This window comes from Acomys russatus, chromosome 14, assembly GCF_903995435.1.
Source record: "Acomys russatus chromosome 14, mAcoRus1.1, whole genome shotgun sequence".
Taxonomy (NCBI): domain Eukaryota; kingdom Metazoa; phylum Chordata; class Mammalia; order Rodentia; family Muridae; genus Acomys; species Acomys russatus.
The window spans coordinates 25,589,043-25,692,679 of NC_067150.1; the positions used below are offsets into that span (position 1 = coordinate 25,589,043).

The window sequence follows — 103,637 nt, forward strand, 5'->3', positions numbered from 1 at the left end:
TATTCATTTTTATATTTATTTTATTTATTTATTTATTATTTTATTATTATTTATTATAAAGTATTATAACATTAAAAGAGTTAAACATTTGCCTATTTTCTTTCACCTAAAATGCGGGGACAGGTGGGGGGTGGGGGGACGTTACTTTAATATAAGTGAAAGCATTCGGAGAGCTCCTGAGGATATCGTGAGATCCAGGTGCTGGGCCGGGCCTTTGGAGTCCAACTTACTAAAACTGGCCCTGGTCTTGGTGTCTTTGTTTCCCTAGTCCCAAGTCTGTTTACAACCTATACTCAAGACACTTATTCTTAAGGAAATTAAAAGTCCAGACCCCACTACTCAAAAAGAAAAAAAAAAAAAAAACTAGTTAAGAATCAAATGAAAGAGGAGATTCAGAAGGAATTTATAAACTGTGAGTTCTAACTTCCTGTAGGGACTGATACAAGGGATCTTTGTGAGTTCAAGGCCAGCCAAGTCCACAGAGAGTTCTAGAGGAGCCAGTGTGGTAGAGAGACCTTTTCTCAAAAACAAAAACAAAAACAAAACAGAAATACCTGAGAGTCTAGACAAACTGGGGCAAGGAAGGAGATATCCACTGGCGACCTGCAACTAGCATTTCTTGCAGAGAAGGAAGCGCACCACAACTGAGGATAGCATTGATTTGGGAAGCAGAGAAAAACGGTGTCTTCCTCAGGATTTTACAAAACTCAAGCCTGTGCAGTGCTCGCCCCTTGGATCTGGACAGCTGTCAGAGAGTCAGCAGGAAAGAGGAATAAACATATGTCAAGACGCAGGCAAAAGCTGATCCGCAGGCCAGCACCCACCAGATGGCGGTGTGTCAACGAGAGTCTGACAGAGATTCTGCGAGCTCCTGTGCCGGTGCAGGAGCAGAGAAACTGTTCCGATTGCTGGTGACAACATTTCTTCTCATTATCTAATGAGGATTGTTTTTTCCTTAACAACAAAGAATAAAATAGTGAGCCCATTACTATATTCTTTGTCCACAGTAAAAGCTATGAACTGGGGTGGGGAGTTATGACACATAAACAACCCTGCAATAGGCGTCATGTTCCAATTCGATCATCAGCATTGTTATTGTGGATGACAAACAGCACTGAATGGACCTTCCAAATGTTCTGAGTGATGCTGTAAATTGTACAGACAGCCCAGGCTAGTAACCATTCCAAGAGTATTCTCTGTGAGGATAAGAGCCTTGCTATGTCAAAGGTCAATACTCACCAGCCAAGCAGTTTCCATCCTTCCCCCAGCAGCCAAGGACTTGCAGAGAACTGCTGCACAGCCCATCGTACTTGCCTGTGCAGTCTGCCAAACAGCCACAGGAACGGGAGCCTGGCTGTTAGAGCCCTGGTCTCACTGTGCTAAGGCTGCCATAGCAACCTGCTGCACACTGAGTGGTTTACACAACGCAGACTGATTCCTCACAGCAAGAAGGCTGCAAGTCTAGGCTGGTGGGATTGGCTTCTGAGATCTCTCTTCAGCATATGGAGGCCACCACGTTTCCCTTGCTTTTCCCACAGAACTTCCTCTATGCTTATCAGTGGTGATTTCCTCTTCTTGGAAACCCATCAGGCTGGGTTAGAACCTACGCTAATGACCTCATGCCTCCAAATCTGGTCAGATCCTATGGTGCCAGGGCTTAGGCTTCAGCACATAAACCCTGGAGGGTCTCAGCTAAGCCTGTGACAGTAACACTCAGACTCTTATAAAGATGCTCTTACTGACTGAGTGGGCTGTGTGCTGCTGCTAACTAAACAAGACACTTTCTAGACCTCAGGATGCCTGGCTATAAAACTGAAGTGGCTGCTTACATAATCTCTATGGTTTCACTCTGTGGATCACTCCAGTATGACTTTTGCAAAACAAAGAGCAGGGTGATTTCCCAACCAGCCTCAAAGGACAATTGTCTACTTGCATGGAAATCAGTATGTCTGCTCACTCATGTCTTCAGGGAGTCACATCTGTAAAAATGCCTTTATTAATTCAGGAAGGCCACGCTCAGAATAAAACGCGGTAAGAATGTACGTTTTGTAATTTTTCAGTATTTGAAGAAAAATACACCTAAGGACCCTACAAGTAGTCCATCTTCTGGAAGCTTCCCAGTTGCCTCACCTCTTCATTGTCTTAGATTTATTTACTTTATGTGTGTTTTGCCTTCATATATGTATGTATACTACATGTGTGCCTGGTGCCTGAACAGGTCAGAAGAGAGCATTTTATCACCTAGAATTGATGTTACAGATGGTTGTGAGCCACCACATAGGTGCTGGAGATTAAACCAGGATCCTGTGCAAGAGCAAGTAGTGCTCTTAACCACTACGCGTTCTCTCCAGTCCCCATCCCATCTTCTTCCGTGCGTCCCTGCCTGCCAGCGTGGCATTCTGCGTTCATGGATGAACCGCTCCCCATATCCACCCCTGCTGTAGTTCTTCAGGGCAGTTGGCGTCATCAGTGATCGACTCAAATGTTACCTCCTCCATAAAACCATCTTCACATCCCCGGAGAAATCTGTCTGCCTTCCATTCTCTCCCTAAGACCTGATGTACACTGAGGTAACAAACACTGAGTGTGTCCCTTGTCTGAAACGCTCGTGACCAGAATTTTTTCGGAGTTTTTCTGTATTTTAGAGGAGGTACACAGATATAATGAGATATCTCAGGCACGAGACACACATCTAAACCCCAAGCCCATCTCTGCCTCTTTCACACGGTTATGGGTTGAAGAAGGAATGTTTGAAAGAGTCATATACACTGAAGGTTTGCTCTCCGATGCATCCATGTGCAGAGGTGGGGCTTTGGAGAAGTGATGGGTCCTGAGGGTTCTGATTGTTTTTTAAATTGTATTCATTTCTTCATAATTTCATACATATGTATTTTATCATAATTCTCCAATTATTCTTTCATCAATTTCCCCTTCCTCCTCCTAATAACCCCCCTTCTGCTTTCATGTCTTTTTGCATATGTATGTAGCCCACTGCACTTAATTAAGATTTCCTGCGTCAACATGAGTGAGGGGTTGCTAACTTGAGCAAGGATAACTTACCAGTGTCTACACCACTGAGGACTATGACCTTCTCTCTTTTAGCAACTGTCTTAGTTACTTTTCCAATTCTGTGAAGAGATACCATCATCAAGGCAACTTATAAAAAAAAAAGAGCATTTAATTTGTAGCTCACAGTTCCAGAAGGTTAGTCCATGACCCACATGGCAGGAAGCTGGCAGCAGGCATGGTACTGGAGCAATAACTAAGAGCTTATGTCTGATTCACAAGCAAGGGAAGGAGGTTGTGAGGGATGAAGGGAGGATGAAAGGAAGAAGAGAAGGAAGGAGGAAGGGAGGGAGAGAGAGACAGAGACAGACAGACAAACAGACAGACAGACAGACAGACAGACAGGGCATGGGCTTTTGAAACCTCAAAGTCCACTCCCAGTAAGGCACCTCCACCAACAAGGCCATGCCTTCTAACCTTTGCCACACAGTTCCACCAACTGGGGACCAAGCATCCAAACATATGAGCCTATGTGGACCATGCTCATTCAAACCACCATAGCAACCTTTGTGTGCCTATAGCTTCTCAGCACAGGATGGGACCTATGACCTTCTTTCCCATTCACGATAGAGTGTCAATGAGTCCAGTCCTGTATGGGTATCCAGTGAGGCTCTGGGTTCACAGGTACAATAACTATGTCATGTCAAGAAGACATTTCACAGTGCCTCTTCCCAACCTCCAGCTCTTATATTCCTTCCATCCCCACCTTCCCATTTCCACAACATTCCCTGAGCCTTGGAAGGAGTAATAGAGATGCCCTGTGTCTTAGTTGGAGTTTCTTTTTTTTTTTTTTAATACTTATTTATTTATCACATATACAGTGTTTTGCCTGCATGTACATCTGAAGAGGGCACCAAATTTCATTATAGATGGTTGGGAACCATCATGTGGCTGCTAGGAATTGAACTCAGGACCTTTAGAAGAGCAGCCAGTGCTCTTAACCTCTGAGCCATCTCTCCAGCCCCTTAGTTGGAGTTTCTATTGCTAGAATGAAACACCACCAACTTGCAGAAAGCAAGTTGAGGAGGAAAGAGTTTATTTGCCTTACATTTCTATGTTGTAATCCATCATTGAAAGAAGCCAGGACAGGAACTCAAACAAGGCAGGAACCTGGACGCTGAAGTTAACGCAGAGACCATGGAAGGGTGCTGCTTATTAGCTTGTTCATCATAGTTTGCTCGACTTGCTTTCTTATAGAACCTAGCATATAAAGTGAGAGTTTGGGGACCAGCTGTCCTGGCTTCCTCCTCTCTCTGTCTGTGGGATAAGCTGCTTGGCTCTACCACTTGGGACCTCCATCCACCATGGTGCTCAGCCTCACTGCGAGCTTGAAAACAAAGCGTACTGAAACTCCTAAAACCATGAGCCAAAACAGACCTTTCCTACTTAAGGTTGTTTCTCTTGAGGGGTTTTGTTTTGTTTTGTTTTTTGTTTTTGTCACAGTCCTAGAAAGCTGGCTAACATTTTTATATGCCTTATCCACACAATTTGAAAGTAATTTTGTGCAATGTATTTAGTTCACCTCTATCTTTACTGCAACCTGTCAAATGAGGTTGAAGGGAAATTTTCCACTTGTGGTATCAGTGTAATAGTCCAAAAACATTCAGGTTTGGACCATTTATTTATTTATTTATTTTGAGATTTCAGACTAAAATGTTCAACCTTCAGTCTCAGTCAGCAACTTTAACTGCCTTGGCCTATGCAGTTGTTCCTCTGAAATGTCTTGTGTTTGCTCCTTAGCAGGACTCTGATAGCCACTGTCCTCAAAGTTGAAGCCAACTCAATGTACCCAATCCAGACCTGGCTTTGATAAGGATAAGCTATCCATTTTCTGCAGGACTGAATGCTTCCTTTCTGCTGGAGGGAGTGCTAGCTTGCTGTTATCTTAGAATATTTAAAGAACACTGGTCATAGTGGCACAGACCTTTTTTTTTTTTTTTTAAGATTTATTTATTATGTATACAGTGCTCTGGCTGCATGTACACCTGCAGGCCAGAAGAAAGCATCAAATCGCATTATAAATGGTTGTGAGCCACCATGTGGTTGCTGGAAATTGAACTCAGGACCTCTGGAGGAGCAGTCAGTGTCCTTAACCTCTGAGCCATCTCTCCAGCCCGTGTGTGTCACAGGCCTTTAATCCCAGAGGCAGGTGATCTCTGTGAGCCAGCTTAGTCTACAAAGCAAGTCCAGGACAACCAGAGCTACACAAAGAAACCCCATCTCAAAACAAAACAAAACAATTACATTTTCCCCCAATTGCCTGAAAGAAAGCAAATTCACGTTTCATCATCCTACCACCTGACTGGGAAAATGCAGATGTGAAAACATGTATTTATTTCTATGTCCCCCCCTTTTTTTTCTGGAGAGATTTTTTCATCTACTTCAATTAAAAAGAGCTTCATAGGCTGCCAGGATAAATTATATAACTGGTAACTATCATTTTTGTTCCACTTTAATCATACTTTTTGTAGAAGAACACGTGTAGAGCATTTTAATGCAAAACTCATAGAATGGAAGCACATTGACATGAAATTTAAATGAAATAATTTTTCTTTGCTAGCTAAACTTAGTAACCCGAGTCTTATGGCTGGGACAGTCACATATGCAAAATAACATTAGTCTTAGACTGGTTTAGACGCTGTCAGGTTTCTAAGAATGTTTAACCATTGGGCTTTGGGTTAACTGAGGGAAGGCTGTGCACTAGGAAGGTCTTCGGTGTTTTCTGCTTCTAAACTTCACCCGTGCCTTTCTTTTTCACAAGCCCTTCTTCAGTGACATCTCCCTGATTTTATCCCTTGACTTCCCAAGTTCCCATTTGCTTTCCCCATCTCTCCACCTGTCATAGTTCCCAAATTAGTTTCAATTTCCCCAAAACATCTAATTTCCTACCTAACATTTCTCCACACTGCTTCTATGAAAGCTGGGCTGTCGTGGCCTCCAGTCCTGAAAAATCAGCCTTCTCTGACGGAGTCCTCCTCAATCCTCCAAGTGCGGTTTCAGTCCACTCGTAGGAACAGAACTTTGCTTGCAGAAAGGGGCTGTCAGCCCTGGGGTGACTGCACTGAAGCTTGTAGGGTAGTCTCCAGGCCTTTAAAAGATTGCTCATGCATTTCTCCTAGCGTTGGGCTGTTCCGTTTAGCTGCAGCTGCTCCAGTCACGAGGGGCCGGCAGCGGCAGGGTCGGCGGCTAGTGAAGTGCAGCGCTCACAGGTGTTCGCAATGAGTTTACCCCTCAATCTCAAGCCTTTTCTCAATGGGTTGACAGGAAAGTCAGTGATGGTAAAACTTAAGTGGGGAATGGAGTCCAAGGGCTACCTGGTCTCTGTGGACAGCTACATGAACATGCAGCTGGCGAATACAGAAGAATGCGTACATGGGGCATGATCTGGACATCTGGGTGAAGTTCTGATAAGGTGTAATAATGTCCTTTATATCAGAAGCATTGAAGAGGAGGAGGAAGATGGGGAAATGAGAGAACAGCATCTTTGGGGGGATTTTATATATATGTATGTATTTCTATACAATAAAGATTTTTTTTAAACTTGAAAATAAAATAAAATAAAAGATGGCTCATAAATAGGAGTGGCTTCCAGGAAGAACACCCTCATAATTATTAATAAGTATTAAGACATTTGTTGCTGAATGAAGTGAGGTATGTCTATAGGCCAAAATACTCAAGCCCAGGTCTGGGCAATATGGTGAGATCCAATCTCAAGAATAGTAACAATAATAGTACTGAGGAAGAGGAAGAGAAGGAGGAGGAAATGACTCAAGAGAGGTCAGTTGGGTAGTCAGCACTGTGAAGATTTGGGCAGACATTATGGGGTTTAGTTCAGCAATAGATTCAGCAATATAGCACTGGCCTGGCATGTGTGAGGCCCTCGGTTCAAGTCATAGAAAGTTAATAAAGTAGACCGAGTTCTGAGAGATGGGGACTAGCTTTTCAAGCTCTGTTGTGCAGCAAGGAGGCCATAGTCCATCCAGATGTATCATGTGTCTCAAACCTCGCTCCAGGAGTAGACTTCAAAGGTATATAAAGTTCAGAAATAGAAGGGCCCAGAGGATCTTAGAAACCTACAAGAAGAACATCATGATGGGTGGATCAGGGCCCAGGGGGGGTCTGCTCAAACGATTGCACTAACCAAGGACAATACAAGTATTAAACATCGAACCCCTACTCTGACCTAGCCAATGGACAGGACATTCTCCACAGTTATGTGGAGAATGGGGACTGACTCTGACATGAACTCGGGTGTCCCATATTTGACCACCTCCCCTTGGTGGGGAGCCCTGGTGGCACTCAAAGAAAGAATAAGCAGGCTACCAAGATGAGACTTGATAGCCTATGACCATATAGTGGGGAAGGAGAACCCCATGACCTAGGGGAGGGGAATAGAGTGCGGATGGGAGGGAGGGAGGAAAGGAGGATACAAGTGATGGGAGAACAATTAAGTTGTAATCTGAATAAATTAATAAAAAAAAGTTGACTATTTTAGTCTTTAAAAAATTTTTTTAAAAAGTACAGAAATCCCAGTTTTTTTTTTAAAAAAAATAAGCATTGCACATTGTATACATATTGTCAAACCATCTCATTTGTACCTCATAAACATATACTGTTAGTTTTAATTTTTTATTTAAAAAAAAAGGAAAATTCACTCAAAAAGTTTTAAGGCATTAGAGATGTTCAACACAGAAGAGAGAGCAATCCAAGTATCATATGGGAATACATGGCTGCCTTACTGTTTTACCTCAGGAGGTAAAGGAGGAAAAAAAAAATCACTACAAGTTAGAGAGAAGGATATTTCAACTCTACGTGTTGCAGTTGGTTGAATGACGTCCCCTGGAAAAGCTTCCATGTTGAAGGTTTGATCTTCGGCTCCTGCTGCTATTGAGAAGTGGTTAAGTCATGAGACTCTTGCCTAACCCATGGATCAATCTCCTGACAGTTCATAGCTTGATGGTGTTATTGGAGGCATAGAAACTTAAGGAGGCGGAGCCTACTTGGAGGAGGCATCATCCAAAGTGTGTCCCCAGCTCTTCCTGCTTCCTGGCTGTGCTGAAGTGAAGTAGCTCTCTGCCTCACCATTGCCCACACCTCAGCTCTGAAACAACAGAATGAGTCAACCGAACAAAGCCTTTAGAGTCATGAGCCAAACAATATTTTCTCCTTTAAAAAGTATTTGTGTCCGCTATTTGTCCTGACAATAAAAACTACCTAGCAGAGCATTTAAGACGTGCCTACTCATGGGATGGGCTAGCCCCTGAGTAAAGAACTTGCTCGTGACTAAACACAACCAAATAGGCACTCACTGGTCATCTGAAGAAACCATTTTTCTTTTTTTCTTTTCTTTTTTCTTTTGTGTGTGTGTGTGTGTGTGTGTGTATGTGTGTGTGTGTGTGGTTTTTTGGGACATGGTTTCTCTATGTTATCTTGGCCATCCTGGACTCACTTTGTAAACCAGGATGGCCTCGAACTCACAGCGATCCGCCTGCCTCTGCCTCCCAAATGCTGGAATTAAAGGCGTGCGCCACCACCGCCTGGCATTTTTCAAGAGGGAGATTTGTACAGCTATCATTCATTGAGCATTCTTTTTCCTCATTCTTTCCTTTTGAAAAAAGATATGTTTATTTCTATTTCACATGTATGAGTGTTTTGCCAACATGTATGCATGTGAATGGAATATTTTCCTTTAAAAAGAAGTGTGTTTGCTTGTGTGTATGTGTGTGTGTGGTGATTGCACTTGTGAGTGTGTGACTGCATAGAGGCCATAAGAGGATATGGCGGGCTTTATTACTTTCCACTGTATTCCCTCCAGGTAGGGTCTCTCCTGAACCTGAAGCTAGGATAGTGATCAGCAAGTCCCAGTGATCCTCCTGTCTCTGCCCACGACAGCACTACGGTTACAGGCACAGGTCTTCACACTTATGCAGCAAGTGCTCTTAATCACTGAGCCGTGTTCCCAGCCCCGTGTGTGTGTGTGTGGGGGGGGTGTGGGTGTTATGGGGTGTGTGTTTGTGGTTTGTGTAATGTGTGTGTTGTGTGTATGTGGTATATGGTGTATGTGTATGTGTGTAGTGTGTGTGTGTGGTGGTGGGGTGTATGTTTGTGTTTTGTATAATGTGTGTAGTGTGGTGTGTGTGTGTATATGTGTGGTGTATGTGTGTGTGTGCTGTGGTGTGTGTGTGTCTGTGTATGTGTGTGGTTGTGTGTATGTGTGTGGTTGTGTGTATGTGTGTGGTGTGTGTATGTGTGTGGTTGTGTGTATGTGTGTGGTTGTGTGCATGTGTGTGGTTGTGTGTATGTGTGTGGTTGTGTGTATGTGTGTGGTGTGTGTATGTGTGTGGTGTGTGTGTGTATGTGTATAGCATCTGTATGTCTTGGAGGAGCATGAGTTGTGGGCATGCGTGTGCCACATGTGTCAGAGGACTTTCAAGAGCGAGTTTTCTCTTTCCAGTGTGGGGTTCCAGGGACCAGACTTATGCAACAAGTGCTTTTTACCAACTGAGCCACTTCACTGGCCCTAAGTTTGCTTTTTATGTATGAAAAAAATGTCAGCAGCAATCTCATCTGTCTAAATTCCAGTGTTTAGGTCTCTGTCTGCTGGGGGAGAGCCTTCTTATCGCACCCAGAGCTGGAGGTTGGTTTTGTTTGTTTTGAGGCATTATTTTGTAATGTTGTACAACTAGCTGACCTCAAACTCATGATCCCCTGGCCTCAGTGTTGGGATTAGAGGCATGCACCATCACACCTGTCTTGAAATGAGAGCCTTAAGGAAAGAAAATTATGGCCGCCCCTTAGTAAAGTCAGATTTGTATGGCCTGAGATACTGTACTAAAACCCTTGGTGCTGCTGTGGGAGCCACCTGGGTAGAGAAAGGGACCTAAGTGTACTAAGCTAGTATTACACCACATCCAAAACAAGTGGGGTCCCTTTTCTCTCTGTGTGACTCCCCAGCTCCTCTCCTTCCAGAATCCGTAGATGAGCAGACAGCCACTAATGACCTCACTCTGCTAAGGCAGGTTGTCGGAGGACATGAGGTGTACGGGCCATGTTTGAAGGCCCAAGACCGAGGAGGACAGAGCTCTGGTTAGAGCAGGACCAAAGCCAAGCCCTGGCAGGTTGTTGCTGTGTGCTCAGTCACTCAGGGCTCCTCAGTGACGTGAGGTAAGAGACCTAGAGTTTCAGAGGGGTCTTTAGTCGTTTTGTTTACATAGGAAAGTCCTGACAGTACTCAAAGAACTGGGACAGCTTGTGCCATGTACACTGTGTTCATGTCACTCAATGGTTAATGCTGGCTCATTGCTCTGGGCTCTCTGTGGCTGCTCTCATTAGCATTTGCTCACAGTGACAACTCAAACACGAGCCTAGAAGGTCAACATCGCTTCTGCTTCCCTTCTCATCCCAGCCCTGTCTCTTGGGGCCAGGATGCTGATCCAGTACAGATGGGATTCCTTTGGCGGAAGTGACCCCCAGGCTCTGTCAGCGTCCTAAGGGGGAAATTTCATTTTGCTGTTTGCAGCGCAAACAGGATGCCACATCCTTCAAGCACAACAGAATAATGAACCTCCCGGAAATGCCAAGAAGTCCTTGAGGAGCTGAAACAGCCTTGATTCCAGAGAAAGGGAAAAACTGTAATAATGATATTACACTAAAGTAACCACTTAGAGAACTCAGTTGTTTTTACTTTTTTTTTTTTTTTTTAAGAAGCCCTGAAAGTAAAGCTCTGTGAAAGAGACACAACCCCAAAGGAGATCCCTTGAAAGAGTGCATGTTGCAACATTGTATCCAGATGACTCTAGCATAGGCTAACCTACTACGGAAGGAAGTGGGTAGGAGGCAGCGTTCACACCAGACAAGCGAAGGGAAATGTGCAGTTAATTTTAAACAGTGCTCTTGGGCTCCCTATTGCTCGAGCCACCAGACTACAGAGGAAAGGAAAATAACAATATTCTTTTAAAATAATATGTGCCAGTGCGAGAGAATTCTCTCTGCAGTCATGCAGACAATTCCCACGTGTTTACTTGAGGGCAGGAGATTCCAAAGGGAGTCCACTGATTCTCCAAGGAGTCATCTGTCTTACAGATGCAGGGCAAAGATGTTATTTGATCAAACTATTATAGAGATACCTGGTGTATCAGAAATTTCAATGCTGCTATAGGACAGGGTACCTAGGTGCATTGCAACACTCCAAAAAGGGAGCAGTATGTGGTAGCTCCCGAATTTAGATGAAAAGGCATTTTTTTGAGACTGGGCACTCTCTTTTCGCCCTGTGTCTAATGTATTATCTTCTGGCAGTCTCACTTGAGTTGATGTTTCCTCTTAGGTGAAACATCCTACACTAGTCCCAGAACCCAGACATCTCAACCACGTTAGTTATACTATTCTCTTTACCAAGTTAATCTCTTCTGCTGCCTCTGAGATGCCACAATATCTAGTCCTACGTACCTCTTCTCTTCCTTGGAATAAAGGTAAAGTAGTACCTGAGTGCCAGCCAAAGGAGGAACTGTCCTGAGCACTTATTCAGGTGTCCACAGCATCCATGGAGAATTGGTTCCAGAGCCCTGGGATACCGACATGCCCAGATGTTTGTATTCTGCCCTTAAGATGCCTTAGGATTGACACATAACCCACGCACAGCCTACCGTATAGTTTAGATTCTCTCTAGATTACATACAATGTGGGTGCCATAAAAAGAGTTGTTCTGTGGTATTATTTAGGGAATAACAACAAGGAAAAACATACTCCATACAAATGCAATGTTTTACTTAATTACTTATTCATTCATTTATTTATTTAAGACAAAATTGATCAGCCAGGATAGCCTCGAACTCTCTATGTAGCCAAGGATGGTACTGCACTTCAGATCCCCCTGCCTCCATCCACTCTGAGTGTTAAGATTATAGTCATGTTTTACCACAGCTGCCTGATGTGAAGCTGGGATTATACTGAGGACCTCATGCAGGCATTCTACCACCTCAGCTACAAACTGAAGGGCCCTAGCATGCCTGGCAAACATGGCGAAGGCAAGCCCTGCTCAATTCTCTTCCCTTTCCCTTGTAAGCTATAGATTACATCTCTAAAGTAACCATCAAGGTCATTCTGTTAGTGAGAATTTTGAAATTTTGGTTTCTTTCTTTTTTTAAATATTTCATTTAATTTTTAATTTATGTGCCTTGGTGTAGGGGTGTCAGATCTTGGAGTTACAGACAGTTGTGAGCTGCCATGTGGGTGCTAGGAATTGAATCCGGTTCCTTTGGAAGAGCAGGCAGTGCTCTTAACAACAGCCATCTCTCCAGCCTCTGAAATTTTGGTTTCTTAAAAAAAAAAAAAACAAAAACAAACCAAAAAAAAAAAAAAAAAAAAAAACCCACAGAAATATTATGGGAATATGTTTTCCTTTTAATCCCAGGTGAGGAGATAGAAGGTTGCTTCACAGCAGGTGACTATGGTTTGCCTTGTGCTCTAGCAGGGGCGTGGTTTTGCCATCTGCAAATAGTTTCTGCAAGTGTGTGACCTTTGGAACTCTTGGAACTTTTCAGAGGATATATAAATGCTAGGGCCCTGAGAGGCAGGGTTGCTGTTGTTGGCTGGCTGATGGTTGGATTCTGTTGGTTGGTTATGGTTTGTCAAGTCCTCATGTGCAAAAAACAAGAAGAAATTAGGTATCTTGTCTGCAAAGATCAAACTTTCCCCAAGAAACTCAATACCCCTAACCAGCAGGAAGTAGTCTAATGATAACATCTCCCCCTTTCCTCTCTATCCTTTTTTCTCTCCTATCTCGTGATAGAGGGTTAATAAAGGTGGAAAGGATGGAAGAGAGAAAAAAGGAACCCACAAAGTAGCTAACACTAGTTACATTATTCTTTTGTTGTTGTTGTTGTTGTTGTTTTGGCTTTTGGGTTTGTTTGTTTGTTTGTTTTCTAGACAGGGTTTCTCTGTGTAGCCTTGGTTGTCCTGGATTCACTTTGTAGACCAGGCTGGCCTCGAACTCACAGTGATCTACCTGCCTCTGCCTCCCAAGAGCTGGGATTGAAGGCGTGTGCCACCATGCCCGGCCTACACTATTCTCTTATTTGGACACTTTCTTATGCCAGGCTCATTCCTGCCTGAGAATGATTACCAAAGTCCAGCAATCAAAAGCCCCTTCTGGTTCACCTAACTGACATGCCCAATCAAAATACACCATCACATCCTAACCCATTCTAACACAAACCTCCCCTTTTTCTCTCCTTAAAAATCACACCTGCAAGCCGGGCGTGGTGGCACATGCCTTTAATCCCAGCACTCGGGAGGCAGAGGCAGGTGGATCGCTGTGAGTTCGAGGCCAGCCTGGTCTACAAAGTGAGTCCAGGATGGCCAAGGCTATACAGAGAAACCCTGTCTCGAAAAACCAAAAAAAAAAAAAAAAAAAAAATCACACCTGCAAAGCCATTTGCTGCTATTTTCTGCCTGAGTCAGAAAGCAGCTACTTTTAACTTAATAAAGAGCCTCTCTGTGAAAGCCTGTGTATGGGTGTGGTTTGTGCCTAATCGAGGGTCCAGGAGGGAGCCCCCCAATATTCAGATATTCTTCACATATAGCCAGGAGGGTCTCAAATTTGTAATATACCCTGAATGGTCTTGGACTCCTGATCCTTCAGCTTCTATTTCCCAAGTTTGGGACGACAGGAATGTGTCACCAGGACTAAAAAAAAAAATCAGAAGCAGAGAGATACTGGCAGTAAGACAGCCTGAGAACAGCCCAGCAAGGGGACTCCAGAGGCTGGTGTGGAGTGAGACATGAGAGGCAAAGGTGACAGAGGAGCCAAAGTCAATCCTAGGGTTCAGGCTGGAGACTTGGGTCTCTCTCTGCAGCTTCTGTTGCCTTCTCTGACATCTCTCCTGGGCTGCCTGGCACCCAGTTCTTCAGCTTAATTTCTATTCTTTCATTGTTTTCTGCTTTGTCTTTCCAATGAGCCAAAAACTGGAAGGGAAACAAGTTAAGAAGAAATGACTGGCATAAAATAATAAAAAAAAAAAAAACTCAAGAACTCAACCGGAAATAGAAACAGAAACCTTAAATTACCAACAGATATCTGTTAGATGCCAGGCACACAGCTAAGCAGTGGACACATAAATGGAGACATAGGTTAAAGTATATCAAACACACCTTGACAACAATCTACTGCATTAAGGTCCTGGAAGGCACTCCTCTCAAAATATCCTCCTGTTGATGCCGGAACTCTTGAAATTCTATACAATCTCCAAACAGGAAAGCTTGGAGAAAGCCACTCATATGCAAAAACAGAGTCAAAGGGGCTTGAATAATTGTTCTAATACGAGCTTGTCACTGGGCACAAACCCCAAGTCCTGAATTCCTCAAGGTTACACTTCTAGACTTTTCTTTGATAATGAAAATACTGAAGAAAAAGCACAACATCAATAGGGTTAAGACCTCTCCCTCAGTCCAATTCTCCCTTCATCTTCCAAAGGAAGGACTGCACAGGAAGTTTTCCCTGAGAGTTTGCTGACACTCACTGTAAAGTTTCTTCCTTCAGTGTAGGCAGCTAGGATGATGCTCCCAGGCTTTTCTCTAGGTGCCAAAGTAACACCCTCCTCAGAAACACCATCCTTTGGGCTGATGATCTACTTAGGAAATGGTCTTCAGGTCTCTTTTAACCCCCCTTCATCTCCCCCAGCCCAGGGAATGAAACCTCACTCAGGCTTCCAGCTTGTGAGGCAAGCTCTCTACACTGAACACTACCCCCAGCACTGTTTAAAAAAAAAAAAAAAAGTAGATTTTATGTTTAATAATTAAGGCAGAAAGATAAGGTAATAAAACAATAAGGTAACAGATGCCAGATATTATGTTGTAGAGGAGTTTATTAAATGAGCATGGGGAGAGAAGGAAAGGGAGAGGGGTACCCTACAGAGACAGAGACAGAGACAGAGAGCTAGAGACAGGAAGAGTAAGAATAAGAAAGATGAGAGAGAGAGAGAGAGACCACATGGAGGGTCTGTTCTTTTATATGGCCCCCATGGCAGGGAAGCAATGGCATCACAGGTAGGCAGACTGAAGCAGAACCCTAACAATAGGAGCCAGGCATGGTGGCATAGGCCTTTAATCCCAGAACTCAGGGAGACAGAGGCAGGCAGATAGATGTGAGTTCGAGGCCAGCCTGGACAGCCAAGGCTACAGAGAAACCCTGTCTCGACAAACCAAAGGGGAAAAAATGGGTTTCATATACACACTCAGGGGTCCGCACTGCCTTTGCCAGAACAGATGGTTTCCAAGTCACTGAATCAAACATCTTTAGCCAAAGGGCTGTCTATCTAGTCCAATGCATATTACCCATAAGGGCCTTAAATCCCTGACTGAATGACCATCCTGGCCAAAGTTACCCAGGGAATAATTAGAACAGTCACTCAAGGTTATTGCTTACTAGACTCCTGGTGGCTTAGAGTGTCAGTGTGGAAAAAGAATCCTAAATACAGTGACATTTTCAGAATCCAAAACTAGGACATTTAGCCTGACAACCCCTAGTGCCTTCCCAGAGACAGGGAAATGGTGATGTGAATTGGCACTGCCCCAGAAAAAAAGGATCTGTGGTCGTGACTGTAAGAAATTCCCCGGTCTGATCTACTCATTCAGAGTTGAGGCCCCTGACGCTGGGAGAGGCTCAGTGACTTAGCAGAGGAGGAGGAGGTGGGCAGAAATGTTTTCTGTTTTCTCAAGTCTCAAGGTTGAGTCAACAGGCGTAGGTGGGCAGAGGACAAAAAGGGGCCATTGTTCCAGGCACACTCCCTTAGATGGACTGGACTGACCCACAGTGCCTGCTGTAATCCAGAAAGGGTGTGGCTATCCCCTATGTACGAGAGACCACATCAGAAGCCAGATGAAAGTGAGGGTCTTACGGTCTTGCAGACCCAGGCAGTTAGGCAAAAATGCCTTTGGACAACTACACAGAAATTTTCATCAGAGGGTATCATCCCATGCAAAGTACCTGATATTCCCTAAGGTTTTCTCTTTTCCTCCAGAAACAGGATATTAAACTGACAAGACACAAGGCTAATAACCTCCCTGGCACACTAAATTCCAGTGTAAGGCAAGGCAAGAAGTCAAACTGACAGGAGTTTAACAAAATCTACATACGCCCTGCAATGTGCTGGGGAGCATACATATTTTTCAGTGGCTCCTCAATTTGCCCCTAACCCCGACTGCATGGAGCGTTTGACCTCAGTTTATTTTTAGTAAGAGAGGACACTAGGAAGAGTCAGCTCAAGGGCTCCTGGTGGGTCCAATTTCAGTTCGCTGCCTTGGCCAGGAGACTATTAATCTCTAAATCAACACTCATCCGTATTAAAACGTGCACCTCACGGCATCCCTTGAACAGGGTTGCTCTCTAAATTGGGAGCTGGGGCAGCAGATGGAAACCCTCCCATGGGGAACCCTACCTCTCCTCTATGCAAATGCACAATCTCCCTTGCTGATAGAGAAGTTGCTTCCTAGGAAACCAGTTTCCTCCCTATTGTCCGATGGGCTGCTAGGAGACACCCTGCTGTGTGGGGTGGGGCTCCTGGCCTGTGTACTCCACTAAGGGACACAGTGTTGCTGAGCCTGAGGTTTGGAAGATATGTGTTAATGGGAGTTGTGTTCCACTTTCCCGGTTTAGACATTTCTTTGCCCCCTGCTGCTTATTTTCCGTTTGTGGAGCTGCTTTGCAGCCTGCAAGGGCCTGGAGCTAGTGTTCCCAAAGCCTTGTGCTGCCCACGCTCCACCCACTATTAGCAGGACTCAACAATTATTTCATTCATTACTTCGTTCATTCATTGCCTTTAAGTTTGTTTCCAAAGCAGTGTAACCCGCCAGTTGAGTTCATTCTCTATCCCGCTGGCAAAGAGTCTGGCTAGGAGGTGAATGGCCCAGACTGCAATGTGCTCCCAAATGGGAGCGCTTTCCTCTGTTCACTGTCTGCCTCAACCGTCAATCCAGTCCTGAATGAGAGCAAGCAGCAGCGAACTTGAGATGAGCTAATAAAAACCTGATCTGCCTGATAGCATCTTCTTTAATTATTTAGAGGAAGGGACAGGCTGTTTAAAAACACTTCCTGTTCTAGTTCTTGGGCTGAAACTCTGAGAGTCGGCGACAGGTCGTAGAGCAGGGAGTAGCAAGGGTTTGGCACTGTGTAGAGGCTGCGACAGGAAAGACGCTCCGGGCCTTCCTAATGCTGCCACCCTTTCCTACAGTTCTTCAGGGCATGGTGACTCCCAGCTATCACATTGCTTTCGTTGCTACTTTGTACTTTTGCTACTGTTATGAATCGTAATGTAGACATCTGCATTTTCCGTGCTTTCCTGTGATCTTAGGCGACCTGTGTAGAGCCTGTGAATACAGAGGAAGCGTGAGAGTTGGAGTCAGGTCCAAGGACTGTCACTAGTTGTGTGACCTAGGACAAGTCCTAAACTTCATCCTCACCTACAAAATGTACTGTCAACTAACTGATAGAGGTCATATGAAGACGAAATGGGGGGGGGGGGGGGGGGGGGGGGGGGGGAGGGGGAGGATATAGCTGAAAGAGCTTACCAGGGACCTAATACATGGTAAAATGTATTTCTGATAAATGTGTGTGCGCGCGCACACACACACACACACACACACACACACACACACGCACAGTCTTATAGATGAACAGGACACTCAATCAATAGAAGAAATGAAGCCAACAGAGTGACTACCAGAGCACCTGAACCATTCTCACAATGTTTCTGGTAGATTTCTATCTTTTTAAAGCTTTATAGCCAGGATATGCACTTGAATCCCTCATACAAATTTAATGACCATGTACTTAATTAGGATTAGACACAATGTTCAGGGAGATTCTGGGCACCTCAGTGGAAATTCACAAAAGGAAACCCTGGAAACAGGGCAGTAGGAGGGAGACATGAAGATGCAGGCTGCACAATGGTGTCTGCTCACAAATTTACCTGGTAAATGTGGGCTTTAACCATCAGCTCCTTTCCTGGAAGAGAAAACACTGATCAGAGAGAAAAAGAAAACAGAAAGGGTTGATGGAGCTGGACTTGCCTTGGTCTGTTATGAAGCTAACAAAATATTAACATCTGGCTAAGTTTATAAACAGTAGAAATACATTCTCACATGTGGGGGCTGGGAACTTTCAAGGCCAAAGAGCAAGCAGTACCAGATGTCTGCTTTAAAGATGGAGCCTTGTTGTTCCACCCTCAAGAGGGGACACAAACCATCTCCATATGACGAGAGGGATGGAAGGGTACGGGAGCTTAAGCTAGTCCCCTCTAGTCTTTTCATTAAGTTTGAGTCCACTCTAGAAGGTCATGGTACTTAGGGTCTAACCCCTTAATACTGTAGAACTAGGGCTGGAGTGTCAACATGACGTTTGGAAGGGGCGCAGGCATTGAAGCAGGGTACAACCTGAGAAATTAACAGGAGAGGAAAACAACAGAAACAATGGTCATCCCGGAAGAAGCCACTTTTAAGTCTTTCATAGTTCTGGTGAATGCATGAAACTAATTTCAACAATATTTCTGAGGAATCTACCAGCGCGAAGCACTGGAAATTAGTGGGATGAATAATTTCATTTAATGATATTCATGCAGAGCTTACTGTGGCCTAGGCACCTTCCTACGGCCCTTATTAAGATTAACTTGGTTAGACTTCAAAACAACTCAAGGACATGGATAGTTTATTATCCCCATTTTTTTTTTTAACCATGAGGAAAACGAAGCATGATGGCAAGAGCTATACTTTGCAAAGCATCTGTGGGCAGGGTTTTGATAGGTCTTAAATGTGTAAGTGTGCAAAAATCGCCGAAGGAAGAACCCAGACTCAAATAGCATGTAAAAACAAAGAGTGTTTATTCTGCAAAAACAGCCTGCATGCAGGGGTCAACCATCCATACAAAATGGTGGGACCCTGAGGGGGAGCTCACAGGGTCTATCTGCGGCTATGTGACTTTAACCAGAATTCACTGGTGCTCATGGAGGCTATATGACTCTAGCCATGTCCTTTTAGCAGTGTCCGGTCCTCATATTCCCCTCTTGAGTATGGTTCCACCTCAAATCCTTGATTAGGGTTTAAGGGTAAATATTGAGATTTAAACACCATGAGTTGAACAGTAGAGCTCTGATCAGGCTCACTCTGCCCCTTCAAATGGAGTCCTTAGGACCTTGTTAAATGGAATTCTTATGTGTATTATTTGTACTTTATAGAGGAAGAAGCTGAGTTCAGAGAACTTGAGTGGCCTGCTTACAGTTACAGGTACACTGTGTGGTTGAATTCCACTATACCAAGCCATCTCCAGGGTTTCCGAGGTTCTCTGCCCTCGGGGAGTTTTGATGACACACATGATAGTGTAAATGGTCCATCAAGAATGGATACATTCTAAAGAGACACTCAGTGTACCTCTCTTTAGCCATCAGACTGTTGAATTATAATTTCCTTAGAAATCTGCCCTGTGGGCATCCAGACTCGGAACTTATCTCAGGGAAAAAGATTTACAGTTTGCTAGACAGCCTTGCAAGACAGACCTGTACCAGAGACAGTGATGGGCAAGGACCACGCCTTGTCCCACTGTTTCCTTATGCCCATCTTTTGCTTTCTAGTTAAACACTACCCTTGAAGGCAGACGAGGGGAGTTGCTGGATCTCTTTGTCCCTCTTCCCCACATGGCCATATTGAATAAATCTATTTTTTCTGCCTTTCACTATCAGTTTGACTGCTTTGATTGGTTCACTGAGGAGGAATGGGACCTGGCTTATTGAAAGTACAGGTTGTCACCCAGAAGTGCAGGAATTTTCTTAGCCCTGTTCCTGCCCTTTCCCTGCTCTGCCACTTTACAGGATTAAGTGCCCATCTTGGCAGGGCTGGAGTAGGGGGAAAAAAGGTCCTGGTCAAGAGAATAGACTTGGAGACCCAGCATTTCAGACGGGCTGGTCCAGTCACTTTGGCTAAGATATTACCCTTAGAAAAGTGGGTTTGCCTTAAGCCATGCCAAAAAAAAAAAAAAAAAAAAAAAAAAATGCAGAATAGTTATTTTTTAAAAAACATTTTAGTAATTGGATTTATTTGTTTTACTTTTTGTGTGTTTTGCCTGCATGTTTGTACATGCAATGCATGTTTGTACATGCACCATGTGCACGGTTGGTGCTCACAGAGGTCAGAAGAGGGTAGTTGATCTCCTGGAACTGGAGGTATTGATGGTTGTAAACCACCATGTGCATGGTAGGAATTGAGCCCTGGTCCTCTGTAATAGCAGCCAGTGCTCCTAACCTGTAAGACATCTCTCCAGCCTCAGAATAGGTAGTTCTTTGTTGAGATACCACACTTTTCCTTCCCAGAATCCCCACCCCTCATGAGGTAGCTAATGGGCAGGACCCATGTAAGAGTACTATATCTCCTGTGTCCCTTTTCTTCTCTCTGTTCTAAACATGCCTCCCTTAACACTTGTGGTTTTCCTCCCCAACATTCTGAGCTGCCGGTTCACCATGTGTCAGACTCCATCACGGTATGGCTTTTCCATTTCCCCTCATCCAGGAAGTGATGAGGTTATACCTTGCCTGCTTTGGGTTTTGTTTGTTTGTTTGTTTGTGTGTTTGTTTGTTTGTGTGGTGGTGGTGGTGGTGTGTGTGTGTGCGTGTGTGTGTGTGTGTATGATTGGTTGTTGGTTTGCTTTCAGGTTTTTTTTTTGTTTTGTTTTTTGTTTTGCAACAGGGCTTCTCTGTGTAGTTCTGACTGTCCTGGAACTCCCTATATAGACAGGCTGGCCTTGACCTCAGAAATCTGCCTCCTGAGGGCTAGAATTAAAGGTGTGTACCACCATGCCTGACTAAAATTATTTCATTTTTAATTTTGTGTCTGTGTTGGATCTGCGCATGTGAGTGCAGGTGTCTTTGGAGAGTGGAGGTGTCAGATACCGTGGAGCTGGAGTCTTACATGGTTGTGAGCCCCGCCAACATGGGTGTTGTTGGGTGCTTAACTCAGGTCCCCTGAGAACAGCATATGTTCTTAACCACTGGGTCATCTTTCCAGCCCCTTCTTTTACACTCTCAAAAAAGTGTCCTTGAATTTATGTTTGAGTCTACTCTTATTATTTTATTAAAGAGACTGAGAACCCCAATAGGAATCTCACTCTGCCATGTATCAGGTCAGGGTAAAACAGAAAGAATCAGATTTACAGGGAACTGCAGTCATCCCTGCTTCTTGCCTCAGCCATGCTCTGGGTCCTACAGGTTTAAGGATAGACATTTCATTCTACTGTTTTAGCCTCTGCTCCCTCTGCCCTCCCCACCATATCTGGTCTGCTTTACTCTCTACCTCCCAGTCTTTCAGAGAGAGAGTGTAGGGATCTCAGTGGACCAAGAAAGACCAAGAAGAAGGAGGCCTGCAGAATGGAGAGCCAGAGGACCCCAAGGAAAAAGCTAAAAGTCATTCCCTCAGAAGGCTGGGCAAGTCAGAGAAAGGCTAGGGCGCAGGGTACAAAAGGGTAAATAAAAATCAGTGGGGATTGCACCACTGCCATGCAGTAACCAGAAGTGCTAGGCTTGGGCCTCCTGGGTCTTTGAAGTCATCCTGATCTTTGTCCTCTACTTCTTTAATGGATCAGCCTTCCTAGGGCAGGACCTGCATTCCACACACCACCCTTTCAAAAGGGACCTGGGAAACCTGGTCTAGCCGGTTGGTGCTGGGGAGGAACCCAGCTAGCCTTACCAGTGTCTTAGTAAGCTGGAAAAGCCAGGGCCAATGGGAGAATACCTACAGATCATGTGAGACCTCCTGTTTGTTTTCCCTACCCCAGCGGCAGGGTTAACTCACACCCTTGGGTTGTTCTGGACAGAAGCTCCAGCCTGTCTGCCATGTTTGGTAAGGATGAACTGGGATCCTGGGAGAACAGACAGTATGGAGAGGCAGGTGCAGAGGAAGCAGGGAGTAACAAGTCTGGGACAATTGCCTGGAATAAATACAATTGTCTGTCACAGGCTTTTTTGTGCCAGTCCGAGCCTGCCGAGCCAAGCGTGTTTAAAGGGCCAATTGTGGACTTAGAGGCAAGCTGGTATCAGTAGCTGATCACAGCAAGGAACCTGAGGTTTATTATGAGATATAAAGACAGAAACAGAGGCAGGTGGGACAAGAAAGACCCAGGCTAAAAACAGGGCCAACGCTAGGTGACGGTTTGTTACTACCATTGGCTACCAGCCTAGCTACCAGCATCATCTCCAGGGGTTCTAAAAAAAAAAGAAGCAGAGCTGACCAGAGACATTAGCCCATCCTTGCAGATATCTGAGGCCAACCGTGACACGTACCTGTTGCCTTCTCCACTCACACGTGTGACCCGGAGGGAGCAGACACCACTGCCTAGCTTGTCCCTCTGATCCTACCAATGTTTATCATCTCTCAAATGCTGGCCTTCTGTATCATAGGAAATGCAGATCCAGCTGCTATTATCTCCACCACTCTGCAGTCCAAGCCGTGAAGACAGATGTGACTGTATTAGCTGTCATGATGCCCTCATTTCATCCAGTGACATCATCTACCTCCTGCTCCCTGGGGGAAGATTTAGAATCTCTTTCTCTCCTGTCCCCTTAGACACAGGATGAAAGGCCCATGGAAGAAGGACTAGAGTGATGCCTTAGAGAGATCCCACCCAGAGCAGAACAGGGCAAACACATCAGTCTCCTGGAAACCGCCCCTACCTGACTCCTGCCTCTGGACTTCTGTGAGACGTTCGTTTGTTTGTCTTAGAAATAGCAGGCAGCCTCGAACTTTCTATGTAGCCAAGGGTGACTTCAAACTTCAGATGGCCCCAGCCTCTAATCCACGGTGCAGTTATTGCAAAAGTATGTGCATAATTATAGCTGTGATGGGGGCTGGACCCATGATTCCTGCATATTCAGTAAATGCTCTACCAATTGTGCTACCAAAGCTCCACTCTAATAATTTCTCAGGGCCAATCAAGGCCATACCTCCCCCATACCTCGGAGCTGGGGATCAAACCCAGGAAACTTGGTAGGCAAGAGTTCTACCAAGTGACCAATGCCCCAGTTTAAGGATCTATTTTTATTTCTTACCAAAAAGGAGGGAGGTATTAGATTAGAAGGGATAGAGGTGACTTAGAAATAAGTGAAAGCAGACAGCATCTCCAGAAGCAGGAAGGTTGCATTATCTCTGAGGAATTGAGCCTGTGTGCATATGGTATGCAGGTCTTGGGGTCTTAGAGGAGGGAAAAAGGGGACACTCTGTCTGTAGAAGATTCCGTCTACAGCCTCCAAGTGGTAGATGCCAGCAGATTCGGTGTATGGATCTGCCGTCCTGAACCCACCACAGGTGTCATCAGTCAAGGCGACTTCCCCATCTGGAGCTTCTCTGTCTGCCTGGGGACTTGGGGTCATTACCACTCAGAAGGGGAAGAAGGGCAGAAAAGGAAGTGCAAATGGAAGAAGGAAGAAGAAATGGAAATAAAGAGGACTAACAAGTCACTGATAGTGCCTCCTCAGTACCCTGCTTACTTTAGCCTTTCTGCCCTTTGGGTTTTTTTGTTTTGTTTTGTTTTTTTGTTTTTGTTTTTGAGATGGTGCAACACCTATCCCCAGGCTGACCTTGAACTCACTATGTTACCTACTCCTGCTCTTCCTGCCTCCACCTGCTGACACTACAGGGAAACAGCACCTTGCCTCACAAATAGGACTGATTTTTTTTTTCTTTCCAATTTTGATTTTTCTTTCTTAAAAAAGCATGTCTGTGCATGTGGTGCCCATGGAGGTCAGAAGAGGAAGCCATCAGATGTTCTGCAGTTGGAGTTCCTGGCTGATATGAGCTCCCCAGCATGGCTGCAGGGACCGAAACCACAGAAGAGCAGCAAACCCTCTTAGCTGCAGAACCATCTCCCCTGGCCCCAATTTTTTTTTTTTTTTCTTTTTCTTTCTTTTGTTTTCTCTGTGTAGCCTTGGCTGTCCTGGACTCGATTTGTAGACCAGGCTGGCCTTGAACTTGTAACAATCCGCCTGCCTCTGCCTCCCAAGTGCACACCTGGCTCAATTTTTCTTTTTTAAACTAAGAATTAACCTAGGCCCTGGGGATGGCAGGTAAGTGCCACATCCCTGCCTCTTCTTGCTGCAGCTCTCATCTAAGTCTAGTTACATATTAGTCAGACACTGGAATTAAGTAAGCCAAAGAAAGAGAGACGGAATCCTGCCTGCCACCTCATTGGATTTCGTGGCCTTGTCCTGACTTCCCAGTGGAAACAGACTTTTTGTGCTTGTGTGCATATTGAGATGTGTGTAGGACTGGCTATGTTCTCTGTACACAATATCCACAGTACCCAGTCAAGACAGCCTGGTGTGTTTGTGATTTCCTTGTGCGCAGGGTCCACCTGCCCAGCTTAACACATTGCACACAAGAAATTAATAAACATCTCAAAACTTGAAGACTTCCCACGGCTCTCTGGGCTCCTTTAATTTGAATTTAGCATCCTCTGTTATGACAGTTCTTGGCTGTGCTTCAAAATCACCATCTCTCTGTGTAACCTGAACGCCAGCGGCAGAAGGAGAACGCGGCTTCATTTTCTTGTTCCCTCACTTACCAAGTCAGGGTCTGCCAGACCAAGAGGGTATCCACAGAGATGCTCCAGGACTCTGAGCTTTCCTGAAAGAAACAGCCTCTGGGAGAAGGTCCGTACTCATTACTATTATGGTGAAAGTGTTGGAAGAAAAGCCAAACCCAATACAATGTCTGATACCCAAAAATGTTCTTGGAAAAATTTAGACTGCCAGCAAAACACTCAGACAACCAGAGTTTTTCTGATGACATCATACTCCACAAACTAATTTTATTGGCAGGAAAGCCCTTAGGTGCTGTGAGAGTGTGGAATTTCCACTGTAGCATAAGGAAAATTGTCTGTGGCTTCCTTTAAAGGTCTACTGAATTCCACTGTGCCAGTGTTTCCAACCAAGCTGGGCCTGTTTGGGGGCATCGGCTAAACAGTGAAGAATTAGGAAACTTTCTTTTCTTTGGTTCTCCGAGGAGGCTGATTCCAAGTCTACAGTTTTATTGTCTGAGCGTTTCTCTCACGGAAGCCTTAGGATGCCACTTGCATCAGTTCCCCAACAGAGATAGGAAGCCAGGCAACTTCTTCTGGTCAAGCTGTAGAAAGGGATCTTTGGGGTCAGGTGGGGGTAGTTGAGTGAATCAGGCTGCACTTCTGCATTTCCATCCAATGAATAAAGTTTGCAGGCAAGTTCTAAGTCCGCTATGCACTGCGATGCTGCACTAAAAATAGCCCCAAGCTTACTTCCCTCCTTTCCAGCCTGTAGTCAGTCCCCCAGACAGAGGGAGGCCCTGCTGTCTGCCAGTCTACCTTGGAATTAGCACACGGTGTCGGCACCGCGCACCATCCCTGCTGCTAGAGGCTGTGGCCTCTGCCAATCGGCTGTCTCCACTCCTGTGTCCTTTGGTTACCTGTGTCCAGGAGGTCGGCCACACCCGTCATTAACCACTGATGCAAAGGGTGTCACGGGCTGACTCACTCTCCCTGTGTTATTTCAGACAGCAGGCTGTTCCTGCCCCCACCACTTCACTGAGCTGCAGCCTTCCCTTCTCGGTAATCCACCCCACCCTCCCGTGCATCCAGGAAACCTCAGCTTCAAAATTCTTCCTCCCTGAAGCCCATTCCTTTCTCTCAGTGGCTGTCTTTGCCACTGTCTCCCCACCTATGGACTCTCAAGCTGTGTGTGGATAGGTTTGTGCATTTTTGAGTTTTTAGGGACCAGGTGTCTGCGGTCCCCCCACCCTCATGGGACATACTAGAGAAACATCACAAAGCCTGAAGTCAACCACCCTGGGAATCAATGTTGCTTAATATATTTATGGTGTAGCGATCTTGTAGGGTTAATGACACAAAAGAGTTTGGTAAAGATTGATTAAACGTAAATTCTAGACTGTAAACATTTAATCATTTTGTGTGTGTGTGTGTGTGTGTGTGTGTGTGTGTGTGTGTGTGTGTATGTATGTATATATAATCCTCTCTCCAATTTTCTCACACCAAGCTCCAAGGAAGATGGGAACATACACCTTTTCATGATCAGGAAGTCTTAGCGAATAGGTGAGGTCGGTGTGATTGATTCATTCAGATAAGCTCTCACAGTGTTGCCCAGGCTGGCCCTAAATCCCAAGCTCAAGTGATATTCTAGTTTAGTCTCCAGAGTAACTGAGACTACAGTCACTCACTATCATACCTGGCTCCAAATAGGCAATTGGGGCATAAATTACAGCGTGTCCTAGTTAGGGTTCCTGTTGTGATGAAATACCATGACCAAAGCAACTTGGAGAAGAAAAGGGTTTATTTGGTTTATACTTCCATACCACTCTTCATCATCGAAGGACAGGAGCTCAACAGGACAAGATCCTGGAGGCAGGAGTGGATGCAGAAGCCTTGGAGGGGTGCTGCTTACTGGCTTGCTCCCCATGGCTTGCTCAACCTGCTCTCTTTCTTTCTTTTCTTTTCTTTCTTTCTTTTTTTTTTTTTTCCAAGACAGGGTTTCTCTGCGTAGCCTTGCCTGTCCTGAACTCGCTTTTGTACCCCAGGCTGGCCTTGAACTCACAGAGATCCACTTGCCTCTGCCTCACTGAATGCTGGGATTACAGGCATGGCTTCCCTTGCTTTCTTATAGCACCCAGGATCACCAGCCAAGGGATAGCCCAACCTCCAATGGGCTGGGCCCTCCTCCATCAATCACTAATTAAGAAAGTGCCCTCCAGGCTTGCCTACAGTGGGATCTTATGAAGGCATTTCTCAATTCCCTCCTTTCACATGACTCAAGCTTATGTTAAGTTGACATAAAACTAGCCAAGACGTCGTGCAATAAAACCATCTAACAATCCAGCGCTGGCTTTCTAAGGGCCTCAGAGTAGGAAAGAAAAGGTTTAAGACGCAAAAATTTTCAAGGGACACGTTGAGATTCTCTCACTTGCATAACAAAGGACCTTTCTTCACTTACTTCAGGGCATGTTCCTAATTTCAGGTGAAATTCCACCACTCAGGTCTTACAGAACTGCTAACAATTAAGGAACGTCATAAGGCATGAACTGATGGTAACACAAGGCTTGGCCTGACTTGTTTTACTGCAGAACAGCCTCCCAAAAGTGGAAAAGTCTCAGCAGGCCCCGGGAAGCTTTTAGAGGAATAGAAAGGAGTGGGAGAGCTATGGTGTAAATTCACTGGTAAAGCATGTGCTTTGCCTGCATAACACACAACACTAAAAATTAGTGAAAGAGAAAAAAAAGGCAAAGGGAGGGGAGAGAGAAAGGGAGAGAGGGAGGAAGGGAGGGAGGGAGGGAGGGAGAGAGGGGGGGGAGGGATCAAACTGTTTGCCTTAGGGCTCACACACAGTGAGATTTCTTCAGCAGAAGTGGTAGGCAAGACCTGCCTCATAGCTCTGCCCCTTTGGGTTTTTGCTAGTGGCCGCATCTCTTTTATTTTTCTTTGTTTTGTTTTGTTTTTGTTTGCTTGTTTTTTGTTTTTGTTTTTGTCTTGAGACAGGGTTTCTCTGTGTAGCCTTGGCTGTCCTGGATTCACTTCGTAGACCAGGCTGGCCTCGAACTCACAGATATCTGCCTTTGCCTCCCTAGTGCTGGGATTAAAGGCTCTTTTCTTTGAAAAAAAATTTTTTTTAATTTATTATGTATAGAGTGTTCTGCTTCCATGTACGGCTGTACACCAGAGGACACCAGATCTCATTATAGATGGTTGTGAACCACCATGAGGGTGCTGGGAATTGAATTCAAGATTTTATGTTTAATAATAAGAAATATGAGAATAAGAGATAAGAAGATTCCAGGCAGCAGATATAAGAATATAAAGTTTATTAAATGAGCATGTGGGAGAAGGAAAGGGGGAAGGGGTGCCCCATAGAGAGAGATGGACAGAGACAGAGACAGAGGAAGAGAGAGGGGGCTAAGAGGGTAAGAGAGAGGACGGGGAGAGACAGACAGGAAGGGAGTAGAGAGGGCGGGATGAGGTAGGCCACGCCCCCATGGCAGGTAGGCAGTGACATCACAGGTAGGCAGACTGAAGCGGAACCCTAACACAAGATCTTTGGAAGAATAACTACTGCTCTTAACCTGTGAGCCATCTCTCTAGCCCTGCAACAGTGTCTCTTGACCCACTGCCTGGATTAAACACTGAAGGGCTCAGCTTTTTAAAGTATGTATTGTATCCCCACAGAAAACCATGTAACCAAATATGGGGGTTGTGAAATAACTGCTAATAGAAAAGGGTTTCTGAGCATTCAATAATAAAGATTTATTTAAAATCGAGCATGTTACGAATCTGAGTTGTTTCTGGCAGTGTTTGTCCACATGGCATAGAGCAACCTCACTGAAGCCTTGGTTGTATACACACTATACTTCTGTACTGTGTAAACCGTCACACCCCTGGCCAACATTTCAGCCTTTTAGCCCCCGTCAATGCCCTACTGTCAGCAGGAAGTAGTTTAGATAGTTACTTCACCCCTTATCCATTTGCAAAAGGCTGAAATGGTGTGCTCTGGACCGGGGACAAACAGTTCCAGATTCTCCCAGCATTCCTCGGTCCCAGTCTGCTGCAGGACATGGCTGACATAGCCTGCCCCCTACCCTAAACTTTCAAGGCAGAACTTTTCCTTCCCCTTCACTATATAATTTAGTCATTTTGTTGCTATTGCTTTTTTCTCTCTCTTTTCTCCCTTACCTACATTTATATACTTTAACTTATATAAAAACAATCCAACGTTCCTCATTTTTTATTTATTTATTTTTATTATTTTATTTTTTACATATACACTTATATTATTACACATATATGCAATAGATTACCTATAGAAAGAAGAACCATGGCACAATCGGGAATTATATAAATGTTACATTCTTAGTGTTTTAGCTATTTGTATTTGACAGCCTTGAAGAAGACATCTTTCCTGTCTTGGTGCGTCTAAATTTCTGAATGTAAATCAATCTCCATCACATATTGTCATTGTCAACTTAAAACACCTATCTAGACCTAAAAACATCTTAACCCCTAAACAACTAAGCTTCATTGTAAAACTAAGCTACCTGGTCTTCAACTCCATCAGAGACTTGAGAAGGAATAAACTTGATTACCTGAGTACGCCGGGAGTGCAGGTTAGTAGCTTTCCAAATAAAAAGATTACAGAGGCAGTTTTCTACCTGAATAGTCACCCAAAACTCTCTAAACATTGGAGCATCTTCAGCCTCTTGGCCCAATATGTCTAACAGACATATTTGTGAGGCAGGAACTACTGAGGACTTGCTTACCCTGTCTTGGCAGAGTCTGGCCATCGACTCTGCCTACATCCAAGCTTGCCCTTCTTCCAACATGACTATAACTTGTGGCATGTTGTTATAATTTTAGCCAGCATACTATTTTTCCCTGGGGTGTTATGATTTGTTATAACTGCATAATTTGACATTACTTCTAGGCAATACCACATAGAAACATCAATTGAATATGGCGTTTATTTCCACTTTGTTGGAGGGGGTTTCAAGACAAGGTTTCTCTGTGTAGCCTTGGCTGACCTAGACCAGGCTGGCCTCGAACTCACATCGATCCACCTGCCTCTGCCTCACGAGTGCTGGGATTAAAGGTGTGTGCCACCACGCCTGTCCTATTCCTACTTCTACTACTGCCCAAAAGACACTTTCTGAAAACACAAATGTGGGTTAGGGCAATAGCCCAGTCAGCAAAGTACTTGCTGTGCAAGCACAAAGACCTGAGTTCAATACCACAGAGTCCACATGAAAAAGCAGGACATGATGTTGTGGATTTGAATTCTCAAGGCTGGATAATAGGTAGAGACAGATGGATTCCTGGGTTTACTGGTCACTTAGCCTGCCCGGTGAACTCCAGGCCACTTAGAGTCTTTGTCTCAAAAACACAGGTGGATGGCTGCTGAGAAACAACACCTGAGGTTGTTCTCTGGTCTCTGTACACACATGCACTGGTGTACACGTGTGTTACATGCATGTGCATACATATACAAAGTCCTCAAGATTTATACAAATCCTACCCATTTGTTATAGAAAATCATGGATACCTGTTGCATGCAACTCTGCCTTATTTTGCATGTGAACTCAGGGAGGTGCTAGACTACGTAGTAGAATAGGGAGATTAGGGGAGAGGACCTCCATTTGTGAGGCTGAAGGAAATTCCTCATACTTTCTGGGTGTGGCATGTTGCGGGGGTGGGCAAGAGTACCCACACCCGTGCGAGGAACCCTTCATCTATGCTCTGTAAGGAAGCTCAATAAACTCTGTGGTTTCCCAGAGTATACTTCGGCAGTATTGTGACTTGGTTTGTCCTTGGGACCTTAGCAGAAGGGGTAGATGCTGCTTACTTCTCCCCTGGAAGTAATTTTAAACACCAAACACACACACACACACGCATGGAAGCTACTTGACAAGATATTGTGTTTATTTTCCCAAAAGCAGTAGAAATTATTCTTGAACACAGTTCTCCATCGTTACATAACATCACATTGTAATTGTCCCATAATTTATCTGCTGCTGGACAATCTCCCATCTCCTTCCCACCTAAACTCCTTCCATAAAATTCCGGCTCCTTTTCTACATATTTTATCGCTTACTTCCTCTCCCACTCACAGAATGACTCTTTAGCCATGTACATTTCTCAGAATGCAAATGAGACAATCCAAAAATAATAGAAGCAGCCATGAAATTAACAATGTGTGATATTTTGGGGTGAGAAAGGAAGGGGAAAAGTTTATGCAACGTATTCACTGTTATAATTATTATTGTCCTTGTTACCCTTACTTGGTGCTACAGTTTAGTTTTTATTCTCAGGGTTGTGGACCCAGTGGTAGAAATAAGATGAGATGGCAGAATGGAGAGAAGAAAGAAGCTACTCTGGTGAGGACAGGTGAGCTGCCAAGAAACAAAGCAACAACAAGCGCAAATGAACAATATGTTTTTGCTTCATTTTTGAGACAGGGTTTCTCTGTGTAGCCTTGACTTTCTTGAACTCGCTTTGTAGACCAGGCTGGCCTCAAACTCACAGTGATCCACCTGCCTCTGCTTCCCAGAGTTCTGGGATTGAAGGTGTGCGCCAACCACACACCACCTGGCAAACAATGTTTTTTAAGTAAGAAATGTATTGTACTTTCACATAAAAGTCTGACGTAGGCGCCTCTGGTACCCATGGCATTATAGTTTGAATCTGAAATGTCCCCTGCTGTCCTGGATTTTGAATACTTGCTGTCTACCTGGGACCTAGCTGGTGGAAGTAGGTCTCTAGGGGTGGGCGTCTGAAAGATAGAACTTGACCCCTGGTCTAGCCTTGTCTCTTCCTCTTGGCCTGCCATGGTGTAAGGCATGAGCCCCACCAACCCTTTCCTACAGTAATGGTCTGAATCATCTGGCCCTCTGGGTCTTTAAGTTGGTTCTCATAGCAGCAGAAACACAAGAGTAACTAAGACCCACTCTTTTTTTCTCTGTCACTCCCTGAGAAATTTTCCATTTCAGGGTTAACCTACAAGATTTAAAATGTTAACTCAGTTTTGGTCACTATACCCATATCCCACCAAAAAGTGAGGCTGTGAATTTCTTTAAAAGCTCGCCCCTTTTCAACTCAGTTTTGGGATGAGTTGAACGTCCCGTATCTACCTGGCCTTGTATTGATGTAAGGGAGAAAACATCTTCCAAGTGTCCCTGCACTCAGATAAAAGCCTGGGGTGCAACTGCCATGGAAGAAAGCACGAATGGATATTGATGGACAACTAGGTATCTGCCCTAAGAACCACCAGGGATTTTCAATTTTAAAAAATTGTTCTACCATTTTCAGAAGTGAATACAGCAACCCTGCTCTTGGTGGAAGAGATTAAGCAGAAGACACACCAGCAGTGAAGCCTAATCAAACTCTGGCGATGAGTAGCCAAGCTAAGTAAAAACACGTTCAGTGTCTAAACCCCTGTTGGGTTTCTGAAACCAGCCAACTCCTATGGAACAGACACGTGCTAAAAGAAAGAGGAACTAGTAACTCCTGAAGTATCTTACTGAGCACCTGGCTTCATCAGAAGGCTGCTACCCGATCTGTGGGAAGCTGAGCTTCGCAGAGTCCCAGTGTATCTAGGTACAATCCCTAAGTGAGGAGAGTGGATAAATGTATAGGAGAAGCCCGTCTCCTTCCAGTGCCTAAGACTTTGCTCCGGTTGCTTCACCCTCCTAGAATCTATGGTCCCTACTCTTTTGTGAGCAAATGCTGCTTCTCTCTCATCCCCTTAGGTGCTGGTTACATCTTTGCTTCTCAGGATAGCCGTTTCTGTTCCTTTAGCTGTTCTGTGGTCCATTTGTTCACTCATTAAATATTGGTAGAGTCTATCATGTACCAGACAACATAGTGGGCACCGAAGAGGAAGAAATGGGGTAGATGTGGGTAAACTAGACCTGACTGTGCACTCAGACAGAACTGGTTAGATTGGCTGGTGGAACATTCTTCCAGTGTGATGGCTGTCTGACTAAACAAAGGACAGAGATCATCCAGAGGGCACACAGCTGATGTTACAATTAACGAATGTGTATAGAGTTCCTGCTGTGTACCAGGAACTGTTTTGTTCTGTATACATTGAGTCTATTGACTCTTCTAAGTTTTATTACAACCCTCTAAATGCATACATACCATCACCCTATGTTATAGAGGATGAAACTGGAAAAGTAAGGGGTCACTTGGCCAAAGTTGCACAGCTGGTAAAGTACTGACAACAAAGAGGAATGCAGGAAGACTGACTCTAACCAGTGTGCACATTGTAGAACTATCTTCGCCACTCTGTGCTCCCAGTATTTAATAGGATTCCTGGAATGTAGTTGGTATTCTGCAGATGTACATGAAGAGGCAGTGGACTAGCTACTAGGCAGGGCCAATTGAGCTAGCTCCTATGCAGGGTCACACTCTACAAAGACGAAAAAGAGATTGGCCTGACAGATTTCTAAAAGCCTTTAAAACTGTGTACCATGGATTCCAAACTATCCCTCTGTTCAACAGTAAGCTTCTAGCTGGGGTCTGGAGAAGATCTTATGGAGTCATCTGGCAGAACCCTAGACTTCAGATGGACTCCTTTCTGCAGCAGACGAATGAGAATTGCATGAAGTCCTTAATGCCGTCTCACCTTTGCGACCCCTGGGAGTAGCTGGCTCAGAGACTAAGAACCATCATTGGCCGTAGCAGGGATGATAGGCTTTTGGAGGGTGAGAAGGGACAGGGCTTCCCTCTTGGATGGAAATGGTGTTGCAGCAAAGAATGTTCGCATCACTCTTCCTTTCATTTCAAGAGGCCTCAGATCACATCACATTCGCAGCCGGTCCTGCCCTTACAATACAAAGACAGCATAATATCTTCCAGACCTCCATTCTTTGTAGATTTGGCTGCAAACAATACATTACTCCTGATAGCTTGCCCTAAATTACTCTTTTGGATTATACTATGACATGACACTGTTTCCCAAGACCTGACAGTACAAAGCACCAGACCTTTGATCAAAGGCCAGCAAAGTCCCCATGATCTGACTGAATGCCAGCTCAGGTCATTATACTTTGGCTGGTCTTCTCTTCCCTACCGTGTCAGTTGGCTCCACGGCAGTTCTTTCCCCAGCACATGCTGCCTGGTAATCTGTGAATTGGCAGGACTGGTTTCTCTGGCAAGCGGGGGGTCAGAAAAGGGCGTGCACTGAGTTTGGCTAGCACTGACCACAGCTTCCTAAACTGTAATCAGCACATGGATTATTTTCTGTGAGAGCTGAAGTCAGGAGGGAGAAGGCCAAGTACAGGAGTGTACTCCTACATTTGAGGATTAGATGTCCTATGGAAATTTTTAACTGTTTTTTTTTTTTTCTTATTAACTCTGAAAGGCCACAATGGAATGATTTTGATGTTTTCTTTCTTTTCGCCAAGGCAGTAACTGAACACCAAGACTGTGAGAGAATGAATTTTGTTGGGGGTTGGGGGTGGTCACCATATCAGCTACCAAGCCTTGTTAACCATTTAACATAAGTGTATGCCTGTCGGTTTTTGTTTGTTTGTTTGGTTGGTTGGTTTTGGTTTTGGTTTTTCGAGACAGGATTTCTCTGTGTAGCCTTGGCTGTCCTAGACTCACTTCTTAGACCAGGTTGGCCTCAAACTCACGGTGATCTGCCTGCCTCTGCCTCTGGAGTGCTGGGATTAAAGGTGTGTGCTACCACACCCAGCATGTATGCCAGTTAGTATAAAATCTACTATGATTTGAATGAGAAATGCCCCCCAGAAATGCAGGCATTCGAACCCTCTGTCTGCACTTGGTGCTGCTCCATGGGGAGGCTTAGGTTTTTTAGTTTTGCTGGAGGAAGTATGTCAGTGGGGACAGGATTTGAGAGCTCAAAGCCTCCCTTGCTTCCTGTACACTTTCTCTGCTTCACGTTTGTGCTACGGGATGTGAGCTCTCAGCATCCTGCTTCTTGCTGCCACGCCTCCACCATGATGGACTCTTCATCCCTTGGGACCCTGAGCCAAGATAAACCCTTCTCCTGTAAGTTACCATGGCCACGGTGTTTTATCACTGCAGCTAAAGAGTGCTCCAAATCTGGTTTAACTTTCTTGGAATCTTAGTGAGATTATTATTACGTAGTAGCCATATGTTCTTGTGCTGGTCTTACACTTACAGATATAACAGGACTAAGAGTGCATCATTTCCCAGTGACTCTTTTTTTAAGGGGTGCAGATTAAGGTTAGGGGCAATCTATGGACAGAGATGGAATTCACAGTGTGTTATAATCATTAGAATAGAAAAGCTCCTCTTTGGTCTGGTGGGTCAACTTCTTCCTTTATCCAAAATCCCATTTCTTCACAGAATTATTTTTATTTTATTTATGAAGTATGCCTTTATGTATTCCAGGTGGCTCATACTAAAAATGTATCTGAGGTTGACCTTCAATTTCTTTTTTTTTTTTCTTTTTTTAAGATTTATTTATTTGTTATTATGTATACAGTGCTCTACCTGCGTGTACACCTGCAGGCCAGAAGAGGGCATTAAGATCATATTATAGATGATTGTGAGCCACAGTGTATTCCTAATTCACATAAATTGGTTTTGTTTTGTTTTATTTATCTCTCTCTGTTTGTCTCTGTCTGCCTTTGTCTGTCTGTCTGCATTTACTCTAAGGCCTTATGAATGCTAGACAAAGAAAGCACTTTGTCATTGAGCCAGAAGCCTCTACCCTTTTTCTCTTCTTCTTCTTTTTCTTCTTCTTCTTCTCCCTCCTTTTCTTTTTGGTTTTTTGAGACAGCGTTTCTCTATGTTATCTTGGCTGTCTTGGGCTCGCTTTGTAGACTGGGCTGGCCTTGAACTCACAGCAATCTGCCTGCTTCTGCCTCCCAAGTGCTGAAATTAAAGGCGTGGGCGTCATACCTGGCTTTCTTTCCTCCTTCTCCTTCTCCTCCTTCTTCTCTTCTTCTTTCCTCTATGTGTACAACTACTTAATAGACAGCAACCAACCTTAACCAACCACAAGTAACAGCAAACAACAACCCACCAACCGTGCCTCTCAGGGGCCCTAGCATTTATATATCCTCTGAAAAGTTCCCAGAATTCCAAATGTCACACAATCGCAGAAATTATCTGCAGCTGGCAAATCATGCCCTTGTGAGAGCACAAGGCAAATCATAGTCAGCTGCTCCGAAGCAGCACCATATCCTCACACTTGGGATTAAAAAGAAAACATATTTTCATAATATTTCTCTCTCTCTCTCTTTTTAAAAAAAAGAAACCAAAAATTCCAAAGTTCTCACTACAGTGAGCAATTAAATCCATGGAGTAGGCAGGCTCACCTACTACCTCAAGCCAGTCTCCATAGAATTATAGGAAGACGTGGCTTGAAGAAATGCAACTGCCAAGTATGGATCTCTCAGTCATGCAGACTCCCTCTCTCAGGAATTCGTGCATCTTTGTTGACTCTGAATTTGAGGAGGAAACCATTATGAGCTAAATCCCATGAGCATCTTTGGAACTCTTTGCAGAGCCTGGCCTGTTCCCTGTAGAGGTTGTCATTACTGATCCTCCCTCTATCTCTTTTCCACCCAGGAAAATTAAATTAATTCAGAGAAATAGCCCATCCGACCTCATTACACAAAGTCCTAGTTGTATCAGAAATCAGAAATAGTTGGTTATCAACATTTTTTTAATGTCTTATTTTATCTATCTGGGTGTTTTCCTTGGGTGTGTGTCTGTGCATCTCATGATGCATTTGGAGGCCAGAAAAAAGCACTGAGTTCCCTGGACCTGCAGTTATAGATGACTGTGAGCCTTCATGTGGGTGCTGGGAATTGAGCCCAGGTACTCTAGAAAAACAACCAGTCCTCTTAACTGCTGAACCACTGCCAAGATTATTTTTAAAGGTTTTTTGAGACAAGAGTGTCTCCGTTTTAGCCCTTGGCTGTCCTGGAACTCGCTTTGTAGATGGCCTCGAACTCAGAGATCTGCCTGCCTCTGCCTCCTCAGTTCTGAGATTAAAGGTGAGCGCTACCACCACCCGGGCAAAATTAATTTTTTAAAGCAACGTCTATGTAGCACCACACCTGGCCTCCTCGTTGTTGTAATCAGAGCATTGGCATAATTTAGGATGGCAAAGTCTGGCTATAAAACTGCATTTCTTAATGTGTTTGGTTCTTGGTGATTGATATGACAGGTACTGCCATTAAAGTGAAAGGTGTGGTTTCTGTCTAAGACTTTCAAGAATGCTCTTTAAGGACAGATGAATAATGCCTTTGTCCTTTCTACTGCTTCCTCCCTGGGATGCAAGCACTATACCCAAGAGTGGGGATGGAGCAGATCCTATTTTGTTATCAGAAAGATGCAAGGGCAGCACGCTTGAAGGATGGCTGAGGAGGAACATAAAGGAGAGTCTGACGAGCTTTGCCAACCTGGACTACCTTCTTCTAGATGCTTTGTGACAAATGGGAGGAAAAAAAAACGCTCCCAATCAATTCCAGAGCTCTTTTTGCATGTTGCCTATTGCGCATATGGAAACTTAATGTTTACTTGATTGTTTTACTGCGCCTCCCTAGGAAGCCCTAACAGCAACCTACACTTGGTGAGAGCCAAACAGTTCATAGGGTCAGAACTCTGGTCGCTGGCAGAGTCTGGGCCGCCTGCCGGCTTTCACCTAGTGAATTTATGGTTCAGAGATTTGTAGTAAAGAGACCTCTCCTTGCCTGTTTAGATTTTTCTCTTATGATAAAGCCAGAAAATGGCCACACACTCACTTTTCTCATCTCCTGTGCCACAAGAGACTAAATATGGGACCTGAAGGGCAACAAACAGAAAGACAAGGAAAGAGGGACCCATGGAAACAAGCGTGTAGTCATCATCGGTTCCTGATGTGGAGAAGAGCATCAGAGCTGAGATGGGCAGTTGTTAGCCTTGGCATACTTCCGCGTCACATCACCAGCGTGGATGCTAACAGCCTTTGAACATGCAGTATTGTTTATTACACTCCTTTTAAAGTTAATTATTTCTTAAATATTTACATTTTTTTAACATGAAGATACTTCTTAAAATCCTTTCTTCTAGCTTGTTTATACCACTAGGGGTGAAATTCTGTTCCTGGCACAAGGGTGCCAGAAGAAGGCTGCATTCCTATGTCTAAGTCTCTCTCTCTCTCTCTCTCTCTCTCTCTCTCTCTCTCTCTCTCTCTCTCTCTCTCTCTCTCTTCTTAGTTCCTTCCCCAAGGAGAACTCTGGGCAGCCTGCTTGGCCAGTCAGTCATTCAAGCATGCCCAGACGGGTCTGAAGCTGTGAGCAGGAGAGTTCAGACTTTGTACTGAGACTCTTGCTCTGCACGCCCCAGGCCAATCTTCTCTAGTGTTGCAAATGTCAATACACTATCCAAGTGTGGTGGTATATTGCCACGTTTAAAGTAAAATAGTTTTTGTGCTCAGTAAAAAGTATTGGTGAGGAACATTTCTTTGTTTTGTCGTTAAATCAGCATCGAGCTGGGAGCACACCTCAAGGGAGAACACTTGCCTAGCATGTGAAAGTCTCTGGGAACAATCCTTAGAATAGAAAAGGGGGGGAGGGCAGGGGCAAGGGATTAGTACTATGTCAAAAGAAAATCTACAAAACTATGACTTAAAATGCATGAAGTCAAACACAGACCTAAAATTTCATAAGCAATTAAAGCACTTGAAAATAGTTTAGAAGCTTGTTCAGGACCATTCAAAGAGGATACCAGAAGAGATATTGATTTGCTGCAAATACGAATTCCATTTAAGCTTATACCCTAGTACATGAAAGGTGACATAGAGCCAGCTCTCTGTACCTGCAGGACCTGCATCCACACTCAACCACTCAACTGGCAAGCTGAAAAGATCTGAGAAGAAAAAAATTGTCCTGGGTGCCTATAAGCCGTTTCCCTTATTCCTTCAGCAGCACAGAATAACAGCTATTTGCACAGCACTGATCTTGTATTAGGCATTAGAAGTAATCTAATGATGACTTTGAACACCTAGAAGGAGGTGTTTAGGTTATATGCAAATATTGCAGCACTTTATGCAAAGATTTGGAGGTGAACAGGTCTGAAGCCAACCCCTCCACAGACTCTGAAACGTGACTACTGCAAGCTGAAAAGACTTGAGATGTGAAAAGTATTTGTTCCTAGTTAATTTGATACTCGTTGTATTGTAGATCAAGTGGGGACTGCAGGACAAATAGACTAAATATCTAATATTATAACCCAAACCTTCCAGGTCATGTTCATCTTAATAATGTTCTGACCTTGTTCACTCCATGGCGGGAATACTGGCCAATTCAAAGGTCTATCTGGCATGAGCAAAACATTTGCAGGAAGAGGGAAATTTTTCAATGGCTTTCATGATCTTAGGTTCAAAACCAAACATTAAGAAAGACTCAGTATTTTCCCTTCCCAGAGCTCTGGGTAAGATAAGGATTTACCATTGGGGTTTGTTTTTATTGTTGTGTCCTGAAGAAGTTACAAAATGCCCCAGAGGGAATCTCAGTCTTATTACGATTAAAGAAAACAAACCTACACTTGTGAGTGTTGCAAGCCACACCTTGTTACCAAGGATGTTAAAATTCCTGAATGAAGTGTCCTTCCAGGGGAAATGACTGATAAACAGAACTTCGGGGTTATTTTTAGAAGAGATTAGCCAAACTAATAAAGGCCAATCAAGTTGGACTAGGATTCTTGCATACTCAGAAACAAGCCCTGCTTTGAGTAAGAATTCTTTGTGCCCGCTGATGCTAGAGAGCTTTGCCCCTATTTAGACCATATTTTGTGTTTTGTGTTTGTGGCACTGGGAATTGAACGCATGACAAGACACCATGCTTGCAAGGTGAGGACTCTCTCACTAAGCTATGTCCTCAACCTTCCGTTTGCTTTTTTATATTCTTAGCAAGAACTCTAGGGGCAGCTGCGTGGAATAAGTAGGTAGTATCTACCACCTGACCTGACCCACAGCGGTGTTTCTCTTACTAAACAAATTCAGACTGGGGGTATAGCTCAGTTATAGGACATTTGCCTACTCATGTCAGAGTTCAAACCCCAGACTTAGGAAGAAACCACAGGACTATGGGAGAAAGAAGAGCTTTTGAAAACATCATTTGGGGTGGGGTGTTGTGGTGCACGCCTTTAATCCCAGCACTCAGGAGGCAGAGGCAGGCGGATTGCTGTGAGTTCGAGGCCAGCCTGGTCTACAAAGCGAGTCCAGGACAGCCAAGGTTACACAGAGAAACCCTATCTCAGAAAAAGAAAAAAATATATATATACAGACACACCAAAAAAATATATATACATACATATATATATACACATATACATACACACACACACATATATATATATTGTTGTTGTGCCGGGTGTGGTGGCACACACCTTTAATCCCAGCACTCAGAGAGGCAGAGACAGGCAGATTTCTGTGAGTTGGAGGCCAATCTGGTTTATAAAGTGAGTCCAGGATAGCCAAGGCTACACAGAGAAACCCTGTCTTGAAAAACCAAAAAACAAAACAGAAACAACAACAAAAAACCCCATCATTTATCAGAGGGTCAGGGACTCAGAGGGAAGCCTAGCATATTTATTGAAGAGGAATAGTCATAGAATCAGAACAGAAAAGAATCTGATCAGCCAAACCATCTTTCTCCCCACATTTAAGAAGGGTCCCATCATATGGCCCTAAACTCGGGATCCCTCTGCCTCAGCCTCATAAGTGATGGGGTTACAGATATGTACTAGTAGTCTACCTGGCTAGCAATAGCATCTCTTTCTCGTTTCTTTTGTGTGTGTGTGTGTGTGTGTGTGTGTGTGTGTGTGTGTGTGTGTGTGCTTTCTCAGCATAAATGTTATGTGTACCATATGCATACAATGCTCATGTGTGGCCAGGAGAGGACAACAGGCCCCTTCTGGAGTTACGGATGGTTGTAAACTGCCACGTGAGTGATGAGAACCAAACTTTGATCCTCTGCAAGAGTGGCCAGTGTCCTTAACTACTGGGGAATCTCTCCAGCCTCTAGTGAGAGCATCTTGCTTTTTAAAATAAGTTTTTATTATTTTATTTTACATGTTTGGGTGTTTTCCCTGCGTGTATGCCTGGGTGGCTGGCTAGTTGCGGCTGCCATGTGGGTGCTAGGAGTTGAGCTCATATCCCTGCAGCCCCTACAGGGATTTTAATTTTTGCACATAAGTAAACATTCAAAATAGTAAATATGTTTTTATTGGTGGTGGTTGGTTGGTTTTGGTAGATTCTGGACACAATCCCACTTTTTTTTCTAATTTTCCAGCTCTGTTTTCATCACCATTTGGCCAAAAGACCATGGTGTGTATGAGTTTACTCATTGTCTTAGTTACTTTTCTAGCTGTGAAGAAGTGACAGTACGATCAAGGCAACTTATAAAAGAAAGCATTTGATTGTGGGCTTGCTTATAGCTTCAGAGTGGCCTATGGCCACTAGGGTGGGTACAAGGCAGGCAGGCTTGGCGTTGGAACAGTAGCCGAGTGCTCATATGCGACTCACAAGATGAAGGCAGAGCGAGGCAGAGTGGGCCTGACATGGGCTTTTGAAACCTCAAAGCTCACCCCCATTGACACACCTCCTCCAACATTGCAGCTCCTCCTAATCCTTCAAAAACAGTTCTACCAGCCAGATGGTGGTAGGGCACGCCTTTAATGCCAGCATTCAGGAGGCAGAAGTAAGTGGATCTCTATGAGTTTCAGGCCAGCCTGGTCTACAGGGGGAGTTCTAGGCCAGCCAGGGCTACACAAAGAAACCCTGTCTCAGAAGAAAAAAAGATAGTTCTACCAACTATAAATCAAGCATTCAAATGTATGAGTTTATGGGAACGGTTCTCATTCAAACCACCACAGTCACCCAAAATGTTACTTATTTCCCCCCCCCAAAAAAAAAGTATCACTTAAGTGAAAAAAGCCACTAAGTAACAGTTTGATGATGGTAAGAAACGTCCTTCACTCAGGCCTTCCTGCCTCCAGGGTTCAGGCTCAGAGTGCAGAACGAGAAGGGACTGGATTAAGTGATATTAAAGTGTATTGTTACATTTTCATGATGACTAGATTAGAATTATCACAAACAGTGGGACTGAGCGTAGGAGAAGGGACAAGAAGAGCTGCTTTGCCATAGGTAAGAGACTGACAGGTGTTGCCCAAGTTTTAAGCAAGGACAGCCAGTGAGGATGAACACTCTGGAGTCACTGAACTCCGGAAGGCAAGGCATGCCTCCTTCTGCTGTTTCAGACCTTGTGTAGGTAAGGCAAATTGCCTTTTCTCTATTATTTTCGTTTTATTTCATTTTGTTTCCCCCAAGCCACTTAGCTCCCCTCAAGTTTGTTTGTTTTCCAGTGAAATTTAGAATCTCTAGGAACATTATTTAAATCCTAGAAATAGCACAAAAGTGGATAGCATTTCTTATTAATGTCATATGGGAACAAAGGCCACCGTAGAATGGCAGGGACATTTACTGTTGCTCACTATTGGTTAAAGATATAGACAGCAGCGTTACCTGCCGTGCTGCTGTGTGACTTTTTTTTTTTTTTCTCTAATAAAATAACTGACAAACGTAACGTAGAGAAGGAATGGTTTATTTTAGGTCACAGTTTGAGTGGACAGTTTAGAGCAGCTGTGCTCGCATTGTGTCCACAGTCAGGAACAGAGAGAAGGCTGCTGCTCAAGTAGCTTTTCCTTTTTATTCAGTCTGCAACCACAGCCCACGAATAGTGCTGTCACACTCAGGGAGGAGGCTCTTCCTGCTGAGTTAAACACCTCTGGAGGAATCCCCACCAACTGAGGTTTGAATTGAAATGTCCCCCACAGGCTCAAATACATGAATTCTTGGTCCTCAGCTGGCGAAACTGTTTCCAAAGGTTATGGAACTTTTAGGAGGTAGAGCCTCACTAAAGGAAATGGGTCACTGGGGGCGGGCCTTGGGACTTCAAGAGCCTGATCCCACTTCCTGTTCATTCTCTGCTACTCGAGTGTGCATGCAACGTGAGCAGCTACCACCGGATTTCTACTGCCACACCTTCCCTGCCTGCTGTGGTACTGTCTTTGCCATGGACTCTGCCCCTCCAGGCCTGTGAGCCAAAATAAACTCTTTTCTACTTTGAATTGCTTTTGACAAGAGTGTTCTGTCTCAGCAGTGAGAAAGTCGACAAAGCAGAAACACAATTCAGAGATGTGTCTCCTATTTGATTCTAAATTGCACCAAGTTGACAACCAAGATTAGCTGTCATACTCGTTAAATTGTAGATTTTTTTTTCTGATAAATTTCTAATATTTTTTGTCCCATAAAAAAGATCATCTCGAAGATCTTTAACATATTGGATGTTAAGCAGTTTTAATGAAATCGAACTTGATAACCTCAACATTTCTTTGTTAGAGATTATTTGTAACAATGATTCTTTTCAAATACTCTTCAAATCTGTCACAATATCACTGATTTGAGTATCTGCTGGACATATGATATTATCTCATTGTATTTTATCCTTTTATACACCATTCCCATTACCACCCAAAAAATAGTATTGGAATTTTTATCTTGGGTTATTTATGTCATCGTCTGGAGAATTCTTCTGGAATTCTTCTGGAATTATTATTCACATTTAGATTCTGAGCTCCTTCTCTCAGCGCTTTAATATGCTACACATTTTTGTTCCACTTTACTCTTTGGTAGTTTATGTTTTAGCTATTGTTAGTCATAATTATTTTAATTTATTTTCCAAAGGCTTATTTTTTAGAATATAAGAAAGGTTATTGGGAGGCAGAGGCAGGCAGATCTCTGTGAGGCCTCATCAGTCTACAAAGCAAGTCCAGGACAACCAGGACTACAAGATAAACCGTATCTCAAGCAAACAAACAAACAAACAAAACAAAACAAATAAATAAATAAAATTAAAAATAAAAAAAGAAAAGTTAAATAAGATTTATTAATTCCATTTTTATGTGCAGGAATGTTTTCCCTGTGAGAAGCCTAAACCGACTCCATTTTAAATTGGGCATCCATATTAGGCGTAAAAAATCTCGGTTTCCCAGAAAGGCTCATTAGGCGTCTCGGAAAAAGCCTCAGGAAAAGGGTAACCAATCAGCAACTGCCCGGACTCTGACCTGGGGCTAAACTAGATATGAGGTGACTGTTTCTTCCCCAAGGTCGGAACCAATCAAAATCTACAAATGCCCCTTACCGTGAACCCAACCAATCCTAACAAAGGTCGAATGACCATGGCTGGAAATCCCCTAACTGGTTTTAAAAGGAGCCTCGAGCGCCACTGGGGGTCGCCATTTTCTATGAGTGGTCAACCCCAGGATGCTGGCTGTTTCTGCAGAGTAAACACTTTTTGCTTCTGCAGGTTTCAGTCTGGGATTTTCCTTCAGCGATTCTTGGACCCTTACACGTATATGTATGTCTGTGCACTATGTGTGTGCCTGGGGCCCACAGAGATGAGAAGAGGGCATCGACCTGAAGTTATGGATAGTTGTGAGGCATCACGCGGGTGAGGGGATCTGAGGCCAGGTCCTCTGCACGAACAAGTTCTCTTAACCAGGGAGCCGCTCTCCAGCTCTGATGTTTTCACTGTTGTATTTATCTTATAACTGATCAGATTAGCGAATTCTTGTTTTATCTTTATTTTATGCGTATGGATGTTTTTCCCAGCATGCATGTGCGTGCCTGTTGGATCCCCTGCAACTGGAGTTACAGATAGTTGTGAGCTACTGTGTGAACGCGAGTCTTCTGCCAGAGCAAGAAGTACTTTAAACTGCTGAGCCATCTCCCCCGCCCCCTCACACTACTTTTTGTATGGTTAACTGCCCCCAGGTATACAACAATATTATAGTCACATGACTATAGCCCCTTTGCCAATATGCATAATTCTCAACCCCATGAGGCACCCTCAGAATAGTGCTGAGTAACAGAGTGGGCATCTTTTTTTTATTTTTTATTTTTATTTTTACTTTTTTTTTTTTTTTTTTTAAATACTTTTGGATGTTATCTCCAGCCTTAATGTGAAGTAAGGACTGGAAGTAATGGATGGTGCAGAGAGCCTTGTGCAGCCCAACACTTTCAAAAGGCTGTCCAGAAAAGTAGACTTTTAGTACATTAGACACATAGGAAAAATATCCTTGGACCACTCACCCTTCCCTTCCACCCAGTGTCCTCCTTCTGCTGGTGTATCTGGGGCCTCCATTCTCCTGTGTTGAAGACAGGAAGTGTGCTCTATTTGACACTAACGCTCCATTCAGGTACCATGATGCTAATGGTTTCTATATATAGTGGCTATAACGTTCTCTGAATTTACCCAGCATTTCAAAATAAAAATAAAAGTTGCTGTTTGGACAGATCAAGGATGTTTTTACAGCTGGAGGTGAACTTAGGAGAAGCGCTTGGAACAGGATGCCCAGTGCCTGCTCTTTTGGACCAGGATGCGTCCTCCAGGTGACAAGAGGGGTCAGCTTAGTAGTATTCCAGCTTTGGCCAAGCGGCCCTGGTCTCTGTGCTGCCTTTGCCAAGGGCAGGCCCCACGATAGGCTCTGTGGGCTGAATGCTGAATACAGAATACGTCTCTGTGTCTCTCGCCTGTGCAGCAGGCTTGTCTGCCCCAGATCACACTTGAATAGATGAAAAGAATCTGGTTTTTTTGTTTTGTTTTGTTTTGTTTGGGTTTTTTTTTTTTTTTTTTTTGCCTTGGCCTGAAGCCTGCAGTGGAGGCCACAAAGGCGCTTACAGACAAACTTGAGTGGAAAGGCAGTGGAGAAAGCAGAGAGACCTGGGGACCCGGAAGAGGACACAAACGTGAACAGTTCCAGCGGATAGAGATGATCCGATGCCCCGGGACCGGCTCATGCTCATTTGGAGAAATGAAAAGTGAAAAGCAACCTGCTTTAGCCTCTTGGGGTTTCTCTGAAGAAACATCCTCGCAATCTCTTTAAGGAAATCTGTCAGCGCTAAAAGGGGGCGCACCTTTGGAGAGAGAGAAAGACCTTGTAAGCAAGATTAGTTCCTCCCTTGAAGCTGGAGCCAGGAATTCAAGAGTTTATCAAAAGTAAGAGAAATGCGTATTATGTATGACAGTGATGCTATATTGGGGACCCAGCAGCGATTTCTATCACTGGGCTTTGTCTGGCGGGTAATTGCTTGTGAGAACTGGTCCTGCTATTTGAAAACTGTCTTTGGGCATATTGGGAAGGCAAGGCCTTATTGTGTGGTCTCGCTCAGGTGAGAGCCAATAAAGATGGGAATCTCTTCTCTGAGCACTGGCTACTTCTCCTGCAGGTTACCTGAGATCTGGTTCTAAGAATAAGGAAGTCGTCTGTTTGTAGTCCCCAGTTAGGGCTGAGCAGGAAGTAGGAACTGTGGGGGCTTATGCTGGCGAGGAAGCTGGATTCTGCTAGGCACTGGATGGGTTAACTTTGGGCTGTTTCTCAATGAGGGTAAACATGGTTGGGGAGGAAATTAAGTAGAAAGCCTAGCGTGGTAATCAAAAGCTCTCAAGTCTATGACTTTGATGGTGAATTCTCTTCTATGTCTTCTTTCCTATCTGCTTGTTGCCAGTCTTTGCTGATGGGTAGACTAGAGTTCTGAAGTGGCTGGCCTGGGTACCTGAGCAACTCTGTCAATGCCAGCAGCGCTGGTGGTTAACATGCGTGGTCCTGGCTTCACTTCAGAATGACCAGAGGAATTCTGTCAAAGCTGAGAACAGCCTGGCTCGGAAGGTCCAGAGACAACGAGTTTAAACCCTAGTGCTGCTGCTTGTGTGTGATATTAGGGAAGCCAGCCAACCTTTGTCTCCTGTCTCTGGGCTAAAAAGCAGATATAATTGCACTTAATTGAGCCTATTGTTGGAAATGCTAAGTGACATATTTATAATTAATGTGAATAGCTTAGCATGCAGCAAAGTAAGTGTTTCACATACACGAGTGCTTATCTGAGCAAAATACATGGAACACTTCTTGTGCTCCATTCCTAACTGTTCACATTTAATACTGTGCTGGGCTCGGGGCCTACGTCTGTGCCTAGGACTCCCAGGTGACTGCATAGCAAGTTGGTTTATATTTTACTAACATGGTCCCCCTTAGCCCTTCAATGGCCACACACCCCCCCACCCCCCACCCCCGCAGTACAAGTCAGTAGCTAGGTGCCTTGAGCTCTTGTCCCAAGTATTTGCCCAGGACAACTCCTCCCTGTTGAACTCATCCCTGCTGCTCCTTGCCTTGCACTTCTTGTCATTCTGCCTGCTGGCTCTGCTTTCTGGCTTCCATTTCTGCTGCCTAGGTCAGTGTGGTGGCTTCCAGGCTCACTGTGCTAGTTTGTGGTCCCAGCCTCTCTTTAAACTGCATGTTATCTTTATTTTGGCATTATTTACCATGTTCTGAAAATACTGCCCTCCTTCCTCCCTTTTCCTGCGGCCCTCCCAGGGGTGCAAAGAGGTCCTCCATCCTTTGTCAGGAAGAGGTTCCAAATTCCCTGTGAACAGACCCAGATGGAGTAATGGAAAACAATTGAATATTTGTTCAAAATCATTCCCCTCCTAGTTAGAGCCTTTGGTCCATATTCCGTTTTATAAACGTCTTTATGCTTGCTTTTAAAGTTATTTTCACTCCTTAGCCTTTTTAAGGTTGGAAAATAGGTTTTTGTGATTTTTTTTTTCCCTTTCTAGAAACAAGGCATGCTTAGTAAGGTTTGCAAGAGCAATTAAAGTACCATGGTGGGCATGCACAGGGCAGGCAGAAATACATGCAGGCAAAACACCCACACACATAAAATAATAAATAAATAAATAGTAGTGTGATAGGTATAACAGCGTTCAACTCAAGGAGATGGTTATTACTTGCTCAAAGCTTGAAATGCCAACTATGTTTGAGTGGGCGGTGCCTCCCCCCTCTCTCACGCTTGCTTACTTCGAACAATTGAGTCCTCTCCCAAGAGAGCAGTACAGAAAGGAAGCATCCTTGGCACAGTTACCTCTACCTCTCCTTAAAGGCTGAATGAACATATAGGCTATATAAAAGGTAGCCTGAAGTAATAATGTAAACGAGCTCATTCTTACTGCAAGAGAAGGAGTCAGAATGTATTATCATCCTTGGTCTTCCGAGTGTGTGGCTGGAGGTGGGGGCGGCCCATCATCTTCCCAAAGCAGCTCCCTGGGTCTCTGGTAGGAACCAAACTAGCACTTGTTACGTATCTGGCAGCCCTAGCAGACATTGCAGACCCCTCTTCCTTGCTTCCCTGGAGGTAGAACGTTTAGTTTGTAGTCTGTCTCCTCTGTCTCTGTCTCTGCCTCTGTGTCTCTGTGTCTCTGTCTCTGTGTCTGTCTCTGTCTCTGTCTCCCTCCCTCCTTCCCTCCCTCTCTCCCTCCCTCCCTCTCTCTCTCTCTCTCTCTGAAATAGAAACTTCACTTGTGGGCCCAGTTTTTCACAGGTAGCTAGTACACTGTGGTAATAGCTCAGAGACATTTGTTTGGCCTGAAGAAGGTTCTGGATGGATAGCTTAGGAGAAGAACTATGCGTCTCTTTGTGGGTTACAGTGTACCAGCCCTGAATTCTAGGACCCCTTTCTCCTAGTAACATTGCTTAGAAGCTATTTTTAAAAATTATATGCCAGTATGTATGTGGTATAGTATGTGCATGTGAGTGCAGGTGCACTGGTGGGCCAGAGGAATTCGATCCCTTGGGAGCTGGAGTTGTGAGCCACCCTGATATGGGTGCTGAAAACCAAACTCAGGTCCTGTGGAAGCCGAGTTCATGCTCTTAACCACTGAGCAATCTCTCCAGCCCAGAGCATTTTTGTTTTAAATTGATGTCTCCATAAGGTTAATTTAATGACCATGCAGTAATAAACCATGAAGTAAATAGATTTATGTTTGTAGAAATCCAAACAAATACATGAATGGACTATATGAGCCTCAAGAATAAAATTCATGACTATGTAGACCAGGTCCTGAGGGAATATGCTAAGAACTGAGTTTGTTTCCTATAATAAACGAGAGCTAGGTGTGGCGCGCTGCTGGAGAGGTTGAAGTCTGGTGTATCCAGGTAGCCAGCTGAATTTGCTCTATTGACAACGGACTCCCTTTCTCAGTGGGGTTCTCTCTTCCACTGACCTGGCATCCCCAAATCCTCTAAGAAGCATCACATAGACCTCAGGGAAGATAATAGACAGGACCCTTTCCTGATAAGAAAACTGATTTAGCAAACCTCTGGGGATTCCTGGAGTACCTCACCCTATGCTAAGGAGATTTCAGCCTTAAGAAAGGACTAATCAAACCTGGAAGTTCTTCCCCCTACCCATAGGATAATTAAGTACTGTGCTTTCCTTCCCCTGATAGGAGCCCGTGCTACTGCATGTAAATGAGGTGCTATACCACTGCATGCAGATGAAGTATCCTGGCACCCCTAGCCGCAGCAAATCAGACACATTTACCCTCAACCCCCTCCCCAGTGCCCAAGGTTTATAAATAAAGCTTGCTGGCTTGCTCTCTTGTGCTTGTACTGTTCCTCCACCATGACTGTCTGAGATTCCATTTATTCTGGGGCAGAACTGCCGCAGGATGTCTGGTAGGCAGTGACGGTGGAGTTGCCTTGGCAGTCTCTGGAGCCTGCTCCGGTGCGGTGCGCTGGCTCTGTGCTGACCGCCAGTGAGCCACCTGCCCAGGCCTGTGTCTCACTGGACCTGCCTGTCAACCCGGTTCAGACAACTGCCTGCTTCCTCTCCCGTGCTTAGCACAGCAGTTAGACAAAGGGCTGTAACACTTTGCTATCAGCAGAGGCTTGTGGCACTCCCAAGACTCCATTGCTGTTCTGGTATTGACAGTTTCATTCTAAAAGAGCTAAACTGTAACACCTTTCCGGGTAAGACCAGGAACCTGGCCTATCGCCCAGGCTTCTGGTCTCACCCGGAGGGCTCTAAGCTACCCCTTGAGGAAGAAATGAGACCCTGGGACTTTTGATCTTTTGTTTGTTTGTTTGTTTTTGGTTTTTTTGAGACAGAATTTCTCTATGTAGCCTTGGCTGTCCTGGACTAGCTTTGTGGACCAGTCTGGTCTCGAACTCATAGCGATCCACCTGCCTCTGCTGCTGCTGGGATTAAAGGCGTGCGGCACCAATGACACTGGGGAGTAATTAGTATCAGACAGCATCAACTCTGCCCCAGCTGGTTGAAGGTTTTATTCAGTTACAGACCTATAACCTTTCTCCTGGAGCATTCGTGAACTTCAAGCATCTCTTGTTGGATCAGGCAGAGCCTGAGTGTGAAATCAGTTTTAAAAACCATCCCAGGGCTTCTCATTCAAAACAGGAAGTGTCAGAGAGGCAGAGAAGGTTTTCAAGAGATGGTTTTCCTAGCTGGATCATAGTGGTATCTCTAATCCCAACACTTGAGAGGCTGAAGTAGGAGGAGCTTGACTTTGGGGCCAGCCTGGGGTACACACTGAGACTGTACCATAGAGGGGTGGGGGGAGGGGAAGGGGAGAAATAAAAGAGTCTCTTCTGGCTCTCTGTTATTTTTTAATTTTTTAACTAAGCACTGAGTTCCAAGTCTCAGCTACAGTGAAGGGTGAGGGAATGCTTTTTCTTTGGTTGGCTTGGAGTGTGTATGCGTGTCTGTGTTGCCAGGGGCTGAACTCTGGACTTTATGCTCAGCAGGTCTCTACCTCCGAGTTGCATCTGAACTAGGAGAGAAGACGTCTGATTCTCAGAAGTGTACAGTCTGCACAAACATTTAGCAACAGTCCTTGCTGTGGGGGACTATGAGCCAGGAGTGGTGGCACACGCCTGTAATCCCAGCACTCTGGGAGGCAGAGGCAGGCAGATTGTTGTGAGTTCAAGGCCACCCTGGTCTACAAAGCAAATCGAGGACAGTCAAGGCCACACAGAGAAACCCTGTTTTGAAAAATCAAAAGCCAAAACAAACAAACAGAATATGGTTTGGATAAATGATTACATAAAAATAGTGTAAACATTTATTGACATGAAAAGCTAAAAATTCTATTATGGGAAAAATTAGATAACATACAGTATTTCCAGTACCATCTTCTTGATGTAATTTAAAAATTCATCATTGTTCAATTATATTTTATTTATTGATTTGTGTGGATATACACATACATGTCATCACATGGATGTAGAGGACGGCTTGCGGGAGGCCATTGCCCCTCTATCATGTGGGCACAGGGAATTAAATTCAGGCCATAAGTCTTGGAGGCAAGTCCCCTAACCTCCTGAGCCATCTCCTTGGCTCCAGTTTATACATATGCACAAAAGTTATATATCAAAATACTAACAGTGATTATGTCTAAATTACGGTTCTGGATTTTTTTTTTTTTCACGTTACTACCATTTCTAATTTTATGCCCATAAACTTGTATTATTTTCTTTCTTTTCAAACAGACTACTTTACATAATGTCTCTGGACAAACAGTTATTTTCACTTAGACACAAAAGGCCATCCTCCTTTTGGGCATCTAACATAGGATTCAGGAACCTCTTGGTAGGTCATCAATCATTCATGTGTCCTGCATGCCAGGTGTCGACTCCAGGCACCTAGGCTGATTAAAGCTGTGTTTCTTCATTAGGAAGGCTGAGGCGAGTTCTGTCATGCCAGGCTACCAGGCAGGGTCTCTGCTGGCGGTGGGCTACTGTAGTTCACTTGACAGCCCTGAACGCTTGTAGAAAATCAAGCTGTCTTTTGAGGTAGGACAGTTCTGGTGGCAGCTCTCAGGCCTCTTCACTGGGTCCCTGCTGTGGCTGGGGACACTGGGGCCACCTCTAACACTTTAAAATTAGTCGCTGACACAGATTCCTAAAAGCATGGTCTGACATGTAAGAGCTACTTCTGAGAAACAAACTCAGTTCATTTGGAAGACCGAGGTTTAGAGGTTATGCACCAGCAGACAAGGGTTTATGTAATAGTTCGCCTTTGTTCCCTGAGCCACATGTGACCTCCCTGCTCCTTCCTGCCGACACCATCCCCAACTGAAAAAATTCAAGCTCTTTTGCCTCCGGTCCTAGTCTCCTCCTGAGCCCTAGAAGAGAGTAACAGCAGCTGCACGACTTTTACATAACGTAAACACGTTATTTACTTTCGTGTTTAATTTCTGCCGCTGCCCAATGTTTGCACAGCTGTTTGATGTCTGTATGCCCATAGATTTGCTCCCGCTGTTTTCATCTCTCTTCAGCGCCAAGCGTTGAGAGTCAGAGGCACTCCCTGTTTGCCTTTCTCGGCCCAGCCTTTAGCGTGGTTCCTACTGTACAGGTGAGGACTTAATTAGGAGGGCTGCGTTTCAGTGAGCTCTGCCACTTCCCTGAAGCTAGCTTTCTCCCTTGGTAAAATGAAAAGACAAAATTTCTGACCTCTCAGGGAAAACAGGCGAAAGGCATCGGGGATGGGGGAGGGTGGGGGGGGGGGGGGGGGGTTGCAGGGTAGGGGATGATGATGGTGATTGACTTCATTTTCCCTGGTAAAGGATATCTTATAAGTATCGGGGTAATAGTGAGGAAACCCTAAAAAACCACACAAGGGTGAGATGGGGTGGGGCAAAGAGAGTGATGGGGCTAGTTTGGAGGCAGGGCTAGCTGTGGTTATGGAATGGATTGAAAAGAAAAGTGACTGTCTTATTCTGGCTTACTTGCTCATCAAAATATAGTAAGGAGTGCTGGGTACCATGGCACATCTCTGTAATCCCAGCACTTGGAAAGCTGAGGCAGGAGAATCATGAGTTCCAGGCTATCCTAAGATGCACAGTGAGATTCTGTTTCAAAATTCCAAACCAAACAAACCACAAGTAACTTTTTTTTTTTCTTCACTTTCTTCCCCACCCTACCTCTCCCCCGCCCCCGGCCAAAAAAACAAAAATAAAAAAAGAAAGAAAAAAATTACAGTAAAGATTATTAGTGTTTGAAATGTCTGTTAGTTGAGATACTTAATCTATGTATCTATGTAGAAGAGGCTAGTTTGAGTCACTGTACCAGGTTGTGGAAGTGTCTTTGATGTCTTCAGTGGGCATGGGGAAAGGCGTGGCCAGCCACAGAGGGTACAGTTATGAAAAGCTTTGGTGGCAACAGCAGTGCAAGGACCTTTGTCTTCTTACCTTCTGTGGTAGATGACAGGGAAGGGGTGGAAAGTGCAGGTCTCATTTGACATGGGGTTCCCTCCTTGGATGCGTAGGAATGCCTGGTGTGTTAGGCAGCTCTCTGTCACCATACTTGGGAAAATTAGCTTATATAGAGAAAAGCCTGTTTTGGCTTATAGTTTTGGAAGTTCTGGTTTACCATCAGTGGTCCTATTAATTTGGACCTGAGTTGGCATATCACCACTACAATGCATGGTGGAGTGAACTGCTTAACTCCAAGGTCAAGGAACGAAAGAAGGGAGCTAAACTTTTACTATCCCTTCCAAAGGCTTCCCTTCAGTGATCTAAAGATCCCCACTGAGCTGGGCCCATGGCACATCAGAACTCACGGAGGCAGAGGCAGGTGGATTTCTGAGATTGAGGCCAGCCTGGTCTACAAAGTGAGTCCAGGACAGCCAAAGCTTCACAGAGAAACTCTGTGTTGAAAAACCAAACCAACCAACCAACCCCCCCCCCCAAAAAAAAAGCCCCACAAAAATAACAAAACAAAACCTCTCACTGGGTGCTACCTCTTTTTTAATTAACATATTCATGTATACAATGCTTTGTAAATTATTATTAATCAAGTATACTATGTACTTTGTTCATATTCATGTCCCATTTCCCTCCTCTGTCCCCTCTCCCACTGGTCTTCCTTCCTCAAAGAGGCCCCCATCTATTTCCATGTTATACCCTTATAGCCCCAATTCCTACATTCTGTATATGAAAGAAAGATGACATTTGTCTTTCTATATCTTGACCATTGTGAATAGTGTCAGTGAGGATGGCCGTGCAGATCTCAGGAGCGGGTGGGGTTTCCTCCTTTCATTTTAGCTCATGTACTGGTGTTGTCTTATTGACATCATCTCTTGAGAACATTTACTGAGAGAGTGATCTCCTCGGTCCCAATATCACTCTTTATTACCATATAGACTTTATGAATCTCTCTTTGCTTAAACTTCTCTCAAAGTCAACAGTGTCTCATACCCGAGTAAACAACTAGGCCTGCCACTGAACACTACCCAGAGAGGCGTCCCGAAGCAACTAAATTATAATTTTCTCACCTGCTCAACACATCTCTTTGTTGTACTATTTTTCAAACTATCCCATTGCCCTAAGCAAGCAGGTCATTCCTTTTTATTTTTAAAGCCCATCAAAGACTACAGAGAAACAGTTTTTTAAATCAGAGCATGAACTGAGAAAGGAGTGAGCTGGTAAGTTTTAGTGTGTTACCAGCTCTGCTGGAGCCTGGCTTTTTATATCACTCAGAGGAGTAATGCTGTTTGTTTTCATCATGAAATACATAGAGGAGAAATTGAGTAGGGAGCAGGGGACTAATATTTTGATGGGGTAGTTTTATTGTTTGGTTTGATACATTGTGACCCCTAGCCCCCAGCATATCCAAGGATCATCTGTACTTAAAGTTAAACACAAAGTAACTTCCTAAGCCAAGTACAGTGCCTTAAAAAAAAAAAATCCAACAAAAATGTTACATAGTATTATCTGGCACAATTCCTCTCAAGCTGCCCGGAAACCTCCTATCTTCTGCATTCAGTTTCAGAAGCATGGGTGAACTCTCAGCCAACATGTAGTCTGAATATGGCAGGAAAACCCAGATGCTCTAGACTATCTGAAAGGCATTCAGTTCTGGAAACTGGAAGTCATAAAAGACAAGCTCCTGGGAGGGGACTTGCTGGGAGCACCCTGGGGAAGCAGCAGCCTGGGGTTGAATGACCTCTCTTTGATCTTTAGCTTTCCCAAGTCACTTTCCCATGCCTTCCCTCCGCACTGGCTTCAGTTCTTTAGATCTAATAAAAGGCTTGGGGGGTGGAGGGAGGTTGTTGGGAGCTCCACCACGTGTCTGAGTGGAGTGCTGATTCAGGCAAACTGAGCTTGGAGGGAGGAGGGGCGCATTGAGTGTGTTTACAGTGAAAGGTGTATGTGTGTGTGGGGGTGTGTGGGGGTGTGTGGGTGGGTGCATGTGGATGCTTTCTCATAGTGGCATCTCACCACTGTCACAGCCACACAAGGGAATTGTATATTCTTGCAAGTCACTTCGATTAAGTATGTCCTCCAAAACAGCATGCTTGCTCAGTTACACAGCTTCAGAGAGGCCGAGGCAGGTGGGTCTCCTAGTTTGAAGCCAGCCTGGTCTAGTCTGCAATGTTAGTTTCAGGATAGCAGGGCTACATAGAGAAACCTTATCTTGAAAAACCAAAAAACAAACAAACAATAACAACAACAAAAGCTCTGTACTATACTTTCCTCTAAGACATTTTGCTGCCTCTCAAGGATCTCATATCCCTAAATGTGATAGTTACCTCTTTGTTCATTAAACTTCACACAAATCTCTATTTGGTTGTGCTTGCTAAGAAACAGAATTAACCTGTAATGCCAGCATTCGGGGAGGCAGAGGCAGGCAGATCTCTGTGAGTTCAGGGCCAGTCTGGTCTACAGAGTGAGTCCAAGATAGCTAAAGCTACTCAGAGAAACCTTGTCTTGAAACAAACAAACAGCAAACAACAAAACAACAACAAAAAAAAACCCAGAATTAACACATTCTACAAATGTCTACATTTCAATGCTATTTCTTCATTTTCTGGCTCACCTTAACATCCTACTGCACAATTAATTGTCTGTTGTTATTCTGATTCTACAGAGTACAGGATCTCACATAGGTGGTATTCTTATGTACAGGCTGCTGCTGCCTGCCTCTGAAGCTGGTTCTTAATGCTTTAAGGAAATACTTGATGCTGCATAATTTGTAAAGAAAACAGGTTTATATGGCTCATAGTTTGGGGCTTTGAAATCTCAAGCAGTGTGTGCTAGGTCTGGCAAGCCCCTCCCCCACCAACCCACATGGTGTTACCTTATGACAGATGGCACTATGGCTAGTGTATATGTGACAGGGAGAGATCACATGGTGTGAGATAGGAAGCCAGAGACCAAAGAGGAATCAAGCTTACTCTCTTAGAATAATAACCTTGTTCTTGAGAGATCAAAGTCCTAGAAGAATGACCTTAATCCCTTCCAAAGGGCAGGCCCTGCAATGGCCTAACCAACTTCCACTAGCTCTCGCCTTTTAATTGTTCTAACAGCCAGGCATGGTGGGACATGGCTGTAATCCAAGCTGGCCAGAGCCAAGAGGATGACCTAAGCCCACAAGTTTGAGACAAGTCAAGGCATCACAGAAAATGTCTCTTAGCGTTGCCACACAGGGGCTGAGGGGTCGGGGATAGAGTAGGGGTAAGTATGTGGACCACATAGCTGTCTCAGAAAGCCCCCCCCCCCCCCGATACTTTAAAAAATGCTGATTTAAAAAAAAAGTATATAAAAGCAGCCATTTCAATGTTCTTTGTTCTTTTCTTTTCTTTTCTTTTTTCTTTTTTTTTTTTTTTGAGACAAGGTTTCTCTGTGTTCCTCTGGTTGCCCTGGACTCATTCTGTAGACCGGGCTGGCTTTGAACTGACAGAGATCGGCCTGCCTCTGCCTCCCAGAGTGCTAGGATTAAAGGCGTGCACCACCATGCCTGACTATTTATTATGTTTTTAATTTTATGTATATGAGTGTTTTGTCCGCATGCATGCATGTGTACCAAGTACATGCGTGGTGCTTGAGGAGGCCAGGAGAGGGCATAGAATTCCCTGAAACTAGAGTTACAAAAGGTTGGAGGTAGCTATATGGGTCCCAGTAAAAAAAGCCAGATCCTCTGGAAGAGCAGCCAGTGTTTTTAGCTGCTGAGATATCTCTTCACCCTTTTCCTTTTTCTTCAAATACAAGACAAAAATCGTTGGCACTATAAGAGTCATTGTTCCCAAATTTTCTTTCTTGCAAAACATTTTCACAGTAATCGGATTCTTCTATCATTATGATAGTCAACTCAAGAAGAAAGTTTGCAGGCCCATTTCACAGACAGAGGCAGATGTACTCACTGACTTGTACAAGTTTACATGGTAGCACAGGACACAAAAATGAAAAAAAAAACTACTGCATTTCTTTTCAATACAGCAATCTTTCATTTGGAAGAAGAAAGCACTGCATATAATTTGACTTTAATTTGTATGTGCTTTTACATTTCAACAAATATAGCTGGGTGTGGTGGTACACACCTTTAATTTCAGCACTTGGGAGGCAGAGGCAGGCGGATTGCTGTGAGTTCGAGGCCAGCCTGATCTATGAAGTGAGTCCAGGATAGTCAAAGCTACACAGAGAAACCCTGTCTCAAACAAAACAAAACAAAACAAAACACCCTAAAATACATTTTAATAAATAAAATCTAAGGGGGCTCTGGATGGCTCAGAGGTTAAGAGTTAAGAGTACTTACTATAAAAGCCAGAAGACCTTATTTTGAGTCTCCAGCACCTCTGTTAAGAAGCTAGGCATGGGCTGGGGAGATGGCTCAGCAGTACAAGTGCTGGCAGTCCAAGCTCAAGGACTAGACTTCACATCCCCAGAGCCTATATAAATGCCAGGTAGCCATGATGGCCCTCCTGTAATTCTAGCCTCAGAAAATGGAGGCAGGGGACCTGTGGAGCAAGCTGGCCAGTGAGACTCCCCATATAGGTGAGCTTTGCATTTGATGGAGAAACTTTACCGCAAAGAATAAGGTCAAAGAGTGATGGAGGAATATTCTTGATATCACCCTTAGACCTCCACAGATGTCCCACACATGCACATGCTAATATGTGCATACACACATGCACGAACACCATGCACACATATACATGAAACAAAGCCAAACAAAGCCAAGCAGGACTTCCTCATGCTTATAAAGTTGATGTTGGAGACTGGCAGGTCCCAGGAACTTGCTGTCCATCCACTCTAGCCAAACAGTAAAGTTCAGGTTGAGCAGGAGACCCTGTCTAAAAAAAATAAGGTGGAAAGAAACAGAGGAAAAAAATAAGGTGGAAAGAATCAGAGGAAGACCCCGCCTCACACCTTTCTTTGCTAAATTGTCCTACTTTTCAAATTCATTTTTAGACTTTCAGGATACTTTGTTTTCATTTCCAAATGATTTAATTTTGTATTTTGAAACAGTTCTCATTTTGTAGTACTATATAGTAGCAATAGAGAAGAAGTGAGTTAATTTTTTGTGTGTGTTTCCTGTTAGTACCATTTATCAATGTGGGGACAATGGTTCATAAACAAAGCCAGTATCCTAACAGTCCTCACGTTCTAATGACAGAGACAAAACAAGAAGTATCAATCTCATACAACAACACAGTGATGAGTGCTTTGTGAAAAGAAAAGAATGAGAGGCCAGCATAGATAGCCCCTTTGGGACAGGAGCTCAGGAGGTTAATTTAAAAGCCAGGAAAACAGAGCTGCTTCTGCAGGTAAGGTTGGTGCAGAGTGGAGAATAGAGCCTTAGAGCCTGGAAAGGCTGGAGGAAGAGCTTCGGAGTTTACCAGTACTGTCTTGAGAGGCCGGGAGCCATGGAAGGCTTCAAGGAAGGAGAAGGGTATCTTACTAACCATTTGAAAGGCATTCTCAGCCTGGTGGTAGTGGACTTGCCTTTAGTTCCAGCAGGCAGATCTCTGTGAGTTTGAGGTCTGCCTGGTCTTCCAGGACAGCCAAGGCCACACAATGAAACCCTGTCTGGAAAAACAAACAACAAACAAACAAGCAAGCAAACAAGGGCCTTCTCTGGTGGCTGTATTGAGGCTAGACCATGGGGAAGTAAGAATGTAAGTTCACCAGGAGAATGACTATGAGGGTCAATCTGGGAGTGGATAGTTAAGGAAGGGATTAGGCTCACTTTGCAAGGTGGAACTGGAAGAATTTCCTTGACAAACCAGTGTGGTGGGTGATCAAAAGAGGTGCTTTGGCCACAGGATGAAAAGGCTTTGGTTTGGTTTTGAATATAGACAATAATTTTCTTTTAGGACTGGAATGAAGCTTGGTAATAGTGAATGCTTGTGTAGCATTGTGTCTAAGACGTGTAAGATCTTGGGTTTGATCCCTAGCCCTACACACACACACACACACACACACACACACACACACACACAGAGAGAGAGAGAGAGAGAGAGAGAGAGAGTGATCTGACCATGGTGGTGCATAACTGTAAAGCCAGAACTCAAGAAGCAGAAGGATCATGAGTTCCAGGTTAGCCTGAGCTACATAATGAATTTATATTTGAGTTACATAGAGAGACTTTTAAAAAAAATGTTCTGTTGCAGATACATCAAGGTTGAAATATCCAAGCATTGATGTCTGGGAGTCCACTGGATATATAAGAGCTCTGGGAGAGGTCAGAGTTGATGCACGGAGTTCTATTTAAAGCCTGAAGCTGGAGATTTCCCAGGATGGGAGTGCAGAAAGAGAATAGGAAGAGCCCAAGGTCAGAGCTCTGAAGTCAACATTTAGAATACTGGAGGACAGAGGGATGACAAAGGACTTGAATGACTCAAAAGCAAACACCCAGACAGGTGTAGCTGGTGTCAAGGTTTAAAAAAGAAAGAAAGAAAGAAAGAAAGACCCTTTGTGGGAGAATAAATACAATTTCTACATTGTTGAAGAGGTAAAAGTTCTAAATTATTGTGGCAGAAGCTAATAAACTAATAGTGCTGGGCAAGACAATGAAGTTGATCATTTCAAATGTGCCCAGATTTGTCAAACCCCAGTGGAGAGGATTCTATAAGTTCCTTAAAATGCTTCCTGATAGCTAGGAGAACGTTGCAGCTAGAAAATCTTTTTGTTTGGTTGGTTTTTGTTTTTCAAAACAAGAGTTCTCTCTGTGTAACCCTGGCTGTCCTGGAACTCCCTCTGTAGCAGAGACTGGCTTTGAACTCAGAAGTCTTTTGACCTCAGCCTCTGGAGTGCTGGCATTGTAAAGGCATGGGCCACCACTGCCCAGCTGATAGCCAATCTTTAAAAAACAAAAACAGCAACAGAAAACTTCCTTTGTTGCTCCTCCCCTTTTAGAATGGAAATGTCATGTGCAGCTGGCCTCTTGGTTAGAAAAATAAATAAGCAAGGCAATGAATGTCACTTGTCAGGTTGGGAAAACTCTATTAAACTTGGCCTACTCTTAGCAGCTCGCTTGTCTCAAGCAAGCTGTTGAGTATTCAATTTTGGGATTCAAATAAGGTCCTTCTTCTCCCTTGCTCAATTCCCAGGTTCTTTCTACGTCAAGGTTAGGTAAGTGTTGCAGTCACATGTGCGGCTGCTCTTTTGGCTGGCTTCACTTGTCTGCACTGTGACTCTGCTTCTCGGCTTAGAGGGGACTGCAATGCAACAGATCTGAGATGCAGGGAGAGAGCCCAGATGCCACCTCCTGGAAGATGACAGTGCCAAGGCTGAGAAAAGGAGGCCAGCCTGAGGCATCCAACAGTTTCAGAGAGGGGGAGTATCTGCTCCTCCTTCTTCCCCTCACCTTGTAAATATTGAAGGAAGTCACACACAGATAACAAAATCCTATCACTTAGCTCCATTTTATAGTTGCATAGGCATTTTCTTTTTTCTTTAGGGAATGTTGCTTTTTTTTGGTGTGGTTTATATATTTAGTCACTGAAGATGTTATGAAGACAGAGGTAATTGATTATAAACATCTAAAACACCGAGGTCAGATGGCTACAGAATTGCCTAGTGATCAAAGCCTCCAGGTTACACGCAGGTTCACTGATGATAAACAGTAACACAGGACATTTGGATGGTTCCATCCAGGGGGAGGGAGTGTGGCTCAGAATAGATAAAGGAGGATTAGAATCCTTGAACTTGCCTATACATCTCTGGTGTTTGGAAAACAGCTGGAGTCTATTGTTCTTTGAAATAAAACATAAATAAAAAACATAGTTACCAAGACATTTACAAGGATTTAAAGCAAAATATATTTATCACCCAGTGTATTCTAAGCCCTAACCCCTTTAATGCAATGCTGGATCATAGACCATCTAACAGTCAACATTTTAGGGCTTTATGCAAAACTTTAGGTTGTGAAGGCTTTCTGAATAGAATGCAGACAGGCTCTGGAGGATCTGAGCTGAGAGTAGCCAAGATACCTATGGCCTTGGGCAGAACTTGCCTCCTGCTGTGACCTAGTTCTCCCTCCACTCTTGACTTCCTCGGGTATCACGGGATATTCATATTTCATGCTCACCAAAATCCCCAGCCCAACACAAGTTATCAGATTCATTCTTGTGCCTCTGGCAGACATTGCTGACTGTGACCAAAAGGGGCCGTTTTGATTTGGTAAAAAGAAAGAATGTCCCATTGCAGAAGGTTCCAGGGTACCTCATTTACTGTCTTTTAGGTGCTATTCATGAAAGACCCTTAGGACCCAAGTGCTTGGGCTTCTTCTAGTAGAGGGCTGAGGTGCATTTACCAAACAATGGCTTCTTGATGTTTCCATGCCAGCCTGCGCTTCTGCAATTCTCATTCCATTGCCTTCCTGGTTCTGTGCTAGAAAACGTGTAGGATATTTATCCTAAAGAAACGTTGGTTCTACCGACGCTGTCAGGAAAATGGAATTACTGTACATGTTCACCCTCTTAATTTCTCTCCAGGATGTGGTGAAATCCTGGTGCGTGTGTGCCCTTGAGATTCAGCTAATTGCGGTCAAGGCCGTGTTTTACATCCAACGACTCCCACTGAAATGACTAAACGCTGAGTGGACCCAATCACTGCAGTGACATTAGATGATGCAGATTTTGGCATTAATAGGTTTGAACATAAAAGCAAGTTACTTAGGTTAACTGCTCCCCTTGTCCCCAACATTAAGATATGGAACGACTCGGAAGGACTAAAATGTATAAAGATAAAGGGAGGAGGGCGGGATGAGGAAGGGGGTGGCGGTGGAGGAAAGTCAGTAGACTAGCCAGCTATCTTCTCTGCATCCTGGCATAGTGATGGTCGTTGCAGGTGAAAGTGCTTTACAACCTCTGAGGCAGAACAATAGAACCAGGGGAAAGATTCAAGGGCTGTGACATCCAGTCAGGGGGTTTCCAGGGAGTCCCTCCGTCGCCTCCAGATTTGTCGTCTTAGCACATGCCTTCAAGTTCCCTGCTCTTTCCCCCTTCCTTGCCCTTCTCCTCAGCTACGCCACTTTCAATTTGCCGGTCCAGAACTCTGAATGAAGAAGCCAACTGAGAGAACTTTTAGGCACCCTATACCCCAATTCCAAAATACAGGCGGCGCGAGTTGATTCTAGCCTCAATCAGGTAGAGGGCACCGGCGGAGGATCTCCTGATTCCCGGCAACGCCCCCTCCCCTCCCGGGTGCACTGACAGGATTCTGGGGTCAGCAGCAGGGGGAGGAGAGAAGCCTCTGCCGTAGTCTCGGAGGATGCCTTTTCCTGCAGCGGCTTTGGAATCTTTGCAACGCAGTAGGACGCAGGGGCCAGCCGAAGTGCAAGCCCCGGGGTAGCAACTCAGCTCCCCGTTCCCTCCCCAAGCGGTCCCTCCACCCCCAACCGCGCCCCCCGCAGTGCACATGCTTTTCCCGGGACAACAGCAGGCGAGGCCTCGCCGCGCGCGAGGCGGCCGTGCGCGCGCTCCTTGCGCCCTCCTCGCGCGTGCTCGTGCCCGCGGCGGCGGCGGCGCGCCTCTTCTCCCGCTGCGGGCGTCGCGGGTGCAGAGGAGGCGGAGCGCTGGAGGCGGAGGCCCAGCGGGCGCGGACCAGCGGGGCGGGGGCGGCCCGAGGCGTGCGGGCGAGGGGGTTCTGCGGCGCGCAGCGGCGGCCCGGGGGGTCCAGGCGGCCGCGGGAGGAGAGCGCGCCGCACGCCTGAGGTGCCGACCCGAGGCCGCGGCCCGCAGCCGGCGCCCCCGCGCCTGACGGGGCGGCGAGGCGGGATGAGGCGCTGGCGTGGGGGGCGCCCGGCCGTGCCCCCGCGGCGGCCCTGGGCGGCCCGGCGCTAGGCGCGGCGGCGGCGGCGGCGGACGAGGGCGGCGGGCCCAGCCCGCGGAGGGCAGACACGGAGCGGAGAGCTGTTCGAAGCGACGCCGCGGCGGCGCGGCGGGGCCGCGGGGCTCGGTAAGGCGCGGGCGGGCAGGCGGGCGGGCGGGCTGGCTGGGGGCGCCGCTGACGTGGGCCGCGCGGCGGGCAGGGCTGCGGGGCCTCCTTGCTTGGCCGGCATCGGTGCTTCAGGACGTGCACGTTGGGATCGGATGCTCTTGGGGGCCATCTCAGGTCTCTCCCGCCTCTCGGGCCGACGGAGCTACGGGTCCGCCACCTCTGGCAAGCATCCCTCGGCGAACCGTGCGTTCCGACGGCCTCCGGGCCTGCTGCGGCGCTTCCCGCCCGAGGCCGAGGCCGGCCACCGCGCGCCTCCTCGGGGACCGGGCTGCTCTCTGAGGTACCCCGGCGCGCATAGGGGCAGCGGAGCCAGCAGTCTCGGCTCCCTGGGACTCCAGTGGAGTTTCCCCTCTCATCCTAATTGGTTGAAGTTGCTACTACAGTTGGACGGTAGTGGTGACTTAGAGCCTCGCTTTCCCCCTTGACTTCCCCCGCCATCCCCCTCGTATTGCGTTTCCCATTTTGTTGACTGGAGTAAATATTTATGTTAAAGGGTTCCGTGCCCAGAGTACTGGATACTATAGGGAGAGAATCAGACCCGAATTTTTAAGCTTTAGTCTGGACCTTTTAGAACCTCACCTGCGTACGAGGCTTAGAGAATGTGGCTGGGAGCAGGAGGCCCAGCTCAGGATGCTTGGCATGGTCTCCTAGTTAGCCTTTAGGAAATAGAATTCGGATAATTATAATCTTGATCGTATGCAGAATTACAGTCAAGCTGTAAACTGCTTGAGGCACTGCATGGTGCTACACGGATAGCTGGGCCGGAGCATTGTTGTCAGCATCCCTTTTATTTTTCCATTCTTTTAGAGTTTTATTTGGCACAGATTGAGATCTTTTAAGTGCGCCCGAATGGCAGAACTTTTCGGATACATTGGTTGCTTTTGTAAACATTGCCTTTGTTTGTGTGCTTCTATTGGAAGAAGAAAAGGCAAACGGTGCCTGTAGTAACTGGCTCTTAAGAGTCCACAAACTGTGCTAGTTTGATGCAGTGACTGGATTTGTTGGAATATTTTTGAGTACTGATGTTTGTGGTTCATGAATGCATTCTTTTCATTATTGAGTGAATTGAAGTCTAAGTCAGAATCCACATTTGTTCCTTGGCCTTGAGTGAGAAGGCAATTGTAGCAGCAACTGCCACAGCACATCCTCAGAGGTTTTCAGTACTCCTGCTGTATATTCTTGTTGATGAGGTGGTGTGTGTGAAGATGAGGGATGACAATGTGATTTCCATTTGCACGGATGTCTGGAGTCTGATTCATCCTCAAGTTGGATATGGCGGAGATGCTTCTCAGAGCGAGAAGTCTGTAACAGTGTGAGGTTGGAACCGTGCTTATTAAGACAGTTCATCTGTTCTTACCGTAGTTTGTGTAGCAGTTCCTGGAATAAAGCAGCACTTTGGACAGAGGCTTGTCCAGCTGTAGCTATGGTGGCAGCCCAGATTGCTTGCGATCCTGCCCTTGGAGATGGGGGCAGGGTGACGCAGTGGGGGACAAAGGTGTATGTGGGACAGAGAGGAAGTGTTAGTGAAGAACCTTGGTCAGTTATATAACAGTTTTGTTTCCGAGGGAGAGGGTAGGAACCAGCAGGGCAGGCTCAGCTGTCATTAGAGCCTTTGATGTTGGTTTGAATTCTAGTAGCCGTTATGTTCCTTTTATTTCCTTTTCCCAACCCCACATTATTTTTCAATCACCAGAAGCTTAGCCACAGTTGGGCTGAGACTTTAATGGCAGTGCATTCGTTGTTGTTTCTTCTTCTTCTTCTTCTTCTTCTTCTTCTTCTTCTTCTTCTTCTTCTTCTTCATCTTCTTCTTTGTTGTCTCTTTTGTTGTTATACTGAAGATGGATTTATTGTTGCTTTTTCCTCCCTAGATGACTTGTCTCTTCATTTCTTAAGACAAGGTCTTGGGGATCCTAGGTTGGCCTCAAACTTGATATGTAGCGGTGGATGACCGTCAAATTCTGATTCTCCTGTTTCCAATCCCCAATTAAATTTTAATTCTGGAATTGAAAGACCTATCACTAGACCCCATTTACCTGGTGCTTCATGCATGCTAGGCCAGCACTGTCCCAACTGAGCTGCATCTCCATGGGGTGATTTTTTTTTCCATCAAAACATTCTCTCTCTTAACTGACTGGGCATATTATCTGCATAGTATATATAGACCCACTGTTGCCTATAGATGAATTTAATAAATGTCAGAGATTAGCAGATGTTTTCTTCATAAGACAGTAGCAAAAGAAAATGACTAAACATAGTATCTTTAAAGGCTAAGACTAGCATCTCCTTGAGAATTTTAAGGTTTTAAGCAAAGAACATGTAATCTGTTTCCATGGAAGTAGTCAGAGACCAAGTGGACTTGAAGATAGGCCTTGGCTATGGTTTTGTTACTCAATAACATGAATCAGAGCCAACTTGGAGAGGAGAGGGCCTATTCTAGTCATAGTCCATAGCTGAGGGAAGCCAGGGCAAGAGCATAGAAGCAGGGACTGAAGAGCAGACAACGGGAGGAATGCTGCTTACTGGCTTAGTCTCCATCTTCTTTTTTATACAACCCAGGGCCACCTGCCTGGCAGTGGCATTGTTTGTAAGCCATTAATTAGGAAAATGGCCTCACAGACATGCCTGTAGGAACTTTGATGGAGGCAGTTCCTCAATGGAAGTTCCCTGTTGCCAGGTGATTTTTTAGCTTGTGTCAAGTTGACAAAACCAACCAGCACAGTAGCATAGTGGCATCGTACCTTCTTTGGGCACAACTGGCATTGTAGAACCTTTGTTTTTGTTTTTCTTTTAATGTATAAAATAGATGTGGGAAAGCTTGGTTATCTTCCTTGTATAGTTGTGTCGGGTGATGGAAAGTGTGTGGAAATGCTTTGTAAAACCTGTTATGAGGAAGGAAGCACTGTTATTACATACAAACGTGTTAAATGCAGCCCTGTCTCACCTGGCAAATTGGCTTGGCAAATTGTTTTATTAATCTGATTTTTCTAGTTGTACAAGGGATTGAACCCAGGGACCCATGCATGCTACGCAAATAAATGCTTTGTCTTTGAGTTCCATCCCCAGCCCTTGGCAAATATTTTAAAAGTGATTTACAAAATCAGATAAAGAGTAAGGAAGTATTAGATTTCTTCCAGTTCTAAGCTTTTCTGACACTTATTTTTGAGGCGAATCCTATGTAGAAACTAGCATTGGACTTTTGAGAATTTGTAGTTATTCTCAGAAAGGTTAACTGAGCTGAGACTCTGGGTTGCTTTGGAATATTCAAAATGTTTAAGAATTTTACAAGTAAGAATTTCTTAAGTCACAATGATATTTTGTCCGGTTAGATATGTAATGACAGTTGAAGGCCTAGGGCTTGACTCTTAGCACTCTAAGAAGCCAATGTTGTGTTTGTCTGCATTTATGTGTGTGTACATGTGTGCATCTGGTCAGCCTCGGTGTCATCCCACAGGAGGTATTTGTCTTATTTTTTGAGACAGGGTCTACTTGGAGCTTACCAAGTAGGCTAGACTGACAAGTCAGTGAGTCCCAGAGATCTGTCTGCCTGTCTGCCTTCCCAGCACTGAGGTTGCACATGTGGTCCAGCATGCTAGGCCTTTTTATTTTATTTTATTTTTAAATGTGTGTTTTAGAGATCAGAACTTAGGTCCTCATGCTTCCATGGAAAGTACTTTAGTGACTGAGCAGTCTCTCCAGCCTCTTTTCCTCATTTAGGTTGGAATTGGTACAATGCAGCCTACAGGCCTGAATGACTCATGAGCTAAGAGTGATTTAAACATTTTTAAGCTGGGTGTGGTGGCACACACCTGTAGTCTCAGCACTTGGGAGGCAGAGGCAGGTGGATCTCTGAGTTTCAGGTCAGCCTGGTCTACAGAGCAAGTTCTAGGACGGCCAGGGCTACACAGAAAAACCCTGTCTCAAAAAACCAAAAAAGAAAAAAAAAAAATTAAGCGGTTGAAACATTTTAGAAATTATTGGGAACTCGGACTCTGTCTCAGTGGTTCAGTCAAAGATCCCTGTCTTTACCTTGTGTAACACCTTGGGCTTGATCCTTAGTACCAAAACAAAAAGTTCTGTTGAGATATGGTCGCCCTCCCTTATTCTGTGTGCTATTGATGGGCAACTTGGCATTCAGCAGGAGAGCTGAGTATTTCTAGAGGTAGTGAGTCCAGTAAACCCTAAGATCTGTATCACCTAGCCCTTTGCAGAAAAAATTTGTCAACCCCTGATTTAGGACTTGACTTTTTGATTTTGTTTTTGTTTTTGTTGCTATAATTAAGCCAGGTGTTGTTTCCCGTCACAGCCTCACGAAGTTCTGACTTGTGCTTTGGAGTCAGATGTACTTGTGTGTAAATGTCCATTGTGACTCTTAAAGCATTTGGTCTTGCAGAAGCTCATGTGCTTCCACTGTAAGCAGGGAATGATGTAGTTACTATCTACCCTGGGAAGCTGTCCTGGATTAAATGAACAGTGCTTATCAAATCCTGACAGACTGTTGAGTAAGCAGTGAGCACCAAGTAAGAGCATGATAGCTGTAAATTCTAAAGAGCTGTAATAGTTTTGAGCTCAGATTTTAGCGTTTCGTTTTCTCCTTGAGTGTTCTGCTACATGGAATTTTATGGAGTTATCTCTTTTACTGAAACTGTTAGTTTAGCTAGGAGCTAACAATAATTTGAAGTAGTTCCTATATATTATAATGTGTATTATTAACTCTATATATTAGGTAATTAACAGAAAGGGGGAAGCTGTGTCTGTTTGTCAGAGGTCCAGCTTCTTCATAATATCCTAGCAATATCCCTAGGCTTACAAAGTGAATTTAAATACCATTTCTATTTTAGTACTACTTTAAAAAAAAAAAAAAGATGTGTGTGAAAGACCTGTTTTAATTAGGCCAGGGAAGATAACTGTCCCTGTGTGTATCTATACTCTAACTCTTAGGATTTGCAGCAATGTTTTTGTAATGTTCTCTTTGGAGTTAAAGTAATAAAAGTTATTATTTTTATTATTATTTTACTGTTTAGAGACTTTGCTATTAAACTGCTTTATCAAGTATTAGCTATTTTACACTTTAGAAATAGGATGTGTATCTGAAATGCTGATTTATTTAGGGTTAATCCCAATGGAAGAGTGAGCAAACAGAAAAAGGCCCCTTGTTCTGACAGGATTAAACAAGATAGAATTACGGTCACTGTGGCTGTTGTAGTCCTGCAAATTTTGTAATTGCCTGGCCTATATATGGTCTTTAACTACAGTGAGATGAAGCTGAGGATGTGATGAGTTCCCACACAGCCCTTGGCACACCAGTGGCATGGAAGTGCAGAGGCCGTCCAGAGCGGCAATACTCTGCACTTGCAAAACTGGTAGGGAACAGTTGTACCACTTGAAAAATGGCGAGGCCTCATATGAGGTGACATTTTCTCTTCAGATACAACCCCAACAAAACCAGAGGTTTCTTAACCTGGCAGATGAAGGCTCAACAGAAATTCCCTAAGGGACTAAAGTAGTAGGATCTGATAAAATAAGGGCTCTTCCTTGGTATTTTAAGGTACGCACTGTAGGATAGGCAAAATGAATTGAGAAATGGGGTATTTGGTTTAATTTCTCATGTGAAAGATGTGAACTGGAATATTCAGAGTGAATGTAAAGCTGTATTTTCAGAAATAACTCAGTTATTTTGGCTTATGGCCATCCTTTGGCTTGCTTTTCTTTTTTCCTTAAAGACTTATTTTTAATTTTCATTTATATGTATGCATATGCACCATTTGTGGGTACCCCAGAGGTCAGAAGAGGGCATTGTGTCCCCTGTAGCTGGAGATGGAGGTGGTTATGGTCCTCCTGTTGAGGGTGCTGGGATCGGTTACCTTGGGTTCTCTGGAAGAGCAATGTGAACCCTTTATGCTAGGGCATCTCTCTAGCCTGTTAGCTTGGTTTAAATGTTGTATCCCGTTAATCCTGACTCTTGTAGAGAGATGGTGTACATTGAAAACTAAAGTTCATTGCCACCATTAGAAAGTGTTAGACTGGATTCAGACTGCCTGTAAGTGCACGTTGGGAGTTAACTCTGCAGTACACATTCCATTCATTTGCCAGAAACAGTAAGATCTTTTTTTGTTTGTTTGTTTGTTTTTTCGAAACAGGGTTTCTTTGTGTAGCATTGACTGTTCTGGACTCTCTTTGTAGGCCAGGCTGGCCTCGAACTCACAGCAATCCACCCGACTTTGCCTCCTGAGTGCTGGGATTAAAGGCGTGCATCACCACCTGGCAGATCTTTATTTTTGTAGCCCAGCCTTTATCCTGAGCAGGCTATCTGACTGCATGCACCCTTGTTCATTTTTTTTTTTTATTTTATTGCAAATAGTCAAAAGCACTCTTCTAATAAACATTTTCAGTGGTTTTAAAGAACATGTCATGTAAATTCAGTAATTACTCAGAGTATTAAACACTGACCCCCGCTTTACAGGGAAAGCAGTTTTGAACCTGAAGCTTGAGAACCTAGGCATATATTTTGACTCTGTTGTAAGCAGTTTGTGACCTTGAGCACATGGTTTGTCTCTCCCAGATTCATTTTCTTCAGATACAAAATGAGAGGTCAGACTGGAGGTCTCTGAGGTCCGTCTGTGATCCAGAATTCTCTTTTTCTCTCCCCTCCTCTCGTGTGTGTGTGTGTGTGTGTGTGTGTGTGTGTGTGTGTGTGTGTGTGTGTGTATTTGTGTGTGTTTATGGAGCTATGCTCCCAGTTCTGTGGGGACCTTTATCTTGAACATTTGCTCTTGGCCTCTCCAAAGAGAACCTCACAGGACTTACTCATCTTGTTGTATCTGTGGTCCTTCACATTTGGAATGAGGGAAAACAAATCTCACTTAGCACATCTACAGATCTTGAGTGATGCTACTGCAGTGGAAAATAGCTAAGAAGGAGTCTTGGAGTCTCTCCTTAGGGAGCTGTGTTAGGAAGGGTATTTTAAAACCCAAGGAAGAAGACAGTGGGATGAGGCAGTTTTGTGGCCTGCGTTATTGAACATGTGCGGGATGAGCTGAATTAACTCCTTCAGATTCTGAAATTGGGTCACTTTCTCCTTGGTTGAGAAGTAGCAGCCTTTAAAGAACCTGTCAGTACCTGACGACTGCTCAGTTCAGGCCAGATTAGATGGAAGACAGAAGGGACAGATTTTTACAAATTCTGTTTACTTGTTTACTCTTGTGCATGGTACTTGTGACCATACATGTGCATGCAGGGGCCAAGGAGGACTTTGATTTCCCTCTATTGTTCTCCTGCTGGCCCTGAAGGTAGCCCGGCTAGCCAGGCAACTTGTAGGATCTGGCTATCTTTGTTCCTTAAAGTTGGCATGTGTTCATGGGTGCTGGGGATTTGAACTCAGGTCTTCATGCTTATACAAGTAGTATCCTTACCTACAGGGGGCATTCTCCCAGCCCCAAAGTTACCTATTTTACACATTTTAATTTACTAGAAGTACACTAAAGGAGCAGCCTTTCTCATGAAAAGACATGTAAGAAGTGATAAGAGACCAAATGGATCTGTCAGAACCCAGTTCAATCCACAGATCTTCTTCTTACCGTCTTGGCTTCCATCTGCAGTTAATTATTAATTTCCCATTCTTTCTTTCCTAGCTCATGTCTTTTAGGCACACATGGATACGTCACTGGCACGTCTGGTAACTCACTGTTTTCTAGCTGCCATTCCTTCAGCTTCAGTCAGTTTTTTATCTTGACATGCGTCTGCCCAGGTAGCTACTACATTTCCTAGCCTCTTTCTGATAGCTAGGCATGGACATGTGATTCAATTCTGGCTAAATGGATGTGAGCAGAAGTGGTGTGTGTGATATCTAGGTCATGGCCTTAGAGAGGAAGCTGATTGCCTTCCACTTCCCCGTCTTCCTTTTTGTGGATGAGAATGTATCATGTTAACACAGGGTTGGGAAATACTATTCAACCTTGTAGCTGAGAGCTTTGCCTTTGAGGGCAGTGGATGAAAAATATAGGCCCCTGATAATTTTGCAGTAGAGTCGTGTCCTTGCTTGGGACTGCTCATTTTCTCTAGATGGATAGTGAGAGAGGAAACATATTTTTATTTCCAGTCATTGTTATTTTAATTGAATGAATCACCTGCTTCAAACTGCCTTTGCTTTTACTTTAGCCTTACTTCTGCTGCTCAATTGCTTTTTTCTCTTTGCAGCAGAAAAATTTGAAGAGTAGTTTACGTTTGTTGTTTCTCCTTTCTTACTTGATTCTCTTTAGCTTGATCCATTTGTGCTTTTGTTCTACCCTTTCACTGATACTGTTTTGTTTTTGTTTTTTTAATAAGTTTTAGTCTGGGGATGTAGCTCAGTTGGTAGAGTGCTTGCCCAGTATACATAAGCCCTGGGTTAAATCCCCAGTGCCTAAGAAACTGAGTGTAGTAGCATCTATCTCTGATCCCAGCATTCATGAGGCGGAGGCAGCTGGAGTTGGAGGTCATTCTTGGCTTCATAGCTAATTTGAAGGCTGGTATGAGACCCTGAATTTAAGTATATATGCATGCCATGGTTGGTAGCACCTATAATTCTAGCACTTGATAAGCAGAGGCAGGAGGATCAGCACTTCAAGGCCAACCATAGCTACACAGTTAGTTTATAGCTAGCCTGGATTATATAAGAACATCTCTCTCTTCTCTCTTCTTTCTCTTCTCTTCTCCTCTCCTCTCCTCTCCTCTTCTCTTCTCTTCTCTTCTCTCTCTTTCTCTCTCTTATTTTTATTTTGCCATATTTGGTGGCACATAGCATCCAGAAGACAGAGACATGATTGTCACAAGTTTGAGTCTGCTTGGTCTAGTGATTTCCAGGCTAACCAGAGCTACAAAGGGAGATTCTATTTCAACAAAACAAAACAACAAAAAAAATTTTTTTGTGAGGCACCAGAGTACGTGAGAAAGTCGTATCACACTCTCCACTCAACTGTGGAGAATATTCTGACCATTGGCTAGATCTGGGAAGGGGTTTAAAGTTTACCTCCTGTATTGTCCTTGGCTGGTGCCTTAGTTTGAGCGGGACCCCTGGGCCCAAATCTGCCTATCATATTGTTCTACTTGTAGATTTCTAAGACCATCTGTATCCTTTTATTTTGCTGTTCTCCCATGCGTCTCTCATTTAGAGTCCCAATAGGATGCCTTCCCCGCTGGAGGGGAAGACCTGGTGGCACTCAGAGGAAGGACAGCAAGTAGCCAAGAAGAGACTTGATACCCTATGAGAATATACAGGGGGACGTAATCCCCCTCAGGAACAGTCATAAGGGAGGGGAATAATGGGAAAATGGGGGGGGGGAGGAATGGGAGGATACAAGGGATGGGATAAACATTGAGATGTAACAAGAATAAATTAATAAAAAAAAATTTTTTTTTAAAGTTTTTTTTCGAGACAGGGTTTCTCTGTGTAACAGTCCTGGCTGTCCTAGACTTGCTTTGTAGACCAGACTGGCCTCGAACTCACAATGATCCGCCTGCCTCTGCCTCTCAAGTGCAAAAAGAATTCTTATTCATGTATTCGTTTTTCAGTTCTGGGGATAGAAGCCAGACTGTGTACATAAAAGGCAAGAGCTGTACCACAGGACTAGACCCCCAGGCCCTGATCCTCTGTATCTTGCCAGCTCAGTGCCTGCACCTTGCTGGCGTATCACTCTGGCTACTGTCTAGCAGCCACATTTTGGTTTTCTATATCCTTTTCTGTCATCTTATTCCTGCTTGAAAATTTGGAATGCCCCTGGTTCTCAGGTGACTCACCCATTTTTATGGTTTAGAGGTTCACTTGAGTCACGTGTCTGGTCCCTTTCTCCTTGTTTTACTTTGGGTTTCTGTTACTGTAAAGTGATACCATGACCACAACAACTTTTATAAAGGAAAACATTTAATTGGGGCTGATGTACAGGGTCAGAGGTTTAGTTCATTATTGTCATGGTAGGAAGCTTGGGGCACACAGGCAGACATGGTGCTAGAGAAGAAGCCAAGAGTTCTATATTTGGATCTGGATCTATAAGCAGCAAGAAGAGAGAGTGACACTGGTCCTGGCTTAAGCATTTGAAAATCAAAGCCCACCTTCAGGGACACACTTCCTCCAAGGCCACACCTACTCCAACAAGGCCACACCTCCTAATAGGGCCACTGCCTATGAATTTATGGGGGCATTTTTTTCTTCCTTTTATTTTATTTATTTATTTATTTATTTGCGACAGGGTTTCTTTGTATAACAGCCCTGGCTGTCCTAGACCTGATTTGTAGATCAGGCTGGTCTTGAACTCATGGAGGTCTGCTTGCATCTGCCTCCTGAGTGCTGGGATTAAAGGCATGCGCCACCATGCCTGGCTATCCTATGAAGGCGTTTTCATTCTGACCACCATACCCCTTGAGTGCTAGACTCATCTGAGTCCATGGCTCTTCCTGTTTCTTTGGTAGATACCTCTGAGGGCAGCATGGACAAAACAAGACTGTGGGCTTCTTTCCTTTACTTCTTCCGCTCCTTTCATGTCTTCTCTCTTTCTCTCTCTCTCTCTCTCTCTTTTTTTTTTTTGGTTTTTCGAGACAGGGTTTCTCTGTGTAGCCTTGGCCATCCTAGACTCACTTTGTAGACCAGGCTGGCCTCAAACTCACAGCGATCTGCCTGCCTCTGCCTCCCGAGTGCTGGGATTAAAGGCGTGCGCCACCACGCCCGGCTCTTTTCTCTGTGTTGTAAGTAGCACCATCATCCAAGCACTATGAAGACCAAAACCCCTGGAGCCACCCTTGACTTTTTGTCTCATGTTAAGGCTTGCCAAGCTCAACCCTCACAGTACGGTCTGGTTCAGACTCCACCTTAATTTTCTTTCACTGTTAACAATGTAGGCCAGGCTACTTTCTGTCTTGGAAACCTGCCAGAAATTTCCCTGCCCTGCTCCAAACTCTGTCTTTTTACTTATATTCCTTATCACAGGGACCAAAGTAATGGTAAATGTTAGTCACGTCATTCTCCTACTGAATGACTCTAATACACTTAGTACAGAAGGCAAACCATAAACTTTTAACATAGAGGCAAAACCTTTAGCTTGACCCATGTAAGTGGTTATCTATCAGGGAAGGTTTTGCCCATAGGGACTTTAAATAGTGTTTAGTGACAGATTGGGAATTGCTACTGGCACCTAGAGGCTTGAGGTCTGGGTCTGCTAAGCATCCTATAGTATACAAAACAATTTCAACAATAACATACTGTGGAGTCTAGCATGTCTGTAGAACATTGTCTGAGCCCTGACTTCTTCTTCGCTTGTCTCAGTCATTGTTTTACAGTTATAGGGATTTTCCCCTTCTTTTTGCTTTGACAATTCATCAGTCTACTTAGTGAAGTTGGGGATAGAATCTAAGGATTATACATGCTAGGTACGCACTCTACCACTGAGCCACGCAGACAGATTTTTTAGGTTCATAGCAAAGCAGAATAAGTGGTTAGAAATTTCCTATACAATTTTCCCTACTCATCCATCTCACTGCTCCATTAATTAACAACTCCAGTGTGGTACATTTATGACAGTTGGTGAACTTATACCAACACATCATCCGAAAGGGTTTATTCTTGCTGTGCAAATGATAATGAATGACGTATTCACCATTGTACCCTACAGAATAGAAGCATTGCTGTGAAAGTCCTGTGTCTGTATATTCAGTATATTCATCTGCATATATATCTCTCCCTAATAGCTGCATGTCTTTTTACTGTTTTCATAGTTTTGCCTTTTTCAGAATGTCTTAGAGTTAAAATCATGTACTGTGTAGTCTCACCCTATGTACTGTGTATGCTCACATAGTACATCTGTTGTATGCAAAAATAATATGTGCATGGATTTGTGTACCTGGCCACATATGTACATGGCAGAGGAGAGTATTGGATATCTTATTCTGTTATTCTCCACCTTATTCCCTTGAGGCAGGGTCTCATTGAATCTGGAATTAAGCTGGCAGCCAAAAAGCTTCAACAATGCTCCTGTCTGTGCCTCCCATGGCACTGAGGTTATATGTAGGCTGTGTGTGGCCATGCCCAAGAGTTACTTATTTATTTATTGAAAACTGTGGGTCCTGGGATACAAACTCAGGTCATACACTTTTGTAGTCAATGGTTTTAACCATTGGGCCACCTGTCCAGCTCTAATATAGCCTTTTCCTTATGGTTCTTATATGTATTTTTGTGGCTTGATAGCTCATTTCTTTTTAGCAATGACTAATACTCCATTGTTTGGATGCACCACAATTCATTTATGCATTCTTTTGCTAAAGGATAGTTTGGTTGCTTCCAAGATTTGATAATTTTGAATAAAGCTGCTATAAACACCCATGTGCAGGTTTTATGTAGATCTATTTTCAAATCTTTTTTGAGCAGTGCTACAGAGCACAGTTGTTAGGATCGTCTGGTAAGGGTATGTTTAGATTTGCAAGACACTGTCTAACTCCCTCTATAAGAGGCCTTGCTATCTTACATTTCCACTAGCAGTGAATGAGGGTCCCTAATTGTACTTTGGTGCCAGCATTTGGAGCTGTCACCCTAATTGATTTTCACTATGTAAGGTGTGCTGTGGAGGATACTCATTTTTTTCTAAGTGAGTAAAGTAAATGCATGTACCTTCTTAGGCATGTGTGCTTGCTTTTCCCTTGATTAAAATATGCTGTTTTTAAGAACTTGGACCATAGGATCCTAGCTAGGTTCAATCCCCAGGACTAAAGAAAAAAGGTGCTTTTTCTCTCTTTCCCCCATCCCATCCCAGATTTGTGCATGTCTGCCTTCTATACCAGAAAGACCATTGTGGTTACCTGTGTATAGCAACCACCATCATCTCATGTTCTTCCATCTCACACATGTGTATAAATGTGCGCATAGAGGCCAGACGTCTGTGGTTGGTGTCTTTTCTGCCATTTCTTACCATATTTGTTGAGACAGGGTTTCTTACTGAACTTGGAGTGGCTCGCCAGTGAGCTCCTAGCATCTACTTGTTTCTGGTTCCCAGTGTTGGGATCATAAGCACATGCTATCATGTCTAGTTTTTAAAGTGGATTTTGAGGTTTCAAACTCAGTTCCTTGTGTTTGCATACAGGTATTTTGCCCACCAGGCCGTTCTCCAGCACACCAGACAAATCTTTTTATTTTTATTTATAAAAAAGAATTCATTTATTTTTATTTATGTGTTTTTTGTCTGCATGTAAGTATATGTACCCCATATGTTCCTGGTGCACTCAGAGATCAGAAGAGGGCATGAGATCCCCTGGAACTGGAATTAAGAATGGTTGTGAGCCACCGTGCAGGTGCTGGGAATCGAACCTGGGTCCTCTGGAAGAGCAGCAAGTGTTTCTAACTTGTGAGCCATCTCCCCAGGCACCCTTCCCCAATCTTTTAAAAAAGTTAAAAACAAACAAACAGAAAGAACCAAATAAACTTGTTTTCAGTTACACTAGAACACAGCTCCCTGCGCTCCCAATGTTTCAAAGGTCTGTTCAGCTTTCACTGGACAGCTTTTTAGCTGTCCCATGGAAGATGGCTGTTCCTTCTGTCTTCTTAATAGCCTTTTCCCTTTGTAGGTCAAATATATTTTTTTCTTCAGTTATTCTTCACATAACAACATTTAAAAACCTAGGTCTATAGCTAACAATTTAGGGAAGCCCTTCTGGTGAATGTCTAAAATTTGAAGGTATGAATCAAGCTGACTGGGAGGGGAGTCCCATTGCCTGCCTTACGGTGACTTGGTTCAGAGCATGGTGACGCAGACGGGACTAGCCTTTGACCTGACACTCCCCTCTCCTTTAGCCTCCCGTGTCAGGGATGTGTATACAGTATGTACAGACTATAGCTCAAACTCAGGCAGCAGTGCTCCTGTCAGCCCTTGGTCTAGGGCTGTACGTATTGGTGCCCTTGAGAGAACCATGCAGGGAAGAGGCCTGGGCAGAGGCTGGAAGCCAGGTTGGAGTTCTGGGGTCGTAGTCAAGGGGAAGGCATGTATGTTGCATATAGACACGTCCTGTAGATCTGAAGAACCACTGGCCTCTTAGGAGTATAGCTAGAGGAGAGGCTGATTGATTTTTGCTGTTGTCTTTTTCCAGAGAGGGTTTCTCTGTGTAGCCCTGGCTGTCTGGGAATTCCCTCTGTTAAGCGGGCTGGCCTCCAACTCAGAGATCTGTTTGCCTCTGCCTCCTGAGTGCTGGGATTAAAGGTGAGCACCGCTATTCCCAGCTTGGTACAAGACTTTTTAAAGGCTGAGGCCCAGAGCAGGAGTCCCTGTTGATAGGTCCAAGGTGGTGCTCATCTGTCCTACTCAGACTGTGAACTTAGTCTTCTTTGCCACGGTCATTACTGGGGATCCAATTGGACTTAGGATGTTTTCACTGGTGGGTGCGCTGTCTGCCAAGTGCACACAGATGGGCCAGAAATACTGATTGCCCAGTCCTCAGAGAGGCTGTCAGGGACAGAGTAGCAAAAACTAGGTTGATCGTATTTGGACTCCAGTGGCATGACCTATTTACCCCAGGGTGCCTGTACCAGTACTGTCATTTCTGTTATGTATCTTGAGGTGAAACAGTCTGGGAAACCTTACTTTAAGCTGATATATGACTGTACAAGTCTCATAGTACCAGGTATTTTATGTACAACCTTAAAGGCATTCTAAATGAATCTTTTTTCTGGTGACAACTGACAATGTTAGAGCTGCCAAAGTAGGTTCCCCCCCTCCCTTCTCCTTATTAATGAGGAAATAAATCCAGGTTAAGTGACTTGTCTAGCAATGCATTTTCACTCAAGTAGGCCAGCTGAAACTAGAACTCCATTTCTTCTATTCTTTTTTGGTATATTCCATCTAGTAACCCAAATTGTATTCCTTTTCCCTCCCTAAATCACCTCTACCAGATTGAGGACATTCTGCTGATTCTTCTTGTCCTCTTCCTCCCTCGCCCCCCAGACATTGATATCCTAATGTTTTTCTTTTTTTTTCTTTTTCTGAGACAGGTTTTCACTGTGTAGCCCTGGCTGTCCTGGAACTCTCTCGGTAGACCAGGCTGACCTTGAATTTATAGTGATCTGCCTGCCTCTGCCTCCCGAGTGCTGGGATTAAAGGCGTGCACCACCATAGCCAACCCTAATTTTCATGATATAGTCTCTTTTTTTTTTTTATCTGAATATAAAACATATTTAATGTATAATGATTTTTTATTTGATAATATATAATTTTATGAGATTGACAGTTGATCTAGCATCTTGAAACTTGACTCTGTATTTAGCTCTGTTGATTACTTCCTCTTTAGGTTGATATTATATTTAGTTATTACAGTAATATTTGAGATGGTCATTCTAAAGTATTTATAAAAGATTAAAGTACATTATGGTGCAAAAACATTCAGAGTATTTTCATAAACTAGTTATAAAATGCTAGTACTTAAATGTAAATGTGTTTATTTTTTTTCTGAGTGCATACTTTTATTAATCCTTACGGTTGTCTTTTTTTCAGATCTTACAACAATCTTGGTGGTGATGTCATTAAAAGAAACATGGTTGCTTACTCTGGCTTGCTCTGCTGGGAGAGGGCTGGGGCCAGCGACTTGAAATGTTAGCTTTCCTTAGTACTACTTTGCAAGCCATGTGATTTATAAATACTGAATTTGGTCTGGGAAAGGAATGTTTTCCAGACTTGTTTTTACATTTGGAGTAATTAATTCTTTAATACACTCACGAGCAGAAGAACCTTCCCTGCTTATCTGTCAAAGAATTATCTGGAAAGAAATATCAGTCATGTCAGGGTTCAGAAACTCTGCTCAGAATGTAGAGTAGCCAGCACATCTCTGCCTCCTCTCCCCTTCCTTTTCATTGCTTGAACAGGGTGACAGGCAGGAGACTATTGGGAGCTGAAGCCTTCTTGTGGTGCTAGGGATCAACCCCAGGTTATCTCTTGTATGCTATGCAAATACTCCACTGCTGAACTACATTTTTAGTGAAAGAATCAGAGGCTTTGTAAGTGGAGGAATGTTAAGCCTTTTATGTTTTAACAGTGATTTTTTAGAACTTTTTTTTTTTTTTTAAGACAAGGTTTCTCTGTGTAGCCTTGACTGTCCTGGACTCACTTTGTAGACCAGTCGAACTCACAGGGATCCACTTGCCTCTGCCTCCCAGAGTGCTGGGATTATAGGTGTGTGATTTTTATAACTTTTAATAGGAGAAGTTGACTTAAAGCCCGTAGCTGAGCTAGTTGGTTTTTTTTTTTAGATTGATGATAATCTGTGAGAATATATTTAAGGGAATAGTGATTCAACAATTTTATATGTGTATATAATATATTTTGATCACACTCATCATTATTTTATCTCTTGCCCAATCCCTCTGGACCCTTTTTTAAAACAAGTTTTCCATCTACTTTAATGTCTTAACTTTTTATTTTATTTAACCAACTGAGTTTAATTAAGTAGCTTCCATGAGCATGGGTCAGGGGTTATTGACTGATACAATCAACTTATCAGTGGCTCCACACTACTGATGGAAAAAGGACTGAGCCCCACCCCCACCCCGCAACTCTTAGCCACCAGTAGCTCCTCAGCTAGGGATGGGGCCTCATCAACCCCTTCCACACCTGTGTTAGAATGTGGGTAGGCTAGATCTTGTGTGTCATGTGACTACAATGTAACCATGGCTGCTGTAAGTTCATGAGTACAGTAACCATGCTGCGTACACAGGACAGCATTTCAAAGCCCTCCTTCTTTTCCTTTGCCTGTCTTCTGCAGTGTTCCCTGAGCCTTGGGGAGCTGGGGAGGGGATGGTGATATAGATGGGTTTAGGACTGAGCACTCAGCTGTCACTTAGCACTCCGATTAGTTAAGAGTCTCTGCAGTAACTGCTGTCCAATTAGAGAAGCTTCTCTGAGCAAGATTAAGAACAATCTATAGGTGTGAACATAAGTGTTTAGAAGACAGTTGATAACGTCCATTTAGTAAAACCGCAGTAGTAAGTTCCTTTTAGGTTTTACGACCTCCCCAGCTTTCTACCTGGTTTACAGTAACAGGTATGATTTCTCTCCTGTGAGCAGGCCTCACATCCAATGAGATAGTGGTTGCCTATCCCCATGACGATTGTGCCACTACTATATTGGTAGGCATATTTTGCCTGTCAGGTTGGTGTTGTGGCACAAAAAGGTCCACAATTGGGTACAACCATTGATGATTTTTTTCCCCTACAGAGTCCTGCATAATAGCTTCTAGCAGGAGAGCTAGCTAGCTAGCAAGAACTGTACATGTTGGTTCCACCTGGATTTCCCTGTGTTCTGGAACTCAAGTGTGTGGTGTGTTCACAGTAGGCTTTTACCATCTGGTTTTAGTGAATAACCAAGTGTAGAGGCAACAGCCTATATTATTTTGGGGTATCTGGGCTCTTCCCTGACCAATAGCTCATAAAAAGATACCTTGTGGCATGCAGTGGTTCAACATTAAATTTAAAAATATTATTTATGCTTGTAGGTGCTTTGCCTGTATGTATTTCTACTTACCACAAGTGTACCTGGTTTCTGCAGAGGCCAGATGAGGGCATTGGATCCTTTGGAATTGGAATTATAGTTGAGAGCTGCCATGGGGTGCTGAGAACCTAGTCCAGGTCCTCGAAGAGCAGCTGGCATTCAACTGCTGAGCCATCTCTGCAGCCCCCTAGTTCAGTTTTTTAAATTAAATTAATTTATTTATTCATATTACATCCCGATCACAGCCCCTTCCCTCTTCTTCACCTGGTCCCACCCTGACACCCTCTTCCCCCTTTCTCTCTTCCCCTTCTCCTCAGAAAAGGGGAGCCCCTCCAATATCTTTTGAAATAGTTTTCTCTTTTCTACTGTTTCTAAGTTGAAGGCGTGACCAGAGCTTCCAAGTTGTTTTCAGTGCTTTCTCCAGGCCTATATCTGCCTCTTTAAATTTCAACTTCATTGTGTAAGTTTAATCAATCAAGAGCCACCATAATTACCCAGGTGCACAGTCCCTTTAAGCTGTCTAGTTTCTAAGAGAACACTTTAAAAAGATAACCACCATGATTCAAGACTCCATTTTATTAAATGAAAAATTAATAGCTTCTTGTTATTGGTAACATTTGATTGTTATTGACAGACTAGGAGCCCTTCCAAGCCCCTCTTAGGTGTTACCTGGTTTAGTTCTCACAAGTACCCCGTGAAGTACTTACTATAGTGTAAAATGTCCTGTCCATCATGTACACTGTGTAGTTGTGGTAATTGTCTCAGTGTTAACAACGGAGGTCTGGGTGTTATCCTCTTACTTCCCTGAGTTTACTTACAAATATGAGAACTGTGAGATGTCTCTGTAAGTATGAAAAAGACTTCTGTACAGCATTTCTAGTAGCATATTAATTGCCTAATAAATAATTAGAATATGTAAGATTGTATTATTAATATTCTAGAAGTCATTTAGTGAGATGCTTAAAGTCAAAATTACTTTGATTAAGAGAACCAGTTCTTATTTTAGCTGTTTGCTCTGAGTGGGAAGCAATTTTCATGTATTTATTTGCTTAAAAGTATCGCCTGAAAACTATCTGATAAGTTTTTCCTAGTTGCTGAGCCTGGGAGAATGTTGAGGGGAAAGAAAACACTTTTTAATTGGCTTTGTTTTTTTGAGCATTTCTGTATCAGCAAAATGAGAAATAGGGTTCCTTCTGTGGAGAAGCACTCTCTTGTCACTTGAGCTTTGCTGTTGTAGGGTAGGTAGCCTCTTCCGAGGTAGGGATAGAGGTTTGAGCTGGAGCAGAATTTTAGAATATCCTTCATATTAGCTACTTTATTTTACTTCCTTTTAGCTACTTTAGTGACACAAAAAGATTAGGATATTCTTTCGTTTGTTTGTTTTAGTTTTTGGAGACAGGGTTTCTCTGTGTAGCCTTGGCTGTCCTGGACTCGTTTTGTAGAACAGATTGGCCTAGAACTCACAGTGATCCATGTGCCTCTGACTTCCGAGTGCTGGGATTAAAGGAGTGTGCCACCATGCCCAGCTATTAGAATATTCTTATTGCTTTTGTTACTACAGAGTTTAGTAGAAGCAGAGAACACACTTGGTCAAGTGACTTTAAAAGTGGCAATGGTTTGCAGAGACTTCTTGGTTACTTATCCACACTCCATACCCCTGGCAGACACACACACACACACACACACACACACACACACACACACACACACACACGTCAAGGCATATACACACAGAAACACACAGATATGCAGATACACACACAAACACAGGCAAACAAACATAAACACAGACACACACACAGAGATACAGACACATACCGACAGACAGACACACATAACCATAGACACAGACACACATTGAGGTATAGACACACACATAGAGACACACATATATATGCAGATACAGACACACAGACACACAAATATAAGCACAGACACACACACACACACATAGTCACAGACACACACACACACACACACACACACACACACACACACACACACACACACACACACACAGTTTCTCTGTAGCCCTGGATGTCCTAGAAGTCTTTCTGTAGACCAGGTTGGCCCCAGAACACAGATATCTGTCTGCCTCTGTCCCCCAAATGTTGGCATTAAAGGCAGGTGCCACCATGACTGTGGCTATTGGTTACTGAATTTTATGCTATAAAATCTTGCAAAACTTTTCCATTTTAATTTAGTTTTAAAAAAATTCCTAAAATTTTTTAACATGATCCAGAAGCACAGTAGATTCAATTTCAACACCATTTCTGTGTCCTTTGCTGTGTGACTTATGTGTCTTTGTTTTAGAGCTTTAGAGCTTTCAGCTGTATTTCTTCTCACTTTACATTCATTAAAATTAAATATATATATAGAATATTGAGCTCATTTTCTCAGTGGACTACAGTGTTTGCTACACTGCTGGTGTTTCAAATAATATTTTTCATCCTTGTAGAAGTGTTTGCATTGGTTAGGAGGTGTGGAAAGTTTTATGTGGCTGAAATGGTCCTAACTTTGTGCTTGCAAAGCTCTTCCGTTTGTCAGTGCCATGGCTCAGTTTTATGGTGTTGCTGCAGAAGTTTGCAGTGTAGCCTCAAAAACTATGTATTTTTTTTTTAATTAATCTATGCCTAATTTTTGGGAGTAATTTTTAGATTATTTATCCAGCTATAAAAAAGTAAGGTAGGGGTTGGGGATTTGCTTAGCGGTAGAGCGCTTGCCTAGTAAGCATAAGGCCCTGGGTTCAGTCCTCAGCTCTGGTGCGGGGGGGGGGGGGGGGGAGGAAGACAAAATAAAGTAAAGTAGATTTTGGATTTCTTAGTATCATGTGAAAGCAATAGGAATTTACTTAAAAATGTGCTTAAAATGTGATTTAGTTAACTAAGTATTAAAATATAAAAAGGAAGCCAACATTACTTTTATTTTAGGTAGTATGATATTTATCAGCGATAAAATCTGATTTTTAAAAGAGTATCTATTACAAAATACATTCAATAACTTTAAGATTTCTTCTTTCCGAGGCTAGGGAGATGGCTCAGTGGCTAAGAGCACTAGCTGCTTTTCCAGAGGTCCTGAGTTCAATTCCCAGCCACCACATGGTGGCTCACAGCCATCTGTAATGGAATCTGATCTCCTCTTCTGGGGTACGTGAAAACAGAGCACTCATACATAAAATAAATAAATAAGTCTTTAAAATCCCTCTCACCTTCCTTCCTCCCTCTCCCCTCCCTTTTTGAATCAGAGTCTTACTATGTAGCTCTGGCTGTCCTGGAACTCACTATGTGTACCTGGCTGCCCTTGAACTCACAGAGATCTTCCTGCCTCTGCCTCACCAGTGCTGGGATTAAAGGTATGTGCCACTGCACCCAGTTAATTTTAAGATTTCTTATGTAGCTATATTCATTATTACATTTTAAGAAATAACTTTTATGATTTATATCTTGAGCTGGGCATGATGGCGCATGCCTTTATTAATCCCAGCACTGGGGAGGCAGAGGCAGGTGGATCTCTGTGAGTTTGAGGCCAGCCTGGTCTACAAAGGGAGGCCAGGATAGCCAGGGCTTCGTGTAACAGAGAAACCTGTCTCAAAAAACAAAAAAATCAAAAAGGTCCATAGTACATTTAAAAATTTTTTTTACTACTTATAATTTTAATAAAGATAACATGGATAAGAAAAACAGAAACAAGCTAACAAAAGCTGTCAAAACAATGCTATAAAACCATGCTAATTATCGTAAGAAATCATAAAGCCATTTGTGGCGATGATGATTTTGTTTGACTGGGATTATTACTACTTTATGCCTAGGTAAATGAATGGCTTCATTCCACAAAACAGGCTTGATAACTTAGAGTTGAAGTGTTCTTGCTTATGCAGGTTTCAGATGTAGCTGAGGCAGCAGTTGTTGCAGCCCATCTTACTGGAGGAATGGGGACAACAGTTTGTTTGTAACAACCATGGAACTGAGTACAAAGAAGCCAGTGACCTCTGGTCTTCTGTGGCTGTGCATATGAAGGAGGGATTGTTTGCGGATGAGAAAAGCTGCCAGTAGACTTGGGATATTCTTTATCCTTGTTTTCTGCAGAATTCTTGAATGACCCTACATCAGAAAAAACAAAAAAGGCAAAAAGCCTCATTGGAAGAAATTACTGCTGGTCTCAGAAGAAGCCTAGGTCTGGACAGCAAAATATAATTAGATATTCATAGTCCAAAGTAATAATCATTAAAAACCCTGTCTCTCCCTGCAGAAATGGCCACATTAATTATTGCTGTTTAAGGACAGAGCATGCCTGTGGCTTCTTCTCAGCAGTTCTTGTTATGCTCCTGTTTAAAACTGTCTTCCAGCTCCAGTGTTTGAGAAGCCCCGAATCTGGGTCACACTAATCCTTGGCTTTCTTTTTCATTGTTTAAAAGTTGGGCATTATTCTGAGGCTAGCCTATAAATATGTCAGGTGAGTGAGTTGCTAACAGCAGTTGCAGTATTTACTTTGTTCTCCCATTTTTTCTTCCAAGGTGATTAATAAAAATCTAGTAGCATTTCTCTGTGCAAGGGTAGGGTAAGTACAGTAATATGTCTTTTTGCAGATAACCATATGAAATATGTATCTCAAGTGACAGAGCAGCTCAGCCTTTGGTACACTGCTCTTGGCTGTATTAGTTATATACTACTAGGTACTGGTTATGCTAGTGACCAAGTTTGAGTCAGTGTTAGAAGCCTGTATTGAAAATCTGTTGTTCTTGGAAACAGGTTAGGGAAGATTTTGGAGAAGACGTGGTTTTGATTCATGCCTTCTTATCTTTCACATGATTTGTAAAAAGAGATACTTGTATTTGAAATTAATGCCCCGACTTGTCATAGACACTACATGTTCTTTGATGTGATTCCCCTCCCATTAATGATGCATCTGTCCGTGTATGTTTAAATACTTTTAGGTAGTTTTCTTTATAGCCAGTAGTGAGTACCAGGCCTTGATGTACAGGTTAGGAAATGGTGCAGGAATCTGGGATCATATGGCATAACTGGAGTCATGGGATTGAATTTGACATCATTAGCAGCTTTGTCTTAGATAAGGAGGGATAAGGGGTAAAGAAGAAAAAATTAGTATGGTAGTTACGGTAAGAGTTAATATTTCATAAAGTTTTGAAATGTACTGTTGTATATTTCACTCAGTCATAAGTTTCACTACTTGATAGATAGAAAATTTTATTTATCATATTCATTAAAAATCATTTGGCAACTTAGCCTCATTTATTGATTTATTAGCTATTCTTATGAGAGCTAACAATTTATTGTAAAAAATATCTTAAAATCTTTATGCCTCTTTCGAAGGCCTAAAGTAAGATGACCTCTAGGAGTCAGCTCTCTGCGGCCCTTCTGCAGGAGGTAGAGGTGTGAGTGTGGGAGCTGTGAAGCAAAGGGCGGGAAGGAGGAGCTGACAAGTGTGTAAGGTACACACTGCTGTAGACAGCAGCCATGCAACCTCAGTCTGAAGGCGATGGGTAGAGTCTAGATTTAGGCGTAAGATCTTCAGTCATTACATGGTGTTTTATCTGGTGGAAGAGACTATTCTTAAATGGATCCAGATTAAAAAAAAACAACTAAACTCAGCATATTTGGGGTAATTTGTGTATCTTTACTATAATTGAGTATTATTTTTGGTTTCTTTAAGATAAAATTAGTCACGTGAGATGCATGCTTGAGAATAGAGAATGTATTTTACAGAATGCTATAAAATGACCGAGTAATATTAAATGAATTGAATATTAAGTTCTCCCCTCCCTTGAGCTGGGATGGATCTGTGGCTTGGCAAATTCTGTACGATTGAGCTCCACCCCAATCCTTTGAATATTTCCTGGGACTTGGGTATGATTCAGTGGTCGAATGCTTGCCCAGCATGTGCAAAATCCAGGACTTGGGGGGGGGGGGCGGGGAAGAGAACATGAAATCTGTCAAATTACTATTGTAGACAAAAGTAGTAATTTTGAGTTGTCTATTTAATTAAAATGGATGGATTATGCAAGGGAAGATAAAGAAGAGTACTGAAGTGTATGGGAAATACTGGCTGATGGTAGAGTTATTTGCACATGTTATGCTTGAAAGGAAAGGACAGTGCTACACAATAGCAGGTCCTCTGTAGGATAGCACTACAGTTCAGCATCCATTGATCCAAGCAACTGGGGGTATCAGCTTTTTGAAAGAAAAAGGTGCTTTTGTGCTAAATAAGTATAGATATTTTTCTTGTCAGCATTCCCCAAGCAATATAAGTCTAATTGCTATTTATATAGTTATTTTAATTTGCCTTTTGAGACAGGGTCTCTTTATGTAGCCCTGGCTGTCCTGGAACTCTCTATGTAGACCAAGTTAGCCTGGAACTTAGAGAGGTCTGCCTGCCTCTGCTTCCTGAGTGCTGGGAATAAATGTGTGCAGCTGTGTCCAGCAACTAATTATATATTGTTACTTATATCATATTGGGACATTGAAAATACTCTGAGAAGATTTAAGTGTCTAAAGAGTTAAGCAAAAATTATCCATTATGTAAGGGGTTTGTGCACATATAATGTTTTGAATGCTTGGGGGCCCATCCATTGTGCATATTGAGGGATATCTATAATTGATCTTATGAAATAGACAATGGTAAATTAATGTGGGTAAGGGTAAATCTTGGGTTAGAAAAGCTCAGATAGAAAACAGTGTTTATTTTGAAATATGTCATCACAAAATTAATACTCCCTTTAATACTTAAGAATTTCTGATTTTTTCTTTTAGATTTATTTATATGAATGTTTTGCCTGCATCTATGGATAATACTGTGTGCATGACTGATGCCTGAAGAAGTCAGAAAAGATTGCCAGGTCGTGTAGAACTGGACTTACAGTTGGTTGTGAGCCACATTTGAGTGCTGGAAACAGATTTGGATCCTCTGCAAGAGCAATAAGTGCTCTTACTTGCTGAGCCAGTTTTCTAGGCCCTACACCCCACCTTTACATGTATGTATGTATGTATGTATTATGTGAATAGTTTGCCATGTCTGTGTATCACGTGTATGCCTGGTACCCTTGGAGATCAGAAGAGAGCATTGGAATCCTTGGAACTGTAGCTGTAGGTGACTGTGAACCACCATATGTGTGCTGGGAATTGCATGCAGGTTCTCTGGAAGGTCAGCCAGTGTTCTTAATTTGATGAGTCATCTCTTCAACCCTTACCTTAGTTACATTGTTTTTGATGCACTATTGACTTACTGAATTAAGGAGTACTGTAGAAAGCTTATTCAACTCTCTGGTGTAGGTATTTGGTTAGATATAAAGTCTGATACTCTGGACACTGATCCCTCTGCTTAGCCCTTTTGTTTCGGGCCTGGTGCTGTTACAGTCTCCCCTCATGGGACATAGTACAAAAAAGAGAAAAAAAAAAAGCTTTGGAAAAAATGGTTGGCAGAATTATACCCCAGAAAACTTGTAGGGCTGTGAGTCATGACTTGTCAGTTGTTAGAGAAATATGCTCAGTTGGCAAACACATTAGACACACATTTCAGCAGTGGCAGTCGTCCTGTGTGCCTTTCTTACCCCACATCTCCTTTTGTCACTCCGTATTTTGGTTAGCTTTTTTTCCTAGCTGGGAAAGCCATGTGGCAATCTCAATGCTTGGTCAGTAAAGATGGAGGTAGAAATTGTAAGCGAAGCTACAACCGCCCCCCTCCCGAAAGCCTTCCACTGATTTTTTTTTTTTTTTTTTTGAGAAAGGGTCTCCTTTCAGACCAAACTTGCTGTAAAATTTATAGTCATCTTGCTTCCGCCCCACCGAGTACTGGGATTACAAGTATGTACTGCCACACTTGGTCGGAATGACCTTCCCTCCCCAAAGCCAATTTCTTGTTCCTTCTACTAGATATTATACATGGTGACAAGTTATAGCAATATTCTGGAAACATTAAGGAATGGCCAAGCAACTTAGTCTTTATATAGGCTAAGAAATGAGTGTGTATGTATGATTATTCTTTTCATGGTATAGGAGCTGAACATGGGGTTGAATGTGTGCTTGATGGCTCTATGCCATTGAGCTCGGTCCCTGTCTAATCTAGTAGCCTTGAATTACAAAGGCAAGTGCCTCCCTTAGAACTTGCATTTCATTGAAAGAATAAAACTTTATAAAATGTTTTTTTTTCTTTTTAATTAGTGTGTAAATATGGGTATGGGTGCATTTCTGCACAGGTTGTGTATGCATGTGAACATTTGGGCTACTGTGCTTGCGTGAAGGTCAGAGGACAACTTAGTGGCATCAGTTCTCATTTTACCTTCACATGGGTTCAAAAAATAAAAATTATCCAGGCTTGGGATGTAAACTTCCTTATATCCTATAAGAAATATATTGCTCTGATCCATTTTCATTTGAGATATGCTTAGAGTTCATCAAGGTTATCGGTAAGTACGAGACTTTAGGGTGGTCTCTCACCCAGAGAGTGACTGTGCCTGCTTGTCTCAAAACTCTGAAGGTTGGAAAGTTTCAGGCAGTGTGCTTTGTGACTGAGCTCTCCATCAGAAAAGGGGCAGTCTCAAGCCCCATGTTACACATTAGATGAGTGTTTGTGGTCTAAACCAATGAGACCAGGAATTTGAGAAAGTGCCTATGCTACATTGTGAATTTCTTTCGTTCTTTTCTTTCCCTTTTTGTTTTGTTTTTACGAGACAAGGTTTCTCTGTGTAACCTTGGCTATCCTGGACTCACTTTGTAGACCAGGTTGGCCTCAAACTCACAGCGATCCACCTGCCTCTGCCTCCTCAGTGCGGGAATTAAAGGCGTGCACCACCACAACTAGCTTAGATTGTCAATTTCTATGACCATCCTTGCCTGTGGGGAAAGAGAGCCAGGATTTCTTATGGTCAAGGATTTAAAAACGACTGTCTTGAACCAGTCAGGACACTAGCCGTTTTTTTTTTTTTTTTTTTTTTTTTTCTCTCTATCCTGGTGTCTATTTCTGCAGAATAGCGTATTTAAAATGTTTTCATTTTCACTAGTGTTCAACTGGTTATTACAGGGAGAGGATCTTATTCCTACACCTCTGAGCCATCTTGCCTGCCTGGCCCAAGGGAAGAGTACCCCTTTACCCTGTTGAAGCCATTATAATTTGGATTTCCTTTTACTTGTCTTTAATCATTGCCCCTAATGGATAAAATAGTTTCTATGCCCCTGGTGACATATTTCAGGAGATTTGGAGACTTCTGATTTTAATTTTCAAGGGATTTTATTCTGGAATTTTTGGAACTGCTTTTTTTAGACTTGATTGAACAGCTTGATATCCAGCCAGATGGAAGCTGGCTACTTGTTGGAGGGTTGAGAAATGCAAGAGGTGTTCAAAAATAGGCTGTGGTATTTCCCACTATCATCTCATCTTTAAGTCTCTGGCTTCATTTACTTACATAACCTATAAAAACTATAGCACTGGAGAGAATGGTGGTAATTACAGCACAGTTAGGGTCAGTCTGGACTGGTCAGAGACAGGGCTTATGGTCCTGATCCTCCTGAATGCCCATGCTCATGGTTCCTTTTTTCTATATGTTAACGGATTATATCATGATCAATACATAGCTTTATGGCTGCAGCATGAACAAATATGTGCATTAACGCCTTATCAGGATCACTGTAATCATTCCTGTTGTCTGGTGGGTTTCAGGTTTTCAACTTTCAACCGTGGGGGTTAGTTCTTGCCTGTATCAGATCCTGTAGACTGGAGTTGTATTGAGCATACTTTTTTGTATGCATCTTGCTCCTTTTGTTCAGCACCCATATTATTATATCTAATTATACACTATCCTCTTGCTGTATAGCATTCCATTATGTGAATATGCCCTGTCTGTTGGTGGGCATTTGGTTGTTTTCTGTTTTAATTATTGTGGATACTGCTTTAAGAATATTCTGGTACCTGTGTTTTGGTAATAGCACGGTTGGTTAATAGATGTAAGCTTTATCTTGTATATGCACTTCAGAGTAGAGTGGCAAGATGAGAGGCTGCCAGCCACACAAGGCTCTTGACTCCTGTTTTCACTCCTACTTGTTTCTAACCTAGTCTTTCTGGTTTTGTGAAGTGCCTGTTAGGTCTTTTGCTTGCTGTTCTCTTGGATTGTCTTTTCTAATTGCTGGGGTAGCTTTTTAAAATATAGCAGGTCATAATTTTGTCAGATTTATATTGTGAGTTATCTTTTCTTGCTCTCTGGGTTACTTTTTCACTGTTTTAAAAGTTTTCAAATTGTTTATTATTATATTTGATCAGACAGAATCTGATTTCATATATTTCAGGCTGGCTTTGAAATTGCTGTGTAGCATAGGATGACCTTAAACTTTTGATTTCCTGCTGACACCTCCCCAGTGTTGACATTATAGGCAATAAACTACCATACTTGGTTTATGTAGTACCAGAGAGAGCCCAGGGCTTCTTGCATGCTAGACAACCCCTCTACCAACTGAGCTACATCCTTGGCCTATTTTAAGCATCCTTTGAAGAAAAGGTTCAATGTATATATAGCCTGGATGGCCATGTTTTCCTTCCTGGTTACGGCTTCCTGCACACTTACTGTTTGGCGATTCTGCTGTCACAAGAACGACTCTACATATCCTCTCCCATAGAATTGACTGATTTACCTTTGCATTTTGCCTGCATCCTTCTGTAGTTGCTTTTACTGTAGGATGTGATACTTAGTGACATTTTCCCCAAATGGATGTTTAATTTAGTATTAGAAAGATGATCATTTTTTGTTGTAAATTAGGTAACCATATATTTGTGGGATGCTTGTTAATTCTGTTTTATTGTGTTCTACTTGCAAGATTTTGTCCACACTGTTTCAATTGTTAGAGGTTTATAGCAGGTTCGCTAGCTCTCAATCAAGTTCTGTAGTTTTGTTCTTCTTTAAAATGGTCTCAAATAGTCTTGGGAATTACCATCTGGTGAGGTACAGATATATTTACTTTGTATTTTAAATTGCACTATACATATCGCTTAGCCAACTGTCTAGCATATTGGCATTAATCTACTTAGCCACATAGAGAACCTGGTCAGTATCTCTAACCTTTTAATGGACTGATAAGTTTTGCGAGTCAAATAGAAATATTTTCTTAGTTCATAGATTACACACACATTTAAAATCAGTGCTCACTTTTAGCATCAATCACTGTAGTGTGCAGTAATCAAATATTTAGTTCAAATGTGTATATTTAATTGCACCGATACTTGATTTTCTCATTTGTAAGTAATCAGCTGGTTTGTATGCCATTATGACTAGCTCTGTAGATGTGATGCTTGGGAATTAGTTTGTTTCAGAAACATGAAATGGGAATAGTGACTGAGTCCATCTGGAAGTGTGAATCACTTTAAGATGACATTTAAAGGCAACAATCTTTGTTAGTAGCAGTTTGATTTTGTCAATCTGAACACATTCTTCTCAGTAACCTGCCATCTTTTCTCTTCCATTTCATGTTAATTCATCGGGCAAAAATTGCAAGGTTTTAAGGTGGAATGGCTGTAATTTATATTCCAAATTAAATACTTGTAGCTGTTATTATTTTGTTTTAAAATAAAAAGCAATTTTATAATTTTTTTAAATAAAAAAAGCTTGTGGATAAACACCACACACACAAATTAACCTGACCCAAAGTATGTACATCTCAGTAAATTTCTCTACACGTATGATAGCCATACTGAAGCTGTGGAATTTTATCCTGGATTTTACATTTTTACTATTGAATATATTTTATTCACCACCAAAAATGAAAAATCCAGAACAGAATTAGAACTAGAAAAACAATTAATGTTATGTCTTAGGTTTACTGTTGCTGTGATGAAACACCATCACCAAAAGCAACTTGAGGGGGAATGGTTTATTTGACTTACATATCCTGAGTCACAATTCATTGAGTGAAGTGAAGGCAGCAGCTGATGCAGAAGCCATAAGGGAGTGCTGCTTACTTGCTTGTTCTTTATGGCTTGCTCAGCCTGCTTTCTTGTAGAACCCAGGACCACCAACCCAAGAGTGACACTATCCACAATAGGCTGCAGCCTCCTTTATCAATTACTAATTAAGAAAATGTCTTAAACCAGGTGCAGTGGCACATGCCTGTAATACTAGCAGACCAAGGTAGGGGCAGGAAGATCTCTGGGAATTCTAGGCCAGCCTGGTCTACAGAGTGAGTCCATGACAGCCAAGGCTATACAGAGAAACCCTATCTTGAAAAACTAAAAGAGAGAGGGGGGAAAAAAAAAGGAAAGAAAAGAAAAGAAAAGAAAATGTCCTATAGGCTTGCATACAGCCTGATCTTAAGTAGGCATTTTTCAATTGAGGGTTTCTTCTCTGAAATAACTCTAGAGTGTGTTAACATGAAACTAGCCAGCATGTGTCATATCCTCTTTCATAACTGGTGTCCATTACCTGCCTCCATTCTTTCCCCTAGTATTTCTTGTTTTCTTTGGTGAATGGAGAGTAGTGTAGGTAGGAGGAAGACAGGTAGAGCCCGAGTGAAGGGAATGTGTGGTCTATAGAGTGCTGCATCATGAGCTAGTTTTGGGAAATTGAAATATGTGGCTGCTTTAAGAATTCTGGGAAACTTTTCTTTAAAAAATAATTATTTGAGCCGTGCGTGAGCCTTTAATCCCAGCACTCAGGAGGCAGAGGCAGGTGGATCACTGAGTTCAAGGCCAACCTGGTCTACAATGTGAGTCTAGGTCAGCCAAGGCTACACAGAGAACCCTGCCTCGAAAAGCCCAAAAAAAAAAAAAAATTATTTGAGCAAATAACTAGATATTTGTGTGCATAGAAGCTACACAAATGATTGGTTTTTCCTCCCTGTTACTAAGTGTGGAGTTACAAGAGCGAAGTGCATGCTTCCTTTAGAGGTTGGGACTGAAGATGAGTCAGGTATTTGACACCTTGTAAGAATACTTACTTTTAATTACAGATAAAGAGTGTACCTTCTCATTTATAATTTTCGTGGAAGTAAACGCAACAGATAAAATGTCACGCAATTGTGTTCTATTTCAGTTGGATGAACACTTAGAGTTGCTATGCTACTTGACAGTCTATTTACACAGCTGTAATATGGGCTGAACTTCTTTCGTGTCCACAGATGAGATACATGTTTTTGCTTAAAGTGTCGAGTGACAGCATTTGCTGCATAGGTATTGATTGAGTACATGCTGATTTTCAAACACTGTGTAAACACTGGGATAGAAAATGAGTAAAGCAGATAAGATTCAGATACAACTTTCCAGCCAGAGTTGGGCAGAGTAAGTTTATAGCATGTCTTACTTATATTTGGTGAATTTGCTTGCTGGTAACAATATAGTTAGCTATTTGTGTTTGTGTAGGACCCACAGTGGATGCTTGGGAGTTGAGCTGTACCTGTTTTTTTCTAGACTTACATACATATAATAAAGTTTAATTTATAAGTTAGATTTAGTGAGACTTTAATAACAGTAAAGATAAGCAGAATAATTATAACAATATGCTATGATAAAAGCTACAAGAAAATGCATCTCTTCCCATCTCAGTGCAACGTGCTGTGCTGTGCTCACCCTTTTTGCAGTGGTGTGAGAGAATACAGTGTGCTATGTGCGCATCAGCCTCTTCTGGTCACATGGTTACCACATCAGCTGTCACAGGTTAATTTTACTTAGTAGTCTGTCCTTATGTCATAGCTCCTACATCATCCTCTTTCAAGTTAGTTCCTGCCACGGATTGTCGCAGTCGGGTATAGGTCCTTGGGAACGGGGTTCTCGAAGCGTCGGTGGGCAGAGATAGGCGAGCGACAAACAGACAAACCAGGGGTAGTGTTTGAATCTGAGTGTGTTTTGCAGACTAGCAAGCCAGGTTTTTATCCATTTTTGAAATTGGGGCCGTGTTTTTTTTTTTTTCAGTAGATGGGACTTCACCTGCCAGCTTCCTTCCTTGAAGGCAGAGTCATTTTACTGAGATGCACGTGCAGTAGTTCTGGGAGCTCCTTAAGTGATACTCCTTGGTTGGATTTCAGTTTGACTAGAAGGGCACTGGAAAGTACTGTCTGGGGAGAGAGACTAGCATTTTGGAAGGCTTTACTGTTTTTAACTACTACTGGAGTTCTTTTAGGCTTAATGATTATTTATCTCAATATGTGCTTAAAAACAGTCATACTGTTTTATGGTAGTATATAGTTTTATTTCAATGTAACTTTCACAATGATTGTTGGAAATACTATGAAACCTATTCTTATACAGTTGGATTTGAAATGTTGGTTCTGTTCTTTGTAGCTCATAGTTTTATAAGCTATGGCTTGTTCCTATGACACTCCTGTGATATTTGGCTTATTTTATTTAGTGTTGATTTAGTTATCAGAAAGAGTTGATTTTTTCTGTCTCTCCTTTCTGTCTTTTTCCCTACCTTCATTGCTTTTCTCCCTCTCACTTTATTGCCCAAGCTTGCTCTGACCTAGGCTCAGGTGATCCTGCCAGACTTTGAGTGACTGAACTACAGATGAGTGTTGTTGTACTGGGGAGAAAATTAGAGTTTCTAATGGAGACTAGTAGTTTTCTTATGTTAGGTAGTACCTCAGGTCAAGGAAAAAATTGACAGCTTGTGAGTCTGGGAGTAAGCCACTAAGTATCTTTTCTCTGGTTTCTGCTTTGAGTTGTTTGCCCTGCCTCTCTCAATGAGTCATTATGACCTGGAAGTGGACTAAGCTGTTTGGTCATGGTGTTTATTATTTATCACAGCAGCAGAGAAAGACAGCAGTGTCCTGCTATATCACTGTCTGCCTTATTCCCTTGAGAGAAGGTCTGTTACTGAACCTGGATCAATGCTTGTGGCCAGCAAGATCCAGTAGTTCTCCTGTTTTTACCCTTCACAGTGCTAGGGTTGCAGGTGGCCTCATGTGGCTGCAGGTACACGGACAGACAGACAGACAGACAGACAGACACACACACACACACACACACACACACACACACACCCTTCTTTAGTACCTACTATATATCTATATATTTATCTATCTGTCTATCAATCATCTCTCTCTCTCTCTCTGTCTTTCTCATCTATCTATTGTGGGTGCTTGAGATAAAAATTTAAGTACTTAAGTACTTTACCTGCTGTGCCTTCTTCTGTAGCCCTTCATGTGCTTTTTACATTCAGTTGTACATGTTCTTAGTGAACCTGTCCAAAGAGTTTGGGATGTAGTTGTGGAAAATGAGTTAGCAGAGTTGTAGAGTTGGGCTCTGCAGTCCAGGGTGTTGGAGCACATCTCACTGAGGGACAGATTGCTGAGGAAGGTAGTCTATACCTTGGCCAACTTTGTTATCTTATCACATCATCTTTGGAGTTAGTGGCGCTTCCTCAAGATAGGATCACTTTACTTTGGTTGTCTTCTGTTTTAGAATTACTTTAACCAATACATAAGGACCCACAACTCGATAGTTTAAATTTTTGGATACTTTCTGATCTAAGCAAAATTCAAAGTTGAGTTTTAGCATTCATTGTAATATTTGAACACCTGGTACTTTGTATAAGCAACTCTTTAAAAGACAAAAACAAGCTGCATGTCATGTGCAGACCTTTATTCCCAGCACTTGGGAGGCCGAGACAGGGCCAGGCAGATCTCTGTGAGCTCCATGCCAATCTGTTCTAAGTAGTGAGTTCCAGGAGAGCCAGAGCTACATAGTTAGACCTTGTTTCAAAGAACAAAACAAACAAACAAACAAAAGACAAACATAATATAGTAGTAGAATTTATACCTGCTTGTTAAATAGATTGTTTTTTCTGTAGGGCAATTTAGAAATATGTATCAGGAACCTTGAAATGTTACTTTTACCCAGTAATTAGACTTATATTTTTCTATTATTGTTGTTGTTGTATTTGTGTGTGTGTGTGTGTGTGTGTGTGTGTGTTTGTATGTGTGTGCGTGCATGTGCGCCCGGGTGTGTGCACGCCTTTGTGCCTGCCATGATGCATATGTATAGGTCAGAGGACAATTTGTGGACTCACTTCTTTCTACCTTTATGTGGATTTGGGGATTGAATTTTGATGTTCCTTCTTATAGGATAGGCATCTTAACTTGCTGTACCATCTTACTAGCACCCTATGAGCCTGTCTAAATACATGAAAGATAAAGAAAGAATTAATTAAAATACTCAAGATAGTTTTGTATTCAGTAGTGAATATTTGGCAAATCAAAATTTCCAACAAGAATAATTAGAGCATTTCATATAAACAAGTTTTAAGTAGTCATTCTGAAGTTAATCCATAAAGACTAATAACAAGAAAATCTCATGTTTATAAATGAAACATGAAGAACTCTACACTAAAAAGAATTTTCTGAATAATTAGTAGTTGAGAACAAACTCATGGAGCTGCTTTTGCAGCTCGGTGAGAACTTACCCAGTCCACACAAGGCTTTGGGTTCATTCCAGTTTGTCACCTCTACCCGAAACCAAAACACAAGTCAGACATGCATGTGCAGACCTGTAATGATTAAAGAAGAAAGAGGAAGAATATGTCTATGCACACAAATTATATACGCATATGTGTATCTATGCACACACACACACCCACACACTCACACACACACACAAACACACACGCGCGCGCGCAAATGAAAATAAAAATCTAAGAAAGAGAAAGCGACGTAGAAAACATTAAAAGGATTGTATTTATAGTCAGATTTAGGGATGCATATGAATAGGAAAGATGTCAAATTGTTAATAGCAGTGAGTTTAGAGAGGAGGGGAAGGTATACTTTCAAGTTTTAATTATATTTTGAGCAGAATGTATTTACAAATCATTTATAATTAAAGGTAAAGAATAACATCGAGTGTGTTTTCAGATTCTGGCTATTACGAGTAAAGCTGCTATGAACATAGCTAAACAAATGTCCCTGTTGTATGGTGGAGCATCTTTTGGGTATATGCCCGGGAGAGGTAGGCTGGCTCTTGAGGTAGCACTATTCCCAATTTTCTGAGAAAGGGCCAGATTGATTCCCAAAGTGGTTGTACAAGTTTGCACTCCCACGAGCAATGGAGTAATGCTCCCCCTTTACATCCTTGCCAGCACATGCTGTCATTTGAGCTTTTGATCTTAGTCATTCTGCTAGATGTAAGATGGAATCTCAGATCATCCTGAGTGAGGTAACCCAGACCCAGAAGGACAAGCATGGTATATACTCACTTTTAAGTGGATATCAGCCATATAATGCAGGATAACCACACTACAATCCACAAACCTAAAGAAACTAAATAACAAGGAGGCCCCTAGGGAGGATGCTTCATTCTCACTCAGAAGGGCAAATAGAATAGACACTGGAAGCAGTTGAAGAGAGCAGGAAGGGAGCCTACCATAGAGGTCCTCTGAAAGACTCCACCCAGCTGGAGATCCAAGCAGATACTGAGACACACAGCCAAACTTTTGGGTGGAGCACAGGGAGTCTAATGGAAAAGAAGGGGCCAGAAGCTCCACAAGACCACCAATGGAGCCAACAAATCCACGCAGAGGAAGGGTTTGCAGTAGAGACTGATGCACCAACCAAAGACCATGCAGGACGAGGGCCTAGACTCTCTGCTCAGATGTAGTAGACAGGCAGCACAGTCTCCTTGTGGGTCTCATAATGTAGGAAGTAGGGGCTACTTCTGACATGGACTCTGGCCCCCACATGTTGATTACTTCCCCTTGGTGGGGCGGCCTTGCCTGGCCACAGAGGAAGAGGATACAGGCAGTCCAGATGAGACTTGAGAGGCTGAGGTCAGATGTTATGGGATGTGGGCTCCCCTTTCTGAGGACTAGGGGAGGGAGGGTGGGGCTGTGAGGTGACAAGGGTGGGGACTATAATTGGGATGTAAAGTGAACAAATTAAAAAAAAAAAAAGAAAAAAATAATGAGTAGAGCTAGTAGCACTTGGGTAGGGATGTAAGAGGATCAGAGTTTAGCCACTTTAACTATAAGCCTGGGCTACATAATCCCTTTTGTCTTAAAAAGAGGAGGACAGCTGAGAGACGAGACTCAGCCAGTAGAGCTGCTGGTCATGCTAGGCTGGCCTGGAACCGGCGGAAGGGTGGCTGGAGAGAACCTCTACTTGTGTGCAGTGGCACATCCACCCCATCATGCACACTCACTACAAAAAGGAAAAGTGGAAAATGATAGATGCGTGGATATAGCTGAGTGGGTCAAAGAATAGGGCTGGGAGACCTGGGTCCAATGAGTGTTCCCTAGTGTCAGCTACTTGGGAGGCTTAGGGTGATCTGAGGCTTGAGGCCAGTCCAGGCAATTAATTGAAACCCTGGCACCCCTGACAGAAAGGCTGGGGCTATGATGCTTGCCTAGCATGTTCAATACCCACCACTGTGTTTAAAAAAGGTAAAGAATAAAACTATTCCCTGACACTTGAGATTCTATTTTCTAAAGGAAAATCCTGAGATATAAGAAATCATATTTAGAAGGCAGAAAAATAGGTAGTTGTAGTTTTTGTTTTTTGTTTGTTTTTGGGGTACATTTTGTGGGGTTTTTGACAAGAAGCATTATTTTTTATAACCCTAAATGTTATTAATACTGTGTTAGGAATTGAGACTGGGTTCTTTCTCACCCATTACAAGCACACGCTCTACTGCTGACTGCTTTATCCCTCTTGAGAGTTTTTCCCCTCCTTTTTTCTTTTCTTTTCTTTTCTTTTCTTTTTAAGGCCTGAATAAAGTAAGGGTACTGTCTGGAGTTAAAATTGGCTTGATTCAGACCCTGGCTGAAATTGTTATTAGCTGTATGATTCTAAAGAGATTGCTTTACTTTTCTTTTCTTTTATTTGAGGGTTAAATAAGATGTGACATAGGTAACTAGTTAACTTTCTTCCTTCTTGATTCTATATTTAATGCTATAACCGTTAATATCATAGCTCTTCAAATGGGTGTTTGCCTACAGGAGTGTCTGAGTAGCTCTGCATGCTTAGTGCCTGTGGATGTTAATAGAGGGTATGCGAGGCAGAGGAAGAAATTAGGAAAACTACTCCCTTCACGATAGCCACAAGCAATATAAAATATCTAGGAATAACCCTAACCAAGCAAGTGAAAGACCTATTTGAAAAAAACTTTAAATCTCTGAAGAAAGAGATTGAAAATGACATCAGAAGATGGTGGGATCTACCTTGTTCGTGGATCGGGAGAATTAACATAGTAAAAATGGCCATCTTACCAAAAGCAATTTACAGATTGAATGCAATCCCTATCAGAATACCTACAAAATATTTTGAAGATATTGAAAGAACAATTCTCAACTTCATATGGAGAAACAAAAAGCCCAGAATAGCAAAAATGATCCTATATAATAAAAGATCCTCGGGAGGAATCTCCATACCTGATCTCAAGCTGTACTATAGAGCAACAGTAATTAAAACAGCATGGTACTGGCACAGCAATAGGCTAGTGGATCAATGGAATAGAACTGAAGACCCAGAGATGAAGCCACACACATTTGGTCACTTGATTTTTGACAAAGAAGCCAAATCCACAATGGAAAAACGACAGCATCTTCAACAAATGGTGCTGGTCTAACTGGATGTCTACATGTAGAAAAATGCAATTAGACCCCTATTTGTCACCATGCACAAAACTCAAGTCCAAGTGGATTAAGGACCCCAACCTAAAAACAGAGACATTAATCCAGTTAGAGGAAAAAGTGGGGAAGACTCTGGAACACATAGGCACAGGAGACAACTTCCTGAACAGAACACCAACAGCCCAGGCCTTAACGTCAACAATTAATAATGGGACCTTATGAGGCTGAGAAGCTTCTGTAAGGCAGGTGACACTGTCAAGAGAACAAAACGACAGCCTACAGACTGGGAAAAGATCTTCACCAACTCTTCATCTGACAAAGGTCTAATATCTAAAATATATAAAGAACTCAAGAAATTAAGCACCACCAAACCAAATAACCCAATAGAGAAATGGGGCTCAGAACTAAACAGAGAATTCTCAACAGAGGAATATCAAATGGCTGAGAAACACTTAAAGAAGTGCTCAACCTCATTAGTTATCAGAGAAATGCAAATCAAAACGACACTGAGATTCCATCTTACACCCATCAGAATGGCTAAGATCAATAACTCAACTGACACCACATACTGGCGAGGATGGGGAGAAAGAGGAACACTCCTCCATTGCTGGTGGGAATGCAAACTAGTACAACCACTTTGGAAATCTATCTGGCGCTTTCTCAGAAAAATGGGAATAGGGCTTCCTCAAGACCCAGCTATTCCACTCCTTGGAATATACCCAGAAGATGCCCTACCACACAACAGGGACATATGCTCAACCATGTTCATAGCTGCCTTATTCATAATAGCCAGAACATGGAAACAGCCTAAGTGTCCCTCAGTAGAAGAATGGACTAAGAAACTGTGGTACATTTACACTATGGAATACTACTCAGCTATTAAAAACAAGGAATTTCCGAAATTTGTGGACAAATGGATTGAACTAGAAATTATCATAATGAGTGAGTTCACCCAGAAGCAAAAAGAGTTAAATGGTATATACTCACTTATATCGAGACACTAGTCCAAGGGGTACGTCCCCATGGAAAACTTTACCTACCAGGAAAGTGGGTCAGAGGGGAGGACATCCTATTGAGACTTTAGGTGTGAGAAGCCTGGGAGAATGAGGAAATAGAAGGATCCAGAGGGTCCTGGAAAACTACTGGCGGGTCTGGGCCCTGGGGTCCTCCTAAAACTATGACACCAGTCAAGGAAAATATAGGCAGGAAACTTTTGAACCCCTACCCAGACTAGCCGATGGACAGGACATTCTCTACCGCTAAGTGGAGAAGGAGATCTGACTTTCACACAAACTCTGGTGCCCCATATTTGACCATGTCCCTTGGATGGAGACGCCTGGTGGCACTCAGAGGAAGGATAATAGGTCATCAAGAAGAGACTCTATACCCTATGAGCATATACAGGGGGAGGAGGTCTCCCTCAGTCACAGACATAGGGGAGGGGAATGGGGGGGAAGTGGGAGGGAGGGAGGAATGGGAGAATACAAGGGATGGGCTAACAACTGAGATGTAATTTGAATAAATTAATAATAAAAAAAGGAAAAAAAAAGAAAGAAAAAAAAATAAATGCATAACCTCAGAATGTAAAAAAAAAAAAATTTTTGCCAATTTTACAAAAAAAAAAAAAAAAAAAAAAAAAAAAAAAGGGTATGGGATTTCCTGGAATGGGAGTTAGGAGCCAAGCCCCACCCTCTTTAAGAGCAGTAAGAGCTTGTACCCACTGAGCCATCTCTCCAGCCTCCAAATACCAGGAAGATTTAACAGAAACTCAAAGGTAGTAAAAACCTGGACAGCTGAGGCATAGATTAGTTTTCAAAATACAGCTGCTATAAAATGGGAATGAAGACTTCATTAGAGCAAAACAGAGTGGTTTGTGGAGTGAGGAGGGGGAACCAGTAACAAATGTATTGGTTCAACATGATAAGTGTTTTTTAAAAGATTTATTTGTTTTTACTATGGACAATGCTCTATCTGTATGTACACCTGAAGGCCAGAAGAGGACATTAATTCACATTATGGATGGTTGTGAGCCACCATGTGGTTGCTGGGAATTGAACTCAGGACCTCTGGAAGAGCAGTTAGTGCTCTTAACCTCTGAGCCATCTCTCCAGCCCAACATGATGAATTTTTGTTCACTGTGCTTTCCGTCAAGTACTGTCTTTACTTATCAAGCCTGCCAGTATTAAGACAAAAGTGTTCAGGGTTTGAAGCTAGGAAGTCTTGGTAGTAGTCACTCAACATATAAACTAAGATGTCTTTGTTAATTTTAGAGGTTGTATTTCTGTGGCATAATTAAAGAAAATAGCAGCATAAAATACTCTTAGCAATAAGTGATTCCATCTTCTTATTATGTCTAGTTGAAGTGTGATAGTGATAGAGAAGTTTGCCCTCGCACTGTTTTGCAGAGTTGCTACTGCAGGTTAATGAGGAACACTAATGATATCAAATAGCTGGTTAAGTGCAAAGCAGGGATCTAGCTCTGGCTGTTTTGGATTTCAAAGTGCTGGTGCTGCTGCCTCTAGGTGTTTTCATAAATGGGCTTTTAAATAAAGGACTCTGAGCCTTAGTGGGTATCAGATGTTTCTGATGTTCCATTTGCTTCCTCATTTAGTCACGTTTTTCGAACGAGTGAATTGTCTCTCATTTATTGCTCTCTTTCTTGTCGTCATTCTCTTGAGGTGTAGCCCTTCTAGAATGCACATATTGACAATAGTTTGCACAGGTTTGCTTGTGATAGAGAATGTGGCTGCTTTGGAAAACTACTTTCCTGTGACTGAGTCAGCAGCAGTGTTTCAGCTAATAGTTGCAACTGTGACTCTGCAGCAGTTACATGGGTAGAAATGGTGATTTTTTTTTTAAACACTAGTCCAGTGCCTTTCAAAACTGTAAGGTCTCCTGAGATTGGCCCTTCTGAGTTGATTTCTCTTCTGAGACATGTGTTTATCTTTGTGATGATTTTTTCCCCCCTCTTAAAGCCTTTAAAAAACAAACAAATCTGTATATTGCCTTTTTTTGGGTGAAACCTTCTAACTTTGTAGCCTGCTCAAGGTTTTCTTTGTCTTAGTAGTTCCTTTTAGGATGGTACAAAAACTACATATCATGCACGAAAAACAGATTTATTTTTGAGATGGGATTAAGGCTGGCTTGACCTGGCAGTTCTGCCTTAGTCTGTAAGTACAGGGATTACAGGAATGCACTATAAACTGGACTTTGAATTTGCATAATTTCCCAAGCCAGGTATCTAAAGAACTGTGTCTCCCATCAGTCATTTCATCATGAGGAGAAACAGAAAACAAAAGCAGTGGGTTTTGTGCTGTGCTTCCAGAGTTTTGGGGACTTTTTGGAGTGTGTTTTCAATATCTCCTGTCTGTGAAATGCTCATCTGTGTGTGTACTTGATATACTCAATACTTGGATATGGGTTTTCCCAACTGTAAGCTACTGTATTTGCTCTCAGAATGTTTAGAGTAGACAAATGTAAACCATAGTCTTTTGTATATTACACGTACAATAAGCATTTTGAATCATGATATTTTCTGTTTATTGTGGGTTTATCAGGATATAACCCTTTCCTAAGTCAAAGCTGTTGTGTTGTTGCTTGACTCATAGCTTATCTGCAAAATGTATAATGATTTGCTTATTTATTTGTATTTTATGTGATTGGTGTTTTGCCTGCATGTATGTTTGTTTGAGGATACTGGGTCTCCTGGAACTGGAGTTACAGACAGTTTTGAGCTACCATGTGGGTGCTGGGTCAAACCCTGGGTCCCCAGGAAGAGCAGTCAGTGCTCTTAATCACTGAGTCATCTTTTCAGTGCCATGTATAATGTTTTTAAAGAGTTCTAGAGTGGTTCTGTTATCTAATAAAAT

General features: G+C 43.1%; 1 pseudogene; it reads left to right on the forward strand.

The window, feature by feature from the left end:
- The first annotated feature begins 6,280 nt into the window (after positions 1-6,280).
- LOC127198770 (small nuclear ribonucleoprotein F-like) lies at positions 6,281-49,261 on the forward strand (annotated as a pseudogene).
- Positions 49,262-103,637: the final 54,376 nt, after the last annotated feature.